This window comes from Eptesicus fuscus, chromosome 23 (genome assembly GCF_027574615.1).
Source record: "Eptesicus fuscus isolate TK198812 chromosome 23, DD_ASM_mEF_20220401, whole genome shotgun sequence".
Taxonomy (NCBI): domain Eukaryota; kingdom Metazoa; phylum Chordata; class Mammalia; order Chiroptera; family Vespertilionidae; genus Eptesicus; species Eptesicus fuscus.
In genome coordinates this window covers 10,402,558-10,543,246 of record NC_072495.1, presented here as the reverse complement: position 1 = coordinate 10,543,246, position 140,689 = coordinate 10,402,558, and the positions used below count along the sequence as shown (strand labels likewise).

At 42.4% G+C, this 140,689-nt stretch overlaps 2 protein-coding genes across 3 annotated transcripts; one reads left to right on the top strand and one right to left on the bottom strand.

The window, feature by feature from the left end:
* Positions 1-23,828: 23,828 nt before the first annotated feature.
* LOC103287033 (P2X purinoceptor 7) lies at positions 23,829-63,647 on the bottom strand. The gene is made up of 13 exons (XM_054712349.1): positions 63,499-63,647; positions 48,728-48,890; positions 47,563-47,631; positions 44,525-44,597; positions 42,886-42,982; positions 37,557-37,637; positions 36,811-36,940; positions 35,374-35,510; positions 30,258-30,348; positions 28,489-28,554; positions 28,252-28,401; positions 25,849-25,950; positions 23,829-24,362 (listed from the first exon to the last, which is right to left on the bottom strand). The coding sequence occupies exons 1-13, from the start codon at positions 63,615-63,617 to the stop codon at positions 23,865-23,867; spliced, it is 1,776 nt and encodes a 591-aa protein (XP_054568324.1). The 5' UTR covers positions 63,618-63,647; the 3' UTR covers positions 23,829-23,864.
* Positions 63,648-88,682: 25,035 nt separating this feature from the next.
* Positions 88,683-137,952, top strand: IFT81 (intraflagellar transport 81). Of its 2 annotated transcripts, none has more exons than XM_028147195.2 (20): positions 88,683-88,758; positions 91,160-91,325; positions 91,850-91,953; positions 92,609-92,789; positions 94,133-94,222; positions 95,445-95,510; positions 95,812-95,922; positions 96,935-97,019; positions 103,128-103,291; positions 104,609-104,704; positions 106,328-106,474; positions 115,825-115,974; positions 118,270-118,398; positions 119,646-119,735; positions 127,987-128,073; positions 129,054-129,125; positions 129,201-129,286; positions 134,061-134,106; positions 137,257-137,400; positions 137,800-137,952. In XM_028147195.2, the coding sequence occupies exons 2-20, from the start codon at positions 91,182-91,184 to the stop codon at positions 137,848-137,850; spliced, it is 2,043 nt and encodes a 680-aa protein (XP_028002996.2). In that variant the 5' UTR covers positions 88,683-88,758; positions 91,160-91,181; the 3' UTR covers positions 137,851-137,952. The 2 variants fall into 2 exon arrangements, with proteins under 2 accessions (XP_028002996.2, XP_054568524.1); XM_054712549.1 differs by having other exon boundaries at positions 137,257-137,350; positions 137,800-137,821.
* The last annotated feature ends 2,737 nt before the right edge of the window (positions 137,953-140,689 follow it).

Below are 140,689 nucleotides of genomic sequence, written 5' to 3'. Positions count from 1 at the left end.
AATGAGGGCGAACACATGCCAGAGGAGCCGTGGGTTGTCCCCAAGCAAAGGGACAGAGTTTTTGTAGGATTCTGGTGGAGTTTAGCTTACATTTCAATGAAAGCAAATTTTGGCAGGCTCAAAGCAAAGCAGGTTTTGTATAAAACGGTCAACTTCAAATCTGGGTTTTAAAGTGGACCCAGGACCCTGTTTCCTGAGAAGCAATAAAGTTTAGATTTCAAATGGGCCCTAACCGGTTTGGCTCAGTGGATAGAGCATCGGCTTGCGGACTGAAGGGTGCCAGGTTTGATTCCGGTCAAGGGCATGTACCTTGGTTTCGGGCACATTCCCAATGGGGAGTGTGCAGGAGGCAGCTTATCGATGTTTCTCTCTCATCGATGTTTCTCTCTCATCGATGTTTCTAACTCTCTATCCCTCTCCCTTGCTCTCTGTAAAAAATCAATAAAATATATTTTAAAGAAAAGATTTCGAATGGTCCAAGAATCCTTAATCTGAAGCTCTGAGCTGAGTGCACACTAAGGCCACTTCTGTGAAGTTTTCTCTTCCATATGCAGGCACTGTTAGCGTGACCGAAGGAGGAATGCATGAGGCCAAAGGGGTAAAGGTCATCTGGAAACCCAGATGGGCTGAGCCCCAAATGGTGCCAGTACCCAAAGACTGGGAGTCAGAGGTTTTTAAAGAACTCTAAGCGGGCTTTTTCTGGGCGGAGAATTCTCTGTGCAGGTTGGGATTCTTGGAAACTTCAGAGGAGAGATAATGATCTTAGCAGGTGGAATGTGGTCTAAGCCAGTGGAATGTCCATTGTGAAGTGGCCTAAAGGTCAATTCCCAGGGGAAGGGGTATCAATTCAATTATTTGATCACATATAACAGGCACTACTTATAAAAAAATTACTGATAGATCTTTAAACATCTCTATAACCAGACCAAGCCTTTCTGAGATCCTCACCTATGCAGAATCGCCAGACCTAAATACCCAAAGACACTTCAAATCACATCTTCGCAATGAACACCTTCCCACAAAGCAATCGTGCAGGGAAGGACTGAAGAGAGGGCCTTGGAGGAGCACATGAGGACTGCTTTTCCTGCCAGCGTAGCCACGAGGGGAGGAAGGTCAGGGTGGGTTTTTTTAAAAAAATGTGTGTGTGTGTGTGTGTGTGTGTGTGTGTGTGTGTGTGTGTGTGTGTTTATTGATTTCAGAGAGGAAGAGAGAGGTAGAGGGAGAGATAGAAACATCAATGATGAGAGAGAATCATTGACCGGCTGCCTCCTGTGCACCCCCTCCTGCGTATTGAGCCCGCAACCTGGGCATGTGCCCTTGACTGGAATCAAACCGGGGACCCTTCAGTCTGCAGGCCAAACCAGCTAGGGCTCAGGGTGGTTTTTGATGGGGGACATAGAGTCAAGGAAAGATTGAGGGGGGCGGTAGTAAAGATGGAAACATTTAAGGCATTCAAAGATGTTTAAAGAGCCTTAGCCAGTTTTCTCAGTGGTTAGGTTTGGCTGGTGGAATGAAGGGTTACAGGTTTATTTCTGATTAAGGCACATGTGGGAGGCAACTTATTGGTGTGTCTCTCTCACATTGATGTTTCTCTCTGTTTCTTCCCCTCCCTTCCACTCTCTCTAAAAATCAATTAAAATATCCTCGAGTGAGGCTTGACAAAACAACAATAACAAAACCCACAAAGATGTTCAAAGAGGAACATCAAGATTGGTGGACTCTGTATTTTTGTGAAGTAATAAGTGAGGTCATGAATGGAATGGGGGGATGTGAGGGCTTGGATGAAGGGGTGGGTGTGTGTGTGTGTGTGTGTGTGTGTGTGTGTGTGTGTTTCTTGTTACAGACCTGCTCTTGAATGCTTCCTGTATTGACTGCCTTCCCTGTCCCACTTCTCGAATTCCCTTCCCGGCCCTCAACCTCCCAGTTGAACTACTCGCCAGCATTCTTGTCTCAGGGTGTGCTTTGAGGAAACCCAGTATATTTCAGCCCCCTGTGCTGTGGTTATGAGTCTGGACTTTGTCCCAAGAGCAATAGGCAGGTTTATAAGCAGAGGCACAGCATGATTTCATTTTCACTTTAGTAAAGTCACTCCAGTTGCACCTTGGAAAATGGATAGGAGGGGCAAGAGTGGAGGTGGGAGGTCTGCCCAGGGAGAGGGTATAGTGGCATGGAGCAAGGCTGAGGGCAGATCCCTGAAGGACGCCAACACCAAGGAGACTACGCAGAGGCATCCGGGAAGGAGAGGAAACCAGGACAACAGCCAGTGATTCACAAATGAGCCAGAGGCCAAGGAGATATTAAGAGCGATTATAAAGCTGTGTGATTAAAGGCCGCTAGTGAGCGGACTATAAATGAGCGGAACAGGATAGAATTGAGCATTAAACACAAAGACAAGTGGGAACTTAGCATGTGATAAAAACATTTAATATTAGGGGAGAAAGGAATTACTCAAAAAGGGCTAGCCATTTAGAGGAGGTCAGTGGAGGGAGAGGGTGTGGTATTCTAACTTTTCATGTTTAAAAAGATGTGTAACGCCCTAGTCGGATTGGCTGAGTGGATAGAGCATTGGCGCACGGACTGTAGGGTCCTGGGTTTGATTCTGGCCAAGGGCACATACCTCAGCTGCAGGCTGGATGATCCCCAACCCCAGTCGAGGTGCATGTGGGAGGCAACCAATCAATGTGTCTTGCTTACATTGATGTTTCTTTCTCTCTCTGCCTCCCCCCCCCCCTCCATTTTAAAAAAAGAAAAAGATGTGTAACTGAAATGCAATAGAATCATCAAATTTGGGCAGAATCAGCTACACAAAAAGGGACATTCAAGTCATCGTTCTGTTCCCATGGCACCCATTTTGCATTTTAGGGTACCCTTTCCTGGGCAGGAATCTGCTTTATTAGCATACTCTTCTTAATTCGTTTATTTTTTAAATATAATTTTTATTGTTTTTAAAGAGCAAGGTAGAGGGAGAGAGAGATAGAAACATCAATGATGAGAGAAAATCATTGATTAGCTGCTTCCTGTATACCCCTCATTGGGGATCGAGCCTGCAAATCCAGCATGTGCCCTGACCGGGAATCAAGTCATGATTCATAGGTCAACACTCAACTGCTGAGCCATGCCAGTCAGGTCTAATTCGTTTATTTAACAACTATTTACTGAGTGCCAGGGACTCTGGGGATATGTGAGATTACAAAAGGGACCAAAATTCTTTCCTTCTTGGAGCTCATATTCTAAAGAAACAGGACGAATAATAGACAAGTCAGATATATAGAATGTGAGAGGGCCGTGCCCCCTATAGGGACAAACCAAGCAAGGAAGGAAGATCAGATGTGTTTGGGGTTGAACTTAGTGGTTAAATTGAGGTGACATTCACATAACATAAAATTAACCATTGTAAGATTTAGAATTCAGTGGCATTTAGTACATTCACAATGCCATGCAACCACCACCTCTTTCTAGTTCCAAAACATTTCATCACCTTAAAAGGACACCCTGTGCCCATTGGCAGTCACTCCCTCCTTCCCTGCAGCCCCTGGCAACCATCAATCTGCTTTCTGTCTCTATGGATTCACCAGCCCCTAGTAACCACCATTCTTTTCCCTGTCTTTGTGGATTTAATTATTCTGGGCATTTCACATAAATGGAATCATACTATGTGGTTTTTTATGACAGGCTTCTTTCAATTTGTATAATGTTTTCAAGACTCATCACGTTTTAGTATATGTGAGTATTTTATTCTTTTTTTATGGCTGGATAATACGTTGTGTGGATATATCACATTTTATATAGCTGTTCATTGGTCGATGGACACTCAGGTTGTTTCCACCAAAGGCTATAATGGGGAGTTGGGGGCAGTTCTGCTTTCTCAACTTCTGGGGGTGAGGCAGGGGTGACCTAAATGCCAGGCCAGGTGCCCTAGGAGCCCTTACCTGGAGCCTTGCACCCAGTAAAGTGTCCCTCCTGGAATTGAAGCCAGGCCACATCCTAAGCCAGTTCAGATGCTTCCTTAGTAGCAGGACAGGGGAGGAAGCAGCCTGAGCCAGGTGAGAAAAATGGTCAAATGATTTGAGTAGACACTTCTGCAGAAAAGGTACACAAATGCTTAATAAGGATATGTAACATATTCAATATCTCTAGTCACTAGGGAAATGCAAATCAAAATCACAATGACATACTTCACGCCACTGGCTTAGCTATAAATCAAAACAGGCAATTAAAAAGATGGCAACAGTCACCGGGCTCAGTGGTTGAGCCTCAACCTATCAACCAAGAGGTCAGGACACATACCCAAGTTGCAGGCTCAATCCCCAGTGTAAGGCTTGCAAGAGGCAGCCGATCAATAATTCTTTCATCATTGATGTTTCTATCTCTCCCTTCCTCTCTGAAATCAATAAAAACACATATTTTTAAAAAGATGGAAAGATTGTAGAGAAATTGGAAGCCTCACATTGCTGGTGGGAAAGTAAAATGGGTCAGCCACTTTGGAAAATAGTTTGACAATTTTTCAAAGTGTTTGGGGTTCTGTGCGCTTCCTGGACTTGAGAGTCTATTTCTTTCACCAGGTGGGGGAAGTTTTTGGTCATTATTTCTTCAAATAGGTTTTCAGTATCTTGCTCTCTCTCTTCTCTGGCACCCCCATAATTTGGATGTTGATATGCTTGAGGTTGTCCCAGAGGCTCCTTACACTATCTTCACATATTTGGATTCTTTTTTCTTTTTGCTTTACTGGTTGGGTGTTTTTTGCTTCTCTGTATTTCAAAACTTTGACTTGATTCTTGAGATCCTCTAGTCTGCTGTTAGGTCATTGTATAATATTTTTTATTTCAGTCAGTGTATGCTTAATTTCTAGTTGGTCCTTTTTCACATCCTCAAAGGTCTCGCTAAATTTATCGGCTTTTTCTAGGAAATTCTTGAAAAATCTTATAACCATGGTTTTGAACTCTATATCCAGTCATTTGCTTTCCTCCATTTCTTTCATTTGTGATCTGTTTCTTTGTCTCCACATTTTCACTGCTTCCCTGAGTTGGTAGAGTAGCTTTGTATGCTAGGTGTCCTCTAGGGCACAGTGGCTCAGCCTCACCAGTTACCTGAGGTGGACACTCTTGGTACACCACTTTGTGGACTGTGTGCTCAGCCTTATTGTAGTTAAGTCTTGATTGTTGTTGGTATCACTGGGAGGAATTGACCTCCAGACCAACTGGCTGTGAGGATCAGCTGTGTATTACTCTGGGAGAACTTCTGTGCTGGAGACACTCTTATGAGACAAGACTTGAAAATTGCAAAAGCCTCTGTGTTCAGTTTGGATGGGGTGGGGTTTCAGGGCGGAGCAGACAGCTTTGGTTTCCCGTCAGCCCTGCCCTATGAGGCTCCTGTGTCTCATTGTCCCTCGGTAATTGCTGCAAGCACCTCTGGGAGAAAGCGCCCTCTAGTTTCGCCTGTTGCCAGACAGTCCAATTTCTCCCCAAATAAGTCAGGGTTCCCAGAAACTTGCCCAGAACTGGAATTCAGCACAGTCGGGGGTTTCCTTCTCCCTCCCACTTTAGAAAGCCAGCTGCGCACTCAGTCTCCCGTGTATTCAGCAGTCAGTCCTCTCTGTGCGTGTGCACCTCCAGAACTCTGCCTTCCTCAGCTTCCGAGTCTCAGTGTGCTTTCTCTTTCTCTAGAAGTCCAGATTCCCCCTGAATGAGTCTGGTTTCCCAGCGTCTCGCCCAGGACTGGAGTTCAGTGCAGTTGGGAGCTTCCTTCTCCCTCCTGCTTTAGAAAGCCAGCCGCCCGTGCACACAGCACCGCACCCCCCTCATCCTCTCCGCATGTGAGTCTTTCTCTTGCAGCTTCTCTGAGTCTCAATGTGCTTTCCTCTTTTCTTCTAGTTGTAGAATTTCCACTCGGCCAGCTTTCCTCTGGTTCTGGATGGTGTCTGTTTTGTCGTTTAGTTGTAGTTTTGATATTGTTGTGCAAGGCCACAGTTTAGGTGTTTACCTATGCCACCATCTTGGTTTCTCCTCTCTATGGCATTTCTATACTCCAATAGTGAACTTACAGAAGGAGAGACTAAAAAAGCAATCCTACTTACCATTGCACCAAAAACATTTAGATACCTAGGATTAAACTTAACTAAAGAGGTAAAAGACCTATTTGTGGAAAACTACAGGACACTGAAAAAAGAGATAGAGGAAGACATAAACAGATGGAAGAACATACCATGTTCATGGATTGGTAGAATCAACATCATTAAAATGTCCATACTACCCAAAGCAATCTATAGATTCAATGCACGCCCCATTAAAATACCAACGCATATTTCACAGACCTAGAAAGGACTCTCCAAAAATTCATCTGGAATAAAAAAAGACCCCGATTACCTGCAGCAATCCTGAGAAAGAAGAATAAAGTAGGAGGGATCTCAATACCAGATTTCAAGCTGTATTGCAAAGCCACTGTTCTCAAAACAGCCTGGTACTGGCACAAGAACGGACATCTAGACCAATGGACTAGAATAAAGAATCCAGATATTGACCCAAACCACTATACTCAATTAATATATTTTTTATTACTTTATTGATTAAGGTATCACATATTTGTCCTCATCCCCCCCATTCCCATCCCAAACCCCTCCCCATGCATGCCCCCCCCTGTTGTCCGTGATCACTGGTTAGTCTCATATGCAAGCACACAAGTCCTTTGGTTGATGTATCTCCCTTATGCCCACCCTCCCCTACCTTCCCTCTGAGGTCTGATAGTCTGATCAATGCTGTTCTTGTTCATCAGTCTATGTTGTTCATCATTTCCCCTAGATGAGTGAGCTGATGTGATACTAGAAATACACTTATAAGAACTGAAAATGAGACCAGCAATAATGGTTATGCTGAGAGGCAAATGAATCAGTCTATAGTGAGTTTCTTTCTGGGCCAACAGTTCTTTTGAGTCCCAATTTCTATGTCAAACAGTTCCTTATGTGTACATAACAGCAATGATATTTCAGTTCTGGATGGTGGACAAATTGTGGTAATGCAGGTCCGACCCTCTCTGGTTTGGTCCTGGGCAGCCTGCAGTGATGCACAGCTGCTGATTGCTAGTATGGCAAGGCATCGTCAGCGTCTTCCATCTCTGGACTGTTTCTCTTCTGTCTTCATGGCTGGAGAACTCCTGTCAATTCCTCTCTGTTGCAGGAATCAACATGGTCTCGGAGTTGTTTTTGAAAATATACAAACATATTCTGGACCAAAAGTTAATTAAGGAATCTTTTCTATAAATTTGACTTGCGATCCTTTTTCATTTCTTGCCCAAATGATTTTCCTTTGGCTTGTTTTGACACCGTGTATGTTTTACATGGGTGTCTTGCTGTTAGCATTACAAATGAAAGTTAATTTTCTAAAGTAAAGATTTTCTAGATGTAATTTACTTACAGGATATTTTTCCTTACATGATATTCTTCTACTATCTCCCCCTTTTTTGATTTAAATATTAGGAGGCTTTTGGAATTTTTATGCTGTAATCTTGATAGCTTTTAAATTTTAATTTTTTGCACTAAATTGTGACTGCTTTAGGTTCATTACATGTTACGCAATTTTACCATGAGATGAACTACCAATAAAAATTTTAGTTAACACTTTAGGAACAGCTTTTTTGTCCAGTACAATTGATTTTTCTAGAATATTCACTTATTTCAATTAGCCAATTTAAATTAGCCTGAAAACTTGACTACTATTTTACTGTCAAATTTAATACTCTAACAACCATCTTATTTTACCCTGTAAATATTAGTGGAAAGGATTATTTGCCTTCTTGAGGAGGCCCTGAGCATTCCTGGTGCTAGGCTGGGTTTAGATATCAAAAACCCCAGTTCCCCGCATCATGGGTACAAGACATATCCATCAAGTTTTGTTGCAGTGAGAGGGCATCTCCTGTCGGCCAAGTCTCTGTCTGTTACCTGGGTCCCGATTTGAGCTGGGCATGGGAAGCTAAGCAGCCACGGGGGCAGGAGACCTCCCTCAGCAGGGGTGAGGCTTCAGGCCCCTGCAAACTTGGGGGAGTGAAGGTCTGTGCCCCACCTCTGTTGACCCCCAAGTTCTCTCCTGATGGCCCCTTTGCGACTGTGCCTGTCTTAGGTTGTTCCTTCCCTGAGGAATCTTACCCATCTCTGGCTAACCAGCCATCCTCCAAGGCCAAGCAGGGTGATGTGAGGTTCAGTTCTGTCTCCTTGGTCGCCTACGCCCCCGTGGCCTCCACGCCCAGCACCTGCCTTGGGATCCCCTCGCCTGCTGGCAGGGCCCCAGCACTGATCACATATCTTGTGGAACCCAGGTTTCTTCTCCAGGGCCAATTAGTATTTGACAAAGGAGGCATGAACATACAGTGGAGTCAAGACAGTCTCTTCAATAAAAGAGAATTGGACAGATACATGCAAAAAAAAAAAAAAGAAGAAGAAACTAGACCACCAACTTACACCATACACAAAATTAAACCCAAAATGGATACAGGACTTAAACATAAGACCGGAAACCATAAAAATACTAGAGGAATCCACAGGCAGCAAAATCTCAGACATATGCCGAAAGAACTTCTTCACTGATACTGCTCGTAGGGCAATGGAAGCTAAAGAGAAAATAAACAAATGGGACTACATCAAAATAAAAAGCTTTTGCACAGCAAAAGAAACCATCAACAAAACAACAGGAAAGCCCACTGTATGGGAGAACATATTTGCAAATGTTATCACTGATAAAGGTTTAATCTCCAACATTTACAGGCAACTTATACAACTTAATAAAAGGAAGATAAATGACCCAATAAAAAAATGGGCAACCGACCTAAATAGAATCTTTTGGAAAGAAGACAGAAGGAAGGCCAAGAGACACATGAAAACATGCTCAAAGTCACTAATTATCTGAGAGATGCAAATCAAAACGACAATGTGGTACCATCTCACACCTGTCAGAATGGCTATCATCAACAAATCAACAAACGACAAGTGCTGGAGAGGATGCGGAGAAAAAGGAACTCTTTTGCACTGCTGGTAGGAATGCAGACTGGTGCAGCCACTATGGAGAACAGTATCGAATTTCCTCAAAAAACTAAAAATGGAACTCCCATTTGACCCAGTGATCCCACTCCTAGGAATATATCCCAAGAAACTAGAAACACCAATCAGAAAGGATATATGCACCCCTATGTTCATAGCAGCACAATTCACCATAGCTAAGATTTGGAAACAGCCTAAGTGCCCATCAGCAGATGAGTGGATCAGAAAACTATGGTACATCTACACAATGGAATACTACGCTGCCATAAAAAAGGAGGAATTCTTACCATTTGCAGCAACCTAGATGGAACTGGAGAGCATTATACTAAGTGAAATAAGCCAATCAATGAAAGAAAAATACCACATGATCTCACTCATTTGTGGATAATAAAAAACATTATAAACTGATGAAGAAAAAGATAGATACAGAGGCAGTAAAGCATCAAACAGACTGTCAAATTACAGCAGGAAGGTTTGGGAGGGTGGGGGAGATAAGAGATCACGAAAGGACTTGTATACATGCATATAAGCATAACCAATGGACTCAAAACACTGGGGCATGAGGGCATGTATGGGAGTGGGGTAGGGGGGGGGAATGGGAAGATATGTACACATGTAATACCTTAATAAAAAAAATGGAAGAAAAAAAACAAAAAGAAAGAGTGGTGGCAAGAGATCCAGAATTGAGACCCAACTGGCGTCCACGAGGGAGCTAGTCAATGTAATTCCACGGACAAATAGATAACACTATAGATAACACTGTTCAACAGTACATTGCTGCCTCTCTTCACGACATGAACATGGTCTGTGCTGCTTTCCCCCATTGGCTATTGCACCATTTTCCCATAATAACCCTGGGTCAGTCTGGCCCACCATTTGGGAAGCTCAGTTCTGGCCTCTCATGTCCATTCTAGAATGGACAGTGTGTTCTACAGCAGCCTCAGTGGAATCCAGGCCCCTGTACATCAGAAGACTTGTCTCTATATAATAACGAACGTATCATTTTAAGAATTCAAATGCTTCAGAGCCACATCACAGGGGGAAAAAGAGTTTGCAGTGCCCTGCCCGATGGGAAGAACATACTAACGACTGTCCCAGCAGCTCTCTCCCGACTCACTTGGTGACTCAGACAAGCCATGCACATTTCAGGGACTGTGGGTTTAGCCCCTGAATGAGTTAACTGCCTGGCTTTCTGCTTCCTATGCTTTAGGCTGAGGGAAGCTAAAATTCTGAACCTGTGAAGCCTGCAAACCACATGTCCCTGAAGCAAAAAGGGCAGGAAGGGGCTGGGACTTAGCTAGGTCATGTCTGTTGGGTAGGTAGAGATAATGGGAGAGAAGAGAGCCGGAGAGTCTGGAAGGTGGAGAGGGTTGACATGAGAGAAGCCTGGCTGAAAGGACAGGATAAACAGGGGTGAAAGTGATGGGGGGATGGAGAATGAGGTCAGCCCCAGAAGCCCTCAGGTTTGCACTCTGCATCTGACTCACCACATGTAGATGAGGATCCCCATTATAATGAGGTTCTTTCAGAATACCGATCCACAGGCTCTGAATATGAATGACTTTGACAACTTGCACAGACTGGCATATCTGGGGGAATTGGCACCGTGCGGGATGGAGAGAGACCTCAGAACATGGTGGGGGAAGAAGTGCCTCTCAGCCAAGCCGGCTCTTGCTCACAGTGTCTGGCCTCGCTGAGCAAAGGTTACTCTAAACTGACCTGAAAGTGAACCATTTTCCAGCTGGTTAACCCCCTCGTACCCCGGAACCAGCTGTGTGCCTTCTGTGCCTCATGGGAATGCTGGGCCTGCAGCCTCTGCTTCTTGTGCATAAAATCCCCAGAGAAGAATCTGACTGTTTTCATTCCTGGTCCATTCACCTTGGCAAACAGCCAAGGGCAGCAAGAGATGCACTGAGAAGATAGTGGTGGAGAGCTTGCACCCCCAAAGCCAGTTAAATACTGATTGTATTAGAGAGGAACCAAGATGGCGGCATAGTTAAACAACTAATCTGCTGCCTCACACAACAATTTAAAAAATACAACTAAAAGACAAAAACGTCTACCACCCAGAACCACGGGAAAGCTGGCTGAGTGGAAGATTTACAACTAAGAAGAGAAAGGAACACAATCGCTGAAAAGCTGAGGTACAGAGGCACGCGAATCGGGCCGGTGGCGGGCGGCTGGGTGCACGGCTTTTCTTCAACCCGCAGGGAGACAAGCTCCCGATCACTCTGAAATCCAGTTTCTGGGGACACGCGGGGGACCCAGACACCTACGGGGAGAAGCTGGACTCTCGGCCATCCGGTCAGAAAGTGAGAGTGACTTTCTTGCAGAGGTGCGCCCAGCAATCATTGTTTACTGCGCTGGAACGCAGGGCGCAGGGACTTGGAAACGCAGAAAGGCAGAGACGGCTGACGGCAGCCATCGCCGTTGACCACGCCCCAGCCTATTGACGCCCTGAGACCCCGCCCAGCCCTGAGACCCCGCCCCGCACATTCTACAAACCCGCCCAGGCTCCACACAGCGGCTTTTGCATATAAATGGCCTGTTCTGGGGCAGCTTAACCAAATAAACTCAGCTCCAGTCAGACTGCTCCCAAACCGCCCAAGCAAAGGAGGAGAAAACTAGCCCTTGCTGTAGCTCCTGCTGGGGGACACACAGTACACAAGGGTACACCAAGAGTGTCCACCTCAAGTAACTGGGAGGCTGACCCGTTGAACCAATAGGACACCTAGTACACAAAACTACCCTACCAACTTAGGGAAGCAGAGAATATGAGAAGGCAAGGAAACAGATCACAAACCAAAGAAATGGAGGAGAACAAGCGACTGGACATAGAGTTCAAAACCACGGTTATAAGGTTTTTCAAGAATTTCATGGAAAAGGCCGATAAATTCAATGAGACCCTTGAGGATATGAAAAAGGACCAGCTAGAAATTAAACATACACTGACTGAGATAAAAAATATTATACAGAGACCCAAAAGCAGACTACAGGATTGCAAGAATCAACTCAAAGATTTGGAATACAAAGAGGCCAAGGACACTCCTCCAGAGAAGCATGAAGAGAAGAGAATTCAGAAAGTTGAAGATAGTGTAAGAAGCCTCTGGGACAACTTCAAGCGAACCAACATCAGAATTATGGGGGTCCCAGAAGAAGAGAGAGAGCAAGATGCTGAAAACCTATTTGAAGAAATAATGAACAAAAACTTCCCCCACCTGATGAAAGAAATAGACTTACAAGTCCAGGAAGCGCACAGAACCCAAAACAAAAGGAATCCAAAGAGGACCACACCAAGACACATCATAATTAAAATGCCAAGAGCAAAAGACAAAGAGAGAATCTTACAAGCAGCAAGAGAAAAACAGTTAGTTACCTACAAGGGAGCTCCCATACGATTATCAGCTAACTTCTCAACAGAAACCATGCAGGCCAGACGGGAGTGGCAAGAAATATTCAAAGTGATGAATAGCAGGAACCTACAACCAAGACTACTCTACCCAGCAAAGCTATCATTCAGAATTGAAGGGCAGATAAAGAGCTTCACAGATAAGAAAAAGCTAAAGGAGTTCATCACCACCAAACCAGCATTATATGAAATGCTGAAAGGTATTCTTTAAAAAGAGGAAAAAGAAGAAGAAAGATAAAAATTATGAACAACAAATACATATCTATCAACAAGTGAATCTAAAAGTCAAGTGAATTAAAAATCTGAGGAACAGAATAAACTGGTGAACTTAATAGAATCTGAGGCATAGAATGGGAGTGGATTGATAATTCTCAGGGGGAAAGGGGTGTCTGTGTGGGGAGTATGGGAAGAGACTGGACAAAAATCATACACCTATGGATAAGGACAGCGGGGGGGGGGGGAGGTAAGGACAGAGGGGGGATGGGAACTGGGTGGTGGGGAGATGTGGGGGGAAAGGAGAAACAATTGTAATCTGAACAATAAAGATTCATTAGAAAAAATTTAAAAAATTAAATAATTAAGTAACCACAAAAAAAAAAATAAATGCTGATTAGGTGCTCCTTCACTAGAGCAATGTGTGAGCGCGCGCGCGCGCGTGTGCGCGCGTGCGCGCACACACACACACGATTTCAACTCCTCCTCCCGCTCCTGCTAAGGTCATTCTGCTGAGTGAGCAGGAAATTCCCTTTTGAGGATCCTGTCATCTAAGAAGAAAGTGACCCATGGGAGGAATAAAAGTGCCCTGGGCACCGGAACAGCAGCAGAGACCCTCACACCGCAGGGCACTCACACGGGCTCTGGTGTCACCAAGCACTGTATACAGATTCCAGTTCCAACCGACATCAATTGGTGTGATCTCAGGCAACTCACCTGCCCGCTTTCCTTATGTTAAAAGGGAATAACATGGGCTACACCAAGGGTAGCCTAGAACACAGTAAACAGTCCATTAATATCTGTTAAATAAATGAGGAATGAATGAGCGGTAAGGTTAACATAGAAGAGAGCCTGACTCATAGCGCATGATCAATAAATACTGCCAAATACTCTGTAAAAAAAAAAAAAATACTGATTGTATTGATTACTCTTTGCTGCTGTAGCAAATTACCACGAACCTAGTGGGTTAAAACAACACATATTTATTCCCCTACAGTTCTAGGGGTCCTGTTGCTCACATCAAGGTGACAGCAGGTCTGGTTCCTTCTGGAGGCTCCATGAGAGAATCTGTACCTCACCTCTTCCAGCTTGTAGAGGCTGCAGGCACTCCTGGGCTCCCAGCTTGCCAGACCAGCCCCTACTCCCATTGTCACCTCTCCTTTCTCTAACGCTGACCCTCCTGCCTCTCTCTTTTATGAACTCCTGTGATTTCACTGGGGCCACTCAGATAACCAAGGATACCCTCCCCATCTCAAGACCTTGAACTTCATCACATCTGCAAAGTCCCTTTTACCATATAAAGGACCACATCCACTTCCTGATCTTCAGGGGGAAGCATTCAGTCTCACCACCGAGGCTGTTTATTCTCATGAGCACTGTGCTTCTTTGCCCCTCCACCCTCCTTCCTCATATTGCCAGGCACATACTTGCACAAGAGTCTTTTATCACCTAAGCCACATTTCACACACGTTAAGATAAATTTGCAGATGTTATTTTATATCTCAAACCACAACAGGCTGGGTCACTGCATGCCTCCGCTAGCAAAGCAAAAGTGCCTGCACCACCTTTGAAGAGGGCTTGACAAACAAGAGTGTGGGTGTGGGGGCTTGGCTGAGACAGTAAAGGTCTGGGCTCCGTGTTGGGGGACAGAGGGCTGGAGGGATCCATCTGCTATTTTGAAGAAGAGGAGAAATATGATAGCAGGGTGCACCCATTGGTAGAGTGTTGAGTAGAAGGGCCACAGAGCAGAACTCTAACCAAAGGGGGAAATGAGAGGGAGATGGATTTGGACTCGAAGGGAAGAAGAAATGTCTAACAATTAGAACAGCCCCAGAACACAGCAAGCTTTCCTTAGGGTCGCTAGTTGGTGTCGCTGATGACCATGACAATTTTCACTTATCTCATCATCTCCCTCTCTCCCATCTCCTCTCCATCTGCATTTCAACATCATCTCCCATCTTGAAAATGAATCCTCCCTTGACCCCATATTCTCCTACCACCACTTGATGCCTCTCTTCTCCTTTGTAGCCAAGTCCCTTGAAAGAATGAGTCACCCCATCCATTTCCGAGTCTTCCTCAGTTCCTCCACCCACTCCAGTCTGACATAAAAAAAGAAGGAATTCTTACCATTTGCAGCAGCATGGATGGACGTGGAGAGCATTATGTTAAGTGAAATAAGCCAGGCAATGAAAGAACAATACCATATGATCTCACTCATTTATGGAAAATAAATAACATTATAACTTGATGAACAAAAAGATAGATACAGAGGCAATAAAGCACCAAACAAACTGTCAAATTACAGCAGGAAAGCAGGGGAGTGATGGGGATGGGGGGAAAGAGATCAACCAAAGGACTTGTATGCATGCATATAAGCACAAAAAATGGACAGAAGACACTGGGGGTGTGGGATGAGGGGCATGCGACAGCGGGTAGGGGAGGCTGGAGGAAGGTCAATGGGGGGAAAAAAGGAGATATATGTACTACCACATGTAATACTTTAAACAATTAAATTAAATAAATAAATAAATAAATAAATAAATAAATAAATAAATAAAATATACAGTAAAAAAGAAAATAATAATAAAAGCCTAATATACTAGTGTCCAGATGTCTGGTCATTGTTCAACCAATCAAAGTGTAACATGCTAATGATATTCTAAGGCCGCTCAACTGCTCACTATGACATGCACTGACCACCAGGGGGCAGATGCTCGAACTGGTAGGTTAGCTTGCTGCTGGGGTCCTGCCAATCAGGACTGAGTGTGACGGGCTAGACTTGCCCTGGAGCACTCCTGCAGTCCCTCCCCAGCTGGCCAACCTCCTGCATCCCTCCCTGGCCCCAGTTGTGCACCAATGGGGTCCCTTGGTCTGGCCTGCACCCTCTCACAATCCGGGACCCCTCAGGGGATGTCGAGAGCCGGTTTTGGCCTGATCCCGCAGGCCAGGCCGAGGGACCCCACTGGTGCACGAATTCGTTCATCGGGCCTCTAGTATTGTATAAATTCTGTTTATTTGAAATATTCAAAATAAGCAAATCACAGAGACAGAAAGCAGATTAGTGGTTTCCAGGAAAGGAGGTATTGGGACTGATTGCTAATGAGTATGAGGTGTCCATTTGGGGTGATGAAAATGTTCTGGAAAGTTTAGATGCAGAACTCTTGTGAATATACTAAAAGCCACTGAATTGTACACTTTAAAAGGGCAGATTTTATGGTATGTGAGTTATATATCAAAATTTAAAAAGAAACAGAGTAGACAACCAGGTTCTCAGGGGGGAAAAAAAGTATATACCACAAAATAATGGGTCAAATCTCATGTTCTTTCTTCCTAGGGGAAAACCTAAGGCCCTCACACAGAGCATATTTTTATCTTAGATAAAGTCCTAAGTCTGGCTTATCTGGTGTCCTTGGTTGCATGTGAAGCCAGTTCACTCACGACAATATTCTCTAAAAACTGCCCTTCCTCACAGAGAAGGCCCCAGCACCCATTTTTATGCTGTGACCTTATCAGTTGAACCACAGGAGTAACCTGACCCAAACAGGGTCAATCTGATGGTCTCCTTTGGAAGGGTTGCACTTGGAGAGAGGCAGCACTTTGTTCTCTGCAAGTGACTAAAACTGAATTATGTAACCTCAGGAGTTGTGGCAGAGTCATCGATTTTTTAAAAATATGTTGATTTTAAAGAGAGAGGAGGGAGAGAGATACATCAGTTGGTTATTTCACTTATTTATGTATTCATTGGTTGATTCTTGCAGGTGCCCTGACCAGGGACTGAACCCAGAACCTTGGTGTATCAGGATGGTGCTCCAACCAACTAGGCTACCTGGCCAAGGCCATGGCAGAGTCATCTTGGTGGAGAAGCCAAGGAGGGGAGCCTGCAAGATCAAAGAATGACACAGGTGGGCCAAGGAACAGAGAGGTGAGAGTAAGAAAATGGCCTCTTTGGTTTTTGCTGAGTTTCTACTTCCTGGTTCTGCCCCCTTGGTTCACATTTGCCCTTAAGATACCCCCATGACCTTGTACTCTTTTCCCCCCTTGAGCTGTACGCTTCTGAAAGTTGGAAATGAAAATACTTTGGTTATGGTGCTAGGTTCCAAGAGATGAAGATAGACTGTCACCAGTAATGTGTGTGTTAACTGTTTGTATGAAGGCAGCAAATTAGAAAGAGGTGGGAGGCACAGCCTGAGGACACCAGTATTAAGAACAGCAATAATAGCCCATAAAGAGAAATAAGTTCCTATAAAAAGCAGAGCCGAGAACTCCAAAAAGCTCGTCAGTCTGGGACCATTTAGTTGAGAGGCTAGCAGTGGCCAACATCAGTGTGCCTTAGGGTGTCCTTTGGTTAGAGCATGGTAAGAATGATGTTTGTCACAATGGCCTTGAGCCCCAAAAGGCCAGTCAGATGAAGCAATATCCTTTGTTCGGAGTTATCTTCAATGAAAAAATTGTTTACATTAAATGTTTAGGCATTAAGAGATGTAAGATTCACTTATCTGGCACAGATCTTGTGAAATACATCATTGTATAACTAACAGATACTAGTACATGTGTCCAAATGTATAATTACATATACTTCCATCTTCTAAATGAAGAACGAGTTGGTAGCAAAAGTGAATAGTAATAAATTATTTTCTAATTTTGTTGTTGTTTTCCCCATGGAATTCTTGAGGCTGAAGCTGTTATGGAACAGAAAAAAAAAACACACCTGACTCTTATCTAAAAGGCCATATGCTGATCATAGATAATCCTCTGTGCTATCTGCTGCATCAGTGGGTCTCAAACCCGTCAGAACCAATGTCCCTTTTAAAGGAAATATTTTCTGATATCCCTTTAGTAGCCCAGAAAGAAATTAACATGGAATATAATCTACCTGCACTCAATTAAATATGCATATATGTATTATATATGTGTTTGGTTTGAATGTTCGTAATGATTAATGATGTTGGGCTTTTCATGTGCATATTGGCCATTGTATATATCTTTGTAGACATTTCTGTTCAGCTCCTTTGCACATTTTTAATTAGGTTGTCTCTAAGTTGTAAAGATTCTTTATATGTTTTAGATACATTTTTATATGATATATGATATATGATCTTCAAATATTATCTCCCATTCAGTGGGTGGGGTGAATTACACAGTATAGAAATGGAGAAAGTGGGGAGTATGCTATTCTTGCAGATGAACTAGACCTATTTTTGTAATTGTGTCTTGAAATCCCAGCACATTTGCCATTTAATCTCTAGGATGTAAAAAGACCTCGAGCAAATCCTTTGATAAGCAACAGAGAATAGAAGATGGGTAGGAGGGAAAAGCCAGGAATACAAGAGATGATGGAGGAGTTATGAGGTCGACCTGTGGAGATTGTGTGTCTGATGTTACTGAAAACCAATAGTATTCAGGAATGGATACTGTGTGTGCCAGGATGTGTGTGGATATATAAGATTATTTACCAGTTGTGCATCCTTAGATAAGCTATTTGCTTTTTGGGAGCCTGTCTTTTTAACTAAATAATGGGGATCGGTGTTGCTGTGAATGTCTAGTGTGACATCATCTTCTATATATATAAAAGCCTAAGCTATTGAACGACCCAATGACTGGTTGGCCAGTTGCTATGATGCGCGCTGACCACCAGGGGGCAGAAGCTCAATGCAGGAGCTGCCCCCTGGTGGTCAGTGTGCTCCCATACTGGGAGTGCCGCTCAGCTGACCAACGGGCACCAGATGCTGGGCTCACGGCTGGCGAGGCATAGCAGGGTGGGAGAACCGGAGTGGCGCCTGGCCTGGGCTTCTCGCCAGCCACCTGCTGCTTCGCACACTACTAGAGCCCTCGGGGGATGTTGGACTGTCGGTATCAGCCTGATCCCTGGGGCCAAAACTGGCAGTCTGACATCCCCTGAGGGCGCAGAACAGACTGAGGGACCCACTGGTACCTGAATCCATGCACCGGGCCTCTAGTCTTTATGAGAATAACAGCTGAGACCCTCTCAGTGCTTTATAGGCTTCATTTCCTTCAGTCTCACATGAACCATGAGGTGGGCACTGAGAAGTAAAACTAAGATTTAAATAATGCAAATGGTTGCATCAGGATCTGAGTCCAATTCTGTCTGATTTCAGATTCTTTGCTTTTAACTATTTCATTATGTAGCCTTACAATGCTCCAGAGGGATGGACTCAGTCTCCAAAACCACCAAGTTGATGATAGTATTTTAAATTTCCATTGTTTGGGTGCAGATTCAAAGAACCTCTAAGTTCATGCAAGCAAATCACAAAGCACTGTCTTGGGATTTTTCCCAATTCTTTTCTGTCCTTAAGTGTAGCCCCTGAAAAATCGGCGAACCCTGTGCATTGGAGTAGTTTCTCAACTCTCGAGTGTTAGGCATGTGTGACTCAAGTTCTGCAGATAGGCATGAGATGGGTGGCTTATAGTTGTAAGTTAGCACAACCAACAGGAAGTGTTTATGGAGGGTAGCATCCTGTCACTTTCTTCAGTTGCTTCCCTTTTTCTGTTTTTTTTTTTTTTTTTTTTTTTTTTTTTTTTTTCATTTCTCTGTCAGTAAGAAATTCCATGGGAAGTGGGGTGACAAATGGTAGTTTTTCTTTGGGTCAGTTGAGAGTAAAGGGTGCCTCTTTCCTGTCCTGAGAATTACTCAGAATGCTCATCTCTTCCCTCTCTCTGCTGCTGGACTTTTAACTAGGTTTGGGGCATCATCAGCCTCATCCTTCTGTTTGGCCCAAATCTGACATTTGGCTTTGGTTTTGGTCTCAACCTTCAAAAGGCCTACTTCAACATGCTTTGAACTTGAATGTGATCAGTGACTGTGGTATCACATAAGTAACCATCATTTCTAATCAGAGTATCAATGTCAGTAATATGAATTAAGCCTGTCATTGGGATTTGTTGTTAGTATGTGGATATTCACTTTTGAATGTAGGTGAGCATTCTAGTTGTAGCTGGAGGGGGAAAACCCTCCTTAAATCCTTTATATGTTGAAATTCTATCAGTAGTGTAAATATACATTTAGATTTATTATTGCTAAAATCCTATCTAATAAAGAGAGAATATGCTAATTGACTGTCATGCCCTCAAAGATGTTGGTGCCCACAGCCACAAGATGGTGGCGCCCAGTCCCCTCAGCCCCACTGGGGCGGCAGGCATGCGGGTCTGACTGCGCCACATGCCTGCCTCCAGAGATCCCCAGTCCTCTCAGTCCTCCAGCCACCCAGGTCCGGCCTAAGGTGCAGGCAAGCCTCGGATGGTGTCTGCCCAGCCACCCAGGGTCGGCCCGAGGCACAGGCAAGCTGCCGATGGCAGCTGCCCAGCCAGCCGCCCAGGGCTACCGAGGCTCAGGTAACCAGGGCCAGCAGCAGAGGTGTGATGGGGGTGTCGCCTTCCCCTAATCTCCTCCTGCCCCTGAGGGCTCCCAGACTGTGAGAGGGGGCAGGCCGGACTGAAGGACCCCCTCTAGTGCATGAATTTTCATGCACTGCACCTCTAGTAAAATAATAATTAGTTGGATGCTTACTTTCAAGAATAATCACTAAGAACTTTCAAATGACTTAATAGAAAAATCAGTGGGCAGACTATTAGGAGAGATTTTTGTTGGCTAGATAATTTAAATAATAATAAAGGCATAAAGGTATTAGAAATTTAAAATATGAGTGGAGAAATCATCTTTAACTTGTCTCTTGAAAATACTCAGAACATAGGTTCAAGCAGTGCGCAAAGCTTGGGTTTGTGGGATTGTTTGAGTAAAAATACATCATCACTATCAACCTAGTTTTCAAGTACAGAAGTTGAAAGGGTCCCAACTCTTTACCAGGGTCATGTATTTAAGAGGAATGAAAATATAAGGAATGGCTGGCAGCATCACTACCAACAGTATCCTGTTCTGAGCAGCCAAAAAAATATCTATCAGGTTCCAAAACACTTTCATTATCCCAGAAGGAAACCCCATATCCTTATGTAGTCACTCCTCATTTCTGCTCCTCCCCAAGCCTTTGGCAACCACCAATCTGTTCTCTATTTCTATGGATTCACCTAGGCTAGATACTCTGTATAAATGGAATCGTACATTTGATCTTTTGTGCATGGCTTCTTTCATTTAGCATAATGTTTTCAAAGGTCATTTATGGTGTAGCATGTTTCAGTGCTTCATTCCTTTTTATGGCCAAATAATTATTCCACTCTGTGGGTATTCTTCATTTTGTTTATCCATTCATCTGTTGATGAACACTTGGGTTGTTTCCACCTTTTGGCTATTGTCAGTAATGCTGCTATGAACATTTGTTTATGGATAGCCATTTGAATCTCTGATTTCAGTTCTTTTGGGTATATACATAAAAGTGGAATAGCTGGATCCTATGGAAATTCTGTGTCAGAAAGTGGGGGCAAAGACCAAATATATATCTTATGTCAGAGTGCCTTAATGAATATATGTATACTCATACATATATCCTATCTAATAAAATGGTAATATGCAAATTAACTGTCACTCCATCACAAAGATGGTGGCGCCCATAGCCACAAGATGGCGGCTCCCAGTCCTCTCAGCCCCACTGGAGTCACCCAGTCCCAGGGGGGTGGCTGCTGAGAGGGGGCAGTGTGAGCAGCCTGGCGGAATGCTTGCTTTGATGCCGCAGCAACAAGGCACACATTCACCCCGGCTACGGAGGGCCTCTGAGCAGCGGGCACAGAGTGGCTGGGGTCGGGGGGACGCTTGTGTCATCGCCCCAGTGACACGGCAAGGGGTTCCGCGCCTGGCCGTGGATGGGCCTCTGGCCAGGCCAGGACGTGGATGGGCCTCTAGGCCACGGAGAACCTCTGGGCAGCAGGCGCAGAGTGGCCAGGCCCCACAGAGAGCTACTGGTGCACGGATCCGTGCACAGGGCTACTAGTATGTATATATGTATCAAATGAATGTGTCAGTGAATGAGCTAACTGTGATTGGTGATATTCTGAGAAAAGGAAGGAAAAGAAACACTTCAATAATCATGAATTATACGTTATTTTTTATTATCAAAACAGTCAGGTTGAGACAGCTACATTGCCAAGCTAGAATTAGGAAGTGTTTAAAAAATTGTTTCCTCTAAGGAGAAAAATGCAAGTCCATTACCTATTCTGCATGAAATCAGTGTTACAAGAAAGCACATCTCTGATATAGAGATGAATCAGTGAGTATTGTGCAGTTACCATAACAGAAGAATGGATGGAAGTACAAGAAGACAGGTCCTACAAAATGTGATTCTCCTTGGTGTGCCTTTGGCTATGACATTATTTTATGTAGGAGACTAAAAATAAAAATTCAAACATGATGCATGTCTTTGTAGGAAGTGTCAGACATTTTACACACTGTTGACGTCACACATCACCCTCTCACTTAAAGCATATGTGGGGAAAGGGAAGGAGAACAGTAGGTGGATCCAGTGATTATCTGTCACCCCAAATTCTGCCTCTATCTGGGGCCTCCACAAGGTAACAGAAACTCATCAGGAATCAGGCACCAAAAAATAAAGGTATAAAGACTCAGAGGCCATCAGAATGGAAATCTGAAGCTGTTAATAGAATTCTGGAGTAAGAATCGCCATTCTGAAGAAGTCATATATATATTCCACTTTTTAAAAATATACTGGAAAGGTTGCAAAAATGACAGTGTAGTCTGACCTAATGAACTTGATTCCTGAGTTGAAAGCCAGATAAAATCCTGTATCACAAAAGAAAGCTGCTGTTTTTTAAGAAGTATCAAAAATGGTAAATCTTAGAGTATATATAAAAAAAACTGACAGATCCTTCATTAGTCACAGTGTGGAATAGTAGTCTCTAGTTATTCTTCAAAATAGTTGTTTAGAAATAGTCGATTCTGTGGCCAAAACCATGAAAAGGAAACTTTGCAGGAGGATCCTAGAACCTGGGATTATCCATTTGCATATTTTTAGAGGCTAATGTATGGGGATGGTAAGGATTTGGGTATAGGTTGCTTTTTGAGTAGCATCCACACTGCATCTACTTTAATTAGCTGCAAAGCGCAGGACGTTAAAAGCTTAAAGGCGGCCTTTTCCAGTTTTTAACATCAGTGGTTATATCCAGTCGTATATATGTGATGCATTTGGAATGTATTGGTCAGCTTGGCAGTTAGATTGGATGGATTCCAAGGCTGGACTGGTGAGTTACCTGATTCCATCTGCAGCCCTCCTAGAACTGCTGAATGGGAACCTAGTCCCCTAAGCAGCTCCAGGGTTGGTCCAGGCTCCCTAAGACCTTTAGGACCAGGGAAGGTATGGGCTGAGTCTCTGTCCCCAAGAGTCCGGCTTGCTCTCTTGTCCCAGTTATCTGTTGCTATAGAACAAAGGACCCAAAACTTAGCAGCTTAAAACAATTTTGTTCTGTGCGTTCATGGGTCAGCTCTCACTTGGAGTGTCTCATGCAGTTGCAGACATGGGTTAGCAGGCTCTGGAAGGGTCTGAAGTCTTCTCTCCCATGCGTAGTGATGGGCTTGTATGATTTGAAAGCTGGGACTGGTCGGTCATCTCTCCTCTCCACATGGTTGCTTGGGCTTCATTACAGCAGGGCTGTCTCAGGAGAGTCAGACTTTTACCTGAGGACTGGCTTCCTGCACAGCAAGTGTCGAGGGACAGGGAGTGGAAGTTGCCAGCCTCTTAAGACCAAGACCTTGAAACTAACCCAGCATCACTTCCACTATTGGATAAGCAATAAGAGCTGCACAGACACAAGTGGAAGAGACCTAACCTTCAGGTACTGAGAGACAAAGGCCAAGGAATTTGTAGCCACTTTGATCCTTCACATTTTCCAATCAGGACTCAAGACTCAAAGAGTTTTTTCATAGTTGGACATTATCCTAGTCTGACCTCATAATGAGTTGCTTTGTATTCATATAGCTCTCTGTGCATTAATAAGAATGTTTGTATACACTGTCTCAATTTTTCCTCCCAATATCTCTGTAGGTTGAATCATAAGGCAACTGAGGTACAGAGGTTAAAGGCCTTAGATCACACAGATTCCCAGGGGCAGAATTGAGACAGACGTCTGAATCTCTCGACTCTCAGTTCATGTTGAGGGATTCTGGCTGGTTTGTTTGTTTACCCAGGTCTCTCTGCTCTCTGACACATGCAGAGTGGCAGCGGAGGAAATCTGGCCACAGATCTTGGCTGCTGAAGCACGGGATGCAAGCAGAAGTAATGTGCCTATGACTGCTCTGTTCCATCAGTAAGGACTCTTGAAGCCACTGTACTGGCCATCACTCTTGGGAAACTCTTTCCGGATTCTCCAGCGGCAACAGCTGGGCAGGATGGCAAAGTCAGCCAGGTCCTTGGAGCCAAAGCGCCAGGTGGCATAGCACCTGTAGGCGCAGTGCCGCAGCTGGTTGTTGGTGGCATCTGCATCCAGCTCCAGCAAGGGCTCCTGGTAGAGCAGGAGGAACTGCAGGGCACGTCTGGACAGGATGAGCCTCCTGAATGGCTCTGAGGTCGTGATGCAGGCGCCTGGCTTTTTCCGACAGCACAGCTCCTCCAGGCATTGGTGACTCTCGGGGAGTTGGGATGGGAGGCAATTTCCGCACTGGCACCAGCTCGGGCTGCTGCTGGATCTGGGTGTTGCCTCCTTACTAAGCAGCTGGATCTCCTCTGGTTGCCCAGGAATGGGGGGTGGGTCTTGGAGAGACAGGGGCAGCCTGGACAAGTCCGTGAAGTCCATTAAGGGTCTCTGGAAAAGTCAAGTTTCCAAACCTATCAGCAATGACAACCCCTAGAGTTCTAGGTTCTTTAACTTTATTATTAACTCACAAAATCACATTTAATATTATATCAATTCCGTGTGTTAAACGTATGTGTCAGGACTGTGATAGTCTTTTACGAGCACGGCCTCATTTAAGCCTTTGAAGGATCCCATGAGTTATGTGTCCTTATCTCCATTGCACAGATTTAGAAAGTAAAATTCAGAATAGCCAGGCCTCAGTGCAGATATCACCTCTCCAAAAGAGCTGACCACCCAATCTAGGTAATGCCCCTCCCAGCTCATTCTCTTATTGCCCCATGAGATTCTCCATCCTCCTAGTACTTATTGCCATCTGAAAGCGTCTTTTTAATCATCACCTTGATGATTCTTCTGCATGAAAGCGGGGTCCCTGTCTGTTTTGTTTATTGTCATATCCCCAATGCCTAGGCCAGTACCCAGCACACAGTAGTCAGTAAGTATTTGTTGACTGAGCTCCTCTCCTTTCCCACCAGGCTCCCTCTACTGGCGAAGCCCTTCGTTGTGCTCTAAGAGAAATTGTTATAATTGCCATCATTTATAAATGTCTACTCTTTGTGACATATACCTTCATTCACCAGACAAAGAAAGTCTGAGTCAAGTACCTTAAAAGTGAATAAGTTCTCATACATGAATGTTCACAGCAGCACACTCTGGTTGCAGACATTTTAGCCTCCAGAAATTCAAGACAGGCCATTTCTGTTGTTTTTTAAGCTACTTAGTTTGTGATAATTTATTACAGCAGTCATAGAAAACTAATACATTAGTGAAGATGTCCAACAGCCTGAACTGCCGAGGAGAGTGTGAATTAGAACACCCACTTAGAGAAGTGTTTGGTAGTAACTCCTAAAGCTGAATGTATGCCCTATGTTTAGGTGCCATATGTTTACCATGGCAGCATCATTGGCATGAACCCAAAAGGAAAACTCTCAAATTTATCCATCAACATGAGAGGGTAAATAAACTGGATGTTTATAAAATAGAAATTATACAACAATGAGAATGAACTATTGCTATATGCAACGTCATGGGTGACTCTCATAAAAATAATGTTGAGTAAAAGAAGCCAGGCGCTCAATAGAATATATGTTATAGGATTCAAATTTTATAAAATTCTGGAAGAGGTAACCACCTGAAACTAATATAATATTGAATGACAACTGTAATTGAAAAGTAAAAACAATATTTTTTAATTCTAGAAGAGGTAAAACTAACCATTGGAATAAGACGATGGCTTTGGGGGTGGGTAGTGATAGGGTAGAGACATCAACGGGACTTCTGCGAGTGATATTCACTTTTTTCAGCTGGGTGCTGGTTGCATGTATTTACTTTGTTAAAATTCATCAAGTATGATCTGTACAAATTTCTAGATGTGTTTATATTTAATAGTAAGTTTTCTTTTAAAAAAAAAGAGAGAAGACTAAATGTTTTAACTTACTGGGATTTCTTTGCCTTTGACATCTTGCAGACTTCTCCCAAGTAGCTGCTTGTCCACCATCCTAATGTGGAATTCATCCACAAAGGACACATATTTTAATGTCTAGGGAAAGAAGATTAAAAATTTTACTTCTTTTTTTGGTATAGAATAATTAAGAACTGCAAACCTGGACATATCTAAAGCAAATATTATTCCCATTTAGCAAATGGCAAACCCTTAAACAAGTTAACCAAAACCTATTGCTAACCAAGAATGAATGATTTCTGAGTCTAAAGGTGAATCCAAACTGGAACCCCATACACCTTAATTTGTGGACTTAGAGTGTCCACAACTTACTGCCTAATGTTTATAGGCCCCCAAGCACTATGTAAAATTTCTTTGCTATGTTTCCTCAATTCAGGCTACTCTAGATAGACTATCTTCAGAAAATTATACTGTTGCAATTTAAATTATTTATATTTCCATTAAGTTTCATTCTATCTTGGGCCATTAGTGATTATATCTATATCCTATATAATAAAAGCTTAATATGCAAATTGACTGAACAGAACAATCAGTCGCTATGCCAAGCACTGACCACCAGGGGGCAGACGCTCAATGCAGGAGCTGTCCCCAGCCCACAGGCCCCAGGCCAGCCAAGGCGGGTGCCAGTGCCCCCCCCCCATCACCCCGCCTGTCGCCCCATAAAGGGAGGTGACTGGTGGTGAGGGGTGGGTCTGGCGAGTGGGCAGCGCCAGGCCGGCCAAGGCAGGTGCCAGCAGGGTCCCCCTGATCGCCCCGACAGTTGCTCCACAGATCAGCCCTGATTGCCGGCCAGGCCTAGGGACCCTACCCGTGCATGAATTTTGTGCACCGGGCCTCTAGTATATTTATAAAATTGATTTCAGAGAGGAAGAGAGAAGGAGAGAGAGATAGAAACATCAATGATGAAAGAGAATCATCGATCAGCTGCCTCCTACATGCCCCACACTGGGGATCCAGCCTGCAACCCAGGCATGTGCCCTGACCAGGAATCGAACCGTCACCTCCTGGTTCATAGGTCGATGCTCAACCACTGAGCCATGCCGGCTGGGCAATAGTGATTACTTTTAGTTGCAGTGATGAATTTTTATTTCAAATTGTATATGCATATACAATGGACAGTGAATTGAGCATTCAGCAGCCGGAATAGGACTGGGGTGTCCTTGGATGAGGGAAAGTCAAAGAAACCCTCTGATGTTTTAAATTTCCAGAGATTTCTTATTGGTTGGGAGGAAATCATACAAACAAAGTATAGAGGACCTGCTGAGTAAAGTCCAAATTAAACAACCAAAACAATACAGATGAGCTAAAGTTCCCTTTGACTAGTCCCCCATCCCAGGCTTCCTTCCAGAAGGAATCATTATTCCTTTTTGTACGTCCAATGCCTTTTTGTATTTTTATATATAACCCCCCACATATAGAGATGTATGTGTATAATACATGTAGAACTATATAAAATATACAAAATATATAGAATATATGTGTTTGTGCATATCTGTTCATGTCTAAAATACATCGAATTAGTTTATGTATGTAGTTTTTTAACCTATATCATACCATATGTATTGTTCTGTAGTTTGCTTTTTACCTCTCAACAAAATGTCTTGGATATTTGGAAGTACCTAAAACATAGTGGTTGTGAACATGGGTTCTGGAATTAGCCTGCCTAAGTTGCAATTTCAGCTCTACCACCTACTAGTATATGTCTGGGCAAATTATGTAACCCTCCTGTGCCTCAATTTCCTCATCTGTAGAATGGGATAATAGTGTCATCTATCTATGAGGTTGTTGTGCAGACTCAGTGAGTTAATATATATAAAGTGCTATATAAGTGTGGCTGTTATTTTTATCTACCTCATTCTTTTAAACAGGTGCCCGGCATTCCTTGTTATGGATTTAACCTAGTTTCATGCACTGTTCACAGATTGTACATTTGGATAGAAGCTCTTTCTTCAGTGACTCATGCTGCAGCGGACATCTTACACTATACTCCCTGGGTGCTCATGTAAATGTGTTTAGGGCAAGTGTGGAGAAGTGGAAATGCCAGGCTGTGCAGTATGTCCCATTTAAATGTTGTTATACACTGCCAGATTGTTCCCCGAAGTCATTACACGATTGTTTTTGGCTGTACCCATTTAATAAGTCTGATAAAATGGACAAGTCCCGGAATGTAAAATTTGTTCTCCCTCTGTCTTGCCTCTCTTTGTTTCTATCCTTCCCTAAAATGAAAGGCTTCATCTGAGAAATGATGGAGTGGGGTGGCGTCCAGAGGCTTGTCCACCCTAGGATCACACCTGTGGATCTGGCCTTAGTTTTGCACATTTCTCAGTGAGCTAACGGACACCCCAGCGTTTTGGCGTCTGTAGACACAGTGAGACTTACCGACTTTGGCTCCACAACAGTCTCGCACTTCTTCTTGTAGTAATACTCATTGACGGCGCAGCATTCACAGCATTTGCAAGAGGGATAAACATGGGATTGACAGCATGTACTCGAGTAAGTGTTGATGAGAAAGTCAATGAACACAGTGGCCTGGGAAGAACCCCAACAAATGCCGTGTTAGTGAAACTTCTTTTTGCCAAAGCATTTTCATGCAGCATGGGAAAGAGAAAGCCTTACCAAACCAAAGTAGGAGAGGGTTGAGCCGATGTACACGATCAGTGCGATAATGTCAAATTTTCCTCCCTGCAAGCAGAGCGGGAAAGGTTACATGGCTGAAATTCAGTGCAGTGCTCTTTTCTCTAACATGTCAGTGTTCGTTCCAGCAGAGGGGGGTGGTGGTGGTGGGGGGGGTGTCTGCCTCTGTGATTCTGATATACGCATCCAAGGTGTTCACGCCGACAGGGACTCAGAGACTGAGAACAGGACTCTCATTCATCCTGTTTCTGTCTTCCAAGATGTGTTTGAAAACATGAATGTTTTAAGCAAAGAAGCACTGGAACCCACACACTGAGAGGAGAACCACTGAAGGTTGTGTTTTCATACAAGGCGATGGTTTCAGAAAAGCTTTACCTCAAAGAGGTTTGAATTTGCTTTGGAATCAAAGGGAAGGAATGTCCGCACAAGGTCCTCCCTTAGGTGTCCTGGTGGTTCTTATTTTCCATGGCCTTCTCCTCTCTCAGCTACATCTGATTGATTCTCGTGCTTCTTAGCACCATGCTGCATAAACAGTATGCTGTCGGGGAAGGTATTGTGGGCATCTGTTGAGTTTTACATGCCCAGCATCCCCAGCTTCCTTCTTCTGGAGACATCATCCCAGTTTTCCTGTGGAGAACTATCTCTGTCCATTCTCGGTGTAGAGGAGGGACAATTCCATGATGTGCTTGCTGTCTGACCTGTGAGCTGGACACTGGCTAGAACAGATTGCTTACCCCAGACCCCCTCCTTTAGAGACTGACCACAGTGTATGTTCATTCTGATGTAAATCAGCACCCCTCCGTGCCTCCTGCTACCTGCTGGTTCCTGGAACGGGCTGGCATCCTGACCTCATCAAGCATGTAAAGTAATTTCCCTGGTAGCTGGCAGCATTCAAGTATTGGTACCAGTGACTATTCCTTTTTGCCCTATATAGTTAGGTGGCTCAAAGGACCATTTTATCTTGCAGATGCCCAAGATGCTCCTTATATGGAAGTTTCCCTTAATAAACTCTTTAACCAGACAGGAGTGGACTGCCCATTTCTTCAGTCTTTCTCTACCTCCAGATGTAGATTTTCAGTCCCAGGGCCTTTCCCTGGTCTGTGTACTAACACTTGCTCCATGTAGCTTTGGGGAAGGAGCTGGCTCAGAGCTGTCCAACACCAGCCATTGAGTGTATGCCGTAACCCTAGTCACAGTGATTAGTTGAGGTTGCTAAACTGGTGAGGTATAAGGTGACAGCAAGGGATGATGCTAAAACAGAGGAGGACAGATGTAAGCGATGGAGGGAGGCAGATTCTTGATGATGATGTTTGAGTATCTGGATCCAGCCATGCCTGAAGCCTGTAATGGCTCCTGGACCTTTCATTTATGTAAACTAAATAATAAAATTAAAAAATTTTTTAAAGAAGCCTTTTTTTTTTCTAAACCAATTTAAGTTGTTGGATTCTGTACTAACTACTGTACTTTGCAGAAGGATCTCTTTCTCCTCTTTTTTTAAGCATCAGAAAACTTTTAAAGTTGAATATTATATACTTTATATATTTTTCTCCCTATCTCCCTCTTGTACTCAACAGATGACTATTCATGGATAGGACCCCAAAGACATTTCTTCCCCCTCTCTTATCCCACATGTGAGATGCACAGTGCCAGCTAATGACTACCATCAAAACATTCATCTCTTGGGGCACTGCAGCGATCATTAGAACATGGTCATTGGAATACAAGTGCCAGTGGCTGGGGCAGATACTTACGTTGCCAAAAACCAGGATGTCAAAACGGATCCCAAAGACTTTTATCAGAGTTCGTTTTTCAACATTGTTTTCCTGATAGTACTTGGCGTATCTGTAGGAGGAAAAGGATCCCACTTATAAAGATCTATCTGAAAGTGCTGGTATTTTATGAAAACAAAAACCAAAACAATAGCTGGTCTAGTCTTCCCTATCCATCTTCTAGCTTCGTGGTGGCTGGCAAAGGGAACACAATCCAAACCCACGAATCACTCTCTCTGACCACCTGGAACTGAAGCGCCACTTCCCCACGTCACCTCCTCTGCTTCCACTACCCCTGGTATCACAGAGTGGTGAAAAGTCTGCTAATTTTGTTTAAGATGAAAAGGAACAACTTTTAACCAACAACATAGGATAAGCAAAAAGCAGAGATATTAAAACAAAAACACACAAACCTTAAAGCTATCTGATTATTCCTTAAGAGGGAAAAATAGGTTTTCTAGAACAAAGTGTTGGAGGTGAATCTTAGATACTGATCACTGGGTTGGGGACAGGTACCTCAGCAATCTGTTCTAACCCTCTTGTCTGAGATTCTGTAGGTGTCTATTTGGCAGCGTTATCACAGGGCCAAACTAACAGCTGAAGTTGTTTACATCTCCCCTGCAGTCCAGCTTTTACAAGTGCATGAAAACCATGTCGGAAACTCTCCAACCAATCCCGACTTCATATCCCCCACCACCTTTTTTGACCTAATTCTCACACATTCAGCCAGTATTTTTGCTGCCTTACATTACCCAGGGCCAAGTACCAGACAACCAGAGACCACCCCTGGACCCTAGAGCCCACAATACTCAGACTAGTCAATTCCAAGCTGTTCTCCAGCCCTGCCTTGCCTTTCCCACCACAAACACAATAAAGGTCCTGGGCAGTGCTTTCCCCTCCCTGTTCCCTCCTGACCAAACCTGGTGCTCCCCCCTGTGGCCGTGTGTGGCATAGCATGCCCCCTCCTGTTTGGAAATGTAATCAAATTCTTTCAAGGGCATTCACCTCTCCTTGTCATCACATCTTGCAAATTAAGACCCAGGCGCAAATCACAGTCACCCCAAATATGCATCCATCACCAGTGCCACAGTCAGGAAAAGGGGTGTGTTTTATTTTTCATGAACAATTAGGGAAGCGTAAACCCCAGGCCTCAAGAAACTTTTCAATCTGTCCCTCCCCCTGTCTGCCTTTCAGTGGTTGTTTTAGGTAACAGTATATGTTTCCTTTCTGAGTTATTCATTCACAATCTATTTACAGGTGTGGGGAGAAAAGACAACAGAAGACAGGTGCTCTGCCAGAATACAGTATAGAACATCTGAAACTGTGGGGTGTGTTTTTTTAAACTCTCAAAATCTGACATTGAGATCGGTTAGGTGTTTTTAGGCACTTTAATGTGTTTCCAGCCAGAGGGGTTTCATTATCTCTACATCTGGTTCTCATTCCGTGGCGGTTTTCTTCTCCTGCTCTATCGAGTGGCTTGTGTTCTAGTACACAAAGCAAGCATGCAGCACCACTCTCTGCCCTGCGGTTGCATTGTCCCTCTGTGTAAGTTGGTTTGACTGGGAAGGTTAACATCCTACAATATAAATACTTGAATTTCTGCCTTCAAGGTCTTGAGAGAATGATTCTCAAACTGAAGGTAAGAATCACTTGGGAAGTGTGTTCAAAGGCAGATTCCTGGGCCTCATGCCCTAAGGATGGTTTCAGAAGGTCTGAGATATTTCTAGGAATCTCTGTTTTCAGGAGAGTACCAGGAGGTTCTAGTGCACATTCTGGGAAATAGTAAGCCCTGGCCAAAGATGTCTTTTTTAAAATATATTTTTAGCCCTGGCCGGCATGGCTCAGTGGATAGAGTGTCAGCCTGTGGACTGAGGGGTCTCAGGTTCGATTCTGGCCAGGGGCACATGCCTGGATTGCGGGCTTGATCCCCGGTGGGGGCACATGCGGGAGGCAGCCAACCAGTGATTCTCTCTCATCATTGATGTTTCTATCTCTCTCTCCTTCTCCCTTACTCTCTGAAATCAATAAAGAAATATATTTTATACATAAATTGATTTTAGAGAGAAAGGAAGGGAGAAGAATAGAGAGATAGAAACATCAATGAGAGAGAAACATCAATTGGCCTCCTACTGGCAATTCAACTGGTGACCTCTTGGTTCATGGATTGACCCTCAATCACTGAGCCACACTGGCCAGGCATAAGGATGTTTTTGCACACTGTAATGGGTTGAACAGTCTCCCCTAAAAAGATACATCCAAGTACCTAACCCCTGTACCTCTGAAGTGGAGTCTGCAGATGTAATTAAGGACCTCAAGATGAGATCAGCCTGGATTTGGGGTGGCCCTAGGTCCAATGATGAGAGAAAGAAGAGGGAGAGTTGAAACAAACACAGAGGAGAAGGCCAATACCACGGAGGCAGGTATTGCAGTGATGCAGCCATAGGTCAAGGAATGCCTAGAGCCAGCAGAAGCTGGAAGAGGCAGGGACGGACCCTCCTCTGGGGACTTCTGAGTGAGTTTGTCTCTCCTAACACCTTGATTTGGGGCTTCTGGCCCCCAGAACTGGAAGAGAATACATTTCCGTTGTTAAAGCCCCCACGTTTGTTGTCATGTGTTACAGCAGGCACAGGAAACTAAAACACACACACACCCATTCTCAACGAGAGAAGTGTATCCGGCGTTCTGTGTGGGTCTGCCCCAGCTACACGTCCTGAACATCAGCTCACCTAGGACTTTTGCCATGGACATCGTTTGGTAAAAGACAAAAATTCTGAAATGTGGTCAACCTCTTCAGATTACTGTGTTTTAGAAAGTTACATGTTTTTTCCTCTACCTCCTATACCACTAACCTGGAATTGCCTTCTCTTTTGTGTGGCTGTTTGAGAAGAACTTACCCATTACCCATCAGATCTGGACAATTATTTCTGGCCAGAGATTTCTTCTGGTGCTCATTCCAGACAACAAATGCTCTAACACTGTGTTCTAAAATAATATTAATATTATAACAGTCTCAGTTCTTCAGAAAGCTCAGATCTCTCCAGGAGCTAATGTTCTTAGGCTTAGCTCAGTAACTTGAAGGACATTTGCTAACATCTGGTCGGTACATTGCCCTGCATGCTTCTGTCAATTGCTAAGGAAACAACCTGTGAGGGCAGTGGGGGGACCACGGAGCCCATCCTCTCTTCTTGCTAATGGCCACAAGCCTATTCAGTAGAGCAGCAGGGATGAAACGTTACCTAAGCAAGGAACCGGTTTCAGAGCCCTGGATGAAACTCCGTTGGAATTGCCGGTCTTTTAAAATTTTTGCCATTCTGGTAGGTGTATAGTTGTAGCTCATTGTGGTTTGAATTTGCATTTCTCTGATGTTTAATGATGTTGGCTTGTTGGAGGTTTTTATTTACTTATATTTTTGTCTTATATTTATATATTATACTTATAATAATTCTTATATTCATATCCTATTAGAATATAAGCTTATGAAAGTAACTTTGTCTTTTTTGTTTGCAAATATATGTCCATTAGAGCAACCCATATTTTTCTTCAACATATATTTAATTAATGAAAAATATGAGAAATACCAATATCAATTTTCTATTTAAAATTTTAAAAATATATTTTTATTTATTTTTAGAAAGAGAAAGGAAGGGAGAGGGAAAAAGAAGAGAGAGATAGAAATGATGAGAGAGGCCCTAACCGGTTTGGCTCAGTGGATAGAGCATCGGCCTGCGGACTGAAGGGTCTGGGGTTCCATTCCAGTCAAGGGCATGTACCCTGGTTGCGGGCACATTCCTGGTGGGGGGTGTGCAGAAGGCAGCTGGTTGATGTTTCTAACTCCCTATCCCTCTCCTTTCCTCTCTGTAAAAAATCAATAAAATATATTTTAAAAAAAGAAATGATGAGAGAGAACCATCTATCAGCTGTCTAGCACATGCCCCCACTATGCACCGAGCCCACAATATGAGCATGTGCCATAACCAGGAATCGAACCGGCAATCTCTTGGTTCATGGGTCGATACTCGATCATTGTGCCATATCAGCTGGGCCCAGCATCAATTTTCTACCAGCTTCATAGGCAAATTGTATAACTATTATTCTAGGGATATACTTGGACACTTTTTCTGAAAAGGGAACAGCATAAGTCTACTTTGTTCCTGGATCTGGGCACAAAATGATGATCCATAACCACAGTCCCAGACACCTGCCTAGCTCCCACAAGCAATGATAAGTCTTGGAGACTGTGTTGTAAACCTCACACTGAAGGGCCACCATTAGTGCTGGGACAGAGTTGTAGGAACAGGATGAGAAAGTTATCCAGACACAGGAGGAAACGTGGACACCATGTCAGGATGGCGCAGGATTACCACTGGACAAAAGTCAGGAGCAGAGGAGTGAACTGTCAAAGCAAGAACAGATCAGCACCTGCCCGCTGAAAAGTCCAAATGAACCAGGATTCTAGTGAGTTCACAGGGTTGACATCCAGAAGTCAGAAGCATACATAAACTTGCAAAGAACCTTTGAGGTAATACAGAATGGAAGTGAGGAAGCAATGTGGCTCAGGGTATCAGGAGTCCTTAAGATGTTCTTAGAGCTTGGTGTGGCTCAGTGGTTGAGCATCGACCCATGAACCAAGAGGTCCCTGGTTTGATTCCTGGACAGGGCACATGCCTGGGTTACGGGCTCAATTTCCACTGAGGGTGTGCAGGAGGCAGCCAATCAATGATTCTCTCTCATCATTGATGTTTCTATTTCTCCTCCTTTCCTTGCTAAATAATAATAATAATAATAATAATAATAATAATAAATCAATAAAAATATTAAAAAAAGATGATCTTCGCAGAGCAGAAGAACTTCACCATGGAGACTGAGCTAGTATCAGAAGCCCACCACCCTCATCCCAAACACAAAGAAATGCAAGATAAAGTCATTTTAAAGTCCTATAAATATATTGCTGAGCTCAAAACAAAGAATGGCACTTTCTAGGTGCTAAAGATAAGTTGGGACTGAAGCCATGAGACCCCTAGAGGTACCAGGACCAGATCTGTATCTGGCAGGCCTCTGGGGAGCCAAGGGTGGCCAGTCTGACCTCAAGCACTGTTACCTGAAGTTATAGCCAGGGTACAAGGACTTATTGGTTGTCTTGTCATCAAGGCGCCGGAAACTGTATTTTGGACGGCAGTGGTGGAACCAACTGTCCAGGTTGCAGTCCCAGTAGATCTCAATTCCCATGATTCCTCCCTGAGGAAGACAACAAGAAGCTATCTCTACGTCCTGCTGGGTGTGGGGTGCAGCCACCAGACATCTCCCTGCATAGCGATGATCACTGAAGGAAAGGACTTACATGCTTCTTCAGCCGCCCCATCCTCAATTCAAGGTGACCATTTTCTCCTTTGAACATCTAAGTAACCTCTTGTACTTCTTCCTTTCTACAAACATACTAGTATTTTGAGCACTGACCATCATATTTCATTGAATCTTACTTCACTGAATCTTAAGACACTATTGCTTGTAAGACATAATTTTTTATGTTCCTCTAAGAAGAAAATGCTGTCAATTAAAATGTGAGACTCCATAAATTGAAAGCACTTCCTGATTTCAGAACTATTAAAATGTGGGAAAAAAATGTCTTTGAATCATGAAATATGGCATTTCGAGACAGTATGCTAGAAGCTAGGGATACAGCGATGTGGAATTGGCAGCCTCTGACTTGGAGAAAGGAGGAATAATACAGAATAATCACAATTGTTATTTATTGCCAGGCACTAAACCAAGCACTCTACATATTATAGTGACTAATGCTTTTGTCACTCATCATCCAAAGAGCCAGGAAGTGCAAGGAATGTAGCTCTGGAGGTGGAAAGGCGAGGAAATGGATTCTCCCCTGGAGCCTTTGGTGGGAGCCTCACCCTGTTGCTAACCTGATTTTTCCCAGTAAAACTGACTTTGGACTTCTGATCTCCAGAGTGTAAAAGAATGTGTGTTGCCCAGCCTGGTGGCTCAGTTGGTTAGAGTGTTGTCTCAGTACACCAAAATTTGAGTAGACATTTCTACAAAGAAGGTACACAAATGCTCAATAAGGATATGAAAGGTGTTCAATATCTCTAGTCACTAGGGAAATGCAAATCAAAATCACAATGAGATACTTCACCCCACTGGCATAGCTATAATCAAAACAGACAATTAAAAAGATGGCAAGGGCACATACAAGAATCAATCAGTGAATGCATAAATAAGTGGAATAGCAAATCTCTTTCTCTCACACTCAAATAAATAAATAAATAAATATAATAAATATAATAAAAAAATTTAAGCCACCAAGTTGTGGTCACTTATTATAGCAGCCTCAGGAAATTAATGTACCAAGTATCTCCTAAGATTGTTGTGAAAGTAGTTGGCATCATGGATGGATTTACTAAATGCTCAATAAAGGGAACCATATTATTAAGACCCAGTGGCTCAGCCCCTTGGCCATTTGACATCTTCCATTCCCCTGACACAACTTCCCCCACAAACCTCATGGTACGAAGGCACCACCAACCTTAATTGCCACTTCTGAAAAGTCATCTCCTGTTTCTCGGAAGATATCTCCTAGTCGGAAAATAGGACACTGTGGATTCTGAGTCTTGTGAAAGGTGCAAGTGATGTTTAAGTTTGGCAAGATGTTTCTCCTGCACATAATGAAAAGCAAACAAACACCTCCATTGAAAGCTTGCATAGGAATGAGCCAGTGTGGTGACTGGGCTCCATGAGGGCCCCCAGTGGTCCCTACCTCTGTGTATTTATACCCCTGTGTAGTCCCCTCCCACATAGTAGCAGCATTGGTCTGTGACCAGTAGCATATGGCAGAAGTGATGGTGAGTCACTTCCAAGGTTAGGTTATAAAAGACTGCGACTTCCATCTTGGTTACTGTCTTGCTTGCTTGCCCTCTGTCTCTCTTGGATCATTTGCTCTGGGGGAGGCCAGCGGCTGTGTCCTAAGAACTCTCAGGCAGTGCCAGGGAGAGGCCCACATGCTGAGGAACTGAGCCCTCCTGCCAACAGCCACATGAGTGAGCTTGGATTCTCCAGTCCCAGTCAAGCCTGGAGTGACTCCAGCCTCATTGATAGATCAGCTGCAACCTGAGAGGCCCCGAGCCAAAACCACCCAGGCAAGTCTTTCCCAGATTCCCGGTCCACAGAAACTGTGTAAGGTAATAGATGTTTGTTGTTTTAAGCTTCTAACTCTTTCGATAATTTGTTACACAGCAGTAGACAACAATATGGCCAGACACTCTGGGCACTTACGTGGTGTAATTGTGGCCAGGGAAGTCGATATTATTCTTGATGAGCACAGTGAAGTTTTCAGCACTGTTCAAGAGCGCAGGCCTGAGTGAGAGACATTCGACAATGGAGATCAATGACTACAGGGACAGAGGGAGGCAGCGGGCTAGTGGGACCAGCGGCTTCCGGTCTCTTGCTTGGGTCGTTGCAATGAGTGAAGAGAAATGCAATCTAGTTGGCAAGACGTTCTAAAAGTCTCTTCGTCTCCAGTAAGAATTTCTTCCTTCTTCTTGGGAGAAGAGACCCCATGGCAGTTCTCACAGTCTGATATAATTATATGTTTAGGTATGTGTCGTGGTTTGCTGATAAATCAACTTGTTCTTCAGGGGGAAAAAAAAAGCTCTGATGTGTAGCATTTACTGATTATTGTGGTATAATACTCCCACCATGTCTGATTTCAGGCTACCTGACATCATTGAACTTGGAGTTGGGAAAGGATGCGCATAATTGGCTCAGAGGCGGTACAAGCCAACTCCATCATACGCCACTTAAATCTTTCCCAAAGGGCTGGTGTTCCTGGAGGGCTGGGGCCATAATTTTCTTATCTTGACTTCCCCAGCCTTCAGCACAGCACCACACACGTAGTTGATTCTGTCAGTCATTCTCCTAGAGGCCCTGTGTAGCATGGAATTCTGCATGAGTTAGAGGAGCCCAAATTCTAGACTGCAGGAAGGTCTACACACCATCCTTCCATCTATTTGTTTGACAAATAATCATTGGACTGAGCATGAGACTGGGTGTTGGGGATGTAGTGATGAATAAGATAGTTAAGGTTTTTGTACTTATGCAGTTAACAGTCTGTTAAAGATGGAGGGAACTGGCTGTGGATTAAAAAGGTGCAGCTGGGCCCTTGCTGGTTTGGCTCAGTGGATAGAGTGTCAGCCTGCAGACCAAAGGGTCCCGAGTTCGATTTCAGTCAAGGGCATCGTACCTCGGTTGCAGGCTTCTCCCCTGCCCAGGCCCTGGTCAGGGTGTGTGTGGGAGGCAACCAATCAATGTGTTTCTCTCACATCGATATTTCTCTCTGTCTTTCCCTCTCTCTTCCACTCTCTCCAAAAATCAATGGAAAAATATTCTCGGGTGAGGATTTAAAAAAAAAAAGTATAGCTGGTATGCTGTTACCTGCATGCCTGAGTAGGCAGAAGATATATATATATATCTTGGGTGTAGTACCAGGAAAGGGTGAAGAGACTTGGAAGAGGGCACCAAGAACAATTGGCTTTTTATTCCAGGATTTGCAGAGCCCAGCTTTGGCTTTATTTGGTACTAGAGGCCCAGTGCACGTGCACTGGAGGGTGGTCCCTCAGCCTGGCCTGCCCCCTCTCACTGTCTGGGAGCTCTTGGGGGCAGGAGGCGACCTGGCAATCAGGGAAAGGCGATGCCCCCATCACACCTTTGCTACTGCCACTGCTGGCAGTGCAAGCCTTGGCTGGCCCTGGTTACCTGAGCCTCAGGTGGCCCTGGGCGGCTGGGCAGCTGCCATCCGAGGCTTGCCTGCGCCTCAGGCTGGCCCTAGGTGGCTAGGCAACCAACATCCGAGGCTTGCTTGTGCCTTGGGCATCTGCTGGGCAGCCACCATCTGAGGCTTGCCTGCGCCTCAGGCCGGCCCTGGGCAGCTTGGGGGTTGAGGGCAAGTCTGGCTGCACCACATGCCTGCTGCCCCCCTGGCTGGGCTAAAAGGACTGGAGGACTCTGGGGATGCTGAGGGGACTGGCATTGCCATCTTGTGGCTATGGGCGCCGCCATCTTTGTAATGGCATGATGGTCAATTTGCATATCTCCTCTTTATTAGATAGGATATAGCTATAGAGAACAGTCTAATTTTTGCCTCTTCAGCACCCATTCCCCCTCTGTCAGTAGCCCTTCAATTCTCTCCCTTTAGGGAAGCCAGGTCTCTTCCACTCTCAGCTCAGAGGCCTGGGTGGGGATGAGTCCGTGTCCTGCTCATCCCTACAGTTCCTGGAGTGTGCAAGTGACCTAGAGCTGCCAAATAGTGTAATCCAATCTCCTTGGCCACAGTGATAGGTTCAGATTGTCATGTGACTTGGGCCAATGAGAACATTCCAGGGCTTTTGTAGGAACTATTGGGGTGGGGAATGGGGGGAAGTAATTTTCTTTTGAACTGCTAGTAGTAAGGACAGTAAAAACCTGGAGTTCCCCCACACCACAGCGTGAAGAGAGCTAAAATGAAAGAAAGAATAACTTCAGGGGAGGAAGAGAGAGTATCTTAATGACATCATTTGAAGCCTGTAACAAGTTTTACTTGAAGCCATACTTCTGGACTTCTCATTGTCAGGAGTCAAAAACACAGCCAAAAAGTAACACACTTTTTGTTACAAATTTCTGAAGCCAGTTTAAATTGTGTATCTGTCACTTGCACAAAAGAAAATCTTATTTATGACAAATGCCTGCTACATGCTGGACCATTTGCCTTTAGAACATTCTAGATCCCATGCTTCCTAGGCAACACTCTAATTAGAATCAAAGGACTATAGGATCCTGAAACTTTAAGGATCAAAGCCTTTTATTCCTCTCTCATGATACTTAACAGTTTTCTACCTTGAATTACAACTCTGCACACATATCTATCTCTTCTGTTAGATTGCAAGAGCCTTATCTGGGTCATTTTGTATTTTACATAAAATTTAGCACAGCCTCGCCTGGCCAGTGTGGCTCTGTGGTTGAGCATCGACCTATGAACCAGGAGGTCATGGTTTGATTTCCAGATTGTGGGCTCAATCCCCAGTGTGGGGTGTGCAGGAGGCGGCTGATCAATGATTCTCTCTCATCATTGATGTTTCTATCTTGCTCACTCTCTTTCCTCTCTGAAATCAATAAAACTATATTTGGGGAAAAATTTAGCACAGCCTCTTGTATATAGTTACACATGAAATAAATATCTAACACCTACTACATGGTCATAGATGTGTTTAAAGAATGAATGATTACATGAATCATTTTAGTAATTCTAGAACCTATGCTCATATGACATATGAGGAAAAAAGTTCAGGAACTTGCTTGCCCAAGGTCATGTAGAATTGCAGCAGCAGCTTGGAGATGCACAGTATTTATCTGGTGAATGAATTGGTGGCAGAGCCAGGACTGAAAACCATGGACAACCAAGAGGACCCTTGCCTTGAACCGGGATGACTTGGGTGTAGGCTAATGTCCCTGAGCAATTCCTTCTTTGACAATGAATCTTCCTTGACCTAGAAATGAACCTGAGTGGTGCCATTAACTGATTGAGGGTAAGACAGGCTGACACTGCCTAGTGCTTCCTACTCTAATATTGGGAACCTTTTCCTGAACCTTCTAAAAAGTTAGTTTGGGGAACTCTTTGCCCCACAGGTTCTGATGGTGTGACCCTGAGTCACATTTGTCTAATGCTGTGCTGTCCAGAATAGTCCAACATCCCTAGGCAAGTGTGACTAATTACATTTAAATGAAACTAAATTCAGTGGCTCAGTTATAGTAGCCTCATTTCAAGTACTCAATAGCCACATGTGGCTACCATATCAGACAGCACAGAAAGAGAACATTTCCATCATTATAGAAAGTTCCATGGACAGTACCAGTCTAGAACCACCAAACCTCTATGGGTAGAGTGTGTGTGTGTGTGTGTGTGTGTGTGTGTTATTGAGCACTTACTATATGCCAGGCACTGAGCTCACTTTGCAATCACAATACAAGTATCTCATTTAATTCTCACATTAGCCCACTGAGGTAGGTGCAATTATTATCATCAATTTACAGATGGGGAAATTAAAGTTCAGAGAGGTTAAGCAATTTGCCCAAGGTCACACAGCAAAGAAGTATTAGAGTCAGAATTTGAATCTAGGTCTCTCTCTTCTTTGCTGAAATGCATCAGTCCCTGTGGTTTCTGAGATTTAAATCAAGTTCTGCCTCTGGACCTGACCTTGTATATTAAAGAGAAGTCACTGCCCAGCTGGTATGGCTCAGTAGTTGAGCATCAACCCCATACACCAAGAGGTCACCAGTTCAATTCTGGGTCAGGGCACATGCCTGGGTTGTGGGTTTTATCCCCAGTAGTAGGCATGCAAGAGGCAGCTGATAAGTGTGATGTTTCTATCTCTCCCTTTCCCTTCCTTTCTCTTAAAAAAAAAAATCAATAAAAACATTTTTTTAAAAAAGAGAAGAGTCACTACAGGGACCACCAAATCTGTCACTGTGACCATTTTTTAAAATATATATACACTAGAGGCCCAGTGCATGAAATTCATGCACTGGGGGGGGGGGTATCCCTCAGCCCAGCCTGCACCCTCTCCAATCTGGGACCCCTCGGTGGGATCGGGCCTAAACCGGCAGTTGGACATCCCTCTTACAATCCAGGACTGCTAGCTCCTAACTGCTCGCCTGCCTGCCTGCCTGATTGACCCTAACTGCTTCTGCCTGCCAGCCTGATCACCCCCTAACTGCTCTCCTGCCAGCCTGATTAACACCTAACTGATCCCCTGCCGGCCTAATCGCCCCCAACTGCCCTCCCCTGCTGGCCTGATCTCATCCCCAACTGCCCTTCCCTGCCAGCCTGATAGCTCCTAACTGCCTCTGACTGTCTGATCACCCCCAACTGCCCTCCCCTGCCGACCTGATCTCACCCCCAACTGCCTTCCTCTGCTGGCCAATTTGGTTCTGATTGGTCAGTTTCTATGCCAGTCAGCGTCAAAAGCTCCGCCTCCTAGGCAGTCATTGGCTCCTCACAGTTCACCCAGATGTGGTTCTGATTGGTCGGTTTCTATGCCAGTCAGCGTCTCTGGGCTGATCAACAGCCCCGGTGGAGGCCTGGAAAGAAATGGAGGCACGGCTGCTGGCCAGGCCTGGAGAGAAAGAGTGAGGCAAGTGCTGATCAACAGCTGCCACAGAGGCTACAGATCAGACCCTGCTTCTCTCTTCAGGCCTCTCTCTGGGCCTGATTTGCAGCCCCCTCAGCAGTCAGTGCTGGGGCACCGCGCCTGCTGCCGTAGCAGTCAGTGTGGGGTCGCCACAGCAACCCAGCCCTGACTACACAGGACTGACTTTAGGTTGGTCAAGGCTCCAGTCATGATGGACCCAGGGTTTTTATATATTAGGATTTTTATTAACCTCAGAGAGGAAGGGAAAGGGAGAGAGAAAGAGGAACATCAATGATGAGAGAGAATCATTAATCAGCTGCCTCCTGCATGCCCCTACTGGGGATCAAGCCTACAACTGGGAATTGAACCGTGACCTCCTGGATCATAGGTTGACCCTCAACCACTGAGCCGGGCCACGGGTCAGTCCCCACCCTGCAACTTACCGGGGGGGCTCTTCTGTTGCCTCGGTGGGACACCAGGCAGAGACTTCACAGGTCTTCTGACTCTGTTTATACACTATACACCTTCCGGTCTGGATTCCTGCAGGGTCAAAGGGTCACAGAAGCACACGTGTGAAGAACCGTGGAAGAAAACTCTCAACCCAAGCAAGTTTCAGTTTCAGCTCAAGCAGTTTCAGTTTCCATTGAAACCCCAACCGAACCATAAGCTTATTAAGCTGACCAAGCAACACATCGAACGGTAGGCATTTTTTTAAAAAGCGTCAGAGAGAACATAGGAAGACCATGGATGCTGTTGGCTTGTTTGGCTTCTTTGAAAGAAAGATGCCTGAGAGGGGAGCCTGACAGGGTGCATTGTCTCAACTGGGAAATGGACTCGAACTTGGCTTCTTATTTGGCATGTGAGTCCCTAGAGGAGTGTACAGCATGTGTCAGGGATGTGCAAAGTTGCAGAATAAACATGGCACATCTTGCCTTGGTCGGTGTGTTCAGTGGTTATAGCGTCGGCCCAGGCACTGAAGGGTTGTGGGTTTGATTCCCAGTCAAGGGCACATACCTGGGTTGCAGGTTCAATCCCCGGCCCTGGTCCAGGTGCGTTCAGAGGGCAACCGATTGATGTGTCTCTCTCATATTGATGTTTCTTTCTCTCTCCCTCCGTCCCTCCCTGACTCCCTTCCACTTTCTAAAAATCAATGGAAAAATATCCTCAGGTGACGATTAAAAACAACAACAACAACAACAAAAACCATGGCACAGCTTCCTGGAGCATCAGGATCAGTTAAAGATTCCCGAGAGCAGAGTTGAATAGCAAGTAATGTTAAAATGATCTCTATACCAACTCAGACACACATGTATCATGGAATAAGAATGCAACATTCATAGGCCCTTAGTGTGTGCTTTATGACCACTGATACTTTTTCTTTTTATTCTTTTATGTGGTAACTTTATTGTCATGTGCTCTTTCAGTTAAAACAGGAAAAATGGAGCCTGGCCTACATAGCTCAGTGGTTGAGCATTGACCTATGGAGCATTGACCTATGAACCAGGAGGTCAGGGTTGGATTCCTGGTCAGGGCACATGCTTTGGTTGTGGGTTCAATCCCCAGTGTGGGGCATACAGGAGGCAGCGGATCAATGATTTCTCTCATCATTGATGTTTCTATCTCTCTCTTCCTCTCTGAAATCAATTAAAAATATATTAAAAACAAAACAAAACAGGAGAAGGAAATTCTGCAGGTTAATTCGTGTATGGTCCCCAGGTGTCATAGGGGTACAAGTTCAAGCTCCTCAACCTTTATGGAAATTCAAGACAGAAAGCTTAGAATACTCAGATGATACTATAAGCCATTTGATTTTTCCATCAGGTAGAACCCTGAAGGTGCTGATTTTGCAAGACTTTTAGGCGCTCTCCTGCTCACTGGGGAATTAACGTCACATTCACATCAGCAGCTGGTCCTCTGAGGGCACAGCCAAGGCACGGGGCAGACACAGACCCACCCATGGTCTGCTGAGGGTAGAAAGGCAGCTGAGAGTCAGAGTTAAAGATCTCAACTTTAGGACACTGCGAATGTCACCAGGATGCCAGACCATTCATCCCCATGGTCCCAAAAAGAGACAGACCGTACCTTTGCTCTGTGGGTCCAGCCATCCCTTTTTACAACCCCTGTCAGAGGAACAGAGTGTCCTGCGGGTAGGGTACTGCCAAGAAAAGGACAGGGTAGCGAGGAGTGAGTATCGAGTGCCCCTAAGATATGGAAAAACAGCTGTCCTGTGTCCACACAAAAACTTGTACACAGATGGACACAGCAAGTCATAATAGCCAAAAAAGTGGAAACAAACCAAATATTCATCAACTAATGAGTAGACAGAAAAATGTAGTACATTTAGCCCTAGCCAGTTTGGCTCAGTAGATAGAGCATTGGTCTGTGGTCTGAAGTGTCCTGGGTTCGATTCCGGCCAAGGGTTGCGGGCTCGATCCCCAGTGGGCAGTGCAGGAGGCAGCCAATCAATGAATCTCTCTCATCATTGATGTTTCTATCTCTCTCACTTTCTCCCTTCCTCTCTGAAATAAATAAAAATATATTTTAAAAAATAAAATGTAGTACATTTGTACAGTAGAATATTATTCAACCATGAAAAGGAATGAAGTGCTACTGGCTCATGCTCCAACATTGGAAAACCTTGAAAACGGTGTAGTAAGTGAAAGAAGTTAGACACAAAAGACCACAGATTGTAGGATTCATTTATGTAAAATATCCAGAATAGGCAAATCCATAGAGACCAAAAGCAGATCAGTGGTTGCCAGGGGCTGGGGAAGGGGGAATGGGGAGAGACTGCTAATGGGTATGAGGTTTCTTTTTAGGGTGATGAAAATGTTCTGAAATGGTGATAGTTGCACAACGTTGTGAATGTACTAAACCACTGAATTGTACACTTTAAAATGGCGTGTTTTTTTTGCCTGGTCGGCATGGCTCAGTTGTTAAGCATCAACCTATGAACCTGGAGGTCATGGTTCGATTCCCAGTCAGGGCACATGCCTGGGTTATGGGCTCAATCCCCAGTGTGGGGCATGCAGGAAGCAGCCAATCAGTTGATGGTTTTTTCTCTCTCTCATTCTCCCTTCCTCTCTGAAATCAATAAAAATATATTAATAAAATGGTGGGTTTTGTAGTATATGAATTATATCTCAATAAAAACTAAAAATAAATAAAAATCTAAAACGCGGAAGTCAGGGCAGCCTGGGGCCACTGGCAGGGACAGCCCTCAGTGTGCAGAGCCAGAGGCCTGGTCCAAGCAGCTCTGTGGCTGCAGAACTGAATGAAGCAAATGGCATGAAGGCTCAGCAGCAAATGTGGAAATAAGGGGCGCCAGCCGGCCCTGTCTCCTGGCCTGAGAAAATGAGGTCTCCGGACTGATAGCGGAGGACAGAAGAAGGAAAAGAGAAATGTGATGACTGGGCTTCTGTATTCAACTTCCCATTTCCTCGGGAGCAGGTTCACTGGCCAGTCTTAGGGAGACCAGGAGGTGACACAGCCGCTAAGAAAATCGCCGCTGCTCATTATCTCCTGTGCAGTGCGTGGCTTTTATAGAGACTCAACAGCACCTCTGCGCCATTGTCTAGCTGCATGACACTGGTCCAGTCACTGCACCTCTCTCAGCCTCAGTTTCCTCCTCTGTAAAAGGGGGGTGAACAGGTCTGCCTGAAGTGGTTGCTGTGAAGATGAGATGAGCATTATTGATACAGATCCACGGGAATGTTAGCCTGGTTCCAGGTTTAGGTGGACACGACAGCGAAGACCGTCATAGGAGAGAGCACATCTACCCCGAGCTCTCAGACACTCAGACCTTGTCACCTGCGTGGGCTGATGAGGAAGATCCACAGGCAAGGCTGGTCCTCCCACAGGCAGGAGACCTGCTCGATAGCATCCCAGTGCTGTGCCCCTAGGTGCTGGGATGGTCCCTGGTAAAGCACAGGCATTACCTGAGTGGGCAATGGCAGGAGGGTGCAAGTAACAGGTAATATCTTGTAACACATCGCTCTAGATAAACTTACCAGAATAGCTAGTTATCCTCTTAAAGAACAGAGGGCAGGACTGGGAAGGGGCAGAGTAGGACAAATATATTTTTTTAAAATGCATAAGAATTTTTCTTTCGTTTTTAATCATTATAAATGTAATGCATAGGATATAGCTATGTATCAGTAAATACTTTTTTTCAATTCTTTTTTTTTAAATCCTCACCTGAGTATATTTTTCCATTGATTTTTAGAGAGAGTGGGAAAGACAGAGAGAAATATCGATGTGAGAGAAACACATTGATTGGTTGCCTCCTTCTCACTCCCCAGCCAGAGGCCAGGCCTGCAACCGAGGTACATTCCCTTGACTGGAATGGAACCCGGGACTCCTTGGTCTGCAGACCAACGCTCTATCCACTGAGCTGAACCGGCTAAGGCAGGACAAATACATTTTGGTAGGGAAGAAAGTTTTCCAGAAAGAGGTAGGGGAAGGTCAAGAGTCTGGAGAGGGCAAAGTCAAGTTGGGAAAGACTGCATGGGTGGTGGTGGTGGGGAGACAGGTAGCATTTACCTGATGCAGAGACTGAAAGGCTAGGAAGTGGGGTGATAACAAACAAGCAAAAAGAAGTGTGGTGAGAAGGCAAATGTGAGCTGTGTGACAACGTTCCCAGACAGAGAGTTCCCAATGGTTCGTAGTAGGAAAAGCCTTCTCAGAGAACGCCTGCAGCAAGCTGGGCGACCTAGGGGAGGGCACTTAACCTCTCTGATCTGCGTCTGACCTGTAAAACAGGGATGGGAATGCTGTTACTCTCCTAAATTTGTGAGGCTCCACTGAAATGTGAAATGCCGCACAAATGCCAAAGGTCAATGTTGTCAGGAGCCATGCGGGAGGGAGCGACAGAGGAAGCTGGCCTCTCGCCTGCACAGGTGCCTAGTACCTGAGCTGGAGACGGGGACAGGCAAAGATGTGTCGGCTCCAGAGAGAGAACTGCAGTGTCTTCTGACACTGCCCAGACCCACACTCAACAAAGGAGGCTCAGGAATGTTTGCGAGCTGGAAGACATATCAGATCTCAATCCCACATTCTCCCGCCCTTTCTCCTGCCTGTGTCTCCTCCAGAACTCTTACTGCTCTGTGTCCCTTCCTTACCTCTGGACACAAGCCCTGCACCTGGCCCTTTGTCTTGAGAAAGTTTGTCATCACAAAGAAGGAGTTCCCCTGCGGAGAAAAGGAGAGAAGTTCAATGCAAAGCCTTTGAGAACAGAACTATTTAATCTTAATTATCCAGCTTGCTAAGTGTCTGGGGGCGAACCTTTCCATTCTGCTAACCTTCAGTCTGGAAATCAGGGGCCGGGAGCAAACTTGGGACTACATGGAGGGCTTAATATCAAAGCTGGATGAGCCGCCCTGCTGAGCCGAGAGAGACCAGAGGCACATGGAAACTGATTGAGGATTCCTTTTCCATCCCAGCTTCCCAGGAAAAGCCCATTAAATTGAAACTCAGGAGGCCCGGGGAGGCAGAATTGGGGGTGTTTGTTGGCTTCATCAGAGTGCTGTGCAGATTATCTAGGACTTTAATAAAAGGGCAATAGGGCACGCCACCACCTGGGAAATAACGGGATAATTTAATGACCCACTGTCAGCAACAAACAGATAGCAGCTTAGGTTTTATGGTTTTGCAAAGCTGTCCAGCTCCCAGAGGCCCTTTAGTCTCTCCCGCCCCCATCTGTTCGAGTCACCTTCGACTTCTCCATTTTGACAATTCTAATTTCATTTCCTTTTCTTGCAAATTTAGGCAGTCGAATGCCCCTTGTGTATGGTCCACACCCTTTCTTTCTTTGTCCTTTGTATCCTTCCTTGAACCCCCAAGAGTGTTTTCTTGGAGACATGTTGTTGACAAAGTGCCACACAAACAATACAGAAGGGCTGGTCCTCTCCAGGCAGGGAGTTCTTTGTCCTTCTGAATCTAGGCAGACCTTGCTGACTCCATGGCCCTGCTCCTAAAGAGCGGTGTGCAACTCAAAGTGTGAGTGAATCCAGTGGTGTTTTAAATGCACCAGGACACACAGCTATTTTGAGAAGCCCTGGAGGACTTGATAAAGCAAAGAATCATCTCCTTTGAGCTGTTAGATCTGACCCAGTTTTGCAATTTTTAGGTTTTCTCCAGTTGTATTTTCACAGAGCTTTTTAAATACGGCCAGTCTTTTTCTGGAGTAAGGCTCTAGGTCTCAGGGCTGGGGGCCGGGGGAAGGGCACGAGGCCCTGGTGATAGTGAGCAGGGATTTGTCCTGGGAGGATGCTGACCAGTGCTCACCTGCATGGGGAAGGTGTAATCTGCTGTGTCCAAGACTCTTTTCACCTTCTTTCCGTTCTCCAGAATCTCCTCTCTCACCTCCGCTATGCCTTTCACTTTGGTGTGCACAGAGCTGATCAGAGGCTCTTTCCGCTGGTACCGCTTGTCACACACCAGAGCAAAGCTGTGTGGTGGACACAGAAAAGCATCAGTGGTTTTCTCAAGGAGGCCCAATGCCATGGTTTTGGATGGAGGCTGCCTCCATTCCAATCCTAGCTTTGCTAGGGAACTTTGGGCCAACGACTTGCCTTGTCTGCGACTCATTTTCCTTATGTTTAAGATGGGAAGAATGGTTATACCTACCTCATAGGTGTTAGGTCTGATCAAATAATCGAATGGATATTCCCTCCCCTGGGAAACTAACCTTTAGATCATTTCACAATCAACATTTCTTTTTGCTTAGACCACATTCCATCTGCTGAGACCAGTAACTTTCCCCTCCAGACTTGCCCAGGATCTGGACCCGCCCAAAGAATTCACTGCTGAAAAAGCCTAGAGTCCTTTAAAATATTTACTCCCCACCCCTGGGTGCTGGCACTGTTTTGGTGCTCAGCCATCTGGTTTCCAGGTGACCTAATAAATTCATAATTCCTTACCCCTTTTAGCCTCATGCGTTCCTCCTTCAGCGACCCTAACAGCAGGGTTGTTGATAAATTATGTATACAAATTCCACACAGTGAGTGCTGGCTACATGGAAACTATCACCCCAGTGCCAACCTCTAATATTGCCTAATATAGACTCTAATTCACAGGACAGATTCTCAAATACCAGAGTTCACCTGGCATTAATTCACCAGCTTTGTTCTGGGGCTCAGAAACCCATCGGTACCTATCTAAGGGTGTGTCCAGCAGGTCAGCCACCTGTTTTCTAGAAAGACACACCTGTTTTATAAATAATATTGATAATATGTGTTACCCTTTGTTGAGCACTTCAGACGTGCTGAGAGCTCTACACACATCATTTCCCTTCTTCCTCACACCAATAGGAGATAGTATTGTCATCATCGCCCTCTGTAGATGAGAGAATGATGATAAGAGAGGTGAAGGAACTTGCCCACAGATAGGCAGTGGCAGAACTGAGGTTCTTGACTGGTCTACCACGTAGCCCAGAGCCAGACCTTTTAACCACATGCTATTCTTGTTTATGCCTTATGAGCTCTGCCTCCGGTTTCCTGCCTTTCGGGTCAGTTCATTAGCTGTTAATACCCTATTTAGAACATGAATGTAAATTACAATGGTGGGGAAACTAAAGAGGAGAAGTGGAATTGATTATTAAAAATGGTAGATTTCATCTCCACATGTTTTTCCTGCCTCCCATTGCCCAAAATAATAGTTTATCCTAAATGCTTTCTTTATTCATTCAGCATGTATTTATTTGATCTCTTCCTTCTGCCCAGCCCCTAATATCTGAAGAATATTGGGAAGTCTAAGCCAACGGCTACCCACTGGGAGCTAACCTTGGAAGCCAAGACAGAGTGGGCCAAGACATGGTCCCAGCTGTTCTCAACCTGGGCTGTTCCCAGCTGTTCTCAATCAGGGAGCTTTCAAAATTGTAGCTCCCAGGGCCAGCCCTGGAAACTATGGTTCTATTGGTCTGGAGAGTTATCGAGGTACCTATATACCTTTTAAAAGTCGCCCTGCTGATTTTGATACACAGCCAGGTTTGAGAATCCCTGGGAATTGCATGAAAAGATAATGCATATTTGCCAATATGACGTCCACCTGAAGACGTGGATTTCATGACCCAGCAGTTCCATTCGAGGTATATGCCCTGGAGACACCCTCATACATGTGCCTAAGGAGGAATGTACAAGATGTTTACAGCAGCATTCTTTGTACGAGGGAAAACCAGAGATAACCTAAATATCCTTGAACATTGAATGGGTAAATAAATTGTTGGATTCACACAATGGGATGCTCTAAAGCAGGGGTGGGGAACGTTGGCCAAGGGGTGTATAAGGCCCAATAAATCATTTGGTCTGGCCCTTTCAGGGCATTAAAAGTGAGTTAATTAAATGTTTGACCAAATATAGCAGGCTAATTTTTAAGTTGATAATTTTGTATGGCCTTCGAATGATGTTATAAATATCTAAATGGTCCCGGACAAAAAAAGGTTCCCCATCCCTGCTCTACAGCAATGAGAATGATGGCGAGCTAATTGTATCAATACAAAAATAACAATGTTGAGCAACCAAAGCATTCCACATTATGATATAAGGTTTAAAGAAATCCAAACCATCATTATATACTCAAATACCTGTCTATATGTATTCATAGCAGCACTATTCATGATAGCCAAAAGGAGACAACACCCCAAAGGTTCAACAGTAGATGAATGGAGAAAACAAAATGTGATCTACCCATATATTATTCAGCCATAAAATGGAATAAAGTACTGAAACATGCTACCCTGTGGATGAACCTCAAAAACACTGTGCTAAGTGAAAGAAGCCAGACACAAAAGATCACATATTATTGATCCTGTTGATATGAAAGATCCAGAATAGGAAAATTCATAGAGACAGAGAGTAGTAGATTGATGGTTGCTAGGGGCTGGGAGCAGGGAGAAATGGGAATTAACTGCCGAATGGGCATAGGGCTTCATTTAGGTGATGAAAATGTTCTGGAACTAGACAGAGGTGGTGGTTGCACAACCTTGTGAATGTACCAAATGCCACTAACTTGCTCATGTTAAAATGATTGGTTTTGGCCGAAACCGGTTTGGCTCAGTGGATAGAGCGTCGGCCTGCGGACTGAGGGGTCCCGGGTTCGATTCCGGTCAAGGGCATGTACCTTGGTTGCGGGCACATCTGTGCAGGAGGCAGCTGATCAATGTTTCTCTCTCATCGATGTTTCTGGCTCTCTATCTCTCTCCCTTCCTCTCTGTAAAAAATCAATAAAAAATATTTTTAAAAAAAATGATTGGTTTTGCCCTAGCTGTTTTGGCTCAGTGGATAGAACGTCAGCCTGTGGACCAAAGGGTCCCAGGTTCGATTCCAGTCAAAGGCATGTACCTTGGTTGCAGGCTCCTCCCTGGCCCAGGCCCTGGTAGGGGCTCATGCAGGAAGCAACCAATCGATGCATTTCTCTCACATCGATGTTTCCCTCTGTCTTTCCTTCACTCTTCTACTCTCCCTAAAAATTAATGGAAAAATATCCATGAGGATTAAAAAAAAAAGGAAAAGATTGATTTTATGGTATAGAATTTCACCTCAAGAGAAACCTTTTTATAGTTATGGACATATGTTGTAAAAATATAAAAACAACAATTCTATGGTTGTTTTTATATTTCTACAACATATGTCCAAGCACAAAATTCAGGATGATGTTTACAAGGGGAGAGGAAAGAGAACAGATATAGGCTGGGTCTGCAGGGAGCTAAACCTGGACTAGTAATGTTCTTTTCCTAAGTGGGATGGTGTCGTATGAGTGTTTATTATATTCTTCTTAATATGTTTTAGTATTTCTATTACATTCATTTTTTTTTTAAAAAAAAGCTCATTAAGAAAGAGGGGTGGCAAGAGATCCAGAATTGAGACCCAACTGGCGTCCAAGAGACGGAACTAGTTAATGTCATTCCACGGACAAATAGATAACACTATAGATAACACTGTTCAACAGTACATTGCTGCCTCTTTTCACAACATGAATGTGGTCTGTGCTGTGTTTTCCCCCATTGGCTATTGCACCATTTCCCCAGAATAACCCTGGGTCAGTCTGGCCCACCATTTGGGAAGCTCAGTTATGGTCTCTCATGTCCAATCCAGAATGGACAGTGTGTTCTACAGCAGCCTCAGTGGAATCCAGGCCCCTGTACATCAGAAGACTTATCTCTGTATAATAACAAATGTATCATTTTAAGAATTCAAATGCTTCAGAGCCACATCACAGGGGAAAAAAGAGTTTGCAGTGCCCTGCCCGATGGGAAGAACATACTAACGACTGTCCCAGCAGCTCTCTCCCAACTCACTTGGTGACTCAGACAAGCCATGCACCTCTCAGGGACCGTGGGTTTAGCCTCTGAATGAGGAGCTAACTGCCTGGCTTCTTGCTCCCTGTGACCTTTAGGCTGTGGGCAGCAACAATTCTGATCTTCTGAAGCCTGCAAACCACAAGTCCCTGAAGCAAAAGGGGCAGGAAGGGGCTGGGACTTAGCTAGGTCATGTCTGATGGGTAGGTAGAGATAATGGGGGAGAAGAGAGCGGAGAGTCTGGAAGGTGGAGAGGGCTGACAGGAGAGAAGCCTGGCTGAAAGGACAGGGGAAACAGGGGTGAAAGTGACGGGGGGATGGAGAAAAAGGTCAGCCCCAGAAGCCCCCAGGCTTGCACTCTGCACCTGACTCACCACATGTAGATGAGGATCCCCGTTATAATGAGGTTCTTCAGAATACCGATCCACAGGCTCTGAATATGAAGGACTTTGACAACTTGCACAGACTGGCATATCTGGGGGAATTGGCACCGTGCTGGCATGGAGAGAGACCTCAGAACACAGTGGAGGAAGAAGTGCCTCTCAGCCAAGCCGGCTCTTGCTCACAGTGTCTGGGCTCACTGAGCAAAGGTTACTATAAATTGACCTGAAAGTGAACTGCTTTTCAACTGGTTAACCCATGCCTACCCCGAAACCAGCTGTGTGCCTTCTGTGCCTCGTGGAGATGCTAGCCCCACAGACTTTGCTTCTTATGCATAAAATCCCCAGAGAAGAATCAGACTATGTCCTTCCCTAGTCCACTCGCCTTGGCAAACAGCCAAGAGCAGCAAGAGATGCACTAAGAAGATAGTGGTGGAGAGCCTGCACCCTCAAAGCCAGTTAAATACTGATTGTATTAATTACTCATTGCTACTGTAGCAAATTAATATGAACCTAGTGGGTTAAAACAACACACATTTATTCCCCTACAGTTCTAGGGGTCCTGCTATTCACATCAAGGTGACAGCAGGGAAAAACCAAGATGGCGGCATCGGTAAACACCTAAACTGCTGCCTCACACAACCATTTCAAAACTATAACTAAAAGACAAAACGGACATCATCCAGAACCACAGGAAGGCTGGCTGAGTGGAAATTCTACAACTAGAAGGAAAGAGAAAAGCACACTAAGACTCATAGGAGCTGCAGGAGGCAGAGGTACTGAGACACGCACACGGAGAGGACTGACAACTGAGTGCGTGACTGGCTTTCTCAAGTGGGAGGGAGACAAAAGCTTCTGACTGCACTGAACTCCAGTTCTGGGCGAGACTCTGGGGACCCAGACTCACCACGGTGAAACTGGACTGTCAGGAAAGAGAAAAGCACACTGAGACTCAGAGGAACTGTGGAAGGCAGAGGTACAGAGACGAGCGCAGAGAGAGAGCAGGCAACTGCGTACGCGGCTGGCTTTCTCAAGCAGGAGGGAGACAAAAGCTCCTGACTGTGCTGAACTCCAGTTCCGGGCAAGACTCTGGGGACCCAGACCCATTCGGGGAGAAACTGGACTGTCTGGAAGTGGGCAGAACTCGAGGGTGGCTTTCTCTCAGAGGTGCTTGGAGCTATTACCGCGGGACACTGAGACCCAGGGGCCTCTTAGGGCAGGGCTGATGGGAAGCCATTGTTGTTTGCTCCGCCCTGAGACTTAACCCCATCCAAGCTGAGCACAGAGGCTTTTGAAAGTCTTATTTCATAAGGTCAATTCCTCCCGGTGATACCAACAACAATCAAGGCTTAATTACAACAAGGCTGTGCACATAGCCCGCAAAGGGGTGCACCAAGAGTGTCCACCTCAGGTAACTGGGGAGGCTGAGCCACTGGGTCCTATAGGACACCTAGCACACAAAGCCACTCTATCAACTCAGGGAAGCAGCCAAAATGCAGAGACAAAGAAACAGGTCACAAATGAAAGAAATGGAGGAAAGCAAACAACTGGATATAGAGTTCAAAACCACGATTATAAGGTTTTTCAAGTATTTCCTAGAAAAGGCCGATAAATTTAGCGAGAACCTCAAGGGTATGAAAAAAGGACCAACTAGAAATTAAGCATACACTGACTGAAATAAAAAATATTATACAGAGATCTAACAGCAGACTAGAGGATTGCAAGAATCAAGTCAAATATTTGAAATACAAAGAAGCAAAAAACACTCAACCGGAAAAGCAAAAAGCAAAAAGAATCCAAAAATATGAAGATAGTGTAAGGAGCCTCTGGGACAACTTCAAGCATACCAACATCAGAATTATGGGGGTGCCAGAAGAAGAGAGAGAGCAAAATATTGAAAACCTATTTGAAGAAATAATGACCGAAAACTTCCCCCACCTGGTGAAAGAAATAGACTTATAAGTCCAGGAAGCGCAGCGAACCGCAAACAAAAGGAATCCAAAGAGGACCACACCAAGACACATCATAATTAAAATGCTAAGAGCAAAAGACAAAGAGAGAATATTAAAAGCAGCAAGAGAAAAATAGTTAATTACCTACAAGGGAGCACCCATATGACTGTCAGCTGATTTCTCAACAGAAAATATGCAGGCCACGGGTGAGCCCAAGTGGCCCTGGGTCTGGGAGGGCCAAGCGTCCCTGGGTCCGGGTGAGACCATGTGTCCCTGGATCTGGGTGAGGCCTCGTGCACCTAGGCCCGGGTGAGGCCACGTGCCCCTGGGTCTGGGAGAGGCCAAGTGTCCTTGGGTACGGGTGAAGCCAGATCCTGGGTCGGGTGAGGCCGTGCGCCCCTGGATCCATCCGGGTGAGGCTGGGTCCCAGGCCCGGGTGAGACCACGCGCCCTTTGGATATGGGTGAGGCCACGTGCCCCTTAGTCCAGGTGACGCCGTGCCCCTGGGATCGGCCGAGACCAAACCAGAGGGAGTCAGACCTCCATTACCACCATTTGTCCACCATCCAGAGCTGAGGGGTAGTGCTGACATGTACACATAAGGAACTACTGGACATCGAAATTGGGTCTCAAAAGAACTGTTGGTCCAGGGGGAAGCTCGACGGGAGTGGCAAGAAATATTCAGAGAACCTACAATCAAGATTAATCTACCCAGAAAAGCTATCATTCAGAATTGAAGGTCAGATAAAGATAAGAAAAAGCTAAAGGAGTCATCACCACCAAACCAGTATTATATGAAATGCTGAAAGGTATTCTTTAAGAAAAGGAAGAAGAAAAAGGTAAAGATAAAAATTATGAACAACAAATACATATCTATCAATAAGTGAATCTAAAAATCAAGTGAATAAAAAAGTCTGAGGAATGGAATAAACTGGTGAACATAATAGAATCAGGGGCATAGAAAGGGAGTGGACTGACAATTCTCTGGGCGAAAGGGGTGTGGGGGGGAAGAGACTGGACAAAAATCATACACCTATGAATGAGGACAGTGGGGGGGCGGTGTAAGGGCAGAGGGTGGGGTGGGAACCAGGTGGAGGGGAGGTATGGGGGGAAAAAGAGGAACACTTGTAATAATATGAACAATAAAGGTTTATTTTTTTTAAAAAAAGGTGACAGCAGGGCTGGTTCCTTCTGGAGGCTCCATGAGAAAATCTGTTCCTCACCTCTTCCAGCTTCTAGAGGATGTGGGCACTCCTGGGCTCCCAGCCTGCCAGACCAGCCCCTACTCCCATTGTCACCTCTCCTTTCTTTAACGCTGACCCTCCTGCCTCTCTCTTTTAAGAACTCCTGTGATTACACTGGGGTCACTCAGATAACCAAGGATACCCTCCCCATCTCAAGACCTTGAACTTCATGACATCTGCAAAGTCCCTTTTACCGTATAAAGGACCACATCCACTTCCTGATCTTCAGGGGGAAGCATTCAGTCTCACCACCAAGGCTCAGTTTATTCTCATGAGCACTGTGCTTCTTTGCCCCTCCACCCACCTTTCTCACATTGCCAGGCACATACTTGCACAAGACTCTTTTCTCACCTAAGCCACATTTCACACACGTTAAGATAAATTTGCAGATGTTATCATTTTATATCTCAAACCACAACAGGCTGGGTCACTGCATGCTTCCGCTAGCAAAGTGAAAGTGCCTGCACCACCTTTGAAGAGGGCTTGACAAACAAGAGTGTGGGTGTGGGAGCTTGGCTAAGACAGTAAAGGTCTGGGCTCCGTGTTGGGGGACACAGGGCTGGAGGGGTCCGTCTGCTATTTTGAAGAAGAGGAGAAATATGATAGCAGGGTGCAGCCATTTGTAGAGTGTCAAGTAGAAAGGCCACAGGACAGAACTCTAACCAAAGGGGAGAAATTACAGGGAGATGGATTTGGGCTTGAAGTGAAGAAGAAATGTCTAACAATTAGAACAGCCCCAGAACACAGCAAGCTTTCCTTAGGGTTGCTAGTTGGTGTCTCTGATGATCATGACAATTTTCACTTATCTCATCATCTCCTTCTCTCCCATCTCCTCTCCATCTGTATTTCAACATCATCTCCCATCTTGAAAATGAGTCCTCCCTCGACAACATATTCTTCTCCTACCACCACTTGATGCCTCTCTTCTCAGTCCCTTGAAAAAATGAGTCACCCCATCCATTTCCGCATCTCCATCCATTCCTCCACCCACTCCAGTCTGGCGCCCGCCCCCACCACTCCTCCAAAGCCTCCCTTGCCAAGTAAACAACTTCATCTTCACTGAGTCCAATAGATGCCCCACAGACCTATTCTTTTTGGGACTCTCAGCAGCATTTGACACCAATGATCACACACTAGCTCCTTCCCTTTCTCCCCTCAGCTTCCTGGAATCCCCATTCTCCTGACTCTCTTTGTATCTCTATGACCACCCTGCTGAGATTCTACCAGGACGTCTGTGCTCCCATCTCGTAAAGGTTAGCATTCCTCGGGAATCTGTTCTAAGCCTTCTTGCCTTCTCATCCACATTTTCTCTTGCTGGTCAGTTGCAGCTACTTCCATGGTTCTGGTTACCCTATATATGCTGGTGACATAGAAATCTGTATCTTTAGCTTCAGATTCATATATCAAACTACCTACTGAGCCTCTATATTTGTGTGTCCCATAGACACATCAAACCTTCAGATCTGAACTCATCTTCCACCCACTAATGGGCTTTTTCTCCCATATTGCCTACCCCAATAAATTCTTCCACGACCCATCAGTTGCTCAAGCCTGAAACATGGCACACTCCTTAACTTATCCTTTCCCTCACTCCCCCTCATACATTCTATTGTTTTATTTTCCTAATGTTATTCAGATCCATCTACTTCTCTACCACTGGCACTTTCTTAGGCCAGGTCACCATCAGCTCTCACCTGGATTATCCTGTAGTCTCCTAAATGATCTCTCTCCCTACATTTGTATTCCTATCTCCTCCATGCCCAACCTCCCTCCACCCCCTCCACCTGTATACACCTGCCCGTGCCCATGGATGCTATAGTCTTCTCTCAAGAGAATAAATCTGGGAAGAGGTTCAGGGCCATTTCTGCAGTCCTGCATCCACAGGGCGTGGTGGGATGGGGGAGTGCAACTCTGAATGAGCACATTCTGGCCCTGTGGCAGGCAGACCTCTAAGATGACCCCCAATGTTTTCTGTATCCTGGTATATGAACCCTGCCTAACTCCCTGAGCTTTGAGTATGATGGATATGCTTCCATGTTTAGGTTCTATTACACAGCTGACCTTAAGATAGGAAGAACGCCTGGGTATGCCAGACTCAACCCCATGAGCCCTTTAAAAGCAGAGTGTTTTATTTGGCTGGTCTCAGAAGAGAAGTCAGAGACTTGAAGCATGAGAACAATTAATTGTTTCATCCATGGCTTGAAGCTGGAAAAGGCCACATTCACAAAGAATGAAGGTGACCTCTAGGATCTTGAGAGTGGCCCCTGGATGACAGCCAGCAAGGAAACAGAGCTTTCAATCCTGTAACTGTAAGGAATTGGAATTTTACCAATAAGAATGAGATTAGAAGTAAAAATTTTCGCCAGAGTCCCAAAGTGAGAACTCGACCCAGCTCACAGTTTGATTTCAACCTTGTGAGTCTCAGAGCAGAGAACCCAGTCATTGCCCAAATCACTAACCTACAGAACTGTGAGCTACTACGTGTATGGTGTTTTATGCCACTGAGTTTGGAGTAATCCCTTAAGCAGCAAAAGGAAACTGGCTTCTTATTTCATGGGGAAGCTTGCAGCCAGCAGAGTGCCACAGCGGGATTTCTAAAGCATGAGGTTCAGGGAAATGGTCCCCATTGGTTAGGTCAAGGTTGGTACTGCCCCCATAAATTCCTAAAGATGAATTCTGCTCACGCCCATCACATGATGTTATTCCCTGCGTACTTAAGTGTTGCATAGTTCTTATACTTGGGCTTGGGTCTCATGCCTATGTTCTAGCTGCAAGAGAAGCTGGGAAATTAAGCTGTGACATATAATCAAGAAGTGGAATCCATAACATGGGAATTCCCCCATAATTGCACTGTTCAAATCATTATTATCCATTGAGATTTTATAATGGATGTTTGTTTTTTTACTATCCCTCCCACTCCACCCCTACCCACCACTTTCTTTTCCCATTTCTTCCAGCAACAGAATTCTTTTTTTCCTAAGGAAAAGCCATTGACTGTGGTTAGATCCAGCTCATTCAGTGCTGTTACCCTCTCTCTACTACTTCCCACAAGAGTGAGCACATGACCCAGGGTTGGCCAATCAAGTGACACCATGCCCCTAGCCACAGTGATTGGTTTAGGATTGAATATGTAACTCAAGCTCAACCAATCAGAGTCTTTCCTGAGACTTTCTTGGCAGAGCTATCAAGAAACCCTGTTTGTTCCTCTTGTTTCGGGAAGATGTGAGATGTGCCACCTTCCTACATAGATAGCCTATTCAAGAAGAAAACAAAAATCCTAGTAGATCCAAGATACATAGAGAGAACCTGCTCTGATAACACAGTTTGAATTTTTATGACCATCCATGTCAGAGGACAGTTCCATCTCTTCCGCTGCCCAGTTATATGACAGTAAATCCCCCTGTGTGACTTGCTGGCTAACTTGAGGAAGGTTGCTGTCAGACATCCAAACTATAAGACTAGCACAGACCTACTCAGCATCCTGTCCACATACTGCTGCAACCCTGGGAGCTGAAGCCACGTGACCCTGCCTGCAGCTGCATGCCCTGCCTTTGACTCTAGACCTGAACTTGGTTGTGAGGGACTATGAGAAACTGCTCAGCCTCTTTTTTTTTTTTTTTAATTGATTTCAGAGAGAAAGGGAGAGGGAGAGATAGAAACATCAATGATGAGAGAGAATCATTGATCGGCTGCCTCCCATTGGGGATGGAGCCTGCAACCCAGGCATGTGCCCTGACCGGAAATCTGTGACCTCCTAGTTCGTGGTCGGCAAACCGCAGCTCACAAGCCACATGCGGCTCTTTGGCCCCTTGAGTTTTTAGCAAAGGCCAGCTTAGGAGTACCCTAATTAAGTTAATAACAATGTACCTACCTATATCGTTTAAGTTTAAAAAATTTGGCTCTCAAAAGAAATTTCAACCGTTGTACTGTTGATATTTGGCTCTGTGGACTAATGAGTTTGCCGACCACTGTCCTACTTCATAGGTTGATGGTCAACCACTGAGCTATGCCAACCAGACTCAGCCTCTAGTCTTATTTCTAGTATTGTAGCCCCTGTCTTGTACCCCAGTTTCAATAACAGATGCATGTCTTACTTTGTTATCCTGGCCCTTTGCCTTTTTGGCCCTAGTATGTACAACCACTGAACCCAGAACCCTATGGCCAGAACCCACCACCTGCTGCTGCATATCCCAAATTTTACCGGAGCCTGTCTGGACTTCCATCAGTGGTCCACGCCAGTCCTATTCGATGCATACAACATCCCTCAACCCCAGGGCACCATGAGTCTACCCATTTCACAGATGGCCAACTTGCAGTTACATCAACTGGCAGCCTCAGAATACAATTGAAGGCAGCATTGCCCACGCTGTGTTCTATGGAACACCATTCAGAGAGATGCAAGTCTTCCATTAACACAGAGGGGAAAAGCAAAGCTGGCAGCATTTTTCTTCAATTTTATATTTTAAAATATAAACAATGGGGAAGCATTTCACGTGAGGTTATCTTCCAAAGTTGGTGCTTAAGGTAATAATAGTGTCTCATTAAAGTGCCTTTGCTAGGCCCTTGCATGGTGCACAATGCATAGCCACAGGCTGTCCGCCTGCTGCCCTGGAACAAGTTGCTGTTTTTCCAGTTTTGCGGGAAGTGAAAGGAAGGCGAATGTGAAGGAGTTGGCTTATTTCAGGGGGCATGTTGAGTGGAAAAGGTGTATTTAGATTCACAGGTAGGACGGCAAGATGCTCCCTCTGTGAGAAGCACGTGGAAGCAGACTGACTGAGGGAACCCCAACTCAAGTATCCATCTCCCCCTTACTCCGGGCATCAGTCACCGAATCATTGCACTGTTTAAATTGTGCCCTCCCTCCATGCTCTGGTGGAACGTGTGTAACTGAAATTAAGGGAATTAAATGCATGTAAAATAAGAGTCCACCATGTGGAAGAAAAATAGTTATCATTGTAAGGTGTTCTCATAATAATCTTTCTCATATGTACAATGATCTGTTTTTAAGAAACTGCGTGCTGGGCCCAAGCATACCAGAAAGTTACATTATCTGTTACATGGAATGGTGAAATATGATCTTTGTAGGAGTTTACTATGTTTTTTTATCATCAGCCCTATGATATCTTATCTAAGTAATGTCTTATTTTAGAATTCTAGCTTATGTGTTTATCATTCAATGTTTATTGCATATTAAACACATGAATTAAATAATGACGATCCTAATAGTTACTATTAATAAGAAGAATCACACTTAGTAAGGTCTTGCCATATGCCAGGTATTTTTCTAGCAGCTCTGCATTTATTAACTCATTTAATTCTCACAACAACCATCATCCCCATTTTACAGAAAAGGAAACGCAAAGAGGTAAAGGATTTTTGAATCCACCTTTTCAGATCTCAAACCCCAAGTGTGGGCATGGTTACTTTGACAGTCAGAGGAGAGGGTGTACTGCATTCTGAAGGTACCCATTAGATTAAAAAAGATTTTTTGAAAAAGAGCTGACATTTGGGGAGCTCCTACCCTATGCCAGGCATTGAGAAGGGCTTGCATGCCTTTTCTATTTAATTATCACAACCACTCTGTGAACAGAGGCAGAATCTGAGGCTCAGAGAGGTTGAGTGACTCTAACCCTTAGGTGGTAAACAACACTGTCTCCCTGTACAGACGAGAGTTGTCATCATCATCATCATCTTCTTCATCATCACAAAGAGCAAGGGGACATTACCCATTAGGAAAATGTGAACCAAAACCACAAAGAGATAACCACTTTACATCCCACTAGGATGCCCGCAATCCAAAAAGACAGATAATAACAAGTGTCAGGCAAGGATGTGGAGAAATTGGGACAAATATTGATGGTGGGCATGTGAAATGGTGCAGCTGCTGTGAAAAACAGTTGGGTGGTTCTGCAAAAGGTTGAAAGAGTTACCAAGTGATCCACCAATTTCATTCATAGTTACATACCCAAGAAAAATGTTCATGCAAAAATGTATTCTTGCAAAAAACTGTACACAAATGTTCATAACAGCATGATTTTTAAAAAGTATGTTTTTATTGATTTTAGAGAGAGAGGAAGGAAGAGGGATAGAGAGAAACATCGATGAGAAACATCATCAATTGGCTGCCTCCTGCCCGCCCCCCAGTGGGGATCGAGCCCACAACCCAGGCATGTGCCCTGACTCCATCCAGTGACCTCTTGGTTCATGGGTTGACGCTCAACCACTGAGCCACCCTAGCTGGACAACAGCATGATCCGTAATAGCCCCAAATTGGGAAACAACCCAAATGTCCACCACAAAGTGGTCCATCCTTACAGTGGAATATTATGCAGCCATAGGAAAGAAGGAAGTACTGATACGTGCTCCAATGTGGACGAACCTTGAAAACATGATGCTGAGTGAGAGAAGCCAGACACAAAAGACCACCTACTGTGTGATTCCATTTATATGAAATGTTCAGAATAGGCAAATCCATAGAGACCGAGAACAGATCAGTGGGTGCCCGAAGCTTCGGGGGAATGGAAATGTAAGTAAGGGAAGTGGGATTTCCTCTTGAGGTGAAGTAAATATCCTAAAATTGTGGTGGTGATTTCACAACTCTGTGACTATGATAAAAACTACAAAATTGTACACTTTAAATGGGGGAATTGTATAGCGTCCAACTTATATCTCAATAAGCTGTAAAAGGAAAAAAGAGCATGGGGAGCCTTCCTAACCATGGAGAGGATCTAAAGTGATATTTACAAGTCTAGTCCTGTTCCTGCCCCTAAGCAATGATCAATCAGACAGCTACCAGCAGCATCACTACTTGCACCCCGATTCATGGCCTTCTCCCTGGAAATCAAGGGCGTTGCCCTGTGTTTTCCCACCTTTCCCAAGCATGCCCTACCCATTTCGCCCTGGCAGGCCTGGGATAGAACCCAGAGTGTCACACTTGCCTCCCAAGCTTCTTTCTGTAGCAAACTGGCACAGCTTCCTCCTGTCTGCTGCTTGCTGGCCACCCTCCGGCCCCCCTTCCCACCTCCCCACCAACACAAACACACTTCTCCTCCAGCTTGCTGTGAGACACACATCTCAGGTCTTAAAACCACGTGGAATTCAGGAGGTGCACTAGAAGCTGCACCTTGGGGTTTCCTGTGCCAGCAACCACTGCAGAGATCTGGGGTCATCTCCACACCCCACTTACCTAACATAGGAAAAGACAATCATGTGGAAGAACCACTTAATGGTGCCATATCTCGCGCTCTGGATCCGGGTGACTTTGTTGGTCTCATACGCAAACATATCATCGCAGCAGGCTGGCATGGTGAGAGTCTTGGGGCTGGCTCCAGAAGGGCCACAGCAGACCCACCAGTAAGAGAAAAATGAAATGCCCTGAATTTAAACTGGAGCCTTTAAGTTTGAGCTCCTCCAATGATGACAGAATGGGGGCGGACCCCTGGCTGCTGTCCAGACTTGGCTGGGGGATAAACAAGGGAAGTCAAATCCTATAGGCCTGTCTGGCAGCTGACCCCGCCCCCGCTGGCCTCCCGCACATGCTGGCACAATGATGGTGTTCAAAAGAAGGGCGGTTTTTTTTTAGAATTCTGCCCTTCCCCCTGTTCCTTTCACTTTTTGACTCATTTCATTTGGGGGAAAGGGGGAGCTCTTCAAATGTCAGAAGACCCAGTGCTTCCATTGGGACTTAGTAAAGGGCCTAGATCTTTCCATGGCCTCAAGAGCCACTCAGAGACTGATTCATTTTCTGCAATCCTTTATTCAGCCCCGGATGTGTATGGACACTGGGTGAACGAAGGTCTCCGCCTCCCCTTCTCCCCTCACCCCACACACACTTCCTGACAACACTCCTGTTTGTGGGGGGATCAGATTTGCTGGGTAGTGGGGAGGGGGGTGGACTTTATTTCTATGCTGAATATTTCCTGCATGACCCTCTGTCTGCTCTGTCTGGTTCCTCTCTCTGTCCTGCTCTGTGCTCTGGGAGGTCCGACCAGGACGTAGGCCCAGCAGCCTAAGACTCTCAGGAACAAACTTGCCATAAAACAAAGCTAGGATTTGACCCCTCAATGAGGGCGAACACATGCCAGAGGAGCCGTGGGTTGTCCCCAAGCAAAGGGACAGAGTTTTTGTAGGATTCTGGTGGAGTTTAGCTTACATTTCAATGAAAGCAAATTTTGGCAGGCTCAAAGCAAAGCAGGTTTTGTATAAAACGGTCAACTTCAAATCTGGGTTTTAAAGTGGACCCAGGACCCTGTTTCCTCAGAAGCAATAAAGCTAAGATTTCGCATGGGCCCTAACTGGTTTGGCTCAGTGGATAGAGCGTCAGCCTGCGGACTGAAGGGTCATAGGTTTGATTCCGGTCAAGGGCATGTACCTTGGTTTTGGGCACATCCCCAGTGGGGAGTGTGCAGGAGGTAGCTGATTGATGTTTCTCTCTCATCGATGTTTGTAACTATCCCTCTCCCTTCCTCTCTGTAAAAAATCAATAAAATATATTTTAAAGAAAAGATTTCGAATGGTCCAAGAATCCTTAATCTGAAGCTCTGCTGAGTGCACACTAAGGCCACTTCTGTGAAGTTTTCTCTTCCATATGCAGGCACTGTTAGCGTGACCGAAGGAGGAATGCATGAGGCCAAAGGGGTAAAGGTCATCTGGAAACCCAGATGGGCTGACCCTCAAATGGTGCCAGTACCCAAAGACTGGGAGTCAGAGGTTTTTAAAGAACTCTAAGCGGGCTTTGTCTGGGCGGAGAATTCTCTGTTCAGGTTGGGATTCTGGGAAACTTCAGAGGAGAGATAATGATATTAGCGGGTGGAATGTGGTCTAAGCCAGTGGAATGTCCATTGTGAAGTGGCCTAAAGGTCAATTCCCAGGGGAAGGGGTATCGATTCAATTATTTGATCATACCTAACAGACACTACTTTTAAAAAATTAGTGATAGATCTTTAAACATCTCTATAACCAGACCAAGCCTTTCTGAGATCCTCACCTGTGCAGAATCACCAGACCTAAATACCCAAAGACACTTCAAATCACATTTTCGCAATGGAACACCTTCCCACAAAGCAATCGTTCAGGGAAGGACTGAAGAGAGGGCCTTGGAGGAGCAGATGAGGACTGCTTTACCTGCCAGCTTAGCCACGAGGGGAGTAAGGTCAGGGTGGTTTTTTTTATTGATTTCAGAGAGGAAGACAGAGGGAGAGGGAGAGAGAGAAACATCAATGATGAGAGAGAATCATTGAGAGTGCCTCCTGTGCACACCCTCCTGGGGATTGAGCCCACAACCCGGGCATGTGCCCTTGACTGGACTCAAACCCGGGACCCTTCAGTCTGTAGGCCGATGCTCTACCCACTGAGCCAAACCAGCTAGGGCTCAGAGTGGTTTTTGATGGGGGACATAGAGTCAAGGAAAGATTGAGGAGGGTTAGTTAAGATGGAAACATTTAAGCCATTCAAAGATGTTTAAAGAGCCCTAGCCAGTTTGCTCAGTGGTTAGGTGTCGGCCTGTGGAATGAAGGGTTACAGGTTTGATTCTGATCAAGGCGCATGTGGGAGGCAACCTATCGATGTGTCTCTCTCACATTGATGTTTCTCTCTGTTTCTTCCCCTCCCTTCCACTGTCTCTAAAAATCAATTAAAGTATCATCAGGTGAGGCTTAACAAAAAAAACAAAACAAAACACACACAAAGATGTTCAAAGAGGAACATCAAGATTGGTGGTCTCTGTTTTTTTTTTTTGTGTGTGTGTGTGTGTGTGAAGTAGGAAGTGAGGTCATGAATGGAATGGAGGGATGTGAGGGCTTCGGTGAAGGGGTGTGTGTATCTGTGTGTGTGTGTGTGTGTGTGTGTGTGTGTGTGTGTGTGTGTGTGTTTCTTGTTACAGACCTGCTCTTGAATGCTTCCTGTATTGACTGCCTACCCATTTCCCAAATCTCCTTCCCGGCCTTCAACCTCCCAACTGAACTACTCGCCAGCATTCTTGTCTCAGGGTGTGCTTTGAGGAAACCCAGTATATTTCAGCCCCCTGTGCTGTGGTTATGAGTCTGGACTTTGTCCCAAGAGCAATAGGCAGGTTTATAAGCAGAGGCACAGCATGATTTCATTTTCACTTTAGTAAAGTCACTCCAGTTGCACCTTGGAAAATGGATAGAAGGGGCAAGAGTGGAGGTGGGAGGTCTGCCCAGGGAGAGGGTATAGTGGCATGGAGCAAGGCTGAGGGCAGATCCCTGAAAGACGCCAACACCAAGGAGACTACACAGAGGCATCCGGGAAGGAGAGGAAACCAGGACAACAGCCAGTGATTCACAAATAAGCCAGAGGCCAAGGAGATATTAAGAGCGATTATAAAGCTGTGTGATTAAAGGCCGCTAGTGAGCGGACTATAAATGAGCGGAACAGGATAGAATTGAGCATTAAACACAAAGACAAGTGGGAACTTAGCATGTGATAAAAATATTTAAAATCAGGGGAGAAAGGAATTACTCAAAAGGGCTAGCCAGTTAGTGGAGGGAGAGGGTGTGGTATTCTAACTTTTCATGTTTAAAAAGATGTGTAACGCCCTAGTCGGATTGGCTGAGTGGATAGAGCATTGGCCCACGGACTGTAGGGTCCTGTGTTTGATTCCGGCCAAGGGCACGTACCTCAGTTGCAGGCTTGATCCTCAATCCCTGTCGGGGTGCATGTGGGAGGCAACCAATAGATGTGTCTTGCTTACATTGATGTTTCTTTCTCTCTCTGCCTCTATCCCTCCCTTTAAAAAAAAAAAAAGATATGTAACTGAAATGCGATAGAATCATCAAATGTGGGCAGAATCAGCTACACAAAAAGGGACATTCAAGTCATCGTTCTGTTCGTGTGGCACCCATTTTGCTTTTAGTGAAAAATGGGAACAAAGATAACTGGATGCTCTTTGAAATAACTGACAAGCTCTCACCTGGCTGGCGTTTGGTTCTTCCTCCCACGAAAACTCCTGTTGGTGTCAGTACCAGTTTGGATTTGCAGCAACGATACAATGCTAACAGACTGACTCTCCTTCAGGAGGGACAGTGTTTCAGCCAAGATCCACTGTGGTTTCTTTCTTTCTTGGGAACTGGAGCTACTTTAAAATCCTGTCAACATGAGGTCTCTTCCTCTATATTTCTCCATGGCACTTTCTCAGGAACCTGTCTTGCTCACCCTCTCTTCCTTCCTTCTCATCACCTACCTCAGAATCCTTGCAGTAAATGCGTCTGCTGCTTTGGAAGGTCACAGAGTTAGGAGAATGCCCAGCGCCCTGCTATCCATAAACGTTTTTCTTTGAGTTACACCAAACCAGTGCTGTCTAATGGGATGACCACTCTCCACATGTGGCTATTTTAATTATTTAAAGTTAGCCCAGCCGGTGTGGCTCAGTGGTTGAGTGTCGACCTATGAACCAGAAAGTCATAATTAGATTCCCACTCAGGGCCCATGCCTGGGTTTCGGGCTCAATCCCCAGTGTGAGGCGTGCAGGAGGCAGCCGATCAATGATTTTCTCTCATCATTGATGTTTCTATCTCTTTCTTCCTCTCTGAAATCAATAAAAATATATTTTAAACAATAAAAATAAATAATTTATTTAAAGTTAAATGAAATTTAAACTTCAGTTCTGCAGTCACATCCTATTTCAAAAGCTCAATATCCAGATGTGGCTAATGGCTCCCATAATAGACCATGAAGATGGAGAACATTCTTGCCAGTGTAGACAGTTCTACAGTCTGCGCTGGGATAAGATACGTGGGATAGAGGGAAAGGTGAGTGTAGTTGCAGGTAAGGGAGGAAGGATAGGACAGGCTCAGTCAGATGGCATCTATTTTCTGTGCCAAAATAGGAATCAGAGGTGCCTGAAGACAGAAAGGAAAGGCAGAGGGAGGTTTGATGAGTGTGAAGAAGATTCAAAACAGTTGCTATGGTGATCAGGAGAACAGAGCCAACAGGGAAAACAGGCATTCCAGGGTGGTGTTGAGCCTGAAAGGCCATGGAGGTGTTGTTGCAGCAGTCTAGTGACTGAGATTATGACAGGGGCCCAGGCCTTCCCACCTGCAGGACCCGCCTCCCACCTCCACACCCAGGGGCCCACCAGGCCTTGCCAAGTGGTTCAAATAGTTTGTGAATGTGTAATTGTTGGCATTAACTGTGTGTATTATGGTCTTCTATCTTCGTTCCTGAAACTGTAAGCAAAACTACACATGTGTTCCTCCTTCTCCCTGAAGCACCCTTCCCTGGGGCAGGACTCTTGCTTTATTACCATACTCTTCCTAATTCGTTTATTTTTTAATGTAATTTTTATTGTTTTCAGAGAAGAAGGGAGAGGGAGAGAGAGATAGAAACATCAATGATGAGAGAAAATCATTGATTAGCTGCCTCCTGCATGCCCCTGATTCATAGGTCATGACCTCCTGATTCATAGGTCAACACTCAACCACTGAGCCATGCCAGTCAGGCCTAATTCATTTATTTAACAACTACTTACTGAATGCCAGGGACTCTGGGGATATGTGAGTTAACAAAAGAGACCAAAATTCTTTCCTTCTTGGAGCTCATATTCTAAAGCAGGCGTCCTCAAACTACGGCCCGCGGGCCACATGCGGGTGTTTTTGCCGTTTTGTTTTTTTTACCTCAAAATAAGATATGTGCAGTGTGCATAGGAATTTGTTCATAGTGTGTTTTTTTTTTTAAACTATAGTCTGGCCCTCCAACGGTCTGAGGGACAGTGAACTGGCCCCCTGTTTAAAAAGTTTGAGGACCCCTGTAAAGAAACAGGACAAATAACAGACAAGTCAGATATATAGAATGTGAGAGGGCCGTGTCCTATGGGGAAAAAAACAAGCAAGGAAGGAAGATCAGATGTGTTTGGGGTTGAACTTAGTGGTTAAATTGAGGTGAAATTCACATAACGTAAAATTAACCATTGTAAGATTTAGAATTCAGTGGCATTTAGTACTTTCACAATGCCATGCAACCACCACCTCTTTCTAATTCCAAAGCATTTCATCACCTTAAAAGGAAACCCTGTGCCCATTAGTAGTCACTCCCTCCTTCCCTGCAGCCCCTGGCAACCATCAATCTGCTTTCTGTCTCTATGGATTCACCAGCCCCTGGTAACCACCATTTTCCCCCCTGTCTTTGTGGATTTAATTATTCTGGGCATTTCACATAAATGGAATCATACTATGTGGTTTTTTATGACAGGTTTCTTTCAATTTGTATGAAGTTTTCAAGGCTCATCACGTTTTAGTATATGTCAGTATTTTATTATTTTTATGGATAAATAATACTTTGTGTGGATATATCACATTTTATGTAGCTGTTTATTGGTCGATGGACACTCAGATTGTTTCCACCTTTGTCTATTATGAATAACTAGAGGCCCAGTACACAAAATGTGTGCATGGGTAGGGTCCCTAGTGGCTACTGGCTGCCGGCAGGGGCTTCCCTTCGTTTTGCACCGCCCCCTGGCGGTCAGCGCATATCATAGCAAGCAATCGAACTCCTGGTAGTTCGAACTCCCGAGGGGACACTTTGCATATTAGGCTTTTTATTTTTTTTAATTTTAATTTTAATTTTTAAAAAATATTTTATTGATTTTTTACAGAGAGAAAGGGAGAAGGATAGAGAGCTAGAAACATCGATGAGAGAGAAACATCGACCAGCTGCCTCCTACACACCCCCTACCAGGGATGTGCCCGAAACCAATGTACATGCCCTTGCCCGGAATCGAACCTGGGACCTTTCAGTCCGCAGACCGACACTCTATCCACTGAGCCAAACCGGTTTCGGCTAGGCTTTTTATATATAGATGTTACCAGGAACATTCTGGTACAAGTATTTGAGTTCCCAGTTCCAATTGTTTCAGTGGAATTGCTGGATCATATGTTGCAGTTTTTGAGGAAACGCCAAACTGTTTTCCACAGTGGCTGCATCATATTCCATTCCTGTCAGAAACATATGAGGGTTCCAATTTCTCCACATCCTCGCCAACACATGTTATTTTCCATTCTGTAAAAAATAGGCATCCTAGTGGTAAGAAGTAATATCTCACAGAGCTTTGATTTGCATTTCCTAATGCACATCATTGGGTGTTAAGCATTCTTTCATGTGCTCATTGGCCATTTGTACAGCTTAGAGAAATGTCTATTTAAGTCCTTTCCCCATTTTTGATTTGGGTTGTTTTCTTTTTGTCACCGAGATACAAGAGTGGAGGTTGGACTTTTAAATAGAGTGGGGGGGGAAAGGCCTCCCGGAGAAGAGGCCTTTTAAGTAAAGACCTTAAGAAGGTGAGGGAGCGAGTTGCCAGGATGTCTGGGAAGAGCATTGCAGAGAAAACAGTGAATGCAAAGGCCCTGAGACAAGTTACTTTCACTTCTCTGTAACGCTGTTTCCTGTCTGCAAACAGGGAAGAATAAGACGTGGAAGGCCGAAACCGGTTTGGCTCAGTGGATAGAGCATCGGCCTGCGGACTCAAGGGTCCCAGGTTCGGTTCCAGTCAAGGGCACATTCCTTGGTTGTGGGCACATTCCCAGTGGCGGGTGTGCAAGAGGCAGCTGATCGATGTTTCTCTCTCATCGATGTTTCTAACTCTCTATTCCTCTCCCTTCCTCTCTATAAAAAAATCAATAAAATATATTTTTTTAAAAAAGACGTGGAAGAATAAGGCCTGAAGACAGTATCACGTAGAGTGTCAGCAAATTATCCACCACTGGGCTTGTCCATGCTCTTGAGCAAGATATTTAACTTCTCAGAGCTACAATTTGCTCATCTATGAAATGGGGATGATGATCCTATCTACCTCACAGTGTTCCCACAAGAATTAAATGAAATAATATACCCAGCCAGGGTATATTCATAGCAGTGCTCAGAAATGTGGGGTTCAAACCCGGATCAAGAGGACTTGGAACCCTGAGGCCTCCGGGAGGAAATGGTTTACAGGAGAGTCGAAGGGGTGCTGTGGTGGGGAGGCCTGTGTTCTAGGCTACTACATACTTGATCCTATTTACGTTCTGAAGAGCATAATTTATTTATATACTAACACCGATAGGAGGTTGCAGTCTGAATGCCAGCTTTCACCAAGTGCCCTTGGGCACATAGTTTAATCTCTTTGAACTCGGTTTCCTTATTTGTGCCTCAATATTGTGGACAGTATTCAAGATCATATAAGTGTGAATAAGAGAGGTGCTCAAAAAACTTTCCTCTCTAATTGCTTCATCAAAAGTCTGCCAGCAAATACTATCATTTTGGGCGTTCCAAAATTTTCAACACAAAAGTGCTATGATTTTTTGTGGTGGTTAGAATGTGGGTTTGGGGTCTCAGACTACAGTTTATTTTATTTTTTTTAATTATTTTATTGATTTTTTACAGAGAGGAAGAGAGAGGGATAGAGAGTTAGAAACATCAATGAGAGAGAAACATCGATCAGCTGCCTCTTGCACACCCCCTACTGGGGATGTCCCTGCAACCAAGGTACATGCCCTTGACCGGAATCGAACCTGGGACCCTTGAGTCCACAGGCCGACGCTCTATCCACTGAGCCAAACCGGTTTCTGCTCAGACTACAGTTTAGATCCCACTCTGGTACTTACTCGCTGTTGGGCCTTAGGATAGTGTCATAACCACTCTAATCTTTAGGTCCTGGTCCAACCTTACAAAGCAGTTGCAAGGATCTGAGCTCATTTTCATAAATCACCCATCAAACAACGGAACTCTGCTACACTGGTATGAAGAAAAGGGTGGGATGTCCAATCAGTTTGAATGGTGAGGGGGAACAAAAGAGAGAAATCCTATTAAGACTGTCTAGAAAAGCTCCTGAGGGGCTAGCAGAGTGAAACCATAATGGGTGAGTTTCCAGCCCTCATTTTTCTCCCTGTAAACGGAGCTAAGATCAGGAATCTCAAATCTGAGACTCTTCTCTGTCCATGGCTTGCTTGGTGCCCTCAGCCAAGTCCCCTCCTCTCTCTGTGCTTCAGTTTCCCAGAGGTTCCTCTTCCCAAACCCTCTCCTCTCTGAAACCATTTGTGGTATCGCCACTGACCAGCAGAGGGCAGTGATTCACCAACATCGCTCAGTCTGCCTCAAAGTTCTGTTTTGTTTGCTGTTTTCCTGGACAGGAGAATTATGGTGAAATAATAGTGGCATATGTTTCCCTTTTTCAAAGGTCCTTATTTTATATTCAGTGCACAGTCAGAAGAGGTCTTGTCACAGTATGCAGATGAGGAAGCAGAGCCTCAGAAACATGAGAAACAACAAGGACACATGCAAACAATCCACTGGCAACTTAAGACCATTTGAATGCTGGGAGCGCAATGCTGTCTGTCTGGGCTGCTTAGTATCGATAACCAATTACCCACCGTATGATTCATGAAGTACTTTCTGACCCTCAATATCAGAAAATTCTTATTCTGTCCTATCTAGCTTACCAATAAGTGAGCTGAGGCTTCTGAAGGTTATGGCTTATTATTTTCTTAATCAGCTTCATCTTAGAGGCTCCCAGAAATAGCTTAAAAACTACAGAACTTGGTGTTTTGCAGCAGTTTTGATGTGATGGGATGTAGTGGGTTCTAGAGCAAATACTGCTCCTTGTTTTGTAAAAGGAATCAAGCCCCTTTCTCTGCTTCAGTGTCTGTATGGGTTATTAGCAATTGCATATGCAACTGGAATAGCTCTAGGTCAAAAATGGAACTCGGAAGGGACTATCAAATGATATGCCTGGCCCTAGCCAGTTTTTCTCAGTGGGTAGAGCTGTGGCCTGTGGACTGAAGGGTCCTGGGTTAAATTCCGGTCAGGGCACATGCCTGGGTTGTGGGCTTGATCCCCAGTAGGGGACGTGCAGGAGACAGCCGATTAATGATTCTCTCTCATCATTGATGTTTCTATCTCTAACTCTCCCTCTCTCTTCCTCTCTAAAATAAAAATATATACACCTGTCCTTAACTCTAGCTTCTCATAGCCACCCCCAACCACCCAGAAAATCACTGTTTTTAATGATCCTTGTATGTGTCTGAATATGCAATGTCTTTAACAGAACCCTGGGTTGGTTAAGATGCTGTAACAGAAAGGCCAACTCAAATTAGCTTAAACACCTAAACATTAAGGAATGTTTGACTTCATCCATGTAAACTTCAAGGTGACTCGTGCAGCAACTCAACATCAGCAAAATTATCCTGCTCAAAAGTCAGCAGTGCCAATAGATCCTCTGGTGTAGGGGTTGGAGTTGGGGTCTGCTCTGATGACGCACATGGCAATGCGGAGAGAGCGGGAGGACAGCACTCGGAATTTGAGTTCGGAGAGTCTGAAGGAGGAAAGGAAGACTGGCTTGGGGAAGGGAATCAACAGTCTCTGTTACACGCCCTGAGGCTGTTAATCCAGCTCTAACTAGCTCTTACACGTGTGTGCCTGCTGCTGCGAGTTAAGGGACAAAGCAGAATCAACACTTGGTCCTTGTCCTCTCTTGCTTATAGTCTGTTTAAACCAGACTTGCATTACTTCCTTTTTACTCTTAGGACTTGTATTTTTTTATTGTAGAAAATGCTGACAGCTATAAAGAAGAAAAGCCAGAATTGCCCATAACCCACCACTCAGAGACAGCTTCCATTAACATTTCTAGTTCCTTCTAATCTTAGCCCCGTTTTCTAATTATTGCAAGTCATGCAAATTATCTCCTTATTTATTTGTTCATCTGATAGCTATGGAGCTGAGTACTGGAGTGTGTGGTTTAGATTCTCACTTTACTGGGAGTTCCCAGGACAATTTCATTGTCACCCGTAGTGGTTGAATGAGGTTTGACTTGGGCTTTGAAGTGGATATGAATGAGGAAAGAGGGTATAAGGATGGCCTTCCAGTGAGAGGAAGGGCATGTCCCAGGCACAAAAGTAGGGCCGGTGGGGGTAGGTGAGAAGATTGATGCATATTGGAAGGCTAGAAGGAGTCAGTGGTAGGGAAGATTCCAGGTGTAACATGTATCTGTTTTTTGGGCCGGTTCAGCATTCATTCCCCCTTCTGATATCAACACCCAATTTTCCTTTGGGGACTCACTTATTCCCCACTGTCAACTCTCAGCTCCTGTTTGGGAGAAGCTCCATATCCTTATTTAGAGATGGTCACATGACCAAGTCTGACCAATCAGAATAGCACCTCCCTCTGGTCAGTGATTGGCTTATGAATGGGCACATGACTAGATCAAGCCAGCCAGGACCAATGAGACTATCTGGATTTCTGGGTTTCCTTGAAAATTTAAGAAATCTGACTACACTGTGTGGCAGATTGGCTGGAGCTGAGAGGAGATGCACTGTACAGTTTGCCACAGTCCTCACCACTCCCTGTGGCTAGGGATGATAGTTTAGCACTCTGTTTAGAACTCTGTGAGCCAAACACAACTTGTCCTTCTGTCACACTTAGCCCTGGGAATGCTAGTTTGTTTTCCCTGTGTAGGTGCCAAGATGAATGGGAACAACCAGGGTGAGTCCTCCTTGCCAGTGGGTGACCTTTAGGAAGTTTCTTAACTGGCCCTGAGCCTCTACTTCCTCGTCTGTTGGATTAGTGATTCTCAACCAGCAGCGAGTTTATCCCCAGGGGACATTTGATGATGTCTGGAGACATTTTTTGGTTGTTACTGACAACTAGTGGGTAGAGGCCAAGGATATTGCTAAATATCCTACAGTGCACAGAGCAGCCCCCACCCTCCTCACACACACACACACACACACACACACACACACAAAGAATGGTCCAGCCCAAAATATCCATAGTGCTGAGGCTGAGAAACTGTGTTAAATGGAGATGGTAACAGCCCTAGCCGGTTTGGCTCAGTGGATAGTGCATCAGCCTGCAAACTGAAGGGTCCTGGGTTTGAATGAGTACAACCCGGGTCAAGGGCATATGCCCAGGTTGGCTCAGTCCCCAGAAGGGGGCGTTCAGGAGGCAGCCGATCAAAGATTCTCTCGTAATTGATGTTTCTATCTCTCTCTCTCTCTCCCTTCCTCTCTGATATCAATAAAAATATATTTTAAATTTTTTTCAAAAAAAAATGGAGATAACAATAGTTTATTTAAAAGGCTGTTGTGAAGATCCAGTGGAATCATCTGTTTAAGATCTGTCATTTCTACTCTCCCACTCCCCTTGTTAACTACAGGTCAGGGACCAGATGGTTTTAGAGCAATGTTCTATATCCTCATGACTAGAACATGGAGGTGCTAAGTAAATTTTTATGAATTGAAACATTTATCAGATGAGTACAAATCAACAAATAGTAACTATCATCATCATCATCATCATCATCATCAATCAACACTATCTTCCCAGCCCCTGGCTCAGTGTATAATTGGTCTTCCATATTTGTTGAATGAATGAATGAATGAATGAATGAATGAGAAATGGAGTATTTACTCATTAACCACTAATTTATGTGCTTTAGGAAGATACTGTAAACTTGTGGGAAATAGGCCCAGTCTTTTTCTTTTTTGCAAAGAGAACTTTTGTTCATTAAAGAAATTACTTTAGGGGAGTGAGACTTCTGCCAGCCAAACCAGGGCCTGGCTCAAAGTCATGTAGAGTTGAGGACTCAACATCTCGCTCAGCTTAGGCAAAAAAGGAAAACGGGCCAGGCTTTGTGCGAACTCGCTGTGAAACAAGAGCTGTTTTCAGGGCCCAGGAACACTCTCTGTCCCATGTTTAATTTCTTCCATCTGTCTGGTATCTGACCTCCACTGCCCTCTAAGCCATTGCCACACATTGTCTGCACATGTTCCCATATAAGGTGATCTCTCTCTCTCTTTCTCTTCCTCTCTTCCCCTCTCCCTCTCTTTCTCAGGGTTGGACAGCAGGCTGCTTCCTCCACCCCACTGTTCCTCTCTTGGCCTTCCCTGGCAGGCTGCACTGTGAGGATGGATGGCTGGAGAGCGGGAAGGGGCAGGGGGCTGCCAAGGAATGTGGCAGGTTTATTTTTGTTCGGACTGCATTCTTTGCCAGGCCTGCAGGCCCCAGCCACTTGGGGATGTCACATGCCGATAAGACAGTGGGGGTGACTGAGACCTGTGGCTCAACTCTGCAACACCCCAGGTGTGAGCCATCGTCACAGAGTGGGGCGGGATGGGGAGGGGGGTAGGAACTCTGAGGTCATGGAACTCACCTCTTCCCCCCTGTGTCTGATTCCCAGAAAGACAAGTTTGAACCTTTAGAGAAGCAATTGCAGAAATTGAGATCTGTAATCACTTAGACCCATGGCTGGACAAAACCCAACATTTGCAGCAGAGTAGAGAAGAACCAGGTGTCGAGGTGAAATTATTAGCTGTGTGACCTTGGGCAAGTTGCCTGACCTCTCTGTTTCCTTATCTGTCAAAATAGTAGCAAATGTACTCCATACTATTCCAGTATCATAGTGAAATATGAATTCCATGAGAGCAGGGATTATTGTCTGTTCTGTTCACTGTTGTATCACCAGCATGTAAGTAGAATAGTGCCTGGCACATAGTAGGTGCTCAAATATGTGTTGAACAAATTAAGTGAGATAATGCATTTAAGTGCTCAGGACCAAATAAATGGTAGCTGTTACTATCTATTCAATAACATCATATGTTTATTTACTTATTAAGTGCCAGGCCCTTAATAAAGTGCTGGGGATACAGCGGTGAACAAGACAAGACAGACTTTAAGGAAGCTTGTATTCTTTCTTTTTTTTTTTTCTTAATCCTCACCTGAGGATATTTTTTCATTGATTTTTAGGGAGAGAGGAAAAGATAGAGAGAAACATTGATGTGAGAGAAACAACATCGACTGGTTGCCTCCTGCAGGCTGGGGAGGATCCTGCAACCAAGGTACGTGCCCTTGACTGGAATCGAACCCAGGGCCCTTCGGTCCGAAGGCCGACACTCTATCCACTCCAAACCAGCTAGGGCAGAAGCTTGTATTCTAATGAGGGACATACACGTTTAACTTTAGAGAGTACGAGGTGCTTTGGAAGAAATTAATAAAGGAATGTGGAAATGAGTTTTTCAAACCTTTTGACTGTGACTCACAGCAAGAAATGTTTATCGTGTGATCCAATGAACTCAAATGCCTGTTTATTAAACTGAAATAAAACTTTCACAAAACAATTGTGATAGATTGTCTGCAAAGATGTCTGCCAACAATTTAGCAACCATCATTCCTGGTATGCACATGCCACTCCCTGATCCAGAGGTAGAGGCTGTTCCTTTCCTTGAATCTAGGCGGGACTCATGACTTGCTTTGACCAATAGGATGCGATGGAAATGACACTATGCTTGCTCTGGGCCTCTGCTTTAAGATGCCTGGTGGCTTTCATGTCTGTGCTCCTTGTACTATTCACTGAATCAAACAATGAGTTTGATGTGGTTCGAATTCCAGTGTAAGCAAATCAAAATCAACACCTGTACATGTCTCAAGGTCATGAAATCAAAAGTCAAAGGACAACCAACCACAAACAGCCAACTAGGCTTTCAGTTATAGCCAATGAAATAATTTCTCTTCTTTGCTTCCACACTTTACTCTGTATAAGTCTCTCCCAGGACTCCTGCCAGCGGAGGGCGCCCCTAACCACTTCCTGTTTGGTGCTGCCCGACTAGTATCAATTTTTGCTCAAGTAAACTCTTAAAATTTTTAAATATGGTTCAGTTGATCTTTTAACAGTATCTAGCTGCCAGTAGAGAGGCTCAGGTTAGACCACTGAATGATCAGAGACCTCAAGGAGAGAGTTCACGTGAAGGAGAAATGGCAGCCAGCACTGGGGCCCAGAAAGGAGGGATCTAATTTGGATGTTCTGGCCCCAGAGGAGCTCCCAGCTGAACTCAGCCCCGTGGAGATCCCAGCAGATACCACGTGGAGCTGAACTACCCAGCTGAGCCCAACTATCCCACAGATTTGAGGGAGGGTTTCAAGGCAATACATTTGGAGTGGTTTGTTACTGCAGCAAAAAGTATATATATATTTCTGATACAGAAGTATTTACCTTTATTCTGTATATTTTCTATTCCACTTCATTTCTTAAAAATGTTCATCAATGTGCAGCCAGTGTGGCTCAGTGGTTGAGTGTAGACCTATGAACCAGGAGGTCACTGGTATGATTCCTGGTCAGGGCACATGCCCGGGTTGTAGGCTCGATCCCCAGTAGGGGGCGTGCAGGAGGCAGCTGATCAATGATTCTCTTCTCATCATTGATGTTTCTTTTTTTTTTTTTTAATGAATCTTTATTGTTCAGATTAAAATTGTTTCTCCTTTTCCCCCACATATCTCCCCACCATCCAGTTCCCACCCCCGCCTCTGCCCTTACCTCCCCCCTCCCCCCGCTGTCCTTATCCATAGGTGTATGATTTTTGTCCAGTCTCTTCCCATACTCCCCACACAGACACCCCTTTCCCCCTGAGAATTATCAATCCACTCCCATTCTATGCCTCTGATTCTAATAAGTTTATCAGTTTATTCTGTTCCTCAGATTTTTAATTCACTTGACTTTTAGATTCACTTGTTGGTAGATATGTATTTGTTGTTCATAATTTTTATCTTTCTTCTTCTTTTTCCTCTTTTTAAGGAATACCTTTCAGCATTTCATATAATGCTGGTTTGGTGGTGATGAACTCCTTTAGCTTTTTCTTATCTGTGAAGCTCTTTATCTGCCCTGCAATTCTGAATGATAACTTTGCTGGGTAGAGTAGTCTTGGTTGTAGGTTCCTGCTATTCATCACTTTGAATATTTCTTGCCACTCCCGTCTGGCCTGCATGGTTTCTGTTGAGAAATTAGCTGATAATCGTATGGGAGCTCCCTTATAGGTAACTAACTGTTTTTCTCTTGCTGCTTGTAAGATTCTCTCTTTGTCTTTTGCTCTTGGCATTTTAATTATGATGTGTCTTGGTGTAGTCCTCTTTGGATTCCTTTTGTTTGGGGTTCTGTGCGCTTCCTGGACTTGTAAGTCTATTTCTTTCATCAGGTGAGGGAAGTTTTCATTCATTATTTCTTCAAATAGGTTTTCAGCATCTTGCTCTCTCTCTTCTTCTGGTACCCCCATAATTCTGATGTTGGTTCGCTTGAAGTTGTCCCAGAGGCTTCTTACACTATCTTCAACTTTCTGAATTCTCTTCTCTTCATGCTTCTCTGGAGGAGTGTCCTTGGCCTCTTTGTATTCCAAATCTTTGAGTTGATTCTTGCAATCCTCTAGTCTGCTTTTGAGTCTCTGTATAATATTTTTTATCTCAGTCAGTGTATGTTTAATTTCTAGTTGGTCCTCATGGAATTTATTGGCCTTTTCCATGAAATTCTTGAAAAACCTTATAACTGTGGTTTTGAACTCTATGTCCAATCGCTTGTTTTCCTCCATTTCTTTGGTTTGTGATCTGTTTCCTTGCCTTCTCATATTCTCTGCTTCCCTGAGTTGGTAGGGTAGTTTTGTGTACTAGGTGTCTTATTGGTTCAACGGGTCAGCCTCCCAGTTACTTGAGGTGGACACTCTTGGTGTACCCTTGTGTACTGTGTGTCCCCCAGCAGGAGCTACAGCAGGGGCTAGTTTTCTCCTCCTCTGCTTGGGCGGTTTTGGAGCAGTCTGACTGGAGCTGCAGTTGGTTAAGCTGCCACAGAACAGGCCATTTATATGTAAAAGCCGCTGTGTGGAGCCTGGGCGGGTTTGTAGAATGTGTGGGGCAGGGCCTCAGGGCGGGGCCTCAGGGCTGGGAGGGGTCTCAGGGCATCACTAGGCTGGGGCGTGGCCAACGGTGATGGCTGCCATCAGCTGTCTCTGCCTTTCCCGTTTCCAAGTCCCTGCGCCCTGCGCTCCAGCGCAGTAAACAATGATTGCTGGGCGCACCACCGCAAAAAAGTCACTCTCACTTTCCGACCCGATGGCCGAGAGTCCAGCTTCTCCCCGTAGGTGTCTGGGTCCCCCGAGTGTCCCCAGAAACTGGATTTCAGAGTGATCGGGAGCTTGTCTCCCTGCGGGTTGAAGAAAAGCCGTGCACCCAGCCGCCCACCGCCGGCCCGATTCGCGTGCCTCCGTACCTCAGCTTTTCAGCGATTGTGCTCCTTTCTGTTCTTAGATGTCAGTCTTCCACTCAGCCAGCTTTCCCGTGGTTCTGGGTGGTAGACGTTTTTGTCTTTTAGTTGTGTTTTTGAAATTGTTGTGTGAGGCAGCAGATTAGTTGTTTAACTATGCCGCCATCTTGGTTCCAGAGTCATCATTGATGTTTCTATCTCCCTCTCCCTTCCTCTCTGAAATCAATAAAAATATATTTTAAAATATTCAGTAAGACCCATTAAATTGATTTCAATAACTACTAATCAATCATAACTAACAGTCTGAAAAGCTCGGTGATGGCAAATGACTGGTAGGTGGGTTACTTTAGTAAGAGGGTTGGGAAAGGTCTCCCCGAGGAAGGAACATTTGACCTGAGACCTGAATGAGGAGAAGGAGCCAGCAGGGGGGAGATGGGGTAAAGAACAGCCAGACCAAAGAAGGAGCAGTGCAGAGGTCTTGAGTTTGGGATGGGTTTCGAGTGTCTGAGCAACAGAAAGGAAGCCAGTAGTGGGGGAGTATAGAGAAAAGGGAAGCCTGGAATAAAATTGGGCCATAAGGCTGTAATGCCTGAGACCTCAGCTGCAGAGAGCAAAGACTGCTTGGAAGACTTGGGGTGACGGTTGTCCATTTTTTTTTTTTTTAATTGAGGTGAGATTCACATAATATAAAATTAGCCTCTGTGTGTGTGTGTGTGTGTGTGTGTGTGTGTGTGTGTGTGTGTATCCTCACCTGAGGATATTTTTTCATTGATTTTTATTTATTTCTTTAAAAATATATTTTTATTGATTTCAGAGAGGAAGAGAGAGGGAGAGAGAATCATTGATCGGCTGCCTCCTGCCCCGAGCCCGCAACCCGGGCATGTGCCCTTGACTAGAATCAAACCCGGGACCCTTTAGTCCACAGGCCGACACTCTATCTACTGAGTCAAACCAGGTAGGGATCCATTGATTTTTAGAGAGAGTAGAAGGGAGAGGGAGAGATAGAGAGAAACGTCGATGTGAAAGAGACACGATTGGTTGCCTCCCACACTCATCCCAATAAGGGCCAGGGATAGAACCTGCAACTGAGGTAGGTGCTCTTGCCCAGACTCAAACCCGGGACTCTTTAATCCAAGGGCCGACAATATCCATTGAGCCAAACCAGCTAGGGCTAAAATTAGCCTTTTTAAAGGGAAAATTCAGCGGCATTTGGTTACATTCACAATATTGTGCAACCACCACCTCTGTTTCCAGAGGACTTCCATCACCCAAAAGGAAACCCTGTACTGATTAAGCAGTTGCTCCACATTCTCTCTTTCCCCCAGCCCCTGGCACTCGCCGATCTGCACTTTGTCTTTATGGATTTGCCTTTTCTAGATATTTCATGTAAATGGAATCATACAACATGTGCCTTTTGTGTCTGGCTTCTTTCACTCAGCATCATGTTTTCAAGGTTCATCCCTGTGGTAACATGTATCTGTACTTCATTCCTTTTTAGGCCAGGATCACATTCTGCTGTACATTTGTACCACAATTTGTTGAGCCCTTCATCCCTTTTGATTCTATGATTCCATCTATAGCACTTTCATAGGCCTTGATTTGACATCATCAGCCCAGGAAGAGAAAAGCTCTCGGCGACATAAAGAAGGCCACTTTGTGCCCCGCTGCTCCTGGCCTTTTCTTGTCCCTTCCCCTCAACTTTTTCCTGTGTGATCTGGAGCTTCCTAATGGCCCCAAAGCAGCTCCACTGCTGATTACCCTTGAATACTCCCCCTGAATTCTATAAATACCCAACGCTCAGCTGGGAAAAAAGAACTTGAAAGGCATCTGAAACGAAAATACCCTTTTTCCCATCATTGGCCAAGTGTTTTCTCTCCATCTTTCCACTCTTTGATTCCCGGGCGAGGGCTTGGAATTCAAACCTTTAGCCCTACCAGCTAAGAGAAGAGTCTCCTTGGCAAAGCCCTCGAGGCAGAGAAAACCAGATGGCATGTTAACACTGGCCCTCCGCACAGAAAAGCCCTTTGCCTCCAGCCTCAATGGCCTGTTATGGTCCTTCCTCCAGACTCTGCTGAGCCAGTTTTGAACCAGTTTAGTAGGATGGTGAAAATGGCTTTGGGATCAGGCAGATCTGTGTTGTAATCTTGACTCAGCCGGCTGCTAGCTATGTGACTGTGGACCCTCTATGAACTCTCCAGGCCTCCATTTTCTCAATTGTAAAATGGAAAAACAACAACACTGTCCTTGCAGCCTTGTTGGGAAGATTAAATGAGATTATGTGGGTGTGGGCCGTGTGCCGAAATGAAATTAGGCCTAACTCCATGTGACTCCAGGAACCTCAGCTACAGAGCCAGGGCAGCTTGGAGACATGGGGGTGGTTCCGTTGTCTTCACAAGGCCTTACTGCCCCTCGTTTTGATTGTATAATTCGGTATGTGATTCAATTAGTCATTCCTTCAGATTGCTCTTCCAGACCCCCATTCTGCCATTTTCTTCTCTGGGAGACCAATCTGCATGGATGACCTCCAGGGGTTGCCTGCCCCTTTGGCGCCCTGTTGGGTTTAGCTAATGGGAAGCCAGCCAGGAGATCAGAGGGTGGGAGGAATGTGAGGTCAAGACTGTCTACATTTAAAGGCTCCTATTAGGCAGCCTTCTCCAGACAGCCACTCTGTTTACGAGCTTCCGGTGCCTGCTCTCTTCTCTGGCTGCTTCAGGCTTAGGGCAGCAATGGATGCCTTAGTTATTAATCCTTTGTTGGCTTCCCTAAACCTTGCCCACACCTTTGCAAATAGTCCTTTATTAATCTCTCCTCTGTTGCCCAGAGTGTGCCATCTTTATCCTGCCAGGACGTGGACTGATACAGAGGTTATCCACTTCAGTTGACAACTCAGATTTTCAAGAGGAAGTACATGATTTTATAAGTAACCGAAATCCAACTCTAAGCTCCTATCCTGTCATTATTGGGCATTTTGCCTTCAGGTACATCCTGGGGGATGCTGAGTCCCTGGATATGACAAAGCTTCAGAGAGTCACTAGAAATCTTCGATCAATGGCCCATCCTGGTGACTGCTTGGTCACCCACCCATCATCCCAGGGTGCCTGGTCTTTTCAGGTCCAATGACATTAATGCTTGCATGTCAGGCCTGGGACAAGGAAAGCTTTGGCCACACTGGAATGCATATTGTTTTAGGAGGGGAATGACACCCAGGAAGCATCAGCAAGTGAAGATATGATTATTTGACCCCAGTAAGAATGTCAGTGCATCCTATTTTTCAGTTAATAATCAAGGAAGTAATATGAATTGTATAGTATTTGACTTCTATACATGCCCATGACTCTCACAAAACCCATTAAAAAAACATTTGACAAAAATGTAGCAACAGGCACACATTTAATGCCATCCATTCAGTTGAACGTTTCACATATTATTTATCCTCTTTACCTTTTAGGAAAGCACTACATCCCCACAAGATTAAATTGCCAGAGACAATGTAGGCTATCTGCAAAACTGAATTGAGGTTTCTGTTTAAATTTAGTTCCTTTCATCTCCAAGTAACCTAGATGGCTGAGGCATTAAATGACAATTAATGGATAACAGAATAACCCACTTCCGAATTTGTTCCTGCGTCTGGGTCATTTTTCTGGGCTTTAAAAGAATGAGATAAAGTGTGCAGTGTGCAGTGTAGCCCCAGATGGGATAGCATCTTGAAAACTGGCATTTGCTGAATACTCGTGTAGAATCCAGAAATATCTCATGGTCAGGATGAAAGGTCTAAATTTAATACCAAAAACAGAAAACTGGCTTGGCTTCCTTGGACTCCGCACAGGAAAGCTCTTGTTTGGAAGTTCTGAAATGAGAAGGGGCTGGAGACGCTCTGTTCATGGCATCCTTGGAGTTCCGTGGGGCCTGGAAGGTCTATTGTTTTCTCAAGATCTCGTTTGGCCCACGATGGAAGCCTACATTGAAGAAAGAGAATTTGTTGATAGAAAATCAGGGAGAAAGTTCACATTGATGCAGATACTCCTCACAACAAGTATAGGTTCATTTCTTCTTCTTCTGGTTTTGCTTACCCAGCTTTTAAGATTTAACCACCTTCCCTGACCACCTGTATAGGACATCTGTGGTTCTTGTTCGAATAGCATCTCTACCTCTGGTAACAGAATGCAGCCCTTCCTTTTTGGGAGCCACCCTCACCTAGTCTATTTTTATGTCCATCAGAGTCATAGCAGTTGATTCAAGAATGGTCTGATACACTTCAGACTAATGAAAGTCAGCCCCAGGAATTTGCTGGAACTATTGAAGAAAAGGTTGTACTTTTATTGAGGTTGCTAGGCTGGAAGGATGTAAGCCTCCTGCTACTAGCAGCCCATTCAGAGGCAGAGAGATGGAGGGAGAAAGAATGTCAAGAGACATCACTGAACTCCTAGATTAAGCCATACCTGAAGTTGGTAATATCCTTGGTCTTCACAATTGCATGAAACAATGACCCTTCTCCTTATTTTTATCTTGTACTAAACTGAGTCTTGACAAATATACTTTACCAGGCGTGATTTTTTTTCTCCCTCTGAATAACCAGAGCAGAGGTTCTCCAATGTGGATGTTTCTCGCAGTATCTACAGGATTTAATGAGGGAGTAAGAAAGGGCAGCTTCCAGCTTCTCTCACCTCCTCCCACCTCACCGCACCTCCAGTGGAGGCCAGTGAACATTTAAAGGACATGTCCTCATAACATCATTTTCTTATCAGAGGGCTTTGGGTGAGAATCAGATTGGGAACTTCAGTGCTTTGGTAGCAAGGGATGAGTAGGTTTCAACAACAGTCTGTTGCTACAATCAAAAACTGCTAAAGATGCCCTGGCTGGTTTGGCTCAGTGGATAGAGCATCAGCCTGTGACTGAAGGGTCCCGGGTTCGATTCCAGTCGAGGGCACATGCCTGGGTTGTGGGCTTGATCCCTAGTGGGGGGCATGCAGGAGGCAGCCTATCGATGATTCTCTCTCATCATTGATGTTTCTATCTCTCTCTCCCTCTCCCTTCCTCTCTGAGGTCAATAAATATATATATTTAAGAAAAACACAACATCTTGGATCCTTTAGTCTATAACCATGAGCACCCAAGAGAACAAATTTAACAAGAATTGAAAGGAAAAAACAAATTTATCCATGATGTCATACCCTGCTCACCTGCCTTAGCCAATGGAAGTGCTTTATCCATAAGAGAGTGGAGGTATGTACTGGTACACGAATGTTCATAGCAGCATTGTTTATGAGAGCCAAAAGTGGAAGCAATGCAAATTTACATCAACAGATAAGTGGATGAACAAAAAGCCATACAATGAAATATTATTCTGCCACAAAAAGAATTGAAGTATTGATTCATGCTACAACATGGATGAACCTTGGAAATATTAGACTAAGTGAAAGAAGCCAAACACAAAGGGTCACATATTTTGTGATTCCATTTATAGGAAATGTCCAGAGAAGGCAAATCCATAGAGAAGAAAAGCAGATTAGTGGTTGTCAGAGGCTGGGAAGCAAGATTTTTTTTTTTGTTTTTATTGCAAACTGGGAAATGATGGCTAACGGGAACAGGGTGTGTTTTTTGGGGAGTAATAAAAATGTCTGGGATTAGATAGTGGTGATGGCTGCACAACTTTATTTATTTTTTAAATATATTTTATTGATTTATTACAGAGAGGAAGGGAGAGGGAGAGTTAGAAACATCGATGAGAGAGAAACATCAATCATCTGCCTCCTGCACACCCACCCCCTGGGGATGTGCCCGCAACCAAGGCACATGGCCCTGACTGGAATCGAACCTGGGACCCTTGAGTCCGAAGGCTGATGCTCTATCCACTGAGCCAAACCGGTCAGGGCTGCACAACTTTATGAATATGCTAAAAGCAATTGAATTGTATACTTTAAAATGGGTGAACTGTATATATGTGAATTATATCTGAATACATCTATTAAACAAAAGAGAGAGAGTCAGGATAGGAGTAGGAATCTTTCTGAAAGGCTGTCCCATATGACTGGGACTTCCCTTCATCTATTAAATATGTCGAATATAGTTCAGCCAAGAGGCATCTTTGAGATTTTACAAGACTCAACATATAGCATCTAAGGGGGAAAAAAGTCTTCACGTGGGTGGCTTGACTTGGGATATAATCAGCAATGCCTTCACTGTTATGGTGAAACTGTTGCTGAGAAGTTCTTCTTGGACCCCTCGCTGAATCTTTTTACCTTGAATGAATCAGGGGTGGTAGCAGGTCTTCCTGGGGCCCATGCCTGGGCCCTGTAGGCAGGCAGAGACCTAATATGTGCAGGCCTCTCCATGTCTCTCTCTCTCTTTTTTTTTTTTTTTTTTTGTTCAATTTGGAATATGTTCTTCTCAGTATCTCAGGCTGAGTGGCTTCAAATTCTTTCCTGTGTTCCTGAGCAAAGGCATTAAGCATAAGATCCATTTGAGTTTGAGTGCAAAGAGTGGATTCCATTGCTTACCTGAATTTGCAGAGGATCGTATTCTCATAACTGGGAAGTAGTGTTTCAATAATAGCAGCGACAGGCAGAGGAGGAATTAAAAACTACTGGAGAAGCTACTCTTACATTTATATAGCTTACTCTGTAGAAGGAGCAAATCTAACCATCTCATTTTTAAAAAAGAAGGGGGGAAAGGGTAAAACGTTTTTAGCTTTTCCAATGTCAGACATTGTTCTAATCAGTTTACCTGTATCAAACTCAATCTTCACCTTTGAGGAAGATATTATCATGGCCACGGTTGAGAGATGAGGAAAGCCTGGAGAGTTGAGGCCACACAGAGATGAGGCCACAACCCCAGCACAGATCCAGGATTCAAATCCAGGCAGCCAGGAGAATCTCCTAATGCACCCAACAGGATTAATTAATTAGATAGTCCCATTGTGTGAATCTTTTATTGTTTCTCCCAAAATTATGTAAGTTGTTTAACTTTTAAAGTTTTTAAGTGTTGCCTCCTCCGGTGGTATCCATGAGCTGGGACCACTCTTAGTTTCTCTCCAAGGGCTTGCACTTGGTCCTTCAATAGTCAGAAGGCTGCCAGCAATGGACCCATCTTGGAGTGTTGTGTTCCTTCTGCTCCATAAACTCTCTCTGTTCCAGTTTCGCTAATTTTTACTGATCCTTAAACATCACTTTGTTCAATGGAACCTCTCCTGATAGTATAGTCCTTTCAGCCCCAAATAAACTTGGGACCCTTTATCTGGGCTTCCCCATCATTGAGTCCTTTTGTCACAGCATCCATCATAGTTGTATGGGTATTGCTGGTTCAGTTGTCTCTCTTCCTACACTAGAATGTTAGCTCCATGAGCAAAGGGACCAGGTAATTCCTAACCCTTCACCCCAGCAGCCAGCAAGGTGGGGGCATATAGGAGATGCCTACTATGGAATTTGTTTTGTTTTGTTTGTAAATCTGATGCTAAATCTGTAGTAGGTTTTTTCTAAGTTGTTTTTAAGCCAACAACTAAGTTTTCAGGGTGTGAGAAATTTCTGTTTTCTTCATTGACTTCACGAAGTTCAGGGATCCCCTGTCTGAGGGGGGGAGAAGAGGGGGAGGGCACGTTCAAAATACTATTCACCAACTAAGGTCTCCCCCAAGCCTGTTAGAGCAGTGGGGTCTCTGTTCCACTAGAATTCCATGCCTCGTCTGTGATCTGGCCACGAAGATCATCCTTCAGCCTCCCTCATAGGATGTGAACTCCATTAAGACTGGAAGAGAACATTCATTTATGCAGATGCCTAAAAACAGGCTCTTAGAAGCCAAAAGGAGCCTTAGGCTATGTACTTTACTATTTTTTTTTTCAGTCTCTCAGCATATTAAAAAAAGTACTGGATTAAAAAAAAATTTTAATTCCCAGTACAGGCTACGTGGCCCAAATAATGTGACAAAGAAGCTGAAATCTCTATGATGAATGTGCCTTCTTTCAATTCGGCCAGGGACTGTACAGTTGTTCCTACATCTAACCTAATTTGGAGATACTTACGTCAAAAACCTGAATCCGAGGCTCAGGCCAAAGGCTTCCTCAACTCAAATCGCCCGGGCCTTGCCTCAAACAAAGAAGTCATCTCCGATGTCTGGTGAATGAACAGAGTAATTTGGAAACGGCAAACTGCAGAACGTTCGGGAGAGTTTACCGCCGGGGTAACAAGCCCAAATTCTCTGGGCTGCCCACAGTGGCTCCGGACCTGGAACCCCATTTCGCACGTGGCCCGGCACCCACCCCCCCCGCCCTTCCCCCTCCCGCGCCGGGGCCGCAGCGCCCGCGCCTGGGTCCCCCGGAAACGCGGCGCCCCACCGGAAGTGACGTGTCCCACTGTCTAGCAACCGTTGCCAAGGAGCTTGTCTCTAGGAACCCGCTAGAGCCCAGGAACCACCTGGGGGTGGGGGACAGTGGTTTCCTGAAGAGAATTTGAGGTAACCTCGCCGACCCACGGTCGGAAACTTCCCCGAACCCCGAGATAGGAGAAAAGTGCCTCCCATCCCTTCCCAGTGCGGCAAGCGGAGGGGTCGCAGCGGCGACCGGGGTCCAAGGCCATTCCCCGGCGGAATGAATCGTCGGGAAGCCCCGAGGTGGCCGGGCGTGACGTGGGGTCCGGTCCCCTTTCCCGAGCCCTGGGGTCGGGGGCACACTCTTTTGGGGACTCCTGCGAGTTGCTGTCCAGAGCGCGTGGTTTCTGCCCCGCTCTGTGCCAGATTAAGCGCTCGTCCTGGTTTTAATTCTTGCCCCCACCCACCCCCTCGGGTTTTTCTGTTCTTGGGAGGGGAGGTGCTGGTGAATTAGTGCGGCATCTTTCCTCTAGAAGCGGGAGAGTAATTGCTTTTGCTAATTTTAGAGCGCCGAGCCCACTGGGCATAGACAGCCTACCTGCGCAGCACGTCTCTGTCCTCAGCGCCTGACCCTCAGAAAGCGGGTGGGCCCGCGGGGAACCAAACAGTTTGTTTCCTCTCCTGGTAACTTACAAGGGTTTTGCATTTTTGAAAGGGGAAAATATATATATGGTGTATGCTATAAATAATATATATAATTTCTAAATCATTGAAAAGTAAATATGTACAGGTGTCCCCCCAAAAAAGGTATACACACTTTGAAATTATTTTTTTAGTTCATTTTTTAAATTCATTTTTAAAAATTGCTAGTTAAAACAATTGCCTGCCTGCAAACTTTCTACTACTTCTTCCCATATTAAGTGATGTCTGCATGCAGGAGACACAAGAAACCTTGGTAATGCTGTTTCAGCACTTAATCAGATATTCAATTTTTTTTAAAGTTATGATCTGTCTCACTGCCAGCCTACTTATACTTATGGGGTGGGGTGGTTATTTTTGTTGTTGTTGTTGTTGTTGTTGTTTTGTCCTTGGGTCTTTGAACAAACTCATTCAATCTAGTGGACGTAGTCGCTGTTTTACTAGTAGATGTAGAGGGTATTCAAGGATGGAATGACAGATCTGTCCTCATGGGATTTGCAGTTTAGCAGAGAAGAGAAAATGTCATGAGGAACTACAAGTGGTCAACGTGGAAGGCAGGACCTGGTGTGTAGCATAAGAATGATTTTCGGGAGGAAGTTACCGTGAAGAGTAGGGTTAGGACAGTGGTCGGCAAACTCATTAGTCAACAGAGCATCAAACCGCAGTTTGCCGACCACTGGGTTAGGAAACCGTTAGGATTTGCACCTCTAGAGAGGGGGGAAGGGAGAACAGTCCTAGGTGGAGAAAACAGCATTAACTGAAGGCAGAGGTGGGTCAACTAGGGAGCAGCGACCATTTCCATCTGCTGAAGGTTGAAGGGTGAAAAGTAACAATTTGGCAACACAGTTGGGGAAGGCTCATTTGAGCTAGATTTTAAAGTGTCTCAAAATCTAAGAAGTTTGGACTTGATCTTGTGGGCAATGAGAGCCTACAGGTGATTCGGAATGGGAGGCAGAGACTGGAGAACATGAGGCTGGTACCTTATTGAAGACAAAGGAAATGAAGTCCTGAAATACTCAAGAGTGGCCGAGTCAAAGCCTATAGGGCCAAACATAACATCCAGTGGGTGAAGATCGCTTGGTGGAGGAAACCAAACAAATCCAAGAAAGCATACCCAGGCTAAAGCTTGCAGCCTCTACTCAGTTTGAGTTGGGTGTGGCCATGCAAAAATGGGGGCCCGGGGTTGCCTAATCTGATTTTCAAGAGAGACTGGAAATCTGGATATTAATGCAAAAATATCTCCTAATTTTTAAACCTGGGCTACTAACTTTTTAATGTATTTTTATTGATTTCAGAGAGGAAGGGAGAGAGAGAGAGAGAGAGAAACATCCATGATCAATGATGAGAGAGAATCATCGATTGGCTGCTTCCTGCATGCCCCACACTGGGGATTAAGCCCACAACCCAGGCATGTGCCCTGACCAGGAATTGAACCGTGACCTCCTGGTTCATAGGTCTGTGCTCAACGACTGAGCCATGCCAGCTGGGCTAAGTTTTAAAAATTAGAAATATGTCTGCAGTCCATAACAAGTCTTTATCCCTGGGTAGAAGTTGTGGAGCAGAACGGAAGAGATGTTAATGTAGGTGGGATTTATTCATTTGTTCATGTTAATGCAGATAACTGCTATCACACAAGATGTGTATATAAAAATACTTGGCGTTACAAATTAACAGTATATATTGAAGCATTCATAATAAAGTCATCTCACTCTGATTTATTTCAATAAAATAACTTTTCCATGTAGAATTATACTTTTTATGCCTGCTTCCTATGGTTTTAATACTGGTTTTCCTCCAGAACTTTTGTTATCAGTATTGAGGATTTTTTTTCTCTATTTTTACTCTTTAGTTTAAATTATAAGACCGTGATTATGAGTGACCAAATCAAATTTATTGTGGACAATCTCAATAAGGAGCCTTTTAGGAAGAGCTATAATTTAATCACATTTGATTCCCTGGAGCCAATGCAACTATTACAAGTTCTCAATGATGTTCTGGCTGAGATTGACCCAAAGGTAAGAGTTTTCTCTTTCTCTGTGATGAAAAGGGTGGCAGGAAAGCCAGTTTCTGCCTCTCAGTATCTGTCTTGAGCAAATTATTTAAGCTCTCTGGACTTTATTCTCATGAGGCTTTATTTTACAGGCAGGCCTTATGTTTGTAAAGTAATAGGAAATGATCTTAAAGTTTTCTCTATTAGCTCAAAAATTAAATTATCTACTTGTACCTTATTTAGAAAATAGTTCCCCATTTCCAAACATAAATGGATTTAGTCCAGGAATAAAAATGCTTTTACAAAAGGTTTTATTGTATTGCAAGTTAGCTCATGTCTCTGCACTGGAGAGTTTTTACACTTGACATTCTTAATAGAATCCTGATCTGACTTGTATACACCCTCACTTGGAATCAAGGGGACCTCCATACTTTATCCATTTTATTAAGAGAACATTGTGCCTGTTATGCTCTAGCAGATTGTGAGTTTAAGTGTTGTTCTTTGTTAGATTTACAACAATAACATTTTTTCAATTTCTTTAATTGTTAGCAAGTTGTTGATATCAGAGAGGAGATGCCAGAGCAAACAGCCAAACGGATGTTAAGCCTCCTTGGTATTCTTAAATACAAACCTCCAGGAAATGCCACAGACATGTAAGAATCTGATTGCATGTTGCCTTCTTTTTTTATTTCTAATTTGGAGAAGTTTTATTTTTTAAAATTTATTTAATAGTATTATGTGCTGCTTTCCTTAAACTATGCTTTAATAGCCAAACCTTCATAGGCTGTAGTCAGTATTCCTAGGCACTACCTGGTCTCCCTAAGTCTATGGCCTCGGAACATCACTGAGTTTCAAAATAATCTTGAACTTTTAATGTTATTTTGTCATGTAGAAGTTGTAAGTGGGTCAGTTCTTTCTCCTAATAAAAAAAAAAGTCAGGCAAATGCACTATTCCATTTTATCACCTAGCTGCCATCCTAGATGGAAACCGTAACTTAAGCCTGCCCAGTGAATGACGTGAAGTATTAAGGCTGACTGTACTAGCTAATGGTTCCAACACAACCTTCCCACGTATTCCAGGGATATATTAAAGGCCTACTTTTATTTGTATTGTTAATGTGCACACTGACTTTAGAACAGCCTTGCTTTTATCCTTTTTAAATTGTCATGGAAAGCAATCAGGACACTGTAAAGCAGATTTTGAGTAAATGTTATCTCTTTTCTTGGTTAACTTATAAGCCCGCATGTGTGTGCGCACTTTTTTTTTTTTTTTTTTTTTTTGTCTTTTTGTTTGTTTGTTTCTTATAGGAGTACCTTTCGTCAGGGTCTGGTGATTGGAAGTAAACCTGTAATTTACCCTGTGCTCCACTGGCTTCTTCAGAGGACTAATGAGCTGAAGAAAAGAGCATATTTAGCTCGTTTCTTAATAAAACTGGAGGTACCAAGTGAGTTTCTTCAGGATGAAACTGTGGCTGATACCAATAAACAGGTATTCAATACATAATAGTATTTTAAAACTATAATGGATTTCAAGGACATGTTCAAATACATGTTAATCTCTCTCTAGTTTATTTTCTGTCTCTGTATTTTCAGGTGGCACCAAAAGGGAGAACAGTTATCAGCTAACATCCAACTGCAATCATGTATTAAAATACTGACATTGGCACACAAATATCAATTCAGTGATAGGTGCATGTGGCTAGAAAAAAAACCACACCCTGAAATTAATGATTTTAGCATAATTTATTACTTAAGAATTGTGGGGTAGGTTGGATTTTGGGCTTGGGATTGCAAGGCACTTTGCTGATCAGTGACAATACAATTTGTCATCCAAATCAGAGAGAAAGGGACTGTCAAATAATTACACCAGGACCGAAGTATAAATTGACACTGTCCCAGGAAAATTGGGATGTGTGAGCCCCAGCAAAGACTGTGTATAGGCAAAGAAGCTAAGCTTGCAACCTCAGAGGACTTTTTAGTCAGGCTGAAAGTAGACAGAGGACCAGGAATTTGAAATTTCAGTGCATTTTCCTCACCAGAGTTTTGAGATAATACTGGGTTTTGGCCTTAAGGTATTAAAGGAGGGAGACAGATGAGTAACTAGACAACTGTAATTTTATATGTATCTACTCTGATGTCATGGCATTCTGATATAGGGCTGTAGAAGTCTTCTGTGTGGGTAATGGTATCTGTGCTGAGACCTGAAGGAGGAATAGGATTTATGCAGGTTAGGGATGAGGGGCCTCATACAATATTCTCAAAGGGAACAGGGTTTGTGAACTGGAAGTGAGAGCATGGGATGTTCCAAAGAAAATCAGCATAGCGAGAATATAGAGTGTGAGGTAGGAAAGTAACCAGAGAGGAAGCAGGAGAAGGATTTACTGACCAGATTTTACAGACCTGTTTTTTTATGCCCTATGTAAATGTTTAAAGATATATTTTTCAAACGCTGTGTTCATAATCATTTAAGTCAGCAATTTTCAACCAGTGTGCCACAAGAATTTTTATAACATGCAATACCTGACTATTTAGTCAAGGGCACTGACCTCTTTTCCCTTAGACTGTCAGATAAAAAAATGACAATAGCCAACACAATAATAACCACCCAGTGTGAAGGAATCAAAATTATACCTATTTTTCTGTCAGATCAGAAAAAAAAAATGTTTTTTTGGTGTGTTGCAGAATTTTAGTCATTAGTTTATGTGTGCCTTGAAATGAAAAAGGTTGAAAATCACTGATTTAAGTAATCACTATAAGTTTATAGATAACCTGATTAAGAAAAGCCTACTGGGTCTAGTCATTAGTTTATCATTTTTTAACTTGTTCTTTTAGTATGAAGAGTTGATGGAAGCCTTTAAAACTTTGCATAAAGAATGTGAGCAGCTTAAGACATCTGGATTTTCCACAGCAGAAATAAGAAGGGTAAAGAAAAGAAAATCTATTTTTTATTTGAATAATATTAAGTTTAGTATTTTTCTTTTTAGTTAATTCAGTATGAGTCTTAAAACTATATTGAAACTGGTGATAGCAAAAACATATTTTCTTTTGTAAGGCCTTGCTAGTTCTTTGCTGAAGAAATTAATGAGGCCAGGGTAAATTCATAGTGAGTTTTATGTACTATATAGACCACACTAATGGATTTTAAAAGGTTACATTTTGAGTCTCTATCTAATATACATATATATGTATATATCTATATCTACTGTTATATCTGATATAGAAAATAGGGAAAATAACAAAAAATAAAAATTTTCCAATTGTTTGTATATCCTTTCAGGCTCTGTGTGTATGTGTGTGTGTGTGTGTGTGTTTGCAATCACACGATCCATAATTGTTTATATCTTGCTTTTTAAAAAAAATATTTATTTTTATTTTTTATTGATTTCAGAGAGGAAGAGAGAGGGATGAGAGAGAGAAACATCAATGATGAGAGAGAATCATTGATCGGCTTCCTCCTGCACACTCCCTACTAGGGATCGAGCCCACAACCCTGGCATGTCCCCTGACTGGAGCCAAACCTGAAACCGAAACCCTTCAGTCCACAGGCTCTATCCACTGAGCCAAACCAGCTAGGGCTGTATCTTGCTTTTTATAATTTTATTTGATTTTTAAAATATATTTTTATTGATTTCAGAGAGGAAGGGAGAGGGAGAGAGATAGAAACATCAGTGATGAGAGAGACACATAGATTGGTTACCTACAGTACATGCCCTTGAGCAGAATCAAACCCAGGACCCTTCAGTCCACAGGCCAACGCTCTATCCACTGAGCCAAATCGGCTAGGTGTATTTTGCTTTTTAAATCATTATATCATTAATATATTCCCATTGTTATCTTTGTATAATATGATTTTAATGATTAAATAATATCCTATAGTATAGATAATTTAAGCATTTTTACATATCTATGATTGTTTCCTTAGGATAAATTTCTGTTTTAGTTGCTTTTTTAGATGAACACCAAGCTGTCAAATAAATTACTGGGGGTGGGGGGGGTGGTAGAAATGTCCTTTATCCTAAGGAGGTTCTTTGTTCCTTAATGCTCTGGTTATTATGATAGATTACATAATCTTATAAAAAAAACACCTTAGCTGAATTCTACAAAGAATACTTTTTCTGATAATATCTTCTTGACTGCTTTTTAGGATATCAGTGCAATGGAGGAAGAAAAGGATCAGCTCATTAAGAGAGTTGAACGTTTGAAGAAAAGGGTAAGGCAAGAATTAGCACAGTAAGACTTTGGCCACAAGTGTTAAGCACTTGCAAAGACTTAGGAATGCAAATAAAGATTAAGCAGGGCATGGATTCAATCTGAGGAGGGACTCAAATAACCCTGACTGAAAGGGAATCTCCCTAGGCACTAGCCCAAAACCTTCAAGGACCTGGAATCTAGAGCTTGACTGTCATCTCCAGGGAGTATTGTTTACCAAAAGGAAATGATAAGTGGGTGTCAGAGTCACGTGACATGCCTTAACCTGACAGTAACATGAACTACTTATTCCCTTACTGTAGGTGGAGACAGTTCAGAATCATCAACGGATGCTTAAAATAGCAAGACAACTTCGAGTTGAAAAAGAGAGGGAAGAATTTCTTGCACAACAGAAACAGGAACAAAAGAATCAGGTATCCATATAAAAATTTATATTCTCATGATGAAAGAAATAGTTTTTTATGACAATTCAAGTGTAAAGAAAGAAGAATTTTAGAAGTTCATGTTTCCCTTAGTGAGCATGATAGAATACTCTTCTAAGAGTATTTTGTGGTGCCAACAGCATCAAGGCCTTTGGGACTCTATACTCAGTATATATCTGTACACTCCCTTTTGGCCTATGCTGAGCTCATGTTGTTCCAACACTACCAAATATCATTGTTTCATCAACAAGCAGTAAGGTTAACTGTTGATGAAACTTGTAGACTCTCTCAAGGAGATTCTGTTGAGATTCTGGGGCTATGATAACATCTTTTCTATTCCACTGATCACAGTATCCTCTACATTTTACTCCAGCGGTAAATAAGCAAATCATGAAAAGACTCCAAACACCCACCATCCACATTTTTAGACTTTGCCTTAATGAAAAAATAATTTGGCCAGAAAAAATAACACTTTTATTTTGTTAAAAGTTGTTTTTAAAACTGAGTAGACTTATAAATTAAAAGTATAGTTCAGCTCCATTTCTTTCTAAGTGGACAGTTGAGGGGTTTGGCTTTCTCAGAACTCGTTTGGCATCACAGTCGTTCTACTGCAGCAGCAACTACACTGCCTGGCCCTGAGGTTACTTGGCATCAAATTCTTATTCTGAGAAATCATGTGTGAGAATGCGTGCAGTCCTTAAAGTTAAGAAAACCATGTTATAACAAGAAAAGCCTGGTAACTATATTCTTTAGCAAGTATTTTTCTTTGACCACCAAATACTTTTTTTTTAAATTTCTGAAAGCTCTTTTTTTTTTTAAGTTTTACATGAAAGGGTATTGAGGGAACCATTTATATTTGGGACTTAACATAGCAATTTTCTTAGTTCTTATTATTTGTTCCCTTATATCACAGGAATTATGTGGAACTTGTATTTTTCATTGTTTGTGTGAGTGGTAGGTTTCAATAGACTAAGCAGGTAATAGATTTAATTCTATTTTAAAGCTATTTCATGCAGTGCAGAGACTGCAAAGAGTACAAAACCAGCTGAAAAGTATGCGCCATGCAGCAGCAGATGCAAAGCCTGAAAGTAAGTGGAAATTATTAGATATTGTAGTTGATCAGAGAATATTAGTTTAAATCGGTAGTCTCCCTTAAAGCAATCAACTAATGAGAACTATCATCAAGTGATATCTCAGCATTTTCTGTCTAATGAAGGGGAGCCCTAATACAGGCATCTTTAAGTCTTCACCTGGGGTTTAATTCCTGTTCAGTCAGTGTTTTGTCAGAGGGTGAAGATAATGAAAACCATTGTGGAGGGAGGCTCTCATATAATCTGTGAGTATATGAAGTACTTAGGATGGATGTTATGAAAAAGATGGGTGGAAGAAATGTGAATCCTTGTTCTAAAGCCAGGGCCATAAAGACAAAGAATAACACTGAGTGTTTTCCCTATTTGGGCAATTATGCTAATGACATGGGTCTCTAATTTTCGATTAGATGAGCCCCATGCTGGCTGGGCTCATCTTAATTTTTGATGGTAAAGATGTGAAGGAATCTACATCAAATCCAAAGAACATATACTGCCTGGTCAGTGTGGCTTAGTGGTTGAGTGTTGACCTATGAACCAGCAGGTCCCTGTTCGATTCCCAGTCAGGGCATATGCCCAGGTTGTGGGGCGGACAGGAGGCAACCGATCAATGATTCTCTCTCATTGATGTTTTTATCTCTCTTGCCCCCTTCCTTCCTCTCTGAAATAAATAAAAATATCTTTAAAAAAATAGTAATGTCAATAAGCAACTTGTTTGTATAGACCTGCTCGTGTTAAAAAATTATTAGAGCTTGCCATTAATAGTGAATTTTTGGAAATGAAGGCAATGTATATAAGAATTGAAAGATTTGTTATGCAGAAAAATAATTGGCTGATCAGTACAGTTTAATACAATTTCAGATGTCAGCCTAAACATGTGTTTCTGTAATATCTGTTAACCTTTAATTTTATTAGGTTAAATATTTCTTGCTATTATGTTTTAATTCTGGCTACTAAACAGAATATCCAAACATATGTACAGTATTAGTAATATTTCTTTTAAATTTGAGTTGATAGTTTTTATTTTGCTTTGGCTTTCTAGTCTAAATAGAAATCATTTGGGCCAGGAAATACATAATTGTTTATTTAATAATAAAATGGACACAGTTCTGTTTAGGGCATCTCTTGTGGTGCTGGTTTAAAATATTGATGTAAGTAATATGTTAGTACATGCTGCTAAATTGTTAAGTAATAATAAAAATAATAGGCTCAAACCAATAGTCCATTAATTCAGTATTTCTTGATCATCTACTGAATGTCAGGTATTGTACTAAGTGTTAGGAATAGAAAGCAGAAATCCTATATAATAAAAGCCTAATATGCTAAGTGTCCGGTCATCTGGTCTTCCGTTCAACCAATTAAAGCATAATATGCTAATGATATGCTAAGGCTGCTCAACCACTCACTATGATGTGCACTAGGGGGCAGACAGTTGACTGGTCGACCAGTCACTATGATGTGCACTGACCACCAGGGGGCAGACGCTCCAACCAGTAGCTTGCTGCTGGGGTCCGGCTGATCAGGACTGAGCAAGATGGGCCAGACACTCCCTGGAGCTCTCCCGCAGTCCCTCCCCGGCTGGCCAACCTCCCGTGTCCCTCCCCGACCCTGATCGTGCACTGGTGGGTTCCCTCAGCCTGGCCTGCACCCTCTCGAAATCCAGGACCTCTCCAGGGATGTCAGAAAGCCGGTTTCAGCCCAATCTGCAGGGCAGGCCGAGGGACCCCACTGGTGCACGAATTCATTCACCGGGCCTCTAGTATCTCTACAAAGTGCTCACAGTGTAATGGAGGAATGACCAGCAGTGTGCAATGTGATGAATTTGCTGATGAAGCTCAGCATAGGGTTCTGTGAGAGCAAACAAAGAGGCAGAGCACCACACGCTAACACAGAGACAAATGACTTCCTGGACGTCGTGGTCACTGGGTTAAGTTAAAGCTGGAAAGGTGAAGGAGTGGAAGACATTCCATTCCAAGGTGCAGTGACATAAAGAGAGTGGGCTGAGCAAATGATGGATGAAGATCCTAGTAGATGAAGGGTAAGCGTATCCTGACTGCTTGTGTTGGAAAAGAGGGCAGGAGAGGGAGTGTGCGAATGAATGAGATAGCACTGTGCCTAGACTGCAGGAGGGTAGTAGGGGAGTGGTGTAAACTGCAGGAGGGTAGTAGGGGAGTGGTGGTTACGTGCTAACGGAAAGAGCCAGACAAATTGAAGATTTAGGAGGAAATGGTGAGAATTGATAACAGCCTTCCCAATTGTACCCCCATGCCCTGCATTGCATTGAATCTTCTATAACAATACCTCAGTGTGTTAATGGTTGGCATATCTAACTCTGACTCAGATAAACTTCAGGCGAGTCACCAAGTCATAATTGGTCTTCCTATTTCCAGGCCCTTGCACACTAGATTACACATACAGGCACTCAGTAAAGTCTGTTAAGGAGTTGGGAGGTGAGAGTAAAGACCTTGACTTTGGATAGGAAAACAGTGATCTTTTCCACACAGAGGAGGGAAATCAAGTAAGAAAAAAATGGTTGAAATATAAAAATAAGGTATTACATATGTAATATATGGTTTTTTGGGGGTGGGCAGCGAGTGAGGAATAGGAAGTTAAAGAGTTCTTGCTATGCTGACATCTTTTTGGGAAACAGTTTAAGGGTTGTATTTAGCACTTTAAAAAAAGAGTAGATTAAGCAGATGTTAATTGATCCAGGTGTTTAGTTGAATAAGGTCCATCTAAATTCTTCACTAACAAAAAAGGTTTATAAAAAGTTTCTATTCACTTAAATAACATACACATTATTTTTAAATATGTTTTTATTGATTTCAGAGAGGATGGGAGAGGGAGAAAGAGATGGAAACATCAGTGATCTGAGAGAATCACTGATTGGCTGCCTCCTGCAAGCCCCAGACTGGGGATTGAGCCTGCAACCGGGCATGTGCCCTGACTGGGAGTCCAATCGTAAGCTCCTGGTTCATAGGTCGTGCTCAACCACTGAGCCACGTTGGCTGGGCCGAGCGAAATTATTTTTAGTGTAACAATGTAATTTGTATTTTTTCCGAGTAACACCCATATTATAAAACATTCAAATATATTTTTATACTCTATACATTTGTGAGATTTATTACATAAAAGAACCTACTCATTCAATGATAGCAGGATCAGTAAGATGTGTTCAGAGGGTTTTTAATTAAAAAGTTTACTGAGATCTTAGAGGCCAGGATTTCAAAAGATAATATCTAAAAAACTGCATAGAAACGTATGACTACTTTTCAAAGTCTACATTAAAATTTTAAGAGAACTTAAAATGTGATAGAAATTCTGTTTTTTATGTTTTTTAAACAGCTTTATTGAGTAAAATGGACAAGTAATAAATTGTACCTATTTAAAGTGTACAATTGATACATTTTGAAACCATCAAGATAACAAGTATATCCATCGTCCCAAACGTTTCCTTGTGCCTCTTTGTAATGTCTCATTCCTCCCTCCTCTGCCTCTCTACCTGTCCCCAGGCAACCATTGATCTGCTTGCCGTCATTACAGATTAGTTTGTGTTTTCTAGAATTAGAAACTTTTTTAAAATAAGGTATATAAAAATTAAGAGTTTTAAATCTTTTAAAACATTTCAGACTTTGATTCCTTACATCTCTGATTACATGTGGTATATTTAAGAACTTGGGAGAAACTAGTCATATGAAGATGGAAAAACTAGTCATCTAATAGCCAGAGAAGCCAGGAAGTAGATTTAATCTGAAACCACATCATTATTGTGTGATTCATTAAACACTTTCTCTTCCCTCTCTTTCCGCAACCCCTAAAAAGGGGGGGAAATTGTAGGGATGAATGGAAAACTCATGAATTTGCCTTTAATAAGTTTTTACATGTTAATATATGGTTAGCACAACAGAACTAAAAATACTTTTAAAGTTTTAGGCCAGGTTTATTATGCAATCTACGTACGTAGATTACTTAAACCGGAAATCCAATGTTTTAAAAACTTAAGCCAGAATTTGTAAATGTGTAATGGAAAGATCTGAAATAAACTTTTAAAAGCTCTCTAGGCTGGGAATTTATAACAAAACCATTATTCACTGAAAATCTGTGTGTGTATGTTTGTGCACTCTGTCAAAATAAAAAAACTATTAAATCTTAAAAATATAACTTGCCATTTAACTATAAACTTTACAAAATCAAAACTACCAAACATGGAAAACTGAAAAAAATGCATGAATGTAGATAATTTCTTTTTTGGATTTGAATGTGTGCTTTGAAGCTGACAAATTATAATGTATTACCACTTATGAAGTAATAGAATAGAACTATAAATTGCCTCAGAAGTGTTGCAAAAAAAAAAAAAAAAGAGTAAATGACCACATATAGAAGAAAGAGGCTGGATTTCATTTGTGTTGTCATTTGGTTCTTGGATTTCTTTCTTAAATGCAAAATGTGACCCAACAAAATATCTGGCTTTTTCTTTTCTTTTCCTCTTCTTTTTCAATCACAGTTTACATTCAGTACCATTCCGCACCAGTTTCAGATTACAGCAAAGTGGCCAGAAAACCAACCACTCTACAGAGTGGTCCCCCTGCTGCCCAAACACCCACTTTGGCCTCATATCCAGTTATCTCAACATTATTGACTATATTTCCCATGCTGTATCTGGCTTGTTTTGTAAATACTATTCTTGCATTAATTTATGGAGTATAATATAATTAGGTGGTAATTTGTTTTTTAATTGATTTTTAAAGAGAGAGGAAGAGAAACATTGATTTGTTGTTCCATTTATTTTTCCCCCCATTGACTTCTCCCCAGCCTTCCCCATCCCCCAGCACATGCCCTCACCCCGTAGTGTCTGTGTCCATTGGTTATGCTTATATGCATGCATACAAGTCCTTTGGTTGATCTCTTACCCCCACCTCCCCTGCCTTCCCTCTGAAGTTTGATGGTCTGTTCAATGCTTCTCTGTCTCTAGATCTATTTTTGTTCATCAGTTTATGTTCTGGTAGATTCTTGTATGTGCACTGACTAGGGATCAAATCCATAAGCTTGGTGTATTGGGATAATGCTCTAACCAACTGAGCTACTAGCCAGGGCTTAGGTGGTAATTTGGAAAGATCATAATACTAGTTTTTCTGTAATTATTTAAACATTTCTTCCATGTAAATTGTTGTTGTTTTTTTTTAATTATCATTCTAATTAGCAAAAGACTTCAATGGCCAATCTTTTATGGTACTACTAGAGGCCCAGTGCATGAAAATTCATGCATTGGGGTGGGGGGGGTCCCTTAGCCTGGCCTGCCCCCTCTCACAGTCCAGGATCCCTCAGGGGCAGGAGGCGACACAGCGATCAGGGGAAGGCGACACCCACTTCACACCTCTGCTGCTGCCACTGCCAGCAGTGCAAGCCTTGGCTGGCCCTGGTTACCTGAGCCTCGGGCGGCCCTGGGCAGCTGGGCAGCCACCATCCGAGGCTTGCCTGCACCTCGGGTTGGCCCTGGGCAGCTGGAGGCTGAGGGGACTGGGGGACTCCGGAGGCAGGTGCGTGGCACACCTGCTGCCCCGGCAGGGCTGAGGGAACTGGGTGCCGCCATCTTGTGGCTGTGGGCACCGCCATCTTTGAGGGCATGGCAGTCAATTAGCATATTCCCTCCTTATTGGCTGTGGGCGCCGGCATCTTTTGTGAGGGCATGATGGTCAATAACATATTCCCTCTTTATTAGCTAGGATATTTGATTTTATACACAGATATAATATTATACAGATAGATATACTAGGTATTTTGAGAGATATGCCCTCCTCTACAGGTCTTTTTAAAAAATATATATTTTTATGGATTTAAGAGAGGAAGGGAGAGGGAGAGAGATAGAAACATCAATGATGAGTGAGAATCATTGATTGGTTGCCTCCTGCACATCCCCTATTGGGGATCGAGCCCACAACCCAGGCATGTGCCCTTGACCAGAATCAAACCTAGGACCCTTCAGTATGCAGGCCAATGCTCTATCCACTTAGCCCAACCGGCTAGGGCCAGGTCTTATATTTTAAAGAATACAGAATGTCACTGTACCTATTCTCTTGGGCTGAATATTCATTTATTTTCTTTTCAAAGGTTTAATGAAGAGACTAGAGGAGGAGATAAAGTTTAATTCATATATGGTAACTGAAAAATTTCCTAAAGAATTAGAGAACAAGAAAAAAGAATTGCATTTTTTACAAAAAGTGGTGTCAGAGCCTGCTATGGGCCAATCTGATCTTCTTGAGCTTGAATCTAAAGTAAGTGACAATCATCTTTTCATAGTTTCCAATTTTATCTCATCCTTAGTCCTGTGTAAAGTATGTGAACTGCTTTCTATAGTGTCCAATTCTTGGCTCTTAAGTTAACCTGCCCTAAGAGTTGATAGCTGTTATGAGGAGTTGCTCTTTATGAGAAATTACAGCATGTAATGCTGTTACTTATAATACATAATTTATGAAAACTTAGTCAATTGATTAGGAAACTAAGTAACTTGGACATATAAATTAATGCATATGATAGACTCATAGGTTTATGTATTCATAATATATAATTGGCTAATATAATGTATTCATATAACAAGATGGCAACTTTTAAATATCAGTAATTTTTATTTGCAAGAATAATATTGTAGCAATTTTATATTTAAAGCCTAATATATTTATTAGCCTTTTATGCCAGCTTTGGAATTACTAAATTTTTTTGTAATGCTCATTGAAACCTGGTATCATATTATAACACTTTTGCTCCCTAGAAACAAAACACTAATCAGATGTGTATTTTTTTAAAATACCAAATATCATGAAAATTGAACTGTTTTGATTTGCTAATCCTTCAATGTGCTCAACAGCCACTACAACTAAATATATAATTTTGATCATTTTATTCTTTTAATTTTCTTATAGAAATTAGATGGCCAGGTCATATGTGGCTCAAATTTAATGTCTTAGAATTAACAAGGAAACTCTAGTTTTTTCAGAGGATAGACAGATATACTGAAAATCATGTAATTTTTAAAATTTGTTGAGGGACTATATGCTTCTGTGGGCTTAGTCAGTTTTATTACATTGGGAAAGGTTTGGATTAATGAGTGGAATAAATGATAGCTATGGGAGAACCACAGATCATTCATTCGAACAGGAAGGTTTTTAGATGTCATCCATGTCAACTCTCAGCTGGGCTCATGAATTCCTTATATAAATCCCTATGGAATGTTAGTCTGGATTTTATCACTTGCAGTGACTTGAAAGTCACAAACTAGGAGAGAGGATAACTTCAGATTTTAAAAAATTGTCTTTTTTATAATAATGTATAAATATTTCATGCTGAATACTTTAGGATTATTTAGATATGGATGGTTAAATCCATGTAAATAATAATACTGTGTAAATTTATATGAACCACAAAATGTTCATTATTTCTAAAAGTAATCATAACAACCCACTCATAACATTAATGGGACCACCTAATCACTGATGATAACAACTATAAATTCAGAGCTTGGCTGGCCCAATTGTCCCTTACTTTGTGTAATCATAGGGAGAGACTTAACCTCTTTTATTTTCATGCTGTTTTAGATAAATGAAATAAATACACAGATCAATCAGCTAATTGAAAAGAAAATGTTGAGAAATGAGCCAATTGAAGGCAAACTCTCACTATATAGGCAACAGGTAAGCCCATTCTTTTGGCCTACTTAGCTCTGAGCATCTTCATAAACACCACAGGCTGTGTTATCTGTAGTGTTAAAGTGAGAAGGAAGAAAGCAATCAATGTTCTTCTGTCATTGCTAATCTCCAGATTATAACAAGGAATTTATGGAAAAAGCTACAAAAGACTCGTTCAAGTTTGAAATGCAATACATCGGATAATGCTTAGTTTCCTTCGCCGTCTGCCAACTGTGGTGATAGGGCTATTTGTGTTTATATCTGTGAATGTGGAATTTGATTATTTAAATGAAAGTTTACTTTAAGTGATATAAGTAAAAATATTTGTAATCTTTAATGAATTAAAGGCAATATACTATTTCAAGTTTAAAGTTAGTTTGCAAGAATAGAATGAATTAAATTTTAGTGCTAAGGCATTTATCATTTTTTCCACAACTATTAGATCATGAGATCATATATGTTGTAATGTATTTCTAGACCAAAGAGTCAGATGAAAGCCATGGATTTTCTGAAAAGAACCCAGGCATGAGTTTAGTGTGAAGAGCATTCGGTAACCTCAGCAAATACCGAGCTACATAACAAAGCACTATTCAAGGATGTTAGAATTTTAAAAAATCATTTGCAATAGAAAATTTCAACCATATACCAAGGTAGAGAAGGTAGTTCAGTAAACCCTCATGTTTCCCTAAGTTATAGCAGTCATGGCCTTCTTGTGTCATTTCTACCGCCAGCCCACCTGGATTATTTTGAAGCAAATCTTAGATTTAATATCATTTCATCTATAAATATTTCAGAATGTATCACCAAAAAGTAAGGTTTTAACATTTTAATTCCAACAGCATATCACATAACCTACTGTTTTTATTTTATTTATTTTTTTAAATATACTTTATTAATTTTTTACAGAGAGGAAGGGAGAGGGATAGAGAGTTAGAAACATCAATGAGAGAGAAATATTGATCAGCTGCCTCCTGCAGACCTCCGACTGGGGATGTGCCCACAACCAAGGTACATGCTCTTGACCGGAATCGAACCTGGGACCTTTCAGTCCGCAGGCCGACGCTCTATCCACTGAGCCAAACCGGTTAGGGCTACCCTACTGTTTTTAAAGTTCACCCGTGTTTAGCATGTATCAATACTTCATTCCTTATTATTGCTGGATAACGTCCCATTGTATGGATACTTTCACATTTTGTTTACTCATTCATCAGTTGATGGGCATTTGGGTTGTTCCTACTTTCTGGCTATTATAAATAATGCAGCTATGGACATTTTAATACAAGTTTTTGTGTGGAAATATGTTTTCGTTTCCCTTGGCTATATTTCTAGGAGTGGAGTTGCGGGTTCATATGATAATTCTGTATTTAACACTGAGGAAATGCCAAACTGCTTTCCTCTGAGCTATACCATTTTACATTCCCACCAACAGTGCATGAAGTTTCTGATTTCTCCACATTCTTGCCAATACTTGTTATTATCTGTCTTTTTTTATTGTAGCCATCCTAGTGGACATGCTTACATTGAAATTTTAGCTTGGTAAACTAAAACAGAGAATTTCACAATTTAACAATTTAACAGAACGTGGATTGGATATGTTTTATTTTACATTGGCATTTAATGCTCAATTAGGCATCCATCATTTCACGTAAAAAAGAAGCAAAAGCTGAGGAACTGCAGGAAACAAAGGAGAAGTTAGCCAGCCTAGAGCGGGAGGTGTCTGTGAAGACAAACCAGGCCCGGGAGTTTGATGGCACTGAAGTTCTGAAGGGAGATGAGGTAAGTTGAGGTCTCTCATGGGACAAGGATATGAGTATTGTTCTTGTTTGAAACCATGAATGCTTTTGCCTTTTTAAAATCTTGAATGTCAATAATGGGAAGTTAATATTTTATGAAACCTCTTTATATATAACTGAAAACTCTGTGTAGTAATATTAAGATATTCTTGATGTACAATGACAGAACTTAATGACTTTATGAGCTAATATTCCAAATTTCCACTCTTTAATTAAGTGGGTTTATACTGGGTTTATTTTATAAAGCTGAAATCAAATGAGTAGGAACAGATAAGAAAGAAATTCATAATTGTTGATAAATGTAATATCATAGAGGGCTGAGAACAATCACCACTAAGTTACTTTGTCAGTAATGTGTGTTTGACCAGTTGCACTGACACGATTAAAATGACTTCATTGTGGATGTTTACAAAATTTAAAAATACAGTTATATCTTACATTGCTACATACACTTTAAATTTTGAACAGTGCTTTAACAGCTGTTATTTATCATTTTGTCAAGCTCATGAGATTAGTAGTAGGACAAGTAATAATGGTCGTTTATACGTGATTAAACTTAAGTACCAAAAATATAATTCCCCATCTCCTTTTTATAAAGTTAGCTCAAAAAAGAATGAAGGAAGGAAGGAAAATATCTTATCTTGAGCTCAGTGCTTTTTTTTTTTTTTTTTTTTTTTTTAGCAAATCAAGTGGTAGATCACATTTTAATCTTAAACATTGCTTGTACTTTACCACCTCTTACAACTTTGTTATTTTACATTAGCTAAGAGGCCTCAGCAAAAGCTACTTTGAAAAACTGCTCCGTCCAGACCTCATTTTGGCTTTCAAAAGTTGTTGAATTCATACTGTTACAAATTTGCAGAGAACCTTCACTGTGCCAGACACTTTTTTCTGTGGTGCTTCTTCCTGATTGTAACCTCCCAATATGCCTTTTAGCTTATTGGGGAAGTGGTAGGTTTTCAAAAGTCAACGCTTGATTGAAACATTCCTTTGGCTTTTAACTTCCACTTCCAGATTGCTTTGAGACATGGGAGTATTTTAAACGATACTTGGAAGCCAACAGCATGTGCTTCGTGACATCCTTGCTAGCCAAGAAAAAAAAAAAAAAGATTAATTATGCAGCAATTTTGCTTTATAAGAGAACATGTTATCTCCTAGCATTTTTATCTTTTCTTAAGAAAATGCTGCCCAATTGACAGGAAATAGTAATTGCTATGGCCACATGTGGCATGAGTAGTGCTTATAATTCAGCGTTAGCTATTCCCTGTATGCAAATAGAGGCTCAAGAACCTAGTGCCAAGCCATTAGCCTTTAGTTATTTATTTTTAAGTTTTTAAAAAAATATATTTTTATTGATTTTTTACAGAGAGGAAAGGAGAGGGATAGAGAGCTAGAATCATCGATGAGAGAGAAACATCGACCAGCTGCCTCCTGCACACCCCCCACCGGGGATGTGCCCACAACCAATGTACATGCCCCTGACCGGAATCGAACCTGGGACCCTTGAGTCTGCAGACCGACGCTCTATCCACTGAGCCAAACCAGTTTTGGCTATTTTTAAGTTTAAAAAAAAAAATTTTTTTTTTTTTTATTGATTTCAGAGAGGAAGGGAGAGGGAGAGAGATAGAAACATCAATGATGAGAGAGAATCATTGTTTGGCTGCCTCCTGCATGCCCTCTACTGGGGACTGAGCCTGAAACCTGTGCATGTGCCCTGACTGGGAATCGAACCATGACCTCCTGGTTCATAGGTTGACGCTCAACCACTTAGCACACCAGCCGGCTATTAGCCTTTATTTTTGACTAAATATATTGTATAGGAGAAGTATCTGATGATAGAAAATGCATCCTTTTTTTTAAGGGGAAAAAGCTAACTTTGGAAATTGTAAATCACCTTAATTTTTAAGCAATGTCCAGAAACTAGAACAAATCAAGTAAACCACTTACTTGGCAGTTACCTAAAAGAACAGAGGGTATTAGGGAACTTTCAGCATCCTATATAATAAAGAGATAATATGCAAATTGACCATCACTCCAACACACAAGTTGGCCACCCCCATGTGGACACAAGATGGCCACCACAAGATAGTCAGCAGGGGAGGGCAGTTGGGAGGGACCAGGCCTGCAAGTGAGGGAAGTTGGGGGTGATCAGGCCTGCAGGGGAGGGCAGTTGGGGGCAACCAGGCTGGCAAGGGAGGGCAGTTAGGGGCAATCGGGCCAGCATGGGGAGCAGTTAGGTGTTGATCAGGCTGGCAGGGAAGTGGTTAGGGGGTGATCAGGCTGGCAGGCAGAAGCAAGCAGTTAGGGGCAATCAGGCAGGCAAGCAGGAGAAAAGTTGGGAGCCAGCAGTCCTGGATTGTGAGAGGGGTCCCAAATTGGAGAGGGTGCAGGCTGGACTGAAGGACACACACGCACCCCCATGCACTAATTTCATGCACCGGGCCTCTAGTCATTTTATAAGTAACAAATCTTGGTAGACAAATTTTATTTTCTACTTTGATAAAGTGATGGGCCATATGGACAAAAGGAAGAAAGTTTGTTATATTTACAATTATATAATACAGATGGACTTTACTGGGGTTTCATTTGATACCATATGGTAACCACCAAAAAAATTATATTCTTTGCCACTCATCTGTTTACACAGAAGGTAAGAGAATATCAAGAAGTAGTAGTGTCCTGGACGATGCGCTAAGTGGTTAGAGCATCCACCCTTGCACCAAAGATTCTTGGGTTTGATCACCAGCCTGGTTGTGGCACCAAGAGTGTACAAGAGTATATGTTTCCTCTCTTAAAACTCCACCACACTCGATCCTCAATCTTTTAATTTTTGGCATTCTGACAATATTTTGCTTTTATTTTCATTTTTCTTGATTAGGAATTAGATTGAGTATCTGTCCACATACATATTTGGTCATTTATATTTCTTTTGTCATTTTTCTGTTTATTTCTCCATTTTTTTCTAATGGATTGTGTTTCCCTATCTATCATATTTTTATATATATCAGGATCATAATCTGGATAATTGTTTTCTTCTAGTCTGTTAACTGTCTCTTTCTATGCAGTCTTTTGTCACACACAGTTTCTTCTTCCTTCCCAAACAGCTTTATTGAGATATACTTAGCACACAATAAACTGCACATACTTAAAGTGCAAATGGTTGCTGTTATTCAAATTATGATAACTTCAAATATTGGAATATGATTTTAATATTAAGTGACTTCAGTTTTCCATAATTTGGAATGTTTTAAAAATCTTTACGTAGAAATATCTTACTTTATGCAGATTCAGTGTGAGAGGAGATAGAAAGACAGTGGTAGCATAGTAGTTAATGGTCATGATTATGACTCTGAGTTGTCAGTCAAAGGTTGCTGTGATCAGTATGATATTTTTAAGATAACATAAAGCTTAAGTAACCTCTCTTCCAGGAAGCATAGCCTGTAATTATTTTCCCAGCTCACACCTCACAACCCTCATATGTATTCATGTGTGTGGTAACACAGAGCACAGTTAAGATCACTTGCTCAGTTTCTGCCTCCCCTAAGAAACTAGTCAGCTCCATGACGACTGGGGCATATCTCGTGCTTACTACCATTTACTTGATAGCTGGACTGTAATAGGCACTCGGTAAGTGTATAGAAAACCCAGATAAAAATGTATAACTAATATAATCTAATATAGATATATTCTTTCATAGAAAGATGAAAACATTTAAAAATATCTTGGTACTTAAGTTGATAAGAAAAATTATTTTATGTAACTCTTCATCCTAACCATAATTGTTTATTTCATTGTATAGACAAAGTAATTTTTAAATACCTGCCCACAGCCCTGGATGGTGAGGTTCAGAGGTTGAGCATCATCCTCTGTGTGTGGAAAGGTTCCAGGTTCGATTCTGAGTCAGGGCACATGCCCAGGTTGCAGGTTCCATCCTCTGTCGGGGGTCAATGTTTCGCTCTCACATCAATGTTCCCTCGCTCTCTCCCTCTCCCTCTCCCTTCTCTCTCTCTCAAATCAATAAAAAAGCATGTCCTCGGGTGAGTATTTTTATAAATCCTATATAATAAAAGCCTAATATGCAAATCTACCAAACAGCCAGTGGAATGACCGGTCGCTATCATGCACACTGACCACCAGGGTGCAGGTGCTTAACGCAGGAGCTTCCCCCAGCCCGCAGGCCCCATGCCAGTAAAGGCGGGTGCCAGCACACGCCCCCCCCCCCCCCCCCCCGCCCTGATCGTTCCGCCAGTCGCCCCACAGAGGGAGGCGACCGGCTGCGGAAGCAGGGGGGGGAATAGGGAGGCAGTGCTGGCGAGTGGGTGGTGCCTGGCCGGCGAAGGCAGGTGCAAGTGGGGAGCCCCGATCACCCTGCCGGTTGCCCCAGAGATTTGGCCCTGATCGCTGGCCAGGCCTAGGGACCCTACCTGTGCACGAATTTCATGCTCTGAGCCTCTAGTAAATAAATAAATGCCTGGCCATAAACCTTTATTTGCCATTTAATATGATAGCCTCCAATCAGTTCTTTTGGTAAGTGATGAATTTTTCACTTTTATAGGCAATCTGAGCTTGATGACTTGTTTTACTTACTGGAAGAGCAAAAAATAGAACTTGTGCCTCTTGTAGTAGTGCTGCATGGCTACTGTCTTAATCACCCTGATCTCTCTATTAGCAAAGCAAACAAAAAGCAGCCCCAGTGATGCAGTGCCCCCTTCCCAGAGCTGTCATTCAAATGATGAATGCATGCCTTTTAGGTCTGAACTTTTTTATAGCAACAAATGAACCTCTGGTTAAGGTTCTGTTGGCGCTTCATGCATTGAAAGGTCTTTCCTGGTTTGTGGTGCATGGGTATAGAGTCCATTGTGTTTTCTCCCCTAACCGTTACAAGAGCTCAGCTGTTTTGCTGTCAATATCTACTTAAAAAATGTGCTTACTCAAATAATATTTATAAACAGCTTTAAAAAGGCCCAACTAAGTCCAGCTGGCATGACTCAGTGGTTGTGTATCAACCTATGAACCAGGAGGTCATGGTTCGATTCCCAGTCAGGGTACATGCCTGAGTTGCGGGTTCGATCCCCAGTATGGGGCTTGCAGGAGGCTGCTGATCAATGATTCCCTCTCATCATTGATGTTTCTGTCTTTCTCTCCCTCTGCCTTCTTCTCTGAAATATATATATATATTTTTTTAAGGCCCAACCAATTCATTCTACAGCTACCGACTGCAATCCTAAAATCCTAGAGCTAAATTGCAAAGATTATGAAATCTTTAAATACTTCAAAGAGAAGCACAATGAAGATAAGGGAATCCTGGCAAGATTTACTTCAGCTGTCAGATCCCTAAAAATTAGGAATCAAATTTTGACACTTGTAATTGAATCATCACCCTTCCAAGTGAGCCAAGGCAAACCTGTGATATTTTTAGAACCTTTCAAATCACATTGTGCTCTTTAGAGTTCATAGCAGGACCTGAGGCCCCTAAAATTTTCTAAGAGTTGGAACAAAACAATCAAATAAATTAGGCTCAGTGCACTGTAATAGAAGTAGTCTATTACATATGCAATCTAGGTAATTCCACAATTTTAATCCCAAATTTGAAAACTTTTCATAGAAATTAGTTTGTGAGATTTAATTGCTTAGACAGCAGTTGAAAAACCCATCCGAGATATAGTAGCAGCTGTGTGGTGGTGACTTGATTTATAATAGAAGCATAGAGACCTTGGAGGTATGATTGACTGTGTTTCACAGATTGGTGTTCCTGTACCACAAGTTTCTGTTAAACAGTTTTCTACCAGAATGTATCATATTGCTTATTATAAACTCTCTCAAGAATTAGCAGTTAATTATCCACTACCAGATGGAGGCAATTATATTGTTTATGCTTGGCTTGGTAAGATCTTTCTAATTTAAAGTTTAAAACGTAATACCAACAAGTTGGTAAAGGTTAACATAGTATTTGTATGTGTGTTTAGATATATGGAACTAGTTATGATAGGTGATTTGAAAAGACTATCATTTTAGCAGAAAACAAAGTTTGCTGTGAAACATTGTTTTATTGCCTTAAAGCAAGTAGCAGCTCTCAGACCAGACTTCAGGGAATCCAAAAGATGTATGACATGAAGTTGACATGAAAAGATAGTCTTTTCAGGTTTTCTGCAAGTCTGAATTTAGATAGGATACCTGACACTGACAAATGGGCAAAAAAATTGTGGCCGTTGAGTATAGTCCTGCTATTCTTGAACAGTTGCTGTTATTTCATTGCACACCTAACTTTCTTGGGCCTCGGGTTCTTGACCATATAAAGTACTTATTATATGGTTGTCTTGTAAAGTCTTGCAGCTAATTACTGTGGAAATAGTTGTCCTGTTAGATATTGAGGTGGAAAGTTTGCAGCAGGAATAGAGATTCCTATTTCTACATAAATACCCAGAATGATGTCTGTAATCCAATAATACTTTTGAGCTCCAGATAAGCTTTAAAGGCATCTAAATGTTTCATACTTAGGGAAATAGGCTGCCTTGCCCATTTAAAAAGCTAGCCCAGATTTTGATCATTACTATGAAAGGTTCTAAAATATATTAAATGGATAAGAGGAGAAAAAACATCTGCCAAATTTCGTTTTGATCACAAAGGAGATGAGTCGGTAAAATTGGTCCCAAAGCCAGAAGCTTTATTGATTTCAGCATCTAAAATGATGGCCGCTCTTTCTTAAATGACAAATTTAGATTAAAAATGTATATTGGTCCAAATGATTAGTAATAGCTGCTATAATGGGCTTTCCTGCTCAGTGACAAGTTTTATAGTTCAGTTAAATGACAAATTTGTCTGATTGACCTGCTACTGCTAGAGTGCACTATAGAAAGCCTTTTCCTTAATATCTCAAGGATTCATTGTAAATCCCTATAGATGTACAATGAACATGGGGAAAAAAAGTAAAATTCCCTAATAAAGAAATGGAAATTAAAAGTAAGATTCTCTTTTACATATAAAATTGACAATTATAAAAAGTACCATAAATAGATTTTGAAGGGCAGAATGTGTCAAAACCCTATTTCCTTTTGACCATTTCTGGAAATATGTCCTTTAGAAATTATTAAGAATGTGTCTATCCCGGCTGGCATGGCTTAGTGGTTGAGAATTGACCTATGAACCAGGAGGTCATGGTTCAATTCCCAGTCAGGACAAATGCCCAAGTTTTGGGCTCTATCCCCAGTGGGAGATGTGCAGGAGGCAGCCAGTCAATTCTCATCATTAATGTTTCTCTCTCTTTCTTACTCTCCCTTCCTCTCTGAAATCAACAAAATATATATATATATTTGAGGCCCGGTGCATGAATTCGTGCATGGGTGGGGTCCAGCCAGCCTGGTCACAGGGAGGGGACATGGGCGATTGGCCGGCCTGCCTGCTGGTCGAACTCCTGGTCAAGGGGACAATTTGCATATTAGCCTTTTATTATATAGGATATACACTGAGTGGCCAGATTATTATGCATTCAGAGATCATAATTATCTGGCCACTCAGTGTATATTTTAAATGTGTCTAAAGATTTATATTCAATATGTTCATCATGATTTTATTTTTATAATTTGAGAATTCAGAAATAATCTGAAACCCAAATGATAGAATTGTTAAAAAAATTTTGAACTGAGTACATTTAAAAAATCTTACTGGCTTTATTCATCTCTTCATGAATTAGGCAGCATCCCACTTAGTCAGAGAGGAGCTCTAAGGAGCTGTACAAAATGGAAGACTTCTATAGACAGAAGGGAGCTGGCCAAGCAAAAAGGGGATTGGTTGTGGCAAGGTCATCTTCCTTTAGGGGACGGCAGGGGTCTGTCAGGCAGATTACCTTACTAGTGGTGACCAGGTAATTCCTGGTGGACTGGTTTAAGATTCCATTCCTGGGAGAGGCTGCAGTTATAATTAAGTTAGGTATTAAGTCTTGGTTTGGTGACAGTGGGGCTTAAGTGACTTGTGTTTTCTCTCTCTCTCTTTAAAAAAAAAATTTTTTTTTTATTGATTTCAGGAGGAAGGGAGAGGGAGAGAGAGGTAAAAACAAGTAACGAAAGAGAATCATTGATCGGCTGCCTTCTGCACGTCCCCCACTGGGGATTGAGCCCATAAGCTGGACGTGTGCCCTGACCGGGAATCAAACCATGAGCTCCTGGTTCATAGGTCAACCACTGAACCACACAGGCCAGGCTGTTTTCTCTTTTTTTAACAGAAGGAACTTGCAATGGAAGAAAAACATGGATAATGCGTTTTCTTTCCCTTAGTTCCTTGGGGTAGTAGAGCCCTCAGAGTGCTTTGATAGCCACCTGTTGCTTAATTGAATGGAACCATGATTAATCTGACCCCGACTACCCTTCCCTTAAGTAGTTTGTCCAATGAACGTCAAATAACCAATCAGCAGAGAGCACATTGAGTAATTGGTGGGTTTGTTCTTTTACCAAAAACATTTATAGCTTTTAAAAATAGTTCTGGAGCACAGCAAGATAGAGAAGGGGAAATTGGCCTAGATAATACAGAGGATAGCAGATGAATAGGTTTGATTTCATTTTGGGCACTTCGCCCAGGACACTTTTAATAGAACATATTATAGTTACTCTAGGGATTCTGAGTCTGTGGTTATGTCAGGCTTACACATTTATTCTTTAAAAGGAAAAATTGCAAGTTAATAGACTCTAGGTATATTGGCATGACTTTAAATTTTAAAACCATTACTATAATCCAGCAATTGATAATATGCTGTGTGTGGGCTGAATTCCTTAATATTAAAACCAACTTAATTGTGGATAGAAAAATATTTTGAACTTCCTTCCTCTAAAACACAATGTGTTCTGTATTTCTTTCAAAGTTTAAATCAACTTTAGAACGATGTCTAAACTAGGGATTAAAAGTTATTTTTATGTGAAGAATTTTTAATCTTACTATTTTTAAGGGCATTTTTTAAATACTCAGGAACAAATCAAGTCTTTAAGGGGAAAAATGTACCTAAATTTTAGAAATGTTATACTTCCTATTTTACTACCTTACAAATTTAGAATTACTGAACTTGGATTTAGCTGTATAACTTAAAAGGAAAAATACTGACAGTAATAGAGTTTTACATAGGATTTACACTATTTAGATGGATCAAAAAAATTAAAACATACACAAAGTATGTTTAATCAGGCAGTTAGTCTTTTTTAAGTTTTCTAATAAAACTAAGTTATTATTATATACTTGGGACATGTGTTAGACAGTAGAAAATCAAATGTTTCTAATACATTGAGATTATATGTGATATTTAGCAACTACCTTTCTACTCATTAAACTACACATTGTGTTCTTTTACAGTTCAAGCGATATGTCAGTAAACTTCGAAGCAAGAGTACAGTTTTCAAAAAGAAGCATCAGATAATAGCTGAATTTAAAGCTGAGTTCGGTCTCTTACAGAGGACAGAAGAACTCCTTAAACAACGTCTTGAAAATATTCAGCATCAACTGGTAATAGAGTATTATCTTGGGGTGCTAAAATTACAAATGCCAGGAGGTTTATGGGTTATAGCTCTATGGTTTTTAATAGAAAAATCATACAATTATTGTTTTTTCTCATTAATTCCAGAGATGTCATATAAGCTGATTCATTTATGTTTAATGTAGCAGGAAGCAGTCTTTTGTGTGTGTGTTTTTTACCCCTCCCCCCAGGAAGCACTCTTATGCTTGCTGACTTTGGGGTAATTAATAGACTTATGATGTCCTGCAATATAATTACTCTTTTCTTTGCCTGTTGGTCCACCGGCATGAGGAGCCCAAGTGACAACATGGTAGCCAGAGCATTAAGTGTAGAGGGTCCCTTCATGTGCCCTCTGTAAACCAGAGAAGGGAAGTGTAATTCCTTAAGTGGATAAGTGGGAAACCCGGTGAGTGATAACCCTCATACTTTCAAGACCCATGTGTTCAGTCTGTTTGGAACACAGCTCCTACAGTGTACACGCCATCCTGAAGACTAGAACTCATCCCCACAAGCCACCAGTTCCAATCTGGCCACTTAGCTGTCCCTTCACAAGGTCCTTCCTCTGTTCTGTCAGATTATTTGCTCTCTGGATGGTGTGGTGTGTGGTACAGTGACTGAATCCCAAGGTCATGTGCCCACCACCACACCTCCTTTGCCATAAATTAGGTCTCTTGGTCTGAGGTGGTATATGTGGGATTCCACATCAGTAGACCAGATACTCTGAGCCCTTGGATAGTGGTACTGGCTGAACGACTGTTGGCAAGAAAAGCAAACCCTTACCCAGAATATGGGTCAGTGCCAGTCAGGATGAAATGTCTTTTCAGAGCAGGAAGGATCTGATGTTATCATATTGCCACTAAGTAGATGATTGGTTTCCTCAAGGGATGATTCCATACCCAGAGCTCAGGATTGATCTCTGTTGCTGCCAGGTCAGATGTGTGGCAGTGGCAGTGGCAGTGGCAATGGCTAGATGGGCATTAGTCAGACAGAGCCCATGCTATTTTGCCCATGCGTAGCTTCCATCTTTGCCAACATAGCCATTCTGTTCTTGAGCCCATTATCCAAGCACTGGGTGGTCAGTGACAGAGGCTGGCTGACACTAGAAGGTGGTGGTATCAATTCCTGGTCAAGGCAAGTATGGAAAACTGATTGATGTTTCGCTCGCTCACTCTCTCCCTTCCTTCCTCTCTCTAAGATTAATTTTTTTAAAAAAAATTCCTTTATCTGAACCCCCCAACAAGCCTCCATGTCATTTAAAATAAGTCCAACTTCTTTCATTGGCCTAAAAATAAGGTAACAATATAATTTATCATCTAAACTAGGACACTTTTGAGAATGCAAAGGACAATAGACATAGACTGAGATTGTCCCAGCACACCAACTGAGTACTCTATGATCCCTCTCCCACCCCATGGCATTCTCACTCTGTTTTCAACTCCACCAGTCTCCCACCTATTTCGTGAACAGGCCAGGCATGTTCCTGCCTCATGTCTTGTGCACTTGCTGGTCTCCCAGGTGTCTACATGGCTTGCTCCCCCACTTCCTTCAGGGCTTTCTCAGATGTCATCTCAGGAAGACCTATAACCACCTTTTACTTAAGACTCAAACCTCACTCTCACCTCACACTGTGTTTTACTTGTTTACATGTTACTTGTTTACTCTCACTAGAAGTAAGCTCTGTGGGCAAGGGGATTTTCCCCGTTTTCACTGCCTAGAACTGTGCTTGGCACATTTAGGTATATAACAAATATTGGATGAGTGAGCAAATGTAAATACAATTGGATCACTTGAGAATTCACTCATTCATCAAATATTTATTGAATGTGTCCTGTTTTATATTCTGTGCAAAGTATATAGCATTATTTTAAAGTCTAAGATTAGAACTGCTTCCTATGTACCTGAAGATAGTAAAGTTTAGTGTGATTTTATAACATATAAAGAGATGTTATTATTGTTGAAGTCAATAAAGAATATCCTATAGGATTCTAAACTAATTTATTTCATTTACAACTTTAATATTATATATTAAATATGTATACTTCTTATGGAGTCATTGAGGTTTTGACACCAAATTTGTGGCCCCATTTTTTAAAAAATATATCTTTATTGATTTCAGAAAGAAAGGGAGAGGAAGAGAGAGATAGAAATAACAATAATGAGAGAGAATGATTGACCGGCTGCCTCCTGCACCATTGGGGATTGAGCCTGCAACCCAGGCATATGCCCTGATCTGGAATCGAACCTCCTGGTTCATAGGTTGACCTCTATTTATTCTTTACTTTTAGCAAACCATTGAGGAGAAAAAGGGTATATCTGGATATAGTTACACCCAAGAAGAGCTGGAGCGAGTGTCTGCACTGAAGAGTGAGGTTGACGAAATGAAAGGACGGACTCTGGATGACATGTCTGAAATGGTGATTACACATTTTTAGTGGTTTTTTATTGGGTATAAAAGGCAGATATTTTTGTTTGTCCAGTTTTCAGTGAAACATTCAGATTTTCATTTCTGCATATTATTTATATTTTTATCTGTATCAGTCTCTTGAATTTTTGCATTCTAGTAAGGTTGTTCAACTTGTAATAATTTATGCATTTTGTGGTTTTTGAAGTGTGTGAAAGTTATACAAAATTAAGGAAATATTTAAGATAAAAAATAAGTTTTCCCAATCATATCACCCTAGAAAATTATTTCGTTTTTGTGTGTATCCTAATAAAATTATTTTGTTTTTGTGTGTATTCCATATTTAGGCCAGCTGTTTAGCCAGAATGTACTGATACAGCCTCGCAAGGCATTAGAATGTTTAACTCTTTCCTTACTTATTGGTAAATAGCTGCTGCCCCAAACTCTCAGCCTGTCTTATCCACATTGGCCACTCGCCCAGAACCCCAGCATCTCATCACATTCTGACTCATAAAAAGATTAACATTGTCCTTACCGGTTTGGCTCAGAGGATAGAATGTCGGCCTGTGAACTGAAGGGTCCCAGGTTCGATTCCGGTAAAGGCACATACCTCGGTTGCAGGCTCAATCCCTGCCCCAGGTCGAGGTGCGTGCGGGAGGCAACCAATTGATGTGTCCCTCTCATATCAATGTTTCTCTCTCTCTCTCTGTCTCTCTTTCTCTCTTCCACTCTCTAAAAATCAACTTAAAAATATATCCTCAGGTGAGGATTAACAACAACAAAAAAAGATTAACATTGAGCACCATAGAGGTCTGCTAGACTGCCTTCATCTCTATGGCTGGTGTCCATTGTGATTGGTTATTACTTATGCCATTCAGGTTATTAAGTATTTTGAATATCACTTCATTTATGTTTATTTATATTTTATATAACCTACATAATTACATATGGTTTTACATAACAACATGATTGTAGCTGTATATAGGCAACTTTTAGTTTGTTTTAGTCATTACTTGTTAGATTATAAATATTTTGCCATATTGGTTTGCAGTGTTAATAATTGACATTTTGAACAATTCAGTGGTATCCCATCTTACGGAGGAATCAAGATTTACTAAATCACTTCCCTATTGTTTGGCATTGAAGTAATTTATAATCTTTTTACTCATGTATAACACTTCAATAAATATCTTTATGCATGTAGTATTTTTGTTCTTTTGAATTCTTTTTTTAGATGTCATGTATTTTTTTAAATGACAGGTAAGAAAACTGAATTCACTGGTATCTGAAAAGAAGTCAGCTCTAGCCCCAGTTATAAAAGAACTACGACAACTGCGTCAAAAATGTCAAGTAGGTGAATTTGATATTGTCATACTTTTACTATTTTATCTGGTTGAGATATAGTAATTAGAATCCTGAATATTTTACTTGGGTAATTTATAGGAAACACATTATTGTTATTATTACTATTATTATACTGATATGATTCTGCAAAAGAGAAGAAGAATGTGACCTAAAAAAGTTTCTCTTTAATTTATGCTACTTTGTTTGTCATAAATTATTAGAGGGAGGAGAGGAGAAAAAGGAGTTTAAGTTAAAATCACAAGTGCAGCCAGATGAGCTTTTGTCTTTAAATCATGTGAGAGCTATAAATATGAAGTCACATTCTTCTGTGGCCAGGTAGAAGCTCAAACTCTGCCGACAAGTGGTGACAAGTTAACTTAAATCAATAAACTTACTTTGCTGGGGGGCAAACTCTAATAGCTTATGATAAGTGAGGAAATGCCATTACTTGGAAGCTAATTCTAACCACTGCTTTAAAAGATAAACTATTAGGAGGTAAATGCCCTTCGCAAAGCCAGGTCAGGTGGCCTACACCATTAATCACCCTCCATGTAGTAATTTTAGATTTGAATGTGGGCCTGTATTGCATGTGCCTGAGATGGAACCATAAAACTCTTAGCAAGTGCCATACCTCAGAGTCAGAGAAGCAGAATGAAAAATCACACAGATTTGGCCCTAGCAGATTTGGCTCAGTGGATAGATCATCAGCCTTCGGACTGAAGGGTCCTGGGTTCGATTCCGGCCAAGGGCACATGGCCGGATTGTGGACTCGATCCCCAGTGAGGGGCGTGCAGGAGGCAGCTGATGAGTGATTCTCTCTCATCATTGATGTTTCTATCTCTCTCCCTCTCCCTTCCTCTCTGAAATCAATAAAGAAATACCTTTTTTAAAAAGAAAAGAAAAAATCACATAGATTCGGAAGTCAGATAGACATCATTTCCTCTTTATGAAACTACTACAGAGCCTGAGATAGGTTTAGTGACCTATCCAACTACAGGAGAAGGAAGTGGGAGAGTTGGGGCTTGACTTTGGCATCTATATTATCTTATTTCAAAACCCTTGCTTGTTCCACTGCACACTACTGCCATAACAAAAGGAATGGAAGAGACAGGTCTCTGTTCTCTGGAGTTGATGCTCTAATAGATGAGATGGGACATATACCATCTACTCCTATCTAACCAAGAGGGAATATGCTAATTGACCCTCACACTGTCACAAAGATGGCGGCGCCCACAGCCAATAAGGAGGAAACATGCTAATTGACTGTCACGCCCTCAAAGATGGTGGTACCCACAGCCACAAGATGGCGGTGCCCAGTCCCCTCAGACCCGCCAGGCGGCAGGCATGCAGCAAGGCTGGGTCCGCCCCCAGGCAGGCCCAGCAGCTCCGTGCACCTGCCTCCGGAGTCCCCTAGTCCCCTCAGCCCCCAGCTGCCCAGGGCCGACCCTAGGCACAGGCAAGCCTCGCATGGTGGCTGCCCAGCTGCCCAGGGCCGCCCGAGGCTCAGGTAACCATTGCCAGCCGAGGCTTGTGCTGCCGGCAGTGGCAGCAGCAGAGGTGTGATGGGGGCATCGCCTTCCCCTGATCGTCGGGTCGTCTCCCGCCCCTGAGGGTTCCCAGACTGTGAGAGGGGGCAGGCTAGGCTGAGGGACCCCCGCCGCCAGTGCATGAATTTTCATGTACTAGGCCTCTAGTGTCTCTCTGTCTCTCTGTCTCTCTCTGTCTCTCTCTCTCTCTCTCTCTCTCTCTCTCTATAAATATATATATATACATATATATATATATAAATAAAATATATATATATATATATATGCATGAGGCTAATATGCAAAGTGTTTCCGGCTGGCAGCTGGAAGGCCCTGATTGGTCCTGATGGCCGGCCAGGCCTAGAGACCCTACCCATGCACAAATTTCGTGCACCAGGCCTCTAGTTTGATGATAATATAAAAAATGTAATCAGATCATATATTTAACTGATTAAATAAAATAGTACATATAAGGCACTTTGCAACAATGACTAATCCATAAGAACTTATCATTTTAATTATTAAAAATAGTTTAAAAAGATGGAATATTATTCCTTTTCAACCTAATTGTTTTCTAAGTAAAACCATATACTAGATCTTAAATGCTGTAAAGTCCTTTATTATTTTATATAAAGTAACCAACACCTGAAATTCATTTTCATATGATTTAAGTACCGTATTTTCTGGCATATAAGACGGCTGGGCGTATAAGATTTTCCTGGGTTAAAAAGTCATCTTATACGCTGGAAAATACAGTAGTCCAATATATCTAATCCATTATATCTAATCCCATCAATATAGTCCAATATACCGTATTTTCCTGCATATAAAACAACTTTTTAATCCAGGAAAATCTTATACGCCCAGTCGCCTTATATGCCGGAAGTACGGTAGATTTCTCTGTATGTAAAGGACTGCCTGCCTCTCCTATTACAAAGAAATGTAGCTATCTCACTACCATCCCCAAATAGTACATCCCTCCATGTTTGTCAAGTCAGAGGGGTGCCTGAGTCATCTGAGCATTTTCATCTCTGTCTTCTGCCATGTTGAAAAGACAAATATTGTATTTTTTCTTTTTAATATATTTTTATTGATTTCAGAGGTGAAGGGAGAGAGAGAGAGAGATAGAAACATCCATGATGACAGAGAATCATCAATTGGTTACCTCCTGCATGCTTCCCACTGGGGATCGAGTCTGCAACCCGAGCATGTGCCCTTGATCAGAATCAAACACAGGACCCTTTAGTCCACAGGCCAACACTCTATCCATTAAGCCAAACCAGCTAGGGCTGTATTTTTTTATTTATATGAATTACCTAAAGTCACATTCATATAGATTTAGTTCTGTTTGCTCTGATGGAATTTGTGCTTTTTGTTTTCCATTAACTCCGGAAAAATTCTACATACATAATATCTTCAAATATTCTTTTCCTGGTCTTTCTTGCCTTCTCCAGCAATTCATACTAGATGAATGTTAGACACATGCTGTGCTCTATTGCTTAACCCCACTTTCATATTTTTATCTTTTTGTCTCTCTATGATGAATTTTGGATAATTTCTTGAGCTCTATTTTCTAGTTCAGTCTTTTATTTCCTGAGCTCGGTCTAATCTTAGGTTTATGCCACTACTTAGTTTTTCATGTCTGTGACAGTTATGCTCATTTTTGTCTTATTTTAGCTCACTGTCCCTTTTTAATCTTTTATTTTCAGTTCCACCTTTATTTTAAACATATTTACTAAATAGGCATATTTCTGGTATTCTGAGTTTCAGGAGGTATAGCCCTGCTGTTTTGTATATCTTCTGATTCTCACGCATAATGGATTGATTGTTTCCCTATATGTTTATACTTTGGGGTTGTGAGCTTCTCTTGAGGTTTTGTCTCTCTCTCTTTTTTTAATCTTTATTGTTGAGATTATTACAGATGTCGCTTTTTCTTCCCCCCATAGCTCTCCTCCACCTGGTTCCCACCCCACCCCAGGCCCTCACTACCCTATTGTCTGTGTCCATAAGTAATGCATATACGATCTTTATCTAATCTCTTCCCACACCCCCTTCCCTCTAAGAATCGTCATTCCACTCCCTTTCCATGCCCCTGATTCTATTCTATTCACCAGTTTATTCTGTTGATCAGATTTTTTATTCATTTGATTTTTAGATTCACTTGTTGATAGATAAGTATTTGGTGTCACTTTGTTGTTCATAATTTTTTATCTTTACCTTTATCTTCCTCTTCTTCTTCTTAAAGAATACCCTTCAGCATTTCATATAATACTAATTTGGTGGTGATGAACTCCTTTAGCTTTTTCTTGTCTATGAAGCTCTTTATCTGACCTCCAATTCTAAATGATAGCATTGCTGGGTAGAGTAATCTTGGTTGTAGGTTCTTGCTATTCATCACTTTGAATAGTTCTTGCCACTCCCGTCTGGCCTGCATAGTTTCTGTTGAAAAATCAGCTGATAGTCGTATGGGCACTCCCTTGTAGATAACTGTTTTCCTCTTGATGCTTTTAAGATTCTTTGTCTTTTGCCCTTGGCATTTTAATTATGATGTATCTTGATGTGGTCCTCTTGTTTGGGGTTCTTTGTGCTTCCTGGACTTGTAAGTCTATTTCTTTCACCAGATAGGGGAAGTTTTCTGTCATTATTTCTTCAAATAGGTTTTCAGTATCTTGCTCTCTCTCTTCTTCTGGCACCCCCATAATTTGGATATTGGTACGCTTGAAGTTGTCCCAGAGGCTCCTTACACTATCTTCATATTTTTGGATTCTTTTTTCTTTTTGCCCTTATGGTTGGGTGTTTTTGCTTTCTGATATTTCAAATCATTGACTTGATTCTCAGGATCTTCTAGTCTACTGTTGAATCCCTATATATTATTCTTTATTTCAGTCATTATATGCTTAATTTCTGATTGGTCCTTTTCCATCTTTTTGGCATTCTCACTAAGATCTTTGAAGGTCTCACTAAGTTCCTCGAAGGTTTCTAGAAGATTCTTCAATAACCTTATAACTGTGGTTTTGAACTCTATATCCAGTAGTTTGCTTTCTTCCATTTATTTCATTTGTGACTTGTTTCTTTGTCTCCACATTTTGGCTGCTTCCCTGTATTCGTTTCTATGTACTGGGTAGCTGCTAAGTCTCCTTGAATTGATAGAGTGGCCTTGTATAATAGGTGTCCTATAGGCCCCAGTGGCTCAGTGTCCTATAGCCTCCCCAATCACCTGAGGTGGACACCCTTGGTGCACCCCTTTGTGGGCTGTGTGCACAGTCTTCTTTTAGTTGAGCCTTGATTACTGTTAGTGTCACTGGGAGGAATTGACCTCCAGGCCAATTGGCTGTGGGGACCAGCAGTGACTACATTGGGAAAATCTGCTATGCAAGAGACACCCTATGGTGCAGGACTTGCTTCAGTGGGGCTTTGGTGCTCACTGAGTCTGTCCCTTGAGTGTGTCACTTATGGATATGAAGAGTTGTAATCTGGTATGGTCTCACACAGACCACTGGGTACACTGGCTCTTAGGTCTCCAGGGAGGTGCAAAGTCAGCCACTACCTGGGGCCACCCCGCAGGAGCTACAGAGAGATCTGTAGATTCCTCTTATTTATATTGGGTTTAGAAGTGTCCATGCAAGGCCCATCTGTGAAGCAAGGCAGGCTGGTGCTGGTGTGGGCCTTGGGCCTTTTATTGATAGCTTTGGGGCTCCCTGACCCAGCCGAAGCTAGTTTGACAGGTTTTAGGCCAAGAAAGGACAGGCCATTCATATGCAAAAGCCGCTGTGCAGGCTGGGTGGAGTTTTAATTGGGTGGGGTGGGGTCTCAGGGAATTACCAGGGCGGAGCAAACAGAAATGGCTGCCAGTCAGCTCTATACCAGGGAGGTCCCAGCAAGGGAACAATGACCACTGTGAGCACCTGCATCTGGAAGAAAGCCACCCTCAAGTTCCTGCCCTGATGCCAGACAGTTCAGTTTCTCCCCATATGTGTCTGGGTTCCCCAGAGCCTCACCCAGCACTGGAGCTCAGAGTAAGTGGGAGTTTGTAAATTCAGTTCATGGTGCTGGCCTTTTAAGAGGAGCAGCTGGGTCTCCAGCAGCCTATGTGTCACTCAGCCCCAATCCACACTGGTTTGGACTTCTTTCCCCAGCTCTGGAACCCTAGGCTGGGGGTCTGATGTGAGGCTGGGACCCCTTGCTCCTCCGCTCCTTCGGGAAGCCTCCGTAGAGGCAATCTCCCTCCTGATTCAAAAAGTGGCATACCAGGGTGCCGGGCCAGACCAGCCCATTCCGCGCCTCCACGCCTCCTACCATCTCAATGTGCTTTCTTCTTTATCTCTGTAGTTGTAGTACTTCCACTCAGCCAGCTTTCCCACGGTTCTCGATGATAGTTGTTCTGTATTTTAGTTGTAATTTTGATGTGGCTGTGGGAGGCAGCAAGTGCAAGCATTTACCTAGGCCACCATCTTGGTTTCTCCTCGAGGTTTTGTCTCTTGAATCCTGGCAGGTGGGAGGGAGGGTGTGCCTTTCAGACTGGTTTTTCGGTCGTTCTGCCAGGTGTTTTAGGAGGATCACAAACTGGGAGTTAATTTCGAGTTAATGTCTCAGCATGGGAGTTCTTAGACCATGCAGGTAGGGCCCATTCAAACCCCACACCTGCTTGGCCTTTTCCCATCCACCTCTGCAGCAGCACAGCCGCATTTATTTATTTATTTATTTATTTATTTATTTATTTATTTTTAAATATTTTTATTATTATTATTTTTTTTTTTTACAGAGAGGAAGGGAGAGGGATAGAGAGTCAGAAACATCGATGAGAGAGAAACATTGATCAGCTGCCTTCTGCACACCCCCTACTGGGGATGTGCCCGCAACCAAGGTACATGCCCTTGACCGGAATCGAACCTGGGACCCTTCAGTCCGCAGGCCGACGCTCTATCCACTGAGCCAAACCGGTCAGGGCAGAGCCGCATTTATTGATCAGCAGACTCACAGACAAAGCAAAGGCTTTCATCTACTAAAGTATCTTCATCTCATCCGGAGGCCACAGCAGCTGCCTGAGTACACAGCCTCTGTCACCCCGTCTTCTGTGAGAGTGGTATGACTGTGACCCATGAGAGCCTTTGGCGTCTGTAGGTCACTTCGATACATAAAAGCCACAGCTCCTTTTCCCACCAATCTTTTATACTTTGTTAGTCACCCTAAACTAGATGCAGTCCCACCCAACAAAGGAAGCACACACAACAGAAATGATCACTTATCATTTCCTCACTTATCATTTCTGTTAACTTGCCTGTTTCCAAGGAAACTGTGCAGTGTGAAACCAAGAACATTCTGAGGCTGGCCTACATCAGTCCAGGCCTAGGATTAACCTTTTTCTCATGGGAATCTGGATTGAAAAACAGTTTGGAGCCCTAGCCGGTTTGGCACAGGCTGCAGACTGAGGGTCCCAGGTTCGATTCTGGCCAAGGGCACATGCCTTGGTGGTGGGCTCTATCCCCAGTAGGGGGCGTGCAGGAGGCAGCCGATCCATGATTCTCTCTCATCATTGATGTTTCTATCTCTCTATCCTCCCTTCCTCTCTGAAATCAATAAAAATATATATTAAAAAACAACAACAATTTGGATTTACTATGGGATTCTCAGTTCTAACTTCGCACTCTGCACAGGCCTAGGACTTTGTCCGCTGCCCTGCCTGGACATTATAATCATTTTTGTTACCACCACTGACTGTTCCCAACTCCTTTCACCAAGGGTAGCTACCGGGTGTCATCTTCTGTTACTGGCCCTGGTAATTCCTCTTACTTCCTTGAGAGTTCCATTCAACTCTGGATTTGAAAGGATGTTTACTCTACCTTATCAAGCATTTATACTTTTAATATTTCTAGGTGTTTGTAGTATATTTTCAGATTGTCTAATTCAAAATACTGCGGTAGAAGAAATTTGAAACTACTCAAACAGCCTGAGTTCAAATTCTGACACCTCCCCAGCAATATAATCTTTGGCCAGATACTTAGCCCCCCTGAACTTTCTCCAGGCATGACATATGGAGATTAATACCTCAAGGACTTGTTGTGAGATTGCATTATTATCAAGGGTAAAGCTCAAACACCTTAATATGGTTTTCAAAGTTCTGAACAGACCCTGCCAAAGACTTCAGCCTGTTTTCACACTTCCCAGACACACTCCATTATAATATATTACATGTACATCCTAAATTGTTCCCCTCTCTAGCTTCTAAGCCTTTAGGCATAGTGTTCCTTTTTTCTGAATCTTCTCCTCCCCTGTCCACCCTCCCTGTAACTATGCTTACTAATCCTTCATACCTCAATTTAGATACCAATTTCTCTAGGAAGTTGTCCCCACTGATTCCCAAGCCTGGATTAGATCTACTGAGAGTCCCAGGTCACCTATGACATCTTGCATTTGCCCATCATAGCACTCAACAGCCTGTATACTTGTCGAAACATTACTTGAGGGGAAGATTTTTTGGCTATTTTGTTCACTGTTATGTCCCTAGCTCCTAACAAAGCCTGGCACTCAGCTCAGTACATGGTAGCTGTTGTGTTTATCAGCACCTCCATCTGTCATAATTCTCAAATGTCTAATTGTTGTATAAATAACCCTTAAGTATGCCAAGAAGCTTAGAGTTCAGTTACGAGACTAACAAGGGCATGCATTGTGTCAGAGCTACATTTCAGGCCTTTGATTTTCACTTGCTCAGTCATTTACCCTTTTTACACTAGGAACTAACCCAGGAGTGTGATGAAAAGAAATCGCAGTACGATAGCTGTGCAGCAGGCCTCGAAAGCAATCGGTCCAAATTGGAACAGGTAAGAAGACAGTTTTTAGTTGAAGAATAGCAAACACTGTCTGTGTGTGCATTATTTTCACTATACCAGTGTCAAAAGATTCCTGAGTCTTTTCCCTCATCCCCTGAGTCTGTCTCCTGGTTCCAGAGATCTTTATTTCTTCAGACTTGGTTTGTGCACCCTGAACTCTCCATCTGCACCGCTACCGCCACATCCAGGCCCCCATCCTGTCTTCCTAGATGCCCCAGTAACCCAGCGCCTGCTCTCCCACTTCCACTCCTGCATTCCTATGGTTTGTTCAGAGAGCATCCAAAGAGACCAGAGTAAAACTTAGGCCACCCTCCAGTGTCTTCCTGTTGCACTTAAAACCCAACTTCCAAATCCTTGTGCTCTGCTCCTCCGAGGGGATCCAGCCACATTGGGCAGTCTACTTGTTCTGCAAACAGGCCAGCCTTGTTTTCACCACCAGGCTTCTGCACACGCTCTTCTCTCTCTGCATCACTCCGCCCCCATCTCTTTGCTTTGATCTCTTTTTCATCATCCCAGTTTCACCTAAATATCACCTCCTTCTAGAGATCTCCCCTGATCACCCAATCTAACTTTGCCTGCTCAGTCACCCTGTCACATTCTGCTGAATTTTCTTCATCATGATCATTCCCATCAAAACAGACCTTCATTATGTGTCTCCTTGTTATATCTGTTTCCTCTTCTTCAATGAGAGCAGGGACTTATTTGTCTGTTCACTGCTGTGACCTAGCCACCTGACACAGAGCTGGGCACACAGTAGGTATATAATAAATGAATAACTGAACGTGCAGTGTTAGGGTCCTATGAGTCGTCTCTAGAAAGATTGCAGCCTTGTCTGTTACAGTAAACAGAGTTACAGTTGCAGAAGAGGAAACGACTGATGGCATTTCTTTTGTTGTGCATTCAGTCATCCTCTCTGCAGCCGACGATGCTTTCAGTAATGGTGACCATTTAAAATTATGTGTTTGTTGTAGGAAGTCAGAGGACTCCGTGAAGAATGTCTTCAAGAAGAAAGTAAATACCATTATACAAATTGTATGATTAAGGTGAGACAAAGAAAGGAAATCACAAACTTTCCTGAGGTTTTTCTGTATCAAGAACTTAACTGTCTTTCTACTTAGAACCTGGAAGTTCAACTTCATCGTGCTATTGATGAGATGAAGGCATATGTCTCTTCCGACCAACAAGAAAAAAGAAAGGCAATTAGGCAAGTAATTTTGTTGTTTTTTATATTGAGTTACATAATGTCTCACCTATAGAAGTTTTATAAATATAGTGGAACCTCGGTTCTTGAACTTAATTTGTTCCGGAAGGCTGTTTGAAAACCGAATCATTTTCCCCCATTAGAAATAATGTAAACTGAATTCATCCATTCCAGACCCCCAAATTATTCCCTGTTTTAACCTTTCTTTTATACAGTACATATCTAATGTACTATTTAATCTATAAATAAACTCTTCTTAAATTTGTAGAATCAACCCCTACTAGCCTTAAAAGAATTTTTCATATATCACTGCCTCCCAAATGCTATCTATCACCTGCTAACTGCTTTTCCTTTATCCAATTAACAACAGGTTTTCCACCTATTCATTTGCCTGTGATTGTTGTTTTCTGAGCACTTTGTTAGCACTCTTGACAGCCGCTTTATGTTTTAAAATTGTGCTAATCTTGGATTTATGCCAGCAACAAAAGCATTCTATCCTATATTTATTGCCTGAGAGATGCTTTTTGTCATGCTGAGGTATAGCATGAAAAGGTTGTCAGGTTGAAAAGTGAAGTTTTAGTCGACACCTGAGACATTTTTTTCCTGTGAGAACTGAATTGTTCACAATGGGAGACATTTAAGAAACGAGGTTTGACTGTAAAATGAAGTTATGAAATTTGGAGTACTTAAATAGTAGATAATAAGATATTGTTAAGGTTTATTTCTTGTTAAACATCTTTTGGAAAGTCTAGCCCTGTTAACTAAGTAAGAATATGTTTAATTTCCTTTCTTGCTTGCTTACTTTGTTTTTATTGTCATAAAAGATATATACGATAAAATTTGCCATTGTAACCATTTTAAGTATACAATTCAGTTGCATTGATTACATACACATTGTTGTGTAATCATCACAACTATATATTACCAAAATTTACATCAGCATAGACCCATAGACCCATAAACTCTTGTAATCATTAATAATTCCTCATTAGCCCTAGCTGGTTTGGCTCAGTGGATAGAGCGTCGGCCTGTGGACCAGAGGGTCCCAGGTTCGATTCCAGTCAAAGGCACGTGTCTGGGGTTGTAGGCTAGATCCCTCTCTCTCATCATTGATTTTTCTCTCTCTCTCTCCCTCTCCCTTCTTCTCTGAAATCAATAAAAATATATTTAAAAAGTAATTCCCCATTAATAATTCTCCCTTGTGAGGAATACATATACTTTGATAGTTGGGTTTTTTTTAATAAGCATTAAGGTTTGTCTGTTTTTAAAGTCCCCCGTGGCTTGGACTCTAGTCATCTGCCTGCTAATTGTGCAGTGTGAGTGACCGCGTTTCAGCTAGAAACTATGTGACTGCAGTGTGCCCGCCTTCAGAACAAGAAGCGGTGCCAGTACCACTAGTCCTTATATGGTGATTCTTTTGGTAATCATAGCTTGCAGCATACTGTAATAAATCAAATGCTGCCTTACAAATACATTTATAGTTGAATTGCTAGCTGGGATAAAATACAGTAATTGAACAAGATACACTTTCTTTGCCCCTTAGCACACTTCAGATGTTTTGCTTTTATCATCCAGTAAGAACTCAGAGTGTAGGATTCATATTTATTCTAGATTGCAGTTGAGATTTCTAGTGGCATATACATTAATGTTACAGTAAGGAATATAAGACCGAGAATGTCTTGGCAGAGTCTAAATTTTTTTATATATAATGTACTGGAATGCAAGCTAGACCGAAGATTTCCTATAAATAGAATATTTTTCTAATACTCCAACATACTACACATATTAAATGTACTTATTCAGATTCTTTCATTGAATATAAACTTAGCTCAAATAAATCTATGTGGTCAATGCTAATATTTCAAAAATGTGAGAAGTTAATCTTGTTCTTGAAAAATAAAAAGTTAGAAATTAAGTTCTCTTTCTTTCAAAATTACCAATATAAGTAATACAGAAGGAAATATTGCTCCTGAACTATTGGTTTCCTGATCAGTTTTCTAATCAGATATTCCTCATCATCATTTTAAAAATTATTATAACCTTTATCATTCCTTAGTTTCCCTATAGAAAAATATTAGGCCCTGACTAGAGTCATGCATGATAAGAATATTATTAATTTAATGAAGTTACTATACTCTTAAACTCACTGATACATGTTTAAAATATTATTACTATTATAGACAAAATATTTTTATTATTCCATTTTCTACTTTTGTTGTACTTTTTTGTTTTAAAAGATCGTGAATTTGAATTTTATTTAAAGAGACAGCATGTTTTATTTCAAAGTACTAGAGAGGAACTATAAAATTGGTTTCTAACCTAATTTTCCCAGTCCCTAGTTTAGTTACCTTGAGCACATCACTTCCTCATTATGTAAGATAAGGTAAACAATGTATACCACAGAATATCGAGTTGAATGTGTGTGCAGCAGTGCTTGGAAATTGCAAGGTAGAGTTCTTCTTGGAGAATAAGGACCGTTATCTGTCCTGTTTGCTTTTTTTTTTTTTTCCCAGTATGTTTTTATTGATTTTTTAGAGAAAGAGGAAAGGAGAGGGAGAGAGATAGAAACATTGATGATAAAAACACATTGATCAGCTGCCTCCTGCACGCCCCCTATTGGGGATTGAGCCTGCAACCTGGGTATGTGCCCTGACTGGGAATTGAACCCTGACCTCCTGGTTCATAGGTCAACACTTGCTAGGGCTGACCGGCAGACCGTGAGTGACAAATGAATGATTACTCTGACACACGGTTCTGTGAAAGAGAAGGTTAAGAGACTGCCTAGCTTGAGAAACCAAACGGCCCCATTCGCCTGCTTCCTTAGGCTTTTATTGTAACAAAAGCTTGATCTAAAATTAACTATTAGATACTATCAGTAGGTAAGCATCTTTGAGAAGACACATGCATCTGTAGTGTCCTTTAAGCAAGGACATTTAAAGACTAAACATAAAGATTCCAGTAAAACACCCGGGACTCAGACTTGTTTGGAAAAGTCAAGACAGGGGCTGCCACCTTCAGCAAGGTCCCCCTAAAAGCCCCCTGACCTCTTGGAGACTCCTCCTTACAGAGTCTCCAACCAAGTCCCGTGCTTCCCCACAGATACTCAACCACTGAGCCACACCTACTGGCCTGTTTGCTTCCTGAAGGCCCAGAGCATGCTTGGTACATAAACAGGTGCTGCGTAATAATCTCTCAAATAAATTAAAACTATGGATTAATGTCATTGGAAAAGAGTATGAGCCTGTTGATTTCTTGATAAAATATCAATGAAAATTCTAAAACAGTTGAGACATTTCTCAGGCCTAGGGTAATAAATGAAATATTTAAAGCAATTTGAACTATAACCGTATATTCTTCTTAAGCTAGTATGTCATTTACATCTTCCTGGCTGTTTTTTCACTGGAGAGCTGGAAAGGCAAACAGTTTGACATAGTATCTCATAAATTCTCAGAGCAAAATGAAGGCCCATCAAGATTGTGTTTATTCCCTCACTCCTGTGCGCAAATTCTACCTTCACTCAGCTCTGTGAGCACATGGGGTACTTTTGACTGACATTGTTTCTATTCTAGTCACATTCACCCCCTTTTTGCAGAAATGCGAATCTTCCTGTACTTAGACTGCTAGGGTTTCTCTTGTGGTCTGTGATTTCTTAGATTCTCAGTTTTGTGTTGTCTGATTTCTTCGTAAATACCTACTATAGTGTAGTTTACACAGAAACCTAGTCTTTTTTCCATCCAAATTTGAGGTCAAAAGTCTCTCTTCATCCTTTAATCTTTGTCCTTAACAGTTTAAATCTACTTTTTGTCTTATGTGGTATTAAGATATAATTATACTTTTGTTAAAAAATGTAATACAAAGTTATTTGTATTTTTATTTTTACATTAAATTTTTGCAGTTTTTGTTAGATTACAAAAGAAATACAAAAAGTAACCATTATGAAATATAGTACACAAAAATGGAATGTTGTTCACATTGCCATGCCTCAGAAATGTCTAATGTTAATATTTTGATGTACATTATTCCATATTCTTTTCCCATGCATTTGCTAGTGTGTGTGTGTGTGTGTGTGTGTGTGTGTGTGTGCATGTGTGCGTGCGTGCATGCTAGCAAGTGCATGGGAAATGTTTTTATGTGTATACAAAAATAAAATTAAACTACACATACAGTTTTTCTCTTCATAGTTTATCTAGAATTCTTTCCACTTTGGTATTTATAGAGCTACCTCATTCTTTTTTATAGCTCTCTATTATTCCTTTAAATGGAGTACTATAATTTATTTAAACATTCCCCCATCTATCAGCTTTAGTTTGTTTGCAGATTTTCACTGTTATAAACAGTTGTGAAGTAAATGGTTTTTGTTTTTATCTTTATTTTATGAGAGTTTTTCTGTAGGATGACTTCCTAGAATTGGAATTTCAGGGTTAGATACTATCTGGTGTATATTTTAATATGTATCCTTTCTCCCTTTTGCAAACCTCCTCAAAAACAAAGTAATTTAAGCAAATGTCTTGCCATTGTTTTAAGGATAGATTAGCCAGAAGTAGTACTTAACATTTTAATTCTCTTAATTTTATGTGATGTTTTGTCTTTTTTCCCCTTAAATTACTGTTTACTCTAGTTTACTTCTAAAAACTGACTAAGGATGAAGAAAGGAAATATTTGATAATGGGTTTTCTTCTAACTCCAGTACTCTAAATTACATTGTTTAATATATTTAGGTAGATATGTTAATGTTTTATGTATCAATTGAAGTTAAATTATTACGTTGACTCTCTAGGGAACAGTATACCAAAAATATTGCTGAACAAGAAAATCTTGGAAAGGTAAGAATTTATTATTTGTTTTATTTACTTATTTATTTTTAATATATTTTTATTGATATCAGAGAGGCAGTGAGAGAGAGAGAGAAACATCAAAGATAAGAGAGAATCATTGATCAGCTGCCTCCTGCATGCCCCACACTGGGGATCGAGCCTGTAACCCGGGTATATGCCCTTGACCAGAATAGAACCCGGGACCCTTCAGTCCGCCACTGAGCCAAACCAGCTAGGGCTATTTTTTTTTAATATGTCTAATTCACGTTTTCAGTATATGGTTATTACATTGTCATTAATTTTTAAAAGATTTAGTACAGTTTTCCTTTTGTTCATCCTCACTGGAGGATATTCTGCCATTGATTTCTAGAGAGAGTGGGAGGAAGGGGGAGAGACACATCAGTGTGATAGAGACATATCAATTGGTTGCCTCCTGCACAAGCCCTGGCCAGGGCCGAGGACCCAACCCACAACCAAGGTATATGCCTTTGACTGGACTCAAACCAGGAACCCTTCAGTCCTCAGGCCAAAGCCCCATCCACTGAGCCAAACTAGCCAGGGCTTTGTACAGTTTTCAAAGGGAAATAGGTTCCTTCTTAAGCCTTTTCAAAGATGCAGAAACTTCCTTGGTAATTTAGTTTTATAAAAGTGAAGGCACAGCCCTGGCTAGTGTGGCTCAGTTGGTTAGAGTATCATCTGTAGACTGAAAGGTTGTGGGTTCAAATCCTGGTCAGGGCACATACCCAGGTTGTGGGGTCGATCCCCGGTCAGGCATGTGTGGAAGGCAACCAATCAATGTGTCTCTCTCATATCAATGTGTCTCTCTCATATCAATGTCTCTCTCATCTCTCATCTCTCTCTCTCATCTCTCTCTCTCTCTCTCTCATCTCTCTCTCTCTCTCTTTCTCTCTCTCCCTTCCTCCCTCCCTCCCTCCTTCCTTCTTCCCTCCCTCTCACTCTTCCTCTCTTCCACTCTCTAGAAATCAATGGAAAAATACCCTCGGGTGAGGAATAACAAAAAAATAATTAATTAATTATATATGAAAGTCAGTTGCATTCATAAGTTAATGGTTTCAAATACATGTGGGTGTGAGGCAAACTAAATTTAATATTTCTGATACAGTACCCACATCCTGTCTTTGGTTCTTTAAATAACTTTAATAGATAGTTAGGATTTTGACAAGGAAATTATTCCAATAATATAAGAAAAGTTACAGTTTAAGTAGCAACTTAATCTTAAAATCATGCTCAGAACTTTTAAAATTCTTGATCTGACTCTTTTTGTTTTAGTTTATGAGAATAAAAATATTTTTTGTTTATGAGGATAAAAATATTTTTTGTAAGATACTTTATTTGTAACATAGACTTAAATAGTTTACATGCCAGGTATTGTGTCAAAAATTTGCTGGCTATATTTAAATTATATTTTCTTAATTCTGTTTTGTTTCCTATTGTTGCTTGCTATTTATTACCTTTGCTTTCATTAGCCATAGCTGAGAGGGCAGTTTTTAGTGAGTGGTTTGAATCTGGTCCTCAGCTTAGTTTAGCCTCTTATTTGGGCAAATATCAACTACCAGTCTTCTCATTGGTGTCCTTAGGTCAGCCAGTGGCTCACTTACATCCTAAAAGAGGGAAAGATGGGGATGCCTCTGTGTAGTCTGTTTGTGTCTTTGCTTGCTTTTCTGTCTTTCTTGATGATTTCCCACGCTCGGTGTCAGTGTATTTCTGTCACTGTTCCCTTGTGTGCGCTGCCATCTGCTCTGTTCCCTCTGCTCTCCTTCCTTCCTTTCTTGCCCCTTTGTCTCTGACTCCGTGCTACCCCTCCTTTCAGTCACCCTTCCTCAGTTGGTCACAATATAGACCCAAAGTACATTTTTGCAATTTACTGAAAAATGTTCTTATTCCTGTTTATAATTTTAGAGTCAGTGAGTAGAAGTTTCAGTAGGTGGAACCATATCAGTTATTAGTAACAAACATAATTCTAATAAGGATTTGGGCCAATTTAATAGTGTACTTTTTAAAAAAATCACTAAACCTTCTCCTTTAGAAATATATGCATACATAGAGCATATACTGAGTCAGGAAAGAATACACTATTTAATAATAACATAACACATGATAGTTTATCATGTATTTTTTATATCTATTATGTCATATGAAAAAACAACCCTATGAAGCAAATCCTATATAATAAAAGGCTAATATGCAAATTGTCCCCTTGACCAGGGGTTCGACCAGGGGGCGGGGCCATCTGGCCAACCGCCCACGGCCCTTCCTCCCAGCCTGCGGGCTAGCCGGACCCCACCTGTGCATGAATTCGTGCACCAGGCCTCTAGTACTTTCATAAGTATCCCCTCTTATTGGCCTTACCTGACCATTTAGAAAACTGAAGTTTATAGGCATTCAGTGCCTTACTTAGAGCTTATGGCAAAGCCAAGGTTGAAACTCAAGTCTTCCGATTCCCAAAATCTGCATTCTTTTTTGTGTTCCACTTTCCTGACTCCCTTTATTTCCCCCCTCCTTTTCTTTTATATTTCTTTGTGTTAGTTTTTTTAACTTCAGGTTGTCCTACGTCAGTGGTCGGCAAACTCATTAGTCAACAGAGCCAAATATCAACAGTACAATGATTGAAATTTCTTTTGAGAGCCAAATTTTTTAAACTTAAACTTCTTCTAACACCACTTCTTCAAAATAGACTTGCCCAGGCCATGGTATTTTGTGGAAGAGCCACACTCAAGGGGCCAAAGAGCCTCATGTGGCTCGCGAGCCGCAGTTTGCTGACCACAGTCCTATGTCAATGATAACTTTATTTAACTTGTATAACCTTAGTTTTCATACATCATAGAAGAACCTGATTCAATTGACTATTATTCATGAACTATAGGCTCGATGCACAAAATTAGTGCAAGAGTAGGCCTTCCTTCTCCTGACTGCCAGCACCGGCTTCCCTCTGGCACCCGGGACCCAGGCTTCCCTCACAGCCCTGGCTTCATCCAGAAGGTTGTCTGGAAGGACATCCGGTCTAATTAGCATAACATGCTTTTATTATTATAGATTGTACAAAGCATAGCATATTCTTCTGATTATGGCAATAGAAGTAAATCCCTGTAATTGAGACTTAATTATTCTTGATTTTTTTTTTTTTTTTTTTGACAATAGAAACTTCGGGAGAAACAAAAAGCTGTCCGAGAAAGTCACGGTCCAAATATGAAACAAGTGAAAATGTGGCGTGACTTTGAACAATTGATGGAATGTAAGAAACAGTGCTTTCTGAAACAACAAAACCAAACTTCCATCGGTCAGGTAATTCAGGAGGGAGGAGAGGATCGGCTGATACTCTGAATTCATGTGTCGTCACTCGGGGTTTTAGCCGACACGACTTCTATAAGCATGCTCCGTGGTGTATTTCTTTTCTTGAAAGTGGTTTGTGCAACGTTTTGCTTTCAGATTAGCCATTCCCTATTAAGCTTTTTTTGGAAAATAATGTTAAGATACATTTATGTTTTAAAGTATTTAATATGAAAAAAAAGGCTTTTATTTTTGCTTAGTTTATACATCAGGGGAGTCTTCTGAGTTTTATGAGATGGGAGACGAAGTTTACTATATGTAAATGTAAACATATGTCCATTAAGAAACATGTAGTGTTTTTTTAATGTAGTAACCCAATGGCTTAATGTTTTCTTAATCTTTTTTTAACTTTAGAAGAATCTTTTAGGAACTAATATCTCTTGTTTTGAAGAAACATTTATCTGAAGTTCAGCAATTCCTACAGTTTCACTTCAGTTTCTTTTTCTTCTGTCAAATTCAAGAAAATTTAACATTTTGAATAACATATTCGTATTACTTAAATGCAAATAAAATTTGATGTACATATCATGGCTATTTATTTAAAAATTATATAGTTGTGTCAAAATTTATTTTTTAATTAACAATTATAGTATGTATTAAATTTTAGGATTATCACTTATTTTCATCAAAAATCTAAAATAGTACTTAGGTCTTGGGAACAGTTATTTTAAATTTTAAAAAAAGTCGCAGAATATAGGTGTTATCATGTGCTAAAATGTTAGCACAGGATTCCAGGTGAAATTCAAGACTTCAAAGTTCTTCTAGTCTCTGCTTCATCTGGACAAGGTATTTGAAGATTCCTTTGATTTTTGCTTAAAGAAAGATATTAAATGTATATGCCACCATTTGTTTCATTTCAACTTTCAGATACTTTTCAGAATGTTTTTCCTTTAGGTTTGGACACTCAAATATGAAATTGTTAGTATGTCCATCATAGGTTAATTAGTTGTTTTTAAGCTATCTTTTTTTTTTGGTGGGGGGAATTAATGAAGAAAAAAATTGTTTCTACCCCTGCTCAAAATATACAACATTGATTATGGCTTTGCATCTTTGTTCCCAAATGTGTCCTACTTGTAATTTTTGTTTGAAAGCTTCTTTCTTGGTAATCAGAGAAACTTACTAGCATGGAGATTATTGGTAATTATAGAAGCTATCCCAAGAATCATTTACCAGGTAAGTGTAGAAGAAACTTCTAACAAGTTTTAAGAAACAAAGCATTTCTATGTTATTAAGTGGTTTGAGCTGGCCCTCAGCTTACTTGAGCCTCCTAGTTGGGCAGATATCAACCACCAGCCCCCTCCTTTGTGCCTTTAGCTCAGCTGTTAGATCAGCCACACTCTAAGAGAGTCATGGCTGGGTTTCAGTGTGTGAAACAAACCCTTCTTAATTCACTGGTCAGGTTTTGAACATTGAGGCAGACGTGTTTGTTCAGTGTTGGCTGCTGGCTTGTTATTGTTAAGTAGTAAGTGATTGATGTTCCTTGAACGAGAGCATGAATCCTTTGCATATATTTGGAAAAAAGACTAGATACCCCTTAGAGAAACAGCATTTTATTTCCCAAAGGAAAGTCCACTTATAAAATGATTAAGCCTTGTGTTTAATTTTTTAGCCTTTACTATCTTTTGGTGCTCTTCTCTTAATTTTTAAAATTGTTAACAACAGATACTCCAGGGAATGCTTTTAATTCTGACTTGATTATTGCTTGCCATTTTATTCCACACCAAAAGAGTATTTGGATTAAACACTAAAGCAGCTTCAAAATTACTTTAACTGAAACAGAACATCATTATTGCTTCAAGAAAAGCAAATTGGGGAAAAAACCTAACAGTACAAAGTTATTTATAGTTTTTATGTAACATTGGACATTTAGTAACACAGCTTAATGGGTTTGGTACAGTGACTTTCCCACTCATGTCCAGATTTGATTGTCACATTAAACAGCGTTGACTAACTCTAACAGTTTTGGACAGCTGGCACTAACAGAAGAAGAGCCTATTTCATTTTCCTTCAGGACGGATGCTCTAGCTGGCTGGTTGATGCGAGTACTTAATAGTTTTGGAAAATAATCTGTCTTCCACATGATGGCCCAAATAAAGGAGAAAAATGTAGCCTGCAAAACCTGCTTCTATGTTCACACATTTCCTTGTCCTGGGACTTAGTGTTGCCAACCATTGCAGGGGACTCACTGTATAAACTGTCAATCCCAAAAGGCCACTGCTTATCTTGCTTTCTGCGTCGGTTCAGGAAATAATCCAATTTTAAAGGTTGTCCTTTAAGAAGAATTTTATAATAGGATAGTATCTTATCAGTTCTAAATCTATTACCAACCAAATCCAAGATCATGGATTTTCCAAGTCCAGAGAATATACCAGCAAGGTCTTAGCACATTGTCTAAAGACCAGTGGAGCCCAGCCAGCATCAACCTATGAACCAGAAGGTTACAGTTTGATTCCCAGTCAGAGCACCTGGGCCCCTTTATTCCGCAGGCTGATGCTCTATCCACTGAGCCAAACCGGTTAGGGCTGTTTCTTACCTTTTTAAGCTAACATGATAAAAGGGCAATTTGAGTAAAATAAAGAGACTGAATATGTTGCTCAAACTAAAAATATATAAATTTGCCGATTTCTCCTGAATTGAACTTGAAACTATGCACAAATAGGTAGCTTGCCAAAGCTGCCTTTACAAAGACAGATCAAGTTTGTATTGGAAAATGAGTTCGTATGGAGATGTGTGTTTTATAGAAACCTCAATAAGACAAGCATTTTATTCACCCAATGTTAGTGACTAATGAGTGTGAATCAAAGACTTGTTTCTACAAAGGGTTCTAGGCGCTTACATCATTCCTCTTGCTTGGCAGGAAGGAGTGTTTAGCCTTAGGGAGTGGGTAACTTTTATTCAACTCAGTTATATCAATAACTTCTCCATTGTTGTAGCAAAGGTGAGATCTAGATTATTTATGCAACGAATCCTGTTTTTAAACAATCCGTGGCAGCTAGGAGAGAAATAAAGTTACATTTTTGTTGAATATATAATTGTTTCTCCTTCTCCTTTTCCTTTTAATGAGAGCAGTTTAATGAGAGCTGTGGGCTGTGTGGCAGCCGGGCATGAGGTGAGTGTTTTTACCTGAGGAAGATAGAAAGGGATCATTCAAAGTTAACTGTATATTTTCAATGTTTGTCTCTCCTGTCTTAAGACAATTTTACAAAGAGAAAGTTGGTCATACCTGTCATTTAGTCTCGTCCCA

Excerpts from the sequence above, each read along its gene's own strand:
- IFT81 (XM_028147195.2), top strand. The coding sequence starts at position 91,182 with ATGAGTGACCAAATCAAATTTATTGTGGACAATCTCAATAAGGAGCCT. Across the intron at positions 94,223-95,444 it reads CCACAGCAGAAATAAGAAGG|GATATCAGTGCAATGGAGGA; the intron begins GTAAAGAAAAGA and ends ACTGCTTTTTAG. Across the intron at positions 106,475-115,824 it reads AAGTTCTGAAGGGAGATGAG|TTCAAGCGATATGTCAGTAA; the intron begins GTAAGTTGAGGT and ends GTTCTTTTACAG.
- LOC103287033 (XM_054712349.1), bottom strand. The coding sequence starts at position 63,617 with ATGCCAGCCTGCTGCGATGATATGTTTGCGTATGAGACCAACAAAGTC. Across the intron at positions 47,632-48,727 it reads ATTACACCTTCCCCATGCAG|GGGAACTCCTTCTTTGTGAT; the intron begins GTGAGCACTGGT and ends TTTTCTCCGCAG. Across the intron at positions 36,941-37,556 it reads CCTGGCCACAATTACACCAC|GAGAAACATCTTGCCAAACT; the intron begins GTAAGTGCCCAG and ends CATTATGTGCAG.